General features: G+C 36.9%; 9 protein-coding genes and 2 pseudogenes across 11 annotated transcripts; 7 read left to right on the top strand and 4 right to left on the bottom strand.

Moving 5' to 3' along the window:
* The first annotated feature begins 467 nt into the window (after window positions 1-467).
* On the top strand, window positions 468-5,283 carry LOC137712758 (DEK domain-containing chromatin-associated protein 1). Of its 2 annotated transcripts, none has more exons than XM_068451911.1 (11): window positions 468-1,268; window positions 1,350-1,383; window positions 2,594-2,673; window positions 2,799-2,858; window positions 2,979-3,086; window positions 3,185-3,265; window positions 3,352-3,432; window positions 3,847-4,345; window positions 4,475-4,572; window positions 4,662-4,692; window positions 4,790-5,283. In XM_068451911.1, the coding sequence occupies exons 1-11, from the start codon at window positions 780-782 to the stop codon at window positions 4,978-4,980; spliced, it is 1,752 nt and encodes a 583-aa protein (XP_068308012.1). In that variant the 5' UTR covers window positions 468-779; the 3' UTR covers window positions 4,981-5,283. The 2 variants fall into 2 exon arrangements, with proteins under 2 accessions (XP_068308012.1, XP_068308011.1); XM_068451910.1 differs by having other exon boundaries at window positions 2,976-3,086.
* Window positions 5,284-8,768: 3,485 nt separating this feature from the next.
* Window positions 8,769-10,446, top strand: LOC137712017 (omega-hydroxypalmitate O-feruloyl transferase-like; annotated as a pseudogene).
* A 5,101-nt stretch (window positions 10,447-15,547) lies between these two features.
* Window positions 15,548-17,214, top strand: LOC137713911 (protein WHAT'S THIS FACTOR 1 homolog, chloroplastic-like). Its single transcript, XM_068453266.1, has one exon. The coding sequence runs from the start codon at window positions 15,765-15,767 to the stop codon at window positions 17,058-17,060; it is 1,296 nt and encodes a 431-aa protein (XP_068309367.1). The 5' UTR covers window positions 15,548-15,764; the 3' UTR covers window positions 17,061-17,214.
* A 27,562-nt stretch (window positions 17,215-44,776) lies between these two features.
* Window positions 44,777-45,250, bottom strand: LOC137712316 (auxin-responsive protein SAUR71-like). The gene has a single exon (XM_068451416.1). It carries the CDS (start codon window positions 45,248-45,250, stop codon window positions 44,777-44,779), a length of 474 nt encoding a protein of 157 aa, XP_068307517.1.
* A 21,982-nt stretch (window positions 45,251-67,232) lies between these two features.
* On the top strand, window positions 67,233-73,531 carry LOC137712858 (protein MICRORCHIDIA 7-like). Its single transcript, XM_068452032.1, has 20 exons — window positions 67,233-67,685; window positions 67,967-68,041; window positions 68,126-68,160; window positions 68,250-68,328; window positions 68,466-68,558; window positions 68,639-68,723; window positions 69,267-69,342; window positions 70,081-70,209; window positions 70,300-70,398; window positions 70,520-70,621; window positions 70,981-71,142; window positions 71,226-71,321; window positions 71,469-71,520; window positions 71,604-71,715; window positions 71,833-71,894; window positions 72,049-72,437; window positions 72,522-72,592; window positions 72,710-72,800; window positions 72,922-73,044; window positions 73,128-73,531. The coding sequence occupies exons 1-20, from the start codon at window positions 67,280-67,282 to the stop codon at window positions 73,212-73,214; spliced, it is 2,424 nt and encodes an 807-aa protein (XP_068308133.1). The 5' UTR covers window positions 67,233-67,279; the 3' UTR covers window positions 73,215-73,531.
* Window positions 73,532-80,760: 7,229 nt separating this feature from the next.
* LOC137712094 (TPD1 protein homolog 1-like) lies at window positions 80,761-83,718 on the top strand. Its single transcript, XM_068451237.1, has 3 exons — window positions 80,761-80,857; window positions 81,227-81,304; window positions 83,307-83,718. The coding sequence occupies exons 1-3, from the start codon at window positions 80,761-80,763 to the stop codon at window positions 83,648-83,650; spliced, it is 519 nt and encodes a 172-aa protein (XP_068307338.1). The 3' UTR covers window positions 83,651-83,718.
* Window positions 83,719-87,390: 3,672 nt separating this feature from the next.
* LOC137712899 (glutamate-1-semialdehyde 2,1-aminomutase, chloroplastic-like) lies at window positions 87,391-89,627 on the top strand. Its single transcript, XM_068452088.1, has 3 exons — window positions 87,391-87,618; window positions 88,109-88,282; window positions 88,480-89,627. The coding sequence occupies exons 1-3, from the start codon at window positions 87,430-87,432 to the stop codon at window positions 89,545-89,547; spliced, it is 1,431 nt and encodes a 476-aa protein (XP_068308189.1). The 5' UTR covers window positions 87,391-87,429; the 3' UTR covers window positions 89,548-89,627.
* Window positions 89,628-90,292: 665 nt separating this feature from the next.
* LOC137712900 (membrane-anchored ubiquitin-fold protein 3-like) lies at window positions 90,293-92,281 on the bottom strand. Of its 2 annotated transcripts, XM_068452091.1 has the most exons (4): window positions 91,983-92,281; window positions 91,423-91,593; window positions 90,584-90,655; window positions 90,293-90,483 (listed from the first exon to the last, which is right to left on the bottom strand). In XM_068452091.1, exons 1-3 carry the CDS (start codon window positions 92,110-92,112, stop codon window positions 90,600-90,602), a joined length of 357 nt encoding a protein of 118 aa, XP_068308192.1. In that variant the 5' UTR covers window positions 92,113-92,281; the 3' UTR covers window positions 90,293-90,483; window positions 90,584-90,599. The 2 variants fall into 2 exon arrangements, with proteins under 2 accessions (XP_068308192.1, XP_068308191.1); XM_068452090.1 differs by having other exon boundaries at window positions 90,293-90,655; window positions 91,983-92,280.
* An 8,530-nt stretch (window positions 92,282-100,811) lies between these two features.
* On the top strand, window positions 100,812-104,166 carry LOC137712967 (RNA pseudouridine synthase 7-like). Its single transcript, XM_068452183.1, has 12 exons — window positions 100,812-100,963; window positions 101,062-101,105; window positions 101,199-101,276; window positions 101,386-101,486; window positions 101,611-101,698; window positions 101,808-101,886; window positions 102,005-102,087; window positions 102,661-102,726; window positions 102,808-102,864; window positions 103,085-103,210; window positions 103,559-103,794; window positions 103,914-104,166. Exons 1-12 carry the CDS (start codon window positions 100,873-100,875, stop codon window positions 104,014-104,016), a joined length of 1,152 nt encoding a protein of 383 aa, XP_068308284.1. The 5' UTR covers window positions 100,812-100,872; the 3' UTR covers window positions 104,017-104,166.
* A 3,634-nt stretch (window positions 104,167-107,800) lies between these two features.
* Window positions 107,801-109,840, bottom strand: LOC137712750 (bidirectional sugar transporter NEC1-like). The gene is made up of 6 exons (XM_068451901.1): window positions 109,690-109,840; window positions 109,432-109,468; window positions 109,113-109,335; window positions 108,857-109,018; window positions 108,576-108,695; window positions 107,801-108,408 (listed from the first exon to the last, which is right to left on the bottom strand). Exons 1-6 carry the CDS (start codon window positions 109,730-109,732, stop codon window positions 108,106-108,108), a joined length of 888 nt encoding a protein of 295 aa, XP_068308002.1. The 5' UTR covers window positions 109,733-109,840; the 3' UTR covers window positions 107,801-108,105.
* Window positions 109,841-123,029: 13,189 nt separating this feature from the next.
* On the bottom strand, window positions 123,030-125,484 carry LOC137713854 (bidirectional sugar transporter N3-like; annotated as a pseudogene).
* Window positions 125,485-144,179: the final 18,695 nt, after the last annotated feature.

The following is a 144,179-nucleotide window of genomic DNA, read 5'->3' as shown; positions in this document are numbered from 1 at the left end:
TATCTTATGACCACGTGAACTTTTTATCCGATTATGCTTTACTTAAATGATGATTATGGTATATGAGAAGTTTTTCTTCTTCATTTCCTTGGGTTTTGCAAATTTTTTAAATAATGTGGCTGTCCACATCAGATGCCACCTAAGGTGGTATAGAAATGTGGTATAAAAACATAGTATAAATAATATTACTCTTCCTGGAATCCTCTAATCACATCCGTTCATCATACATTGTACAACTAGTTTTCATCAAGTATTGTTTATATTCAATTTTAAATGAAATAATTTAAAATAATTTATAATCACATAATGTACAATGAACGAATATGATTTGAGGATTTCCGGGACTCTCGCAAAGAGGGTCCTCGTTCGGAATTCCCAACCCACAATTACCAAAACGACAACATCACAATGGACCCTCTGAAATTCTTTGGTGGGTAGTGAGGAGCTCACTAGTAGTAGTAAAAAGACAGAAGCCCGCTCTCTCAAAATTATGGCATGAAATTTTGAAACCCTCCCTCCCTTTACAATTCCACAGCCCGCCCAATCTCCCCAAAAATTCCGAAATTAAAACCCCAGAGATTTCAATTCCCCCCAAATTCCGAAATCCCCAATTTGCTAAATTCCACCTCCCGTCCCTCTCAGATTCAGATTCACGTACCCCTCGTAGCTCCCCCGCCAGCTCTGTGATTCCTAGGGTTTCCATTTCCCAAACCCACAAATCTAGGGTTTTAACAACTCTCCGTTGAATCCTCGATCCCCTGCTTTGCTACTCGGTTCCCATGGCGTCCGAAGCCCTAGAGGAGAAGAAACCGGAGGACGAAGCTCCGGTGGAGGAGAAACCGGAGGCTGAGGCCAAGGAGGAGCCGAAAGAGAAGGCCAAGGAAGAAGAGCAAGAGAAAGAAGAAGAGAAGGAGAAGGAGAATGAGAAAGTTCCGGAGGCTTCCGAGAAGATGACTGAGAACGAGGAGGAGAAGGTTGTAGAAGAAGGCAAAGAGGAGAAGGAGAAAGATAGTGAGGAAACTATGAAGAAGGCTAAGAGAGGTCGGAGGTCTAGCTTGAAGAAGGAGGAGAACGACCAGACCGAGTCGAAAAAGAGGGGGCGAGACTCGGCTGCGAAGAAGAGTAAAGAACTTGAGGCGGAGAAGAAAGAGAAGGAGCCGGTGACGCCGGTGATTGAGAGGCCCACAAGGGAGAGGAAGCTAGTTGAGCGCTACTCAGCTCCGGATAGCGGCAGGTCTTCCGGGACTAAAGCCTTGAGCATTGAGAAGGTATGGTGATGGGAAAGGGTGCCTTATTTGTTGGCCTTTTGATGGTCTAATTTGAATTATGCTTGTTTTCTGTGATTTCAGGGCCGCGGTACAGAGCTTAAGAATATCCCAAATGGTATGTTTTCTTAATTTTTTGAAAGCTTTGATCTTGTTAAGTTGTTTGTTGGTATGGTATAATTGCTGAAATGCTCTGATAACCTTACATACCATGTTGATCTGCTGTTGCATTCAGTGATAGTGATACTGACTGTTGACCTGCTACTATTGGCTTAGATTTAGATTTTTGGCAGAAAATTTACATGCACATGTTATGTGGTGGCTGCTTTAAGTTCACTAGTTCAAGTTAGATCCTTCTCTCATTAACTAGCAAATCTAAAAAAGAGGTTATAATTCCCTGTAGGCTAGTAGTTCATGTGTTATTTCACTTGGATTCATGTGTACATATGACAGTGGCTCTGTTTTAGCTTCAGTTTCACATTTGAATGAACTACCCTGTTCATTTAATACATGGGAAACGTAGAATTGACGTATATTACTCTTGATAGTCACTGGTATATACATTTTATCTTCCAGTTGTAAACCACATATAAGCTTTTCTTTTTGATGGTCAGTCCTTCACCGTTGTCCGTGTATTTTTCTATTCCACTGCATCATTATTGACAAGCTAAGCAGTGGTACGAAAATTTGTTTTGATGATTTTAACTGATTTGGATCTATAAGGTGTAGTGGCTTTCTTTGAGTTGAACTTGTGTCGGATGTAACAATAAACATAAATAAGTGGAAACTAGAAACAAAATTGTTGTGATATGAATTTCATTGTGCTGTTCCTCTGGTTAGAGTTGTCATAAGCAATGCCTAATATCCTTGTTAAAACAAAGGACCTGGGCATATATTCAGAAATTAGATTACTAAATGATTCTAGTTCTAATTAGAGGTTGTGTACGATGGAGGATTACATGCGAATTTGCCCAAATAATAGAGCACCCCTGGTGCATTTGATCTTATTTACATTGTCCTTTGAGTCAATAAAAGAAGAGCAATGTGAAGTTGGATTGATTTAATGGCAGTTATTGTGTCAATTAGTTGATTTTGACATAGTTCATCAGTAATTTTCTTTTATTTGATTTCTTATAAACTTTCGCATGTCCAAGGGTACCTGCATGTACTCTTAAATGAAAAGGATACCTGCATGTTGTGAGGTGGAATTTTCTCATGTTGTATGTGGGAAAATAATATAGTTTGCATTTAAATTGTTATTCACTTATCTTAAAATTTCTTGTTACCGCAGCCTGGCCTACTTTTGTCTGATATTTGAACTATTTCAGTGGCTTTCAAGATGTCAAAGAGAAAAGCAGATGACAACCTGCAATTACTTCACACAATTCTTTTTGGAAAAAAAGCGAAGGTGAACTTTTGTGTCTTTTTTTTTTTTTTTTTTTTTTGGGCTTAGTGATTTTAGGTGCTTTGTCTTCATACTATATGTGGCTTATTATCTTTTGATGTGTTTTATTTGTTGATGTTCTTGTACAGGCTCATAGTTTAAAGAAAAATATAAGTCAGTTTTCAGGTTATGTGTGGGTTGAGAATGAGGTATTTTTATGCTCACATTGATCAATTTTGCACAGTCTGCAAGGTCTTCTTGGATATTCATGCAGTGCAGCATTATTCTTAATGCTCACTCTGTCATTCTTATTTTTCTGTTTGCAGCAGGAAAAACAGAGGGCAAGGGTAAAGGAAAAGATCGATAAGTGTGTTAAAGAAAAGCTGATGGATTTTTGTGACTTGCTTAATATTCCGGTTAAGGGCACTACAAAGAAGGTAAATATCGGAAGAAATGTATTTATATTGCTTGAAAAGCTTTTTATACTGCTTGAAAGTTGATGGGTGATCCCTAATCTGACACGCTGTGCTTACAGGAAGATCTTTCTGTCAAGTTATTGGAGTTCTTGGAATCACCACATGCTACAACTGATGTTTTGCTTGCTGAAAAGGAACAGGTTCTGTTTTTTTCCCACTATTTTTTACTTGTTTTATGTGCAATTTCACATTGGTTGTTAAACCATGGTTCATCTCTGAGTTTCAGAAAGGGCAAAAGCGGAGAAGGAAGGCTACACTGAGTAAGGGTGCAGGTTCTGGAGAAGCATCACCAGAACCATCAGCCAAGGTGTGCATTCATTACTCAATATTAAATTATGAATTTCTCACCAACGCCATGGATGTAGAAGGAATTTTGTTTCCTGATGCATGAGTTACTTGATCCATTTTTCTCTTATTTTCATTGATCCCTGTGTTATGTGCATAGTTGTCATCCGTGTTGTTATATGGGTTTACACCTAAGTATTCTCCCCAGAAGTCAAATTGTTCACTTCTGGTTTGACTTTAGTGTGCTGATTAGATTGATTTACTTCTTGAACCTTGTATTCTCATTGATAATTTTTTTAACTCTGATTATGATACTTTGGCAATGCACTTTGCGTTTGATGATATTTTGCAATGCGCATGTCTTTGCCACTTGGTCATGCATTTTCTTCTCGTGTCAGTACTTTGTAGTCTAACTTTGTGCCGTCTTTCTTGATAGAAACGAAAAGAAACACCCAATTCTGACAAAAAGCAGGAGTCATCCAAAGCTGATGAAGAGGAGGATGATGACAAAGTTGAAACTTCAGATGTGAAGGATGATTCTGGTGAAGATGATGATCACAATATGGTTAATGAAGAAAGTGACCATGAAGAAAAATCCGATGAAGAGCAAAAAGAACCAAAGGACCAGGTTTCGAGTCCAAAAAGTTCATCCAAAAAGACTGTAAAAGAGGGCTCAAAGGCTAAAGCTGGTAGCAAAACAACACCTTCTAAGAAGAAAACCCCAGCAAAATCTGCCAAAAGTCCTACAGAATCTGCAAAGAAATCTAGTTCTACTTCGAAAAGAGGTGCAACTGATGCTGAAGGAACTTCTGGCTCAACAACTAAAGCAAAGAGATCAGCAAAAAAACAGAAGACTGAGAAGGAAAACCCAAAGGATACCAAGGAAAAAGCCACTGGCAAGAAACAGTCGAGCAAGTCCCCAGCCAAGGATCAAGGTGATTTTCTTGGTGTTTATTTTCTGTGGGTACTTCAATATTAGCTAGGGTATCGTTCCATGAAGTGCTTATGTCTTCAGAATTTTTGGAGTTTCTCTTTTGATTGTATCAAATTCGTGCATGAACTAGGAAAAGGAAAAGCTAGCAAGAAACCGAAGCCAGAGCCCACTAGAGATGATATGCATGCCGTAATTGTTGATATTCTGAAGGAAGTGGACTTCAATACTGTAAGTTTCATCATTGCAACTTGACATCGAGTGGATGGTTGAAGTTGTGTTAGTTCTATTATTAAACCTTCTGCATTTACGTTGTGCAGGCAACTTTATCCGACATTCTCAGGCAACTTGGTAGGGTTCCTTTCTGTGTGCTTCAGTTTTTTTTTTTCTTTTTCCTTAACCTACTCTTTTATTTTAGCTAACTGTAAAACTGCGATTTACTCCTCAGGTATCCACTTCAGTGTTGATTTGATGCATAGAAAAGCAGAGGTGAAGGCAATAATTACAGATGTAATTAACAACATGACTGACGAGGAAGATGAAGGGGATGAAGAAGCAGAGGAGAATGCCGAAGCTGGTGATGCCTCAGACAAGGATGAAGAAAAGGATGGTGATGACAAGGACGACGATGATGCTTAAATCATAGTTGGCCAGAGCTTATGCATGACCGTTGCAGGTTGTGCATTAACCAAGTAATTCATACTTTCTTCGGAGGTGTGTGCCATCAGCAGTTTTTAAGAATCGATACCTTTGGATGTCCGGGGTCCTGTACCATATTATTTAACTTCTTTGTAGTGTTGAGCTGACCTCAGATTCATATGTTAGGTTGGTTTGTTTTCTTTTCTAAATTAAAACCCCTTCCTATAAGAGTTGTTTAGCTGTAGCCGTGACTTAATTTTCATTATAATAGGGTAGTGAGTGGGTTTTTTTTTTTTTTTTAAATCTTAAATCTCTTTTTTTCCTCTTTTTGTCTCTTAACTTCAATATTTGAGATGATATCGGCGTTTCGAGTCTTCAGTGATTTCGTATTGGATCCAGAATTCGTCATCACACCGTATATCGTAAACTCTGCTCTACGAAGAACTGCTATACGACTCCTTACATTTTGACCCCGAGAAGCTTGAAAATCTCAACAACAAAAAAATGGCCATGAAAGATGGGGTTCTTGAGAACTGCATTACATTTAAAGCACTCTCCATTGTGTGGAGAGCCTGAACTGAGGCCTTGAGAATGAAACCAGTTCAGAAAACGAAGCTTCTTTTAGCTGTCGACGGGCGCTCAGAACTTAAGCCGCCGATACCAGAAGGGTTACTCTTTTGACTACAACTTGGTCTGTGCTAAGTTTCCACACAACTGACTTCGGCTGGGGAGAGCCTGTGTTTTCAGGGCCAGTGGATTTGCCTGAGAAAGAAGTATGTTTGTACCTTTCTCATGGGGAAGACAGGAGAGTCATGTGTGTGCTCTTGAGTTTGCCAGCTTCTGCTATGAAGAAGATTTGTGGAGGCACATCTAAAGGGGAAGAACTTACATACGCCTGGACCAATAATACAGTGTCATCTGTTTCAACTATCTGTTATGTTATATTATTTGCCCGGCACACCATAGCGGCATTCCGGGGTGCATATGTAAGAGTCTCTTTAAATATTAGGAGGTGGAGAACCAATAGTATTCAAGACCCTAATTTAATTTAATATGTGACGAAAGAAATCTTGGGAATAAAAAGGTTGTAGGCCACTCGGTACTACGGTCCCGTGGTATTTCTTTTTATTTGAAAGTGAGAGATCTTAGGTTCGAATCTCGTGGATGGCGAATTCGATACCAAATTAGGTTGCCTATTGTGTGATTTCGCCAAACTCCCCCTCCCCATAGTGTAAAATATCGATGTACTAAAAAAAATAAATTGTAGTAGAAATAAAAAAACAACAACAAAGCCTTATTCTAATAAGTGGGGTCGGCTGTATGAATCCTAAACGTTGCTTTTGCATCAAACCTTTCATTAGCTCCAACTTCCAAGTGCTTCATGTCTTTTCTTAAATCTCTTTCAAAGTTTTCCTAGCTCTTTCTCTACCTTTTTTGCTCTAAGCCTTTGTCTCATAATTGTATTCTAACTGGAGCATCTATAAGTCTTCGGTTCACATGTCAAAACTATATTAACTAATTTTCTGTCATCTTATCTTCAATTGCGGCTACTCCTACTTTACCTCTGATATTCTAGTTCTTAATCTTATCATTTCTTATGTGCCCACACATCTAATGAAGCATTCTCATCTCCGCTACACTCATTTTTTCATATGTTAGTGCTTGACCATCCAACAATATGTGTCATAAAGCATTGATGACATTATCGCCGTTATTATTATGCATTTATAACGATCATATCTTTTGTTTTATATTTCATTTTATTGTTTACGGTTTTTGTATGGGGAGGGTTACATAATGTTCAACAATGTCGGAGCATAGGTCTACAAATTTTTTGTTCAATATTAAGGCTCTACAATTTCTTTGAGTAATGTGTTTTAGACACACAAAATTGACTATATGGTGTATCGTTACTCCCTAACCAAAACCTAATTCCATCGACCATTTGCATTATTTCCAGCTTGAAACATAATTAGATTGATTGTTTTTTCTAAGAATTGGCTTTATTTTCAACTAAGGTTTGATTGTAACTATCTTTGTTTTGTGATTAACAAGAAGAGAATTCAAACCGGGGACCTCTTCAAATATGGTTAAAATGAGAAACCATTACACTAAGAACTAGTTGGTCTTAATGTTTTTTTGGTTATCAGTTTTTTTTTATTTTTTTATTTTTTTTATTTTTTTTAAATTAAAATAAAAATTGTGACAGGCTTGAGTTAGAATCATTATTTTTGAAGAGATAAATGAAGAATATATGAATTGGTTTTTTTTTTTTTCCTTTTCCCCAATGATTTAATTTTGTCAAATATATTTTTCTTTTGATCTCAGTAGTCGCGTGCGTCTCGTTTTCTCTTTCTTTGTCTCATTTTCTTTTCCACTTTTCTATTTTACCAAAAAAAAGAACAAAAATTCTGGTCAACATTATCCTTTTTTGAGCTAAAAAACATGACCTGTCTACTTTTATCTGATTGCTGGGACAAAGAAACTAAGCTCCTCTGAGCCTCTGATAAAGACATATCCCTTAAACTAAGGTCGAGTTTATAGCTGAGCCAAGGACTATTATCCACATTGTTAATTAACTTGGTGTGTTTTTGTATTTAATTTATTTCCTTTTTCCATACAATAATCCTAAACCTGGAAGGGTTAGAGGGTTTATCCTTTTCATAAGACTTAATAATCCAATGCAATTTTCTTGCTGAATAAACAATGAAGGCTTTCTTAAATTTGATGCAAAATTTAGAGGCGTATGAATACGATTCATAAGAATAAAAAGGACGACCCAAGCCAACAAAGCTTCATCATAAAATCAATTGACAGTAGCTCGACTCTTAATTATAAACACATGTAAAGTCCTGCAAGATTCCCACTCTCAACAGTAATTCTGTTATCAGAAGATCCCAACCCAAATCTAATTGAAACTTCAAGTTTCTAACTGAGTGATTGGTTGAAACTTGTAAGCAAGCCATTCTCTGTTCAAATTCCAATCAAGAAGGTTCATAATTATTCACAGATTACGGCAAATGAGTAATATAATTTGACTCTAATCATGCTCTAGGAGAGATCTTGGGTTTTACTGTTAAGAGCAAGTGTACCAAGCAACCTAATGCAACTTCTAGATGCCCACCACACCTTGAACTCCATTGCCGGTATGCTTTCCGGTCACCGTACATTTGCACTGCCTAACACCGCACAATCTGCAGAGAAAGATCACACCGCTGTCCAAAATACTTAGATAGACTTCAAACTTTATGAGTTAGCAATAAACAAAGAAAATGGTTTCTTGAATTCTTTCTTCTTCCCCAGAGAGGGGCTATTCCACTAAAAGTGTTTTGCGTATGAGCCCCCACCAATTCCTTTTCGTGCTGCAGAACTTTGGTCAACCAAAACAGTCAGTGGCGTGGTAGCAAGCAGCCAACTCATAAACTAGTGAATTGAAAATACAGAAGATATATGACCACAGAGCTGCAGCCTGCAGGAGCATTTAGTATGTATCCCAATTTGCTCCCTATATAACTAAACTACAACTCCATCTGAGAAGGGACTGCAAAATCTCAGTTTTCATCATAACCATTCATCTCCCCTTGATATCTTACATCCAAGCATTGCAGGTACATTTCAATTTGTAGTTCTTATTTTCCTTTTGAGTTTTTTTTTTTTTTTCCTTTTAAAGCTAAGTTCTTGGTTACATATACATATTTACAGTTATTCTCCGGACAGGACGTCTGTTTTTCTTAACGAGTGAACACATTTTACTTACTTTTCTAGATTGTACAAGGGTTTTATGAGTGATGGGGGATATCAGTGACAAAGCCTTTGAGCTTATTGTAAAGAAAGAAGAACCAACTTTGGTGCCTCCTGAATCCGAAACGGAGAAGAGTCTGTACAACCTCTCGAACCTGGACCAGAACATTGCGGTCATAGTCCGAACCATGTACTGCTTCAAATCGGATTCAAAAGGGAACGAAGAAGCCGCTAAAGTCATAAAGAGTGCATTGTCAAAAATTCTTGTTCACTACTACCCTTTTGCAGGAAAGTTAACCATCAGCACAGAAGGGAAGCTGATTGTGGATTGCACAGGAGATGGTGCTGTGTTTGTGGAAGCTGAAGCCAACTGTGAAATGGAAAAGATAGGTGACACAACAAAGCCTGATCCTAAAACTCTTGGAAATCTGGTTCATGATTTCCTGGCGCCAAGAACATACTTGAGATTCCTCTCTTGACGGTACAGGTTTGAGTTTCCGAACTATTTTTTCCCTTTGAGAGAGCAATTTTGCTCACCCCCCATTGATGTAACATCAGCGTCTCGCTCAACATAGTCACACTTTACCTAGGATGAGTATTAAGTAGGGCTAATGCTACGTCACGGTCATACTCTCTTTAATTTTCTAGAAATATATCCGCTCCTAAAAGGATGTCCAGTGCTTCAAAATATATCACAGAGTTTAGACTCAAAGTTTATGCATAATACTATTAAGCCTTTTCGGATTGAATGTTTCGTAATTTTTGTTCAGATTGAATGTTTTGTGTTTTTCAATTGTTAAAATCTAGCATAAATAATTTTACTAGTAGGTAGAGTACTTATTTCAACTGTTAAGGTGATTGTTTAATTAATTTCAGGTGACTAAGTTCACATGCGGAGGGTTTTCTCTGGGGCTATGCATCAACCATTTTACGTCGGATGGGATTGCTGTAATGGAATTTATCAACTCGTGGAGTGATACGGCAAGAGGCTTGCCGCTCAAGGTTCTGCCATTTCTCGACAGAAACATACTCAAACCCAGTAACCCAACGAAGATAGAGTTTCCTCACGACGAATTCATTCAGATCGAAGACATATCCGAAAACTCCAAGCTCTATGAAGAAGAAAAACTGCTATACAGCGCCTTCTGCTTCGACCCCGAGAAGCTCGAAAAGCTCAAGAAAATGGCCGTGGAAGATGGGGTTCTTGAGAAGTGCACAACATTTAAAGCACTCTCTGCCTTTGTGTGGAGAGCTAGAACTGAGGCCTTGAGAATGAGGCCGGATCAAAAAACGAAGCTCCTTTTCGCCGTTGATGGGCGCTCAAAACTTGAGCCGCCGGTACCAGAAGGGTTCTTCGGGAATGCAATTTTGTTGACACATGCACTGTGCAGTGCTGGGGAGCTACTGGAGAATCCGTTCTCGTTCGCGGTTGGATTAGTTGATAAGGCGGTTAAAATGGTGACGGACAGTTATATGAGGTTGGTGGTCGACTACTTTGAAGTGACAAGAGCTAGGCCTTCTTTGGCAGCAACCCTTTTGATAACAACTTGGTCCAAGCTAAGTTTCGGCTGGGGAGAGCCTGTGTTTTCAGGGCCAGTGGGTTTGCCTGGGAAGGAAGTTTGTTTGTTTCTATCTCATGGGGAAGATAGGAAAAGCATAAATGTGCTTTTGGGTTTGCCAGCTTCTGCTATGAAGATATTTGAAGATTTGATGAGGCAGATTTAAGGGGAAGAACTTTTATTAACTACGCACATCCTAGATGTGACATTCCAAACTAATAATACAATGTCATATATGTTTCAATTATATTCCACGTGAAATTGTATTGTTAGTCTAGAATGCCACATGGCACTCCCGAGTATAAGTCTATCTCAATTTCAGGAGAAGGAAGTGAAGAAAGAAATCTTGGGAATAAAAGGGTGGTAGTAGAAAGAAATTGCAGGTTTATTATGCATATTTGTAACTTCATCTGTATTTTCTGTATCTCATGTTATTGCGTATGGTTTTTAATGGGGAGTTTTATATTATGTTCAGCAACTCATGAACATGATCAAGTCAACATTTGAATTAATCAGGTTTTGTTGTGTTTTGTATGCTTATTACAACTTGTACACTTTCTTATCAATAATAACTACCAATTGCTTGCACTCATCACATCCCTACCACAAATAACTAAGAAAGCTTTCATTGTCAGCACCTTCATGTAAACAAGTGGGAGGTGTGTGTAGGGTATCATCATAATACCAAGAGAAAACAATCCCGAATTTTGCTACGATCACTCGACTACATGCATTCATATGATCAAGATTCTAAAAAATGCTAGGCGTTAGTCGGGCGGCTAGCTAGCGCCTAGCGCCTAGGCGGGGTCTAGGCGGGCGCCTAGGTAGCCTAGGCAGATTTAAGTAAATTTCTTGTATATTTTGTGAATAAGTGCATATTGACACTTACAAAAAATTATACTTGTACTAAATACATTGATAGGATAATAAAAAAATGATAAAATGCAAAAAGAATATCCAACAAGTCCAAAATTTAAAAACACATTAAACATATATATATCATATAACTTAACATTTTGAATGACTATATCTAACTTTTAAAAATTAAAAGTAAAAATCCCATAGGTTGGGTGGTTCATAATAAAGAGAATTCTGAAAAGGTGCACATGCATCCTTTCCCATTTCATAAAACACCACGTGAGTGGTGTGACCCCTTCCGTCCAACCCTAGTCCCCATGCCTCACATCAGCCAAGACATTCAGAGACTCCCAAACCAAGGAGTCCATATTGACACCTTGAAAACCGGAAACTTCTATTCTTTTTTATTCTTTCCTTTTCCTCATCCTCTTCGTTTTCTTTCCATTTCCTGTTCTTCTTCTTCTTCTTCCTTTTCTTTTTTTTTTTTTTTTTTTTTTTTTCTTTTTCTTTTTCCCTTTGTAAATCTGAATTCTCTCTTTAGTTTTTGTTTCCTCTTCTTCGGTGTAAGTTCCTCTTCTTCGATGGATTTCCAAATTCATAGAGAGGGATTCGCGATAGCTACGAAAGTCGTGGTGCACAGAGAGAGGGAGTCGAAGCGGCGAATTTCTTCCCAGCATACCATTTCACTCCGCTTAGATCGCCGCCTAGACAGTTGCCTGGACCGCCTAGGCCGCCTAAGAGCACCTAGGCGGGTGCCTAACAGCTCCCTAATTTTTCTGAACGATTCGGACCTAATTGCATCGGCACAACCCCGTCCAGCGCCTAGGCCGATTTTTAGAACACTGCATACGATTTATGACAATTGATCGCATGTAATTTATCGTTCACTTTACCATGACAATGACTTGACTTGAGTAACATCACAATTCGTGTAAAAGCAAAATAGACTCACAAAAATCGTGGACATAATGTTGAAACCCCAAAGACGGGTCCTACTCATACCATATATATCTATATGACCTAACCAAATAAAGGGTGGTAGAGAGACTGGAGACCCTTTTCCAGGTCATCTGCAACTTGTAGATGGTCACCACCCATCGCCAATAAGTTATGTATACCTTTCTTTCTATATTTGTATAATTATAAATATGAAGGGAGAGGTAGTTGTGATAGAACTCAGAAGCCCTCTAGCAAACATGTTCATTTTGTTATTTTTGGTGTGAGATTAGACGATCAAAACACATTAGACATTTTGAATTTAGAATGTGCAATAGAGGTGTAAACGCGAAACTCCGAAATCTATGTGTCTACAAGAGGGTTAGCTAGGTTTCATGGCTAGTCCTTTACTGCAACTGGTTGCCCCAGGACCTATTTTTTGCAGCTACTATAACATCATTCTTTCAGAATCCAGCATAGCCAAAAAAATTCTAGAGTACACTAATGTACGACTTACTTTGTTGAATTTAACGGGTAAATGTGATCCACTGCGAAGACAATGTATTGCATAGACTGAGGAGAAAACAACCATGGCAGCTTGATCACGAAATTTATCTGCTCACTTTGTGTCGTTAAAGATTGGACATGAGTATTTTATGAAATACACTCTACCTAAACAAAAACAATCACATTTATTGTACCACACAGGAAATGAATATTAGATGTTACTTGAACTTGTTTTTTTTCTCTCTCGTAAAATGTTTATAAAGGGTGATGGAAAATTGCAGCTTGACTAGTTGTATATTCATCAAATTATTGAAAGGCTTTAAACAATAGATAATTAGATTTTTGATTTGGATGATGTAATGTTTTTTCGTCCTACTTGCTATTTATTCATTAGTAAATTAAGTTATTGGAGGAAACTAACAAACTTGAAACCACAAACCATTTCAGGTAACCATAAAAAAAAAAAAAAAAAAAAAAACCTTCTTGGAATCTCTGAAAGTGTTATGCTTGTAAATTTGCTATTATATATAATAATAATTCTCTTTGTTTACACCTTTATTTTACTCTTCTATATAGGTTTTACATTATATTTTTGTTTTGTAGGTTGTAACAAGCAAAGAGTGCAAAAGGAGCTAAAAAAGGCTCTTACAATCCTATGTCATCAGCACAGCCTCTGCAAATCAGTCGAGTTCGTGGATTAAACTGTATTGACTCGTGAAGAACCAGGAGATGTGCCATATATGCTTGGAAAGCTACGGATGTCTATTTTCTGTAGAATTTTACTATTCTTGAATATCTTTTTTCTTGAGAGAGTTATGGAGGTTTTAGTACATGAATGTCAGGCTACGCGCGAATACAAAATTTTCTACAATTGTTATCAACCTGGCAGGATAAGGGAGGGTTAAAATTCCTATTTATTAGGAGTTATAACCAGTTGGAAGAAGCCAAAAAGTCTGGAAGCAAATGAATAAAAAGAGTAATATGATGGGACTTTAAAACCCATTGAATTAGAATGAAAAAAAAGGAGGTTAATTGCCTTGTTGGTTACGGGGAATGAAGGAGGATCCCTAATCAGACCAGCAGGGGGGCGTGAGATATAAAAAATAGAGAAAGAACAACCCACGGGAGAAGGGAGAAAAAGGAAGGACCAAAAGCACTGTTCTGCAATTCGTCATCGAAGAGTTTCTTCTTCTGCTTTTACTTTCTGTTTTGTTTGTCTTTACTGCCCATTTACATTATGAGTAACTAAATTTCATAGTTGAGACTTGGTTGAAGTCCTAATAATGTTTCCTTGAGTATTTTCGATACACTTTTGTTACAAGACAATTTGTTGATGCTTTAGTGATTAATTCCAGTTTTAATTCCAATCTTATTAAGTTATTTTATGATTGATCACCATCAAGTCTTGTACCTATGCCGATTAACAAGAGAACTAGTTACGGTTCTTGGAATTAATTATCACGAATAACCGGAATAGATGCCATGTTCTAGGACTTGTGTGTTTGTCCATTTCCATTGTATTATGCTTTATCAGAGTGCAACTTAGTAGATACCATGCTAAATACTTCGAGAATGAAAAGAGTTAGTATAGACACTCATGCCTAATTCGTTGTTTAGGGAAATCAATAACTTAAAGAGAAGATACCATGCCTTTAGGTTGACAAACGTAAAGCATAAAAAAATTTGTTTTGTATCATAGTGTGTATCGGTTGCTTAGGCGAAAAAGGTTAGAGATGGAAGTCAAAGTCCCAACCGTTCAAACATCATTTTCAAAACCCTTATTGCCAATTACTTTTATTTGCCTACATTATTTATATTGTGCTTTTATACTAAGACATCTCAAACTATTTTGTGAAACCTTTACTTGCATAGTTGCTAGTTTTGAGAATTAATTAATTTAAATTGTTAAGAATCATACTCTAGATACATATTTGTGCAATCCTAGTGGGAATGATCTTATACTTGCTTTCTATACTATGTGTTTGATCTTGTGCACTTACGAGTTTAAAACGTGCAATTAGTAGCTTAATAATTAGATTGCTAAATGCATAACATAAAGCTATTGAAAATCAAGTGAAAAGACTAAAATCATGTTAGATTGTAGATCGTATTCATCATATTATACGATATGCGAGAATTTGTATTCATGGTTGAGCATTAAATAAGTTGCATGTTAGTCCATCCAAATCTATGCATATGTTTTTTTTATGTTTATAACAAATCGTTTTTTAAATTTAAATTTAAATTTTTTTTAAATGATAACTTGAGCATTATTGTTATTTCCAATAAGAGTGAGGGACTTCAAGATTTAGAGTTTAAAATTAATCGTGAACGAAAACGAATGGCAGATAGATGTTGGCTTTTGAATCACCTAAAGTTTAATCTCAACTTTTCATTACAATTAAGAGTATTGTTGTCCTTTGAATCCAAGATTCTTATTTTGTTTTGGGCCTCCATAATCAAATACGAAATCTAATAAACTCTACACCGAAATGCCGAATTAAGTTAAGTATTAGTTATCGGTAGATAAGTAATTTATTTTATTTAATAAATAAATTCCAAAATTTAAACTGATTTAACAATAATGATTAATGGGTGCTGATACTCATTGTCAATTTGTAGTGATGATTCTACAGTTTGGTTTGAAAAACTCTTGATGGTATAAGGAATGCGATTTACTAAAATCTGTGTTATGGTTAAATTTTTTTTTATAAATAAAGCTATCGTTTTTCTCTAAAGAAAAATTAGGATTTAATTGATCTAGTAATTGAGATTTCAACAAGTCGAAGAAACAAGTTGTAACTAATGACATATGATGTACGATAAAAAAATAAACTAAAGGCAAGATTGAATATAAACCGTTTGAGCGATCGAAAGGCTAATAGAGAGCCCCGCAACTGACTCCCGCCTTATAAACCCCGTCATTATATTAGCCGCGGCGTCGACAAAGGTTGATGGGGGTGAAGAGGAGCTCCACAGTTCTTCTTTCTGGGTCGAGATTCATGGCTCCAAGTGCAAATTTTCACCTCAAAGTCCGACCCATGGTCTAATATCCGATAAATTTCGTACCCACAAACTCCACCTGTGTTTCCAACCAAATGATTTATCAAATCGCTTCACTGTGGCATTTCAACAAACAACATATGTGCGTGTAGCTACATTGCTTCCCTTTGTTAAAACAATATGTTTGTGAGACGATACTGGTCCGGTGAGTGGTGGCCAATGAACCAGAAGCGGTTCATGACCACCAGCAAGAGGGTGCAAGACAGAAGCAAATTGAAGAGGATTCATGATCTCGAGATTGTGACTGAGAAATGGAAGATAGCATCCAAAGTGTTGTTCTTGATGGAAATTCTGAAAAAAGAGCCCGAAATGATCATTCCCGTCAGGCAATTGGATCAGTACCGCAGCCAGATTAGTCTCCCAAAGCCCCACAGGGTGTCTGATTTTATTCGAAAATCGCCGAAACTGTTTGAATTGTACAAGGATCACAGAGGGATCTTATGGTGTGGGATGACCAAGCAAGGTGAGGAATTGGTACAAGAGGAGGACAGAATACTTGAGGAGCATCAAGATACGGCGGCCGAATTCGTGACACGCTTTCTTATGATGTCTGTAGATAAAAGGCTGGCATTGGACAAGATTGTCCATTTCAGGAGGGATTTTGCTCTGCCAGTTGATTTCAGGACTAATTGGGTGCACAAATATCCCCAACATTTCAAGGTGGTTAAAGATAATGAGGAAGTTGAGCATTTGGAACTTGTTAATTGGAATCCTGCATGGGCTATAACCGAGTTGGAGAAGAAGACAATGGGGATCACTGAGGCCAGTGATGATCATGTCCCGGGCTTGCTTTTGCTCTCTTTTCCGTTGAAGTTCCCCCCGAATTACAAAAAGGCGTACAAGTACAAAGGAGCCATTGATCATTTTCAGAAAAGGTCTTATTTATCTCCATATGCAGATGCCATGGGACTCAAAGCCGGCTCGAAAGAATTTGACAAGAGGGCAGTTGCTATTATGCATGAGTTGCTTAGCTTTACTGTGGAGAAGAGATTGGTTACTGATCACCTCACTCATTTTCGACGCGAACTTGTGATGCCCCAGAAGCTTATGAGGCTTCTACTGAAGCATTTTGGCATCTTCTATGTTTCAGAGAGGGGTAAGAGGTTTAGCGTGTTCTTGAAAGAAGCTTACAAGGGTTTGGACCTGATTGAGAAATGCCCTTTGGTGGTTTGGAAGGAAAAAGTCCAGAGCCTTATTGGTTATAGGGGAAAGAAGAAGATTGAAGCTTTTAGTGACATGGAAGACATGGAAGAGAATGGTTTCCATGAGAGCAATTCAGAAAGTGAGGACACCATTGACTTGCAGCTTGAGCAAGAGGAGAAAGTAGGTGACTTGGAGGATGATTCACTTGCAGGTTATTCTGAAATGGAGATTAAAGAGATTTGCAGTGCATATGAGGATGCTAAAAGATGTTAATGCCTACAGGGGGCATATGTCTCGACTCATATTTGTGAGACGGTATTTATTATTGCATAGAGGAGGCCTTTGAGAAGGGATTTCTTTTTATTTTTTTATATAAAATTGGGAATTAATTGTGGAACCCACACCACATCGAACTTTAACGATCCAAACCGTTTATTTTTCAAGTTGTATCTCATAGACCATCTTTGCAAAATATGAGCCAAATTAGAAATATCTGAGGCGTCTAATTGAGTTGAAAGAAATTGATGAATATTTTGTTTTAAGAAAACATTAAAATTTCATCGTGATAATTAAATAGGCAAATGATTTCAGATAGCATTGAATTTTTGCAAAGATGATCTATAAATTGAGATTGACAAAATAGACGGTTCGGATCGTTGAAATTCGATGTAAAATGGATCCCACAACTAATCTCCATTAAACAAAAAAAAAAAAAAATTTGGGATCACTCTCCTTAAAAAGACTGATTGCATATAGATACAGTCATATAACATCCAACATTTCTTTCACTTTGAACCCTTCTTTGGCTGTTCTATACCGATTTAATTTGCTATACAACAGTAAATAGTTAACCTGTAAATGATGTGACAATTTCACATTTTTGGTTAGAACTTAAAACATTTTTTTATTTATTACTCTCTTATAAATTAATTAATGTTATAGACATAATTTATTCAACAATTATGAAGACCAAATAGAGAATGTGCAGCATAGAGAGAGAAGAGAGATGTGTAATTGTGAGGTGTGTTCTATTCCACCCCATTGTGCCTTTATTTATACTAGTAGAGAATGTTAATTCCTTACCCTTTTAGGATTACAACTCTTAATAGTCAATCAACTCCTAATAGGAATATAAGAGATATTCCTAGATACACTAGGATTTACACAATCACATTCCTAATCTAATAGGACTGCAATACTCCCCGTTGAGTGTGTAAATACTTAATGGCGCATCAGGTTTTCAGCAATGAAGTAATTATAGTTGATGAAGTCGTCGGCACAATGAGCGAATGCGAGTCTCAGATTAACGGAATAATGCATAAAAAGGTAAAACTCACAAAACTTCGCTATGGTAAAACCTAAAGTCGGAGAAAAACCTATAGACTAAGGAGAAAAGTGAGAAGTTGCATTAAGTCAAAACTATACGTCTTCTGGACGCAAGTAGAAGAGTTCACAAATGTATGATTAGCCCAGGATAGGTGCCTTGTTAAAACCTAGTTAGGTAGCAAAAACCCAGTGGGAAAAATGCTCCTAATTGTAGGGAAAAGAAATACATTAAGATCAAGTGAGTATATTTCTGGATATTCCCCCTGAGTTTGACATAACTTCCAAATGAGAACTACAAGCATTGCATATATGATAGTTAGACATACCAATTCCTCGAACAAGCTTTTGGAAGGTTGACTTCAGTAGTGACGTCGTGTAGAGGTCGACAAGGTTGTTTGGGATCGGCTTGCATGACTTCAATCTCCTGATGCTTTGCTAATGTAGATGTAGATGCAATATGTCTTGACGTTGACTTCGTTCATGTCTTGGTCGGGTGGATACATGTGGCATAGTCTTCATGGATTGTTGTTGGGACTCAACGATGGATGAAAACAGTAAGTACTTTGAATATACTCAATAAGAACTCCTAACCATGTCTCATATCGTAGACCTCCAAGATATTGCAGTATCCCTAACTGTAAAGACATAACCATTTGGGGATTTTGCCTTGTGCGGGTTTGATAAGTAACTTGTGTCAGCATAAGAAATAAGGCAAGCATCATTCCGAGGATCAGGGGGGTTGGATCCACTCTAGATGAGTTGGGATTTGCCCTCGTAGTACCTTTAGGGTACATCTTTAATACCAATTCAGTGGTTACGTGTAGGCGCGGTGCTGTATCTTTACCAAGATCAACAGCGAATAAGATGTCCTGTCTAATACAATGAGCTAAGTACAACAAAGCGCAAAGTTGAACTTATATATGGAATTTTGGATTCCATAACCTATACAAGGGTCTCATTTGCATATAACGTATGGACAATCAAAGGTATACTCAAAGGTGACACCTTCAGGGTGTAGTTCGACTGGTAGACCATAATACCGTCAGAACAATGCTTCAATTTCAGGTTAAGGCATAAACGAGTTTTACCAAGATCATTTATTTCAAATTCCATCTTTAGGTGCAAGGTAGTTTTTTCTAGCTCTTCCGGAGTCTTAGTGAGATTCGTGTCAACGACATAAATTGTAACTCTAGCAATTCAGAATAAGACTTAATAGTTTAACACTCAAGGGCATAATTCATCCCTGATTGATCAAATAATCACTTAGATAGGTATATCACATTCGTCGGATTGTAAGTGAACGCCTCAAACAAGTTAAGAGGGTGTTCTGTGGTTTTAGAACTATTTGAACCAGTCCATGTAATTCTTCAAGAACTTACATGTAACTCTCTGTATCTATATCTCTATGGAGAAACACTAACCATATTTCATAATGCTGCTATCAATCACATGACATTTAAGAGAAACCTTGCGCCGTAAGGCATGCATCATATCACACTATTTCATTCATCTCATAACGCTTCATTTCCCACTTGTAACACAACATGGTTACCTTGGGCAGTGTAGAAATGACAGGTCCAAAACACACTTTGGTAAGGAATTTGACCTGGATTGTAATTTCGGTTGTCTAATCAGTTCTACATTGTCACTTAATCAATGGAACACGGTTCAATATTGTCACTTTTCATTTATGTCGGTAGTTACCATATAAGTGAAAACATCATTGATGGTAATCTCATTTCAATTCCATTTAGCTTATCCAAACTAGTATATTGGACCAAGAACTTCAAGTCTCGAGAGTAATTCAGATTAATCTCATGAGATGGAAATGATTTGAGACAACGATCAAGTATAGATTCATTGTTGTGCCATGTCTTCCTCTTCTAGGAAAGTGAATCCTATAAATCGAGTGATCTGTTGTGTTCCAGGCCAAGACAGATTGATTGGCTATCAGCCAGTGTACTGGACCGTCCAACAAGGGCGACACACCCTCCAGGGATGTTGACTCGACATCCGTTAAGTATGTTTATCCTTGCAGGCATGTTTGCAGCTGGTATATGATCTCATTACTTTAGCTAGATAAAAGAAATACGTCTGGAGCAACATTATGAAAGCTATAATTTATCGCACTTACTAATCACACTTGTGCAGTATGGGAGTCGAGATGAGCATAGTGGGCAACGTCCATGCAAATTCGCGTCGTTCTCCAAAAACGTTGATGTTCTTATCTCCCCTAACAGCAGGAAGACTGTTTCATTAAAGTGACAACCTGCAAATAAGCAGGAAAGAGATCACGTGCAAGAGCTCTAAGAAAGCTAGTGTGAAGGAAAATCATAATTGACAAAGATTCACATCCTTCTTTGAGGACCCCTATTGGTACGTTGCGACGGCGCAATTTGGCACATGAAATGCACGCCCAAATGTGTAAATACGAAAATCGTCAAGTTCGTACCCACTAACCAATTGTAACGTCAAATAAATTGGGTGGCAATGGGCCTTAAAATGGACCAACATAACTGCGTACAAAATTGCATAGCCCTAAGCAGAAGCCGAAAACTTGATACGTTCACCAAAATCCGGGCAACCATTTAAATTGCGCTTTATGATCACTAGACGAGGCTATTTGGGGTGAACATAGGAATTCAATGTTCAATTATAAACCCAAAAGACATGCAATACTTTATAGAAAATCGTCGATATAAACTCTCCGGCATTATCCAGTCTCCCGGACCTTAAGGGATAAGTAGGGTGGTGAATCCTTAATCGACCAGGAGGTTTAGCAGCAATGTGTGTGGACAAACATGTGACCAGTTTGTCAATTCATCAACCAAAATCATAAGTATTTATATGGTTCGCATTTTGGTTGGATTAGTCCACATATATTTCCTTGAATCCACTGTGAAAAGAGAGTTGTTTCGTATCTTTACTAGGATGATTTAGAAATCAAATTTCCCAAAATGAGCAGGTTTTGGCAAAGTGTGCTTGTAGGCACAAGATCCTTACTTCGGGTACACAGATGCGTCGTAGCATCATTGTTCGACCTAAGTGTCCCAAAAGGTCGTGCCAAAACAAGTAAACTGCTCAAATCACCCGGCTCCAGGCTGGCCACATGTGGCATGTTTCCAGTTCGGAGACAACTTATTGGCCCCAAATCAAAGCTTTAAGCTCATTTTTGGAGGTGGTGTACAGATATTTCACTCTATTTTCTTCAGTGGTTTCATTGATGATCGTTGTTCTCTCGGATATCCTTAAAAACTCAATGACATGGAGAATTTAAGGTCCCCTTAAATTGTAATTCAGTACCATTCATACAACGAAGAGCATGCCAATGCTCTTAACTAGGTTGGATAGACCTGAAGTCGTTGTTAGAGATGTGATTTAGGTGTAAAGTTAGTGAGCATAGTATCGTATTCATCCATACAATTAACTTTCCCACATTCCTACATAATCACGTGTTTAATTGAATTCGGTCACATGTATACAAGAAACATGAATCAATTAACTCATATTCAAGGACAATATCAATAAGATTATCCATAAGTAAAACAAACACCAAATGTGAATCTACGAACATGAAAATAATGTTCACAAAGTAAATGGTTTACTAAGGGGATTGGGCCAACAAGGCCATCCATGTCAAAATTCTGCTCTTTCAACGGTGTTCGGTGGAGCAAAAATTAGTCTCACATATTGACTACTAGAATGGTACTCCTCAACAACATTAGTAAGGGCACAAATAGGTGCATAACAAATGATATATTCCATCGAGACAGAAGTAGATTCTGCAGGGTTAAGGTTTGGGAATACTATCCCTTATTCTTGAAGTTTTAGGTCTTAAGTGCCAAAGATCATGCTTCAGGCATGATGCCACATCTTGGCAGGCCTTGATTCTACCATATGTTGTAAAAACAAACTTGAAATTGGATTGTGAGAGAGACATACTCGAACTTGGGTTTGGTAGGCTCCAGCTGAAGTAGAGTAGTACCGTTCAATACATCTTTACCGAAGCAAAGCATGCCCTTCGGTGCAACCCTGCCGAAGTAGGGAATCACCATTCAGTAGGCTCTGACCGAATTAGGTTTATACTGTTCGGTTAAACCTGGTATTTTCCGTGTTCGTGTCATACCCGATATCTTAATGGGTCGTGTTGTGTAACACCCGTTAAAATAAACGGGTAAAATGACCCGACCCGATAATATTAACAGGTAATACGATCCGACCCATTGCCTGTTAAGGAAAATATATTTTAAACCAATAAATAATTAAATGAAAAAAATAATACTAAATAAGTATATACATACCATATTGTCACATCCAAAACATAAAAACGCATCCCCATCCTAGTCTTCCCAATTCGACAGGATAAAAAAATTACGCATCCCCATCCTAGGCGTCCCAAAATCCATATCCTCATCCTTTTTTAACCTCTAAATTCACTCCCACTCCCCACAATGAATCTAAATCAACATCATCAGGCAATTCTAAGTACAGTAAAACTTTGTTCTTGCGAAGATCGATTAAAGCAGTAACGGAACTTAAAATGAAAAAGCAGTAACTGAACTTATTCAGAAAATAGCCAAAGTCTTACATATTTTTCATCCAAGTAAATAGCCAAATTAAGAGGCAAAGTAAATTTTCATCCAAGTACATAAACGGGTATCTAAATACACATACATGAAACAACAGCAAAAACCACCATAAATACAAAAAAACAAAATTGACAGGAATGGCAGAGTCCCGAAACTCTTTCGCTGTGAACTCAACATTCGGGCTTACAGTTCCCAGCAAATGATGAGCCACTCCTACATTTTATATGCACCAACCCATTTCCACAATCAAAATTCCCAATTCAAATTTAGTTTCTTTTTCAAAAACAAAATAAAAAAGCGAGTCGGTGGAAGAAGGTGAAGACCTTTTTGTTCGTGTAGATGGACCTTGTTGGTGAGAACAACATCCAAGCCACTGTAGACCTACATGGAATCAGCGTTGATGACCTCCATGGTGAAGTGGGATGCCAAGTAAATTGCGGAGATGTAGAGACGACCAGAGATGACAATGATGATTCCGTCCACTGCACGAGGAAGGAGAAAAGAGAGACCGAGAGAGGCTATTGGAAGAACTATAAATACGGCGGGAGAGAATGGCTAGGAAAAACAGACGGCGGGATTGGGAGAGAGGATTACGGGAGTGGGGAGAGAGAAAGGGATTAGGGCTTTTGTTTTGATCAAATGGTAAAATTGAAAAATATTGGAATAGAGAAGGGGTTTTTTCGTCCAAAAAAATTCTAATAATATAAGTGAAATGGAATCCAACGGTATAGATTTACTCTTATTTATCTTACGGTTGTTATTTAAGTAAAGTCTTTAATATTTTTTTAATTAATGTAGAAGTGTAAAAAATATAGAAAAAATATATAAATGCTCGTAATGACAATCTTTACAACTTTTATAAAGAGCTTAACTTCGAAATTCGCCACTATAATCATATAAATCATAGATCAAAATTTAACCATTGATTGCTGTTTACATTTACGCTTCATTGTTCTCATCAAAGTTTGTTTTTTTTTGTTCTTTCAGATTTTCTTTTTTGAAAACATGATCTATTAGAGGATGCAGGAAGATGAATAGTTTGGATAGTTGATATTATATTCAGAGTTTTACGGTTAGTGAAAATATTACTTGACGTTTATAAAGTTTCTACAAACTATATGACATAAACTCATATTTCAATTAACCGTAAATATTGAAACGTGATATCAAAGATCTGAACTGCTCATTTTCTTATATCCGCCAGATGATTATGTTTTCAAAAAAGAAAATTAAAAAAATGAAATTCAGTAAGAAGAAGAAGCGTAAATGACAATCGACGGTTAAATATAAATTTAAGGTTTATGGATTATAGTGTTGGATTTCGAAGCTGACCCCTTCATGAGAGTTATAAAACTTGTCACTATGAGTGATTGTATAATTTTTTTTTTTTAACATTTTTACACTTCTACAATAATTATTATTAATTTTATTAATTTTGCCATCAAATAAAAAACATTATTCATGAGGGTTTGGATGATTTTAAAAATCTAAACGATAATGTAAGTGTAACCATTATCTATTTGTGGAGGAATAATGATGAATCACGAGTGTTTATATATTCTTTCATATTTTGCGTACTTGTATGTATGTCTTCTTAGTTCTTACCTGTACAAATACTATACTAGTTTATTTTAATTTTGGACAACAACATGTTAAATAAAATTTATCCTAGTAATGATATTAAGGACCTCTCATAATAAAAATAAATAACAACTAAAACTTTTTTTTTTTTAAACTTATATAAAATAATAATACAAAACTATATATTTAATATAGAATATATTGTATATATTAATATGGCTATTGTATTTTATAATAAATCTTTTTGTAATTAAACTTATTATCAAAATAATTTTTTTTCTTAATGGGTCGAAATGGGTTACCCGCGTGTATACCCGTTAAGAACCCGTTATTAATGGGTCACCCAATAATGACCTGATTAGTTATCGTGTTGACCCGAAACCTGTTATTTTCGTGTCGTTTTCGAGTCGTGTAAAAAACTGCCTGGTCTACATTTGGTAGACTCCAACCGAAGCTGGCTCTATACCATTCTCTCACATTTTTGGTAGTAATCAGATCCGAGAACTTGGTAAACTTTTGCTTTCTACACAGTTGCTTCAAGAGTGAGTTAAAAACAAGGAAGGACGAGAAAAATATTCTCCAGTCAAAACTCGATCGGATTTATAAACTTCAGAATTGTACTCATTCATGGACGTAATCATGGTGTGCTTCAGGCAATGTCTTCCATGATTAGACGGTCCATAGGAGCGAGCCAAAGAGCCATGAAATCCTCGTTTGGGAGGTACTTCCGTGGGTAATGCTTCGGGAATAAGTCTTCGAATGAAGATCATGGCATAAGCTTATTTAGCTCTTCCATGCCATTGTTGGCTACAATGGTTTCTTAGCTTCTTGATAGTCAAGTAGAGATTCACGTCTTATATCCCACATAAAGTGATTTCTGGTAGAAATGTCCAAATCAGGAAAATCAAACTTGTGACGGTTCGACAATCCTCTGAATTGGAGGGAACAAGATTATGATTGGTGCTATGAGAAGGAATCATCCATAAGCATCAAAGTTAGAACATTCGAGTTCTAAGACATGGTTTTTATGAAAAAAAAACGCTGGGTTTTCATGGGTGTATTATTTTATGAAAACTTCGGGTTTCAAAGGCACTAAATTTGAAACTACATGTTCAATTTAGTTCATAAAAGAAAGGTTCCTGCAAGAACACAAAATTCAATATGCTTATTTAAGTGTAGTGGATTTGAGTTGCTTCAGGAACTCAAGTGTGATTACTTCGGGACTACGAAGTGATGTTAATGGTTCAAATAAGAGAAATAAATTATTGAATCGTTAATGTCCAAAAGTGAACTTTAGGCCAATAATTTTGGATTAATTGTCAGATTAATGGACTGTTGGTCACTTTTAATTAATTTAATAGATTGGGACCATTCGTGGTCGATCGTAGAAGCAAAATACTGACTTTAGGCCATATTTACTTTAAATGTCTTTGGGCCAAATAATTAAGAAAATTAAGCCTAAATAAGGCTTAGCAGTGGGCACCTAACCTAGTTGGGTGCGAGCAAAAAGCAGAATGGGCAAAAAAAAATGATTTTGTTCGTGAGATTCATGGTAGCCCAACAAAGATCTGATGGCTGCTGTCTAAAAAGAAGGGCCTAGGTTTGGGCTTGGGTCATGGTTGCAAGGAGTAACCCAATTTGCATGTAAGCTGCATACCTGCAACAAAGATGGGATGAGAAAAGAAAAAAAATATTACAAGCAGCAAATGTGATGCTGCAACGTGAGCCAAGTTAGGTTTTTGGGCCAAGGAGCAGAAGCCCAGAAAGGCTGGCTTCCAATAAGGTGTCGTTGATTAGGGATGCAGGCCCAACCGTGAGGAACCCAGGCATGCAAACCTGGTGATACGTACCCAGCATGCCCATATATATATATATATATTTTTTTTTTTTTTCGAAATCTAGGGTTTGGAAAAACTCTAAATTGCTTATATTTTATTTCGATTCTTTGACTCACAAATTCCACATAGCAAAAATTGCGTAATGTATGAAACGTGTGTGTGTATATATATTGACAAATATATGAAATATATACAATATATATATATATATATATATATATATCTCGGAAGGTAAATATAAATGTAAGGGGTTCATGCATCATGAGGAATGTTTTCATGCTTCATGGTCGTTTCAAATATCTTCCTTTATTTTAAGCGTGCCTGATTGGCAGAAAACAACAAAAGCCTTTGAATTTGTAGATGCTTCTCGAAAAGCCGGAATTGCATCTCCAATGCATTGTATCACGTTCAACACAGAAAAATTAAATTGAATCAATAGCATGTAGATAAATTCAATAAAATAATAAATTAATCATAAAAAGAATGATTAAAACGTAATACTCCCCTGATTGAAGAATAAACTCTCTTTAGCGTAGTGTCAAGAGTATGCTGATAATGTGTTGTAGGAATAATTTACTAAACAATTATGGTGGTCAGAGAAAGGGAAGGTGCGGCATAGAGAGCGAAGAGAGAGATGTGTAATTGTGAGGTGTGTTATATTCTACCCCATTGTGCCTTTATTTATAGTAGTAGGGAATGTTAATTCCTTACCCTTTTAGGATTACAACTCTTAATAGGAATATAAGAGATATTCCTAGATGCACTAGGATTTACGCAATCACATTCCTAATCTAATAGGATTGCAACACTCCCCATTGAGTGTGTAACTCAAGTAAATGGCGCATCAAGTCTAAGCATGTCAAAACTCAAATAATGCAAGAAGAAGGGGGTTGTGTAAGCATGTCAAAACTCCTTTTAAGAATTGAAATGAAAGTGTTTGAAATAATGGAAAGGTATAGTATGAAGGAAAGTTTTGTAAAAGACAAAAGTTAATAGTGTCAAATTTATAATTACTTTGATTTTCTATTATAGGTGGTTATAGGACAATTAGATTTGTTATGGTGAGCTGTCAAATGCACAACTAGTGTATAAATACCAATTGATGTAATCTTATCAATCATTCAATGGAATACATTTCCTAATATGGTATTTTTCGTCTGTCTTACGACCGACTTTGATCCTTTTCTTCTTTGTGACTTATCTCTCACGCTTCCCTTTTTCTCCTATCTAAAACCCTAACTTGCAGCAATGGCTACTGCTGTTTCTCCTTCCTCTGAGTTTTCTTCACCAGTTCATCCTACTCTGGTGGTCAATTCGTGCCCTAATTCCTCTAGCACCGCCTCACTACCATTAACTAGCTCACATGGAGTGCACTGTTTGCTCCAATTTTTCGAAGATACAATCTCACTGGAATTGTTGACGGTTCGATCGAAGGTTCACCTAAAGTCTTCGATAATCATCTGGTAACCTAATATTGAATCCTGAGTACATCGTTTGGTTTGAGAATGATCAGAATATTCTTATTTGGATCAATTCAACTTTCTCTAATCTATGTTTCCATATACTGTTGGTGTAAATACATTTCGAGAGCTATGGTCCAGGCTTGAATCACGCCTTGTAGTGGCCTCACAATCTCACATTCATGAACTCATATTTCGACTTCGTAACATTTCCAAAGGTGAATATACTGCTGCTACCTATCTTCAACAAATTTAGGAGATCACTAATGCTCTTGCTAGCGCCGGAGTTCCCGTTGAGGACTCTGAACTTATCTCTGTCACATTTCATGGCTTGCCATTTAAGTATGATTCCTTTGTTGATGCGATTTAATTCCATCTAGGATCTACAACCATTGACGAACTTCATAGCTTGCTTCTTAGCAAAGAGATTCAACTTGCAAATCGCAAGAAAGCTAGGCTTTCAATTCAAATCTTGGATCATCAACTAGAATTCTACTTACACCGACCTCAAATTCTAGTTCCCAAGCTTTATTGCTCAGCATTCATCCAATTTCAATAAGTATCAAGGTCGTAATAAAGATTGAAATCAGACAAACCCTAGGTCTTTTCAGAATAAGGGAAATGTCTCTGGTTATCGTGGCAATAATCAATGTTAGAATTACAATAGCTATAATCAATGGAATAATTGTGGAGGTCGCTCAGGCTACAATTTTTTTGGAAAAAGAACTACTTGTCAAATCTGTCACCAATATGATCATGAAGCTTTTGAATGTCCTCATTGTATGAATCCTCAATTTGGCAACTGGAACTCTCAGACAACTATGTGTGCCAACACTTCTCAGAATGCTTATCCTTTGCGGCTCATTGATTTTGGAGCTAGCTCTCATATAACAAGCTTTTTCGCAAATATGCAGAATCCAAAAACTTACACAGACCCTGAGCAAGTCTATATTAGTGATGACAAAGGTTTGTCTATCTCTAATTCTGGTTCTTCACACATAAATACTCCTCATCATAGTTTTGCTTTAAATAATGTGTTACATGTTCCTGATTTAAAGCAAGACTTACTCTTTACAAATCAATTTACACTTGACAATTGGTGTTCAATTCACCTCAATCATTTTTACTTTACTGTGAAAGACCTTTATTTGGAGATGATGCTTTTTAAAGGCCCTATGAAGAATGGTTTTTATCCTTTCTCTACCCCTGTCAATGCTTTGCATCTACTGTCAATGCCTCTACAGAGATTTGGCATTAAAGATTGGGCTATCCTTCTTTCAAAGTTTTACATAAACTTGTCTCACAGTCTAGTATTCCTATTTCTACTAGTATGAATACAACTTTATGTTCCAATTGTGCTTTGGGTAAAAGTTCAAAACTGCCATTTGTATCAGTATCTAGTGTTATAACTAGACCATTGGAACTTTTACACACAGATGTTTGGGGTCTAGCTCCAATTCTCTCTGTATTTGGTTATAGATATTACCTTCTTATAGTGGATGATTTCACTCGATATTCCTGGTTTTTTCCAATCAAATGTAAATATGAGGTGTTCAAAACCTTTGTTAAATTCAAAGTTCTTGCTGAAACTATGTTAAATACCAAAGTTGTTACTTTGAGGTCTGATTCTGGAGGTGAATTTCTTAGCCTTGTGTTCACTCAATATCTCAAAGATAATGGCATACATCATCAATTATCTTGTCCTCACACCAAAACAAAATGGTTGTGTAGAGCGCAAACATAGGCATTTAGTGGAAATTGCTCGAACACTTCTAGCTGCCTCTAATGTTCCTCATATTTACTAGGTTGAGGCATTTTCCACATCTATTTATCTCATTAACAGATTGCCTACTATGGCTAGATCTTATCATTAGGAAAATCTTTTCAGTAAGTCTCTAGATTATACAACACTGAAAGTGTTCGGGTATGCAGGTGTTTTCCTTGGTTAAAACCATATACAGATTCCAAATTAAAGCCTAAAAGTAAACCTTGTGTCTCCCTAGGCTATAGTCTAAATCACAAGGGTTATAGGTGCCTTGACATTCAATAAAAAAGGGTTTACATTTCTGGACATGTCATATTTAATGAACTGACATTCCCATTTCATCAAGTTTCTCAAGTTCAACCTTCTATCTCTTCAGCTTCTAACCATTCTCCTCAAATACCTTCGACCATAACCTTTACTAAGATCACTGATACACCAACCTACCTTTCAATACTTATCAATCAAGTTGCACCCTTACTTAACCCTATCCCTTCATCACCTCAAAACACCACCTCTATCCCTAACCATTCATCACCTGCACTAACACCACCACCTCAAAACACTCACCCTATGCAAACAAGTTCCAAATCTGAGATTTTTAAACTGAAGACATACTCTACCACTAAACACCCTCTTCCTTCTCACATCTCTCAAGATTATGTACCTACCACTTATCTTCAAGCCTCAAAACACCCTCATTGGAGACAAGCAATGCATGAAGAGTTTAATGTATTGCTAAACATAGGCACTTGGTTTCTTGTTCCTTCTCACATCTCTCAAGATTATCTACCTACCACTTATCTTCAAGCCTTAAAACACCCTCATTGGAGACAAGCAATGCAGGAAGAGTTTAATGCATTGGTAAACATAGGCACTTGGTCTCTTGTTCTTTCTCACCCATCTTAGAATCTTGTTGGGTGTAAATAGGTGTTCAGAATTAAAAGGAAGGCAGATGGTACTATTGACATATATAAGCTCGTTTAGTAGCTAAAGGTTGTCATCAACAGGAAGGCTTAGACTACACAAAAACTTTCAGTCTTGTGGCAAAGCCAGTGACCAATAGGCTCATTCTTACACTTGCATCTCAGTATGATTGATTTCTCAACCAATTGGATGTCAGCAATGCATTTTTGCATGGAATTCTATCTGAAAATGTGTTTATGTAGCAACCATCTGGTTTTCAAGATCCTACAAAGCCTAATCATGTCAGTAAATTACACAAGAATCTTTATGGGCTCAAGTAAGCTCCTCGAACCTGGTATGATAAGCTTCATGGTGCACTTAAGTCTATGGGATTCAGTGGATTACATAATGATCACTCACTATTTGCCAAGAAAGATCATTCCCTGGTGTTTATTCTTGTATATGTTGATGACATCTTAGTCACAGGTCATTCTTCATAGGCTTGCAAAGACACAATAACTCAACTTAGTGCTCTTTTTCCTAATCAAGGATTTGGGTTCCCTTCATTTTTATCTTAGAATTGATGTTAAAAGGTTCTTCTAGTATCTTTATATCTCAGACCAAATATATTTTTGATCTGCTTAAAATGACAAACATGGCAGGTGCAAAACCATGTGCTACACCTCTCAGTATATCTAAATTGGATCATTCCTCCATTTTGCTTTTTAATCTAGAAAAGTACAGATCAAATGTAAGGGGCTTGCAATATCTTACTTTGTCTAGGCCAGATCTTTCCTTTGTAGTTAATGTATCAACCAAGACAGTCTTATTTTCAGGCAGTCAAAAGAATATTGTGGTATTTGAAAGGCTCACTTGACTTTGGTTTCCTAAGACTTCAAACCCTCTCATTATTAATGCTTTCTCAAATGCAAATTAGGCAGGGTGTGCTTTGGACAAAAGATCTACATGAGGTTTTTGCATTTTTTCTGGGAAAGTCACTCATTAGTTGGAGTGCTAAAAAGCAACCAACAGTTGCACATTCCCCCACTGAAGTAAAGTATCGATCTTTGGCTAACACTGTTGCTGAGATTACTTGGCTTTGCAAATTACTGGTTGATGTTGGTGTGAGTCCATCATATCCTCCTAAGTTGTGGTGTGACTATCTTTGCTATTTCTTTAGCCAGGAATTTATTGTTTCCTGCATGGACCATATATGTGGAGATAGACTACCACTATATCAGGGAAACAGTACTTTCACAAGCTGTCACTGTTCATTTTGTGTGCTTATAGGATCAAATTGTAAATATCTGCACCAAATCACTATCCAAGCCAAGATTTTTGTTGCTCCGAGACAAACTTTCACTTCGGTTGCCCAAGCTCAGTTTGAGGGGGCATATTAAGGATAGTTTTGTAAAAGACAAAACTGAACCGTGTCAATTTTGTAATTATCTTGATTTTTTGATATAGGTGGTTATAGGGTGGTTATATTTGTTATGGTGAGCTATCAAGTGAACCGCTATTGTATAAATACCAACCGAGGTAATCTTATCAATCATTCAATGGAATACATTTCCTAATACATAGCACTACAAAGGCAACGACATTAATAATTGTAGGTGTTGGAAAAATAGGGTCTAATTGCTATATTGAATCACATAGAAAATTAATAAATAATTCATGCATTATATATCAAAGTTAACGCATGCACATGAGTAATTAACCAATGTTAAATGAACATGACATAATGAATTAGAAAAAACCTAGAAATATGGTCGAGGTAAGTATTGGACACTCAGTCCTTAATATAAGTTTACGTCCCATTCCCATTACGGTACTCATGGTTGATCGGTGCTTGTTTCCCAAGATACAATGACCACGTCCTTGGAATACTAGCACTCCAAATCACAAGGCTCCATGAACCACGATTGTGTTGAAAACCCTCTCATATGGACTCAATGAGACTCTTTAATATTTTGTGCACTTTATGTATGATTATGTAAAACAATGAAAAGTGATTAAGTGATTATAAGGGGCTTTCCTATTTATAGAATGTGAGATACCTGTTTGGAAGCATGAGATTATTCATGAAGAGTCAAAAGTTGAAACTCTTCATTTGAACAAACAGATCTTTCTACCAAAAACCTCCATTTCTAATTTCCATTCAATTAATAATAATAATAATAATAATAATAAATTTTACAACAGTAGGTTCATTGGAGCTATCACAACGGTATGCAGTTGGCTTCTGGATGGCTACAAGAAATAGAGTTTAGAGATGCATATCAGGCATTCATGCAATGGGATGCTGGATTCATGAGGAAAGTTTGTGGATGTAGTAAATCACTTTGAGGAAGAGACTTTTCTCGGGACTTCATATTGAATGTTGTAATTTTAATGCCACAGAGTAAAAATTAGTGTTAACTACGCGATTAAGAAGAAACATATTGTAACACATTGGATGAGGATTGCCTTAGATTCATCATCATAAATGAGATCATGATAAGATTAGCATGAAAATCAAGAAAATTCAACCCAGAGAACAACCCAGCTGGTTCCAACAATGCACTTATCGAGTGCTAGCTCATTAGAGTTTTTCACCTTTGATACCATGTAATTAATATAAAAGTTGTGTTTTGATTGATCAGTTTAAGTCCTTAGATATGAACCATTATATGTCTGAAGGCATCATCGCCAGTAAAGTTTTTTTGAGCTTAGTTCCCGGACCGCATACAACGGACTTTCACAGTTGTGTTTATTGTCTAAAATTCCTTGGCCGCAATTTTCACATACCAATCACCATGTACGTTGTAGAAAGAAAGAAAGAGAGAGAGAGGGAGAGAGAGAGAGCAGCTCTCGAACGAGATATTTGTTTTAAGAAAAACTAATGAAAATGGTTTACAAACTTTGAGTTTTAATAATAAGGACAAAATAAACGGCAAAGTGAATAGTACCAGGATTGACTTTTTAGTGTAAAAACGTAGTTTTTTGTTAAAGTAAACAGTACTGAAAGCTTTTTGTTAAAATTCTCTTTTTTTTTAGTGTGTTTTAAAATTCATTCTTGTTATGACTTAACAAAAATAAATAATATTATGCAACAAAGTCATACGCATTGAAAGAAAGAAAGAGAAAAACGAGCAGCTCTAGAATGAGACATTTTTTTAGTGTGTTTTAAAATTCATTCATGTATGACATGACAAAAGCAAATAACATTATGCATCAAAGTCATACGTGTTGATTATATAATGTATTCATATTATAACACATTAACAAAATTAAATAAATACCATCGGCCAAGTATAATTCATTCTTGTCAAAGGGCAAGTTTGAATAATAATTGTGAAAGAAGTCACAACCCACATGGTGTGTTCGTTATAAGTGAGGAAAATTAGAAGCAAAAATACTAAGAAGACTATATGAACACACGTTAAAATACAAAAAAGTAGATTAGCACCAAAATAAAATATACATTAATAAGAGAAGACAAGTGAAGGAAACATATAGACTAGTAGTGGTAGGTAGCAGCTTTCTGAGAGAAAAAAAGGAGCAGCAATGTTATGACATGACAAAAACAAATAATATTATGCATCAAAGTCATAGGTGTTGATTATATGGTCTATTATAACACATTAACAAAGTTAAATAAATGCCATCCGACAAAGTCAGAGTCATACCAGTATAATTCCTTCTTGTCAACGGGCAAGTTTGAATAATAATTCTGAAAGAAGTCACAACCCATATGAGCAAGGGAGGGCCACTTGGTGCGTTCGTTATAAGTGAGCAAAATTAGAAGGGACGTCACCAAATACCTATCTTTAACATACCTCACCCCACTTTAAGGATATGGGTAAAGCACAACTCGAGATCCAATTACGTAATAATTTTTCGTATACTTTATTGCTATATCTAACATCCTCGTTAGACTGGTTACGTACCCTAAACAGGAATCAAGCAATTTGTAGTTTGTCATACACTACACTCAAACAATCATCACATAATTCACTATATCTCCACACAATACCACAATTCATGGCATGCAGCATCTCACGGAACAGTTGACGAAGCGCAACATTAATCTCTAGCCATATTGGTCATCAAGTCTAATCATAATGACAACAATCACAACCAACATCATTCCATAATCACATCAATCAATAACACATACCATACACCGAAATGCAGGGCTAAAGCGACAAAGTTTGGTCGAAGCCTACATCTCTGAAGCTGAAATCAAATCCAATGAACCAACAAGTCAAATGATGTGATTTCAGACCACTCAACGAAATCCATCGACATCGGGTTTCAGACCACTCAACGAAACCAAGACACCAAAGGCTATTCCGGACCACTCAACGGAATTACGGAGTACAATGCATATCGAACCACTAAATGATATCCAAGCTGGATATGATTCCGGACCACTCAACGGAATTGCGGAGCACAAGGCATTTTGGACCTCTCAACGGAATCTAGATGGAGCAGGGAACTAGACCACTCAACGGAACCCCAGCGGAACCCAGTTCCGGATCACTCAATGGAACCAAGTGGAAGTCCAAGAAATATAACAACGCTCGAAGAAACAATACATGAACCAAGTATTCAATTTAGAAGGGTTGAATGAATCAAGAAATGAACTAAGGAAGCAAGATATGAAACAAGTGTCGAAGCAACAAACCCCATGACAATGGGTTAACGATCCACTACTAGCCCTCACATTTCATCACATCATACCAAACATAAAAATCAACCACACTCCACAACAAGTTCAATACATAAGTCAAATCACATAAAATAAACAAGCATAACACGATGTGATGCCATCGATACGTAAATTGAGGTGCACGTCAATCGAGGAAGACACGTCATCATGATGAGCCTAATAAGCTCTATGGAATCTCAACAACACTTTAAGCTTAGCGACACGCTAGAAGAACTTGGGCTAGTTGACGAAAAAGTCAACCATCGATCAAGGTCGTGAGTGGGGTCCACAACCCTAGAAATCTAAACTGGAAGATCCGCCTATCAGATTTTTGATCCGTAACTTTCCAAAGTCAACATTATACTTCGAAAACAACATACTAAAATTTCATTACGATCCAACGGTTGGATCTCTGCCAATCACAAATTCAAGTGGCAGTCAACTTTTGATTATACAAACTTAGAAATCCAATTTGGGAAGATCCATATATCGGATTCCTGATCCATAAGTTTCTAATGTCCTCGTATCAAGGTTTAGTGATGATCCAATGGTCAGATCATCGATTGCTATAATCAAATGATAGCCAACTAGGCAGTCAATTACGAAACTATGTTAAAACATCATAATTTCACTAAACGGATGTCAAATATAGAATCGGGGCATCAAAATTAGCCTAGGATGGTCTGGTGGGTTCTCGACCTACGCGTCACCGCATGCGGCGATGGATCACCCTAATTTGCTAGAAAATTCAACTTTTTTTCCAAAAATTACCAAATTTTACAGAAATGTAGAACAAGTCAAGGGAAGCAATTTTCATATCCGGGTCGAAGTCCAATTCGGCCGGGATACACCTGAAATTGCCCACGAACCGCCGAAACCCTAGAATTGGGTGTGCTTCAATTCAACCTCCATACGTGCTTTGACGCCTCCACCACTGCTTGGGCTTTGTTTCTGAGCTTGTGGGGAGTAGATTGGTGGTGGTGGTGGTGGACAAAGTTAGCTTCAGGTTTGGTGAATTGAAGTTGAGCACTTGACGCATCCACGGTGCTATTTTTTCCAAATCAAGGGGTCGAGGATAAATTTTTAGGTAGTGGATCAACGCAATTCACCAGAAATTGGCTGGAGAAAGGATTGAATTTGGCCTTGATACTCTGTTGGGTCACGCGGGTCAAGGGGACCCGGTTTTCCCCCTCTCCTTCCCTCCTTTCCCTCCTTTTGATTGGTTCCCTTACTTCCCTCTCTCCTCCTCATTCCCCGCCATTTCCCCTCCTTTATCTCATTTCCCTTCTTCTGATTGGGCAGCTTTTTTCCCCCTTTCCTAGTCACTGCCATCCACCTAGCTACAAAAATAACGGGAAGGCACCCAAATTTTCTAGAGCCTTCCAGCAAAACGAGACAATTTTACCATTTTGCCCCTAGCCTTTGCTCGTTTATATTTCATTCGTTATAGCTCCAAATCACATTCCATTTGCGCTCACGTGTTCATATCGACGAGTATTATCCAAATACACGAAGAAAAATGGGAAAAAAATATATATACACACCAAATATGTTCTCGAAAATTTCCGTTTAGTTCATTAAGGATGTTTTTGTCCTTTTACTAAAAATTATGCACCGCAAATATAAACGCGTCGAAATTAATAATATGAAAATATGTAAATTTAAATAGTGAAATTCGGAGGCGGGATTACACAGATCATGTAGTATCGGTAGAGCATCTTGATTTGCCTAGCGCTAAGCCTAGTACTGCCGTGGTAGTCTCGATAAAGAAGTGATCTAGGTACAGCATCATCGTCTACATGGCACTGCAAAGAAGTGGTCCATCATGTGCCAAAAAGGATCTCTTCCATCCAACAATGATCTAAGCCACGGTGGTCTACTTAAAGCACCATGATCATCTTGTGGTCACCGTAGAGAAGTGATCTCGGTAGAGCATCCTAGTTGGCCTAACACTGCATGCCTAGCGCTAAGCCTAGTAATGCCCTGGTAGTCTCCGTAAAGAAGTGGTTTCGGTACAGCATCATGGTCTACCTAGCACTGCAAAGAAGTGGCCCATCATGTGCCAAAGAGTCTCTTCCATCCAATAGTAATCTAGTCTCCCGTCAAAGAGTCTTCTCTCATGATGATGACATGGCCAAAGTGGGACTGGATCATTCCGCAAAATCCGCGTTAACAAAACTTTTCTTATGATTTATGGAATAAAATACAGTCTGCCTAATAATCACATGTGCTGTACAATTTCAATAACGAATATTCTATACATGCCATTTCAAAATTGTTTTCATAAAATGCATATAAACATTAGCCGTGAGCATATGTTTAGTTTTGAACTAATTGTTTTTCGTCAAACAATGGACTATTAGCTTTGTCGGTGTATAGTCCGATCCATGAGTGTGTAAGATGTAAGTTAGGGGAAACTAATTATTTTTTCATGTTTAGTATCAAGCTTTACTTGGTATATGCAATATTGGAGGGAACTAAAAAAAAATTGTATTTATCACAAATGCTGCGATAATTGGAGGTTGTCAAAGTTCGATTGCTTGAACGTGTTTGCTCTTCGTAGTTTGAGTGGCTCGCAAGACGCTTCGCTTTGCTTCGGCGGAGTTTTCAGCGCCATAGGTCAAGCGGATTTACCGAATAATGGCGAGGTAAACCGGTTTTATATGTTGTTTTGGTTGATGGCTTTTTCAGTAGAAGATTATTGTAATCTATGAAACCAATTAGCTATCCCAGCATCTTTGAGGGGTTAACGCGAGACAAACCATATGACTTGGGCACGTTCTGATTTACCATTTGGTGTTAATCAAGCGTGCCTGTTTATGCACTTCTAAAGTCCTTTTTTGTGTGTCAATTTACGCGAGGTCAACTAGTAGTTATTGTGTCTTTTTTGGTGATAATCTTATTAGTTTGAGTGCTAAAAAGCAATCCACTATTATCAGATCATACACAGATGCTGAATATTGATTACTTACACAATTGATGAGATGGATTTGCAAAAATTTTAGGGACATTGGCTTTTCTTTAAATAAAGTCCCTTCTTTGTGGTGCAGTAATATTTATGCAATCTTTTTTACTTCTAATCCTGTGTTTTATGCTCGAACAAAACATCTTGAGATTGATTATCATTACATTAGAAAATTGGTGTTGCCTTCTTCAAGTTAAATATATGTGCAGTCAAGATCAAGTCGCAGATTTCACACTAAATCTTTGTCCTAGTCCAGATTTCGATTTTTGCAATCCAAGCTTTCACTTGGTTGTCATACTTCACCTGCGTTTAGCTTAAGGGGGTGTAAGACGAGAATATTACAAGTCCAGTCAGCAATGTAACAACCTTAGTCAATAGAGTTAATGTTGATAAGATTTAGTTTAGTAGTTATCCCAAATTGTAATTAGTCTTTCTTAATTGTCATTTGTGAAATGTATGTATGCAGACAGTCGTAATTATTTAATCATTGAGAAATAGAAAGTTCATTTCCTTTCAAAAACTGTTTTATTTTCGGGCAAAAGAAAGAAAGTGTTTTTTATATTGACCAGTTTGTTACAAAATTAATTTCTTTATACACCTGGAGTGAATTGGATAATTAATCCAAACAAAACCAAATTTACATGTTAATTACAAAGAACTAGCATCCAAACTAAAATATTTCCTGTAAGTTAACCACCACTAAATATAAATCATATATTTCTTGCAAAATCGATGTGTTTAATTGTGACCGCAGCACACTTAGCGGTCGTTCTTTGAATTTTTTTTTTTTGATCTACTTGTATTGCATTTCTTTGAAGCACTTGAATTACATATGTTTGCGTAAAATTAACCACCACTAATTGTTAAGCTAGAGAGAGAAACGGGTTTCGTATATGAATAGAGAGAGAAAGAGGAAATTCACAGAGAAGAGAAAGAGAGGCTGAATATTTCTTCGGTATATTATTTCATAGTCAGTAAGACATCTTAATACAAGTAATTATAGACAACACAAGATTGCAACTAATCTAACTACCTAGCTAATCATCTGCCAAGTGTCATAATCTCAGACACAAACATAATATCTCTATCATCCCTAGGGCTGGGTTCGGTTTTTTTCGGTTCGGTTTTTTCTCAAAACCGAAACCGAACCGAAATTTCGGTTCGGTTCGGTTCGGTTCAAATTTTTTTCGGTTTTTTTCGGTTCGGTTTTTTTTTCGGTTCGGTTTTTTTCGGTTCGGTTTCGGTTTTTTTCGGTTTTTTTTTTTTTTTTTTTTTTTTTTTTTTTCTCCCTCCAAAATTATTAAAAAAAAAAAAGGAAATATAAAAGTTCACATTCATATTAATAGGCTAGGCGAAATGAAAAATAAGGAGGTGGAGGGTTAGGGTTGTTTTGTTAAAAGGATTAAAAAATTAAAAAAAATCTCACAAATCCTGGAGGCATGAGGGTTCGAACCCATGCCTCCATGCTTGTAAAGTTTCACTGAAACCAACTTGGCAACAGGTTCTGTTTTGTTATGATTGTATGACTAAACTATTTATAAATATTCAAAAAAATTATATATATATATATATCGGTTCGGTTCGGTTCGGTTCGGTTTCCGAGCCTCAAAAACCGAAACCGAACCGGTCAGATTCGGTTCGGTTCGGTTTGACAATTTCGGTTCGGTTTTTTTTTCGGTTCGGTTTTTTTCGGTCTCGGTCCGGTTCGGTTTTCGGTTTTTTTCGGTTTTCGGTTTTTTGAACCCACCCCTAATCATCCCCCTCAAACTCATGCTTGGATGATCCTAGCATGAGATTGCTACAATGTGTATGAAACAAAGGGGCACTCAATCCCGTAGTTAGAATATCTGCAAATTGTTCCTTGGAAGAGACAAATTGAACATGGAGTTGATTCTTGGCACCCCTTCTCGAACGAAGTGAACATCAACTGCGATATGTTTTGTTCTTTGGTGTTGAACGGGATTGAAAGATAAGGCGATGGCCGACATGTTATCACAAAACAGAACTGGAACAGAGGGGACTTTAATCTGCAGAAAGCTGAGAATTTGCTTAATCCAATCAAGTTTTGCAACTGTAGAAGATAAGGCCCTATACTCGGCCTCTATGGAAGATTTAGAGACAGTTTGTTGCTTCTTTAAGGACTAAGATATAGGATTACCAACCAAGTAAACAACCAACCCAGTGGTGGATCTTCGAGCATTAGGATCGCCTGCCTAATCAGCATCACTGAATGCTTTAATGTCCAAATATGAACTGGAATAAGTCAAGCCATATGCCATAGTACCCTTAAGATACCTAAGAATCCTCTTGACTGCAATGTAATGTGAGACCATAGGACACTGCGTAAACTGACAGACTTGGTGAATTGAGAAAGCAATATCAGGCCGGGTAAAAGTTAAATATTGTAGAGCGCCGGCAACACTCCTATAAAAGGTAGGATTGTTGTATGGTTCACCATCATCCTTAAGGAACATATTATAAGGTAAGCAAGGTGCATCACAAGGTTTAGAGTCAACCATTTATGTTTTAACCAACAGATTAAGAACATACTTTTGCTGTGAAAGAAACAAACCAGTTGCAGTTTGAGAGATTTGAATACCCAAAAAATAATGCAGAGAACCTAGGTCTTTGATATCAAATTCAGAGGTCAATGACTGAATAACCTGTTGAATAGCCATAGAATCATTGCCAGTGATAATGACATCATCCATGTCGAGTAACAAAATAACCAACGTGGAACCAACAGTCTGCACAAACAGTGATGAATCGGAATAAGTATTATGGAACCCCAACTTAGGAAGAAAAGCAGTAAATCTCTCATTCTAGGCTTTGGGAGCCTGTTTCAAACCATAAAGATATTTATGAAGTTTGTAGACCAAATTAGGATACATAGAATCCTCAAAACCTGGAGGTTGCACCATATATACTTCATCTTGTAAAATGCCATGTAAAAAAGCATTCTTTACATCCAATTGCCTAATAGACCAACTGAAATGAGCAGCTAAACCCAACACTATCCTCACTGTTGTAGGTTTAACAACAGGACTGAAAGTTTTAGTATAATCAATCCCAGGTTCTTGACTAAACCTTTTTGCTACCAACCAAGCCTTATGTCTAGCTATAGTACCATCAACATGTTTCTTAAGCTTGAATACCCATTTACAACCTACCAAATTCTTGTTCTGAGGTAAAGGTACCAAACTCTAAGTTTTCTGAGTATGAAGTGCACCAATTTCTTCCTTCATAACATCTAACCAAACTGGACACTTGAGAGTTGACTTATAAGAACTAGGTTAAACCAGAGAAAGATCACTTGCATTGGCTGACTGTAAAGCGGATATAAGTGCTTTCTTTTTTATTATCCCACTTTTGCTTCTTGTTTGGATAAGATGTAGATTCATAGGTGGAATTGATAATACCACTTGAAGAGTGCAGGACAATGGACAAGTGCCGTAGGGATCTCAAAGTGTTCAGTTTCTGCAGTAGTAATGGACTGAGATACAGGAAATGGAGGTAGACTGGTACTAGGTGAGAGTGATGGTGAAGATAGGATTGAAGATGACGCATGAGAGTTGGAAGGCATGGAAAAGGAAGTGAACTCTGTAAATGGTGCAGATATAAGTGAAACTACTAAGTTGTTTGATGTCACAACTGGTATTGGTAAAGACACAAATGAAGTGGGCAAACACACATATGGTGTGGTATTAGTATTGATAGTGGATGCTGTCAATAAGTCTTTAAAAGGAAACTCTTGTTCACAGATAAATACATGTCTTGATACATAAATTTTCTGTCTAGCAACCTCATAACCCAAAAACCCTTTGTATTTGGAAGCATACCTTGAAAAGACACACTTAGTTGTTTTGGGTTGTAACTTGGTGCTATTGTAAGGTTTAAGAAGTGGATAACAAGCACATCCAAAAAATTTCAAGTGAGAGAGAACTGGAACATTCCCATCTAGTAACTCAAACGGAGATTTGTGAGATAATAATGGAGTAGGCATTCTATTGATTAGGTAAGTGGTTGTTTGACAAGCAAAACTTCAAAAATGAGAAGGAATCTGAGCATTTTGAAGCAAAGTAATGGTGGTTTCAATAATATGTCTATGTTTTCTCTCAGACAACCCATTTTGTTCCGGGGTGTATGGACATGATTTTTGATGGGAAATGCCTTTCTCAACTAGAAAAGACTAAAACTTAGTACTACAATACTCCCATCCCCCATCACTTTGTAAATCTTCACAATAGCAGAAGATTGAGTCAACACATAGGCATAAAAAGCAATAAAGGTAGCACAAAGACTAGATTTATTGATAAGTGGGAATATCCACGTGTATCTAGTACATTCATCAATAAAGGTAATGTAGTACCTATATCCATGGACTGATGTACAAGGTGCAGGACCCCAAAGGTCACTATACATTACATCAAAGGGAATGATAGACTTATTGACAGCGGATTGAAATGGCAGCTTACAAAATTTTCCTTCTAAGCAACTTTGACACACAACAGGTACAAAATCTTTGGCACACGGAATTTTGGACTTATGCAACATCAAAGAAACAATGGAATTAGAAGGATGGCCTAACCTACTATGCCATATATTAGAATTGACAAGTTGTCCAAGAAAAGCTTAGCTTGTAGCTTTGACTGAGGTACACCAAGAGTAGAAGTAGCTAAGGAATGAATGGGGTAAAGTCCATTACTGCATAACCCTCGGAATAAGATCCTCCCTATGGCTTTGTCCTATATCCAGAAGCAAAAAACATCGAAAATAAGGTAGTAGTTATTGTCCAGACACAGCTTGTGAATTGAAAGCAGATTGTGTGACAATTTAGGAACATATAACACAAAATTTAACTTTATAGGTTGCATAGAAGTATTAAGCATAATACTACCAATATGGGACACTTTCAAACCTTCACCATTAGATGTTTGAATGGTTTCATTGAATGGATAGGGGGAAACCAATGACAAGTTGCTCAAATCTGTTGTCATATGATTAGTCGCACCGGAATCAGTAAGCCAAGCCTGAGAGGTAGTATGTGATGTAGAGGGTTGTGATGGTTGAGCAACCAAAGTGTGCATAGCTTGCATTGATGGTTGTGAGTGATATTGCTGCCCATTATAAACAGGAACTGAACTTTGAGGAAAATTGCCATATTGCGGTCCAGCATAAAAGCCATATTATTGTCCAGACATGGGAGAATAGTGAGAACTAGAGCCAATATCGTTCGGTCCTTTCTTGTTGTAAAAATAAAACCATGTGGCATGATTGGTTTTTCCATAGATGTGACATTGAGGTCTGGTATGAGGCGTTGAACCACAAAATGGTGTTATGTGACCCTCACTGTTACACAATTGTCATGTAACAAATGATGGAGCAGAAGGTTCATAAGTGGAATGTGGCGCTTGTCCAAGTACTCCTGGAGTGGGAGTAGGAAACACATGAGTCTGAGGTTGATAAAATGGTTTGGGATGAAAGTTTCTGGACCCTTGAGTAAACTTTCCCTTGCCCTTGTTTTGATACTGATTGAATTGCTTGAAACCCCTTTGAACAAAATTAGACTGTCCAGAACCAGCAAAAAAAGACTAAGATTGACCTTTAGGTGCCTGTGATGAATTGTTAGCAACCATTGCAGCTAAAAATGGTGCATTTATGCTAGAATCAACGATGTTCTCTTCTGCAAGTAACTGAGATCTGAATTCTTTGAGAGAAATGACTTGTTCTCTTCGTCGAATAACAGTTTGAAAAGTATTATACTCAGTAGGCAACCCATTTAAAGCCAAAATCACTATATCTTCATCAGGAAAGGAAACATCCGCAGCAGTGAGATAATCCCTAGCAACTTTTATCCTTTGCAAATACCAAGCCACAGTATCAGTATCCTTCTTAATGTTCTGTAAATTCGACTTCATTTGAAAAATACTAGTTCGAGAAACCGTAGAAAATTGCTCCCTTAACTGAGTCCAAAGATCTCGAGAACTAGTACTCCCTATAGCACAAGACATGGCTACCGGAGATAAAATTGTAGTAATTAACTGTATAATCACCATAAGTAGATGAATTTGACACATCCACACCAGAATTAGCAGATTAAGATGCACAACGAGCAGGACAAGGGACAGAGCCATCAACAAATCCCATGATATCATTACTCTCAAGTAATAATTGCATTTGAAAATGCCAATTAAGATAATTGGAGTCATCAAGCTTAACATTCACCGAAGTAGGAAGCGATGAAATAAGGGTAGTAATTGGAGATTGGAGCAATTGCAATTAACTAGCAGTAACCATGATTCAAGAAATCAAGTCACAAAATCTTGGATGCAGAAAGATACCTCTCAACAGTGAATTCACAAACACTTGGAGTGCAAGAACACAGAAGAGAACAGAAGGAGGATTCCGATCAGAAATTGCAGAACGTCAAAACCCTAGAAACTTGTTGAAGAAGAAATCGAAGAGACAAAGCACAATTCAGCAATTGCACTTAAAGCTTTGCAGTAATTTGAGAGAAGAGCGGAAGCTTGTGAAGGATCAAATAAGCAATTGCTATGGCGGCGATTGATACCATGTTAAGCTAGGGGGAGAAACAGGTTTCGTATATGAATAGAGAGAGAAAGAGGAGATTCATAGAGAAGAGAAAGAGAGGCTGAATAATTATTTGGTATATTATTTCTTAGTCAATAAGACATCTCAATACAAGTATTTATAGAGAGCACAAGATTGCAACTAATCTAACTACCTAGCTAATCTTCTGTCAAGTGTCATAATCTCAGACACAAACATACTATCTCTATCACTAATGATGATATATACATGACTAAAATTGGTTTATCTTAAGCATTCTCGACGGACTAAGCAGCCTATAGGCACCGCCAAGCGTCATGGATGCACGAATTTAGACGACGTGCCGGGCTGCAAAGCATCAACGAACCATAACCCTTAACAAACCCACAATTAGGAGTACTAACTTCCTCACTGCTCTCTATCTCAGCCAACACTTTATAAAACAAATCCACATCACAAGGAAGCAAAATCGGACCTTCGCATTTGTAACCGTATTCCATTTCGGCATCATCCAGCAGCATCTTAAACAAGGAATGATTCGCAAACTCCGTCTTCACTGCAAATCGTTGTCTTTGCGGTCCAACGTAGACCGAAAAACACCCGTCCGGAGCTACCAGGCCTTTGATCTTCCTAGTACTGGAACTGCAGTGCCATGACTTGCTCTTTGTCAACGAGTTGTGTACTTTGCTGCTGCTCTTTCTTTGTAAACTCCATCGCTTCCATGTGTTGGCGATCAGATTCTTCTTCCACTTTCCCTTTATGATATCCATCTATATGAAGTTTTACAAGAAAATATAAATATGTGGATTTAGAATCTGAGGACCTCTGAGGACCAAACACAAGAGATTTATATATGAATGTGTGTGTATATATATGTATGTGTGTATCTATATATTTGTGTGTATATATGCTTGAGAAGTTGAGAAATCAGATGAGGGAGGTGTTTATAAAGCACAAAGCCCCATCCCCAGGTAAATACTCCTAATAATATGGGAGATCGTCAACTAGGCTCATAGATTTTGAAAAATATATGAATTGTTTAAGGAAATAATGTGGAGAAAATAGAAAGGGCCACTTCCTTTTGTCTTTCAACAGCAACGTATGCTAGCTAGGGTTAATGGAGAACAAGATAATGAAAGGAAAATAAATATAAAATATAAAAATAAATAACAATATTAACACTTTTTTTTTTGGGGGGAAATCTCGATGGTGTTAGGAAAATTTTATTGATAACGAAAAAAGAAATTACTCCTAATTAATGAGACATAAATCTTATCCTTCATAAAACAGAGACACAAAAAAAAGATTACACAAAAAAAAAAAAAAAAAAAAAAAAGTCATAAAGCTTACCTTCCTAGAAACATAACAATATCAACATATGTTTGATTGCAAAATAAGTAAATAAGACAACTACATATATATTTGGATTTAGTTTAAGGTAAGAGACCTAGAAGAATATTAACATGAGATAATCAAAGCTTTTGTCAACTTTTAGTAATATTTGGAGGCCAAAAATGCCACGTAGTGAGTGGTGGTAGGTTAAGTGAGCTTCTTGGAAGTCTTGGTGTTCAATTCTACTCCAACACCTAGCTAGGTGGAATCCCCAGAAATGATTTTAAAGAGTTTTAACGAAAAATTTACGATACTGTTCACTTTAATGAAAAATTGTATTTTTATACTAAAAAATCAATTCTGGTACTATTCACTTTGCCCTTTATTTTGTCCTTATCATTAAAACTCAAGGTTTTTAAACCATTTTCATTAGTTTTCCTATAAGTTTATTCAGAACACATTGTTTTTGTGTGCACCGAAATATATTTTTAGTCTTTGCTTAAAGTACTAGGGCTGTATTATTTTTAACTAAGAGCATCCGACACGTATTATCTAGAATCGATGAAAGATCACCTTATGGGTAGCTGCCATCATGACATTGAATGGGTCATCATACCCTCGTTGGAGAGTAGATAAGTTCATGTTTCATTTGGTTTCCCCATTTATAAATCAATAAAAAAAAAATTGTTATTGGTACTTCAAATTTTTTATTTTATATTTCAAATTTTCTATATTTAGAAAGAAAAATACACTTATGAGGAGTGTAGAATGAGATTTTTAAAATGCCAATAATAGTTCCCTAAAAAAATTTCATCTATTTTAGAAATGTGCGGAATATTGAAATGAATAAGTTTCTGTATGAGTAATCCACTTTATATCTCTAATTGGACAAAAAGAAATTTCATTTCTACAACTAACGTACCTTGAAAGTAGTGATTATCCATCTTAATTCAATCATCTATAAAGAGTCTCCATTAAATTGTTTTTAGGTTGGACCAGTTCTAATGACGTGTTGAATTATTTTAGAGGGAGACCAAATCATCATGAATTGATAACATCTACTCAATTCTAATTTGTGATTTCACATGTACTAAATTTTGTATTATTTGGAATTTGAGATTCATGTATTTTGATTTCTCATGTGATATCAAACATAAGGAAGTTAAAAATTGAAATAATCACACATTTTAATATTTATGTTCCTTTGACTAAATATAACTTCTCTTTTTTTATATTAATAAAATTATCTCGTATCGCAAAAGTAATCCAAAAATAAAAAATAAATGTATCATAACATGATATTATAGTATTTATTTGACATGGTAATAGAATGTACCATCAGGTGTCATGACTCTCATGTGCTTCATTTGATCTAATAAAAGTTGTCCAAATATATATTTTTTCAAATGAATCACATGCGAAGTGTTACAAATCATGATCATGATGTGGATTAGTGACGATTAGCAATTTAGAATTGTGTGATCATTGTAAACGTATATACATCCCCCCTTTATGCCAATTTGAAAGACTTTGGAAAAAATGATGACCGGGTGAAAGTAACCCAATCAAATTATCACCAATAACTTAAATTAGCCGTCACCACTCACCAATGCTTGGATGAAACATTCTTCAAATCATATGCGATTGTCTCTCACTCCAGCAGCAACTTGTCTGTATTATAAAGATTTACCTCCTTCATACGAAGCTCCTTTTGTCTTTTGGTCTACCTTCCATTCTTTTATTAATTTTACTACTCCTTCATGCATGCAATCATTGATTTATTGGGGCTAATCTGAATTTGTTAATTTATATACCTTCTTGAAAGTGACTTTATCTGATTACTATCAATGTATACATGTGGTTAATTGTACGAAATAGCTCGGCCTAGATGCGTATATGCCCCTGAATAGTAAGCAAAACAAAAAATTATAAGTTTTTACATGTAGCTCAAGTAGTGAAGGAGTATGAATCAATAAATTGGAACCATTCGAACATCATAGGGAAGGAGTATCAGTCAATAAATTATGGATAATGCTTGGGTGCTTCATTGGGAGACTTACTTGTCCTCTCACTTAGATTAACGAATCTTTACTGTCCGAACAATATAATCGATATCGTTCATTCTTATTATCATCATCTTAAAATCATATTTGCAAAAAATTATTCAATTTGGAGGATGCTACTTGTTATAAAAAAACGTTGATTGATTTAATACGTATGAATGACAAAACAATTTCTGAATTGAATGATCATTTGTAAATATGACCTTTAGATGATAGTAAAAGAGAATGAATAGTTTCAATTATAATATAAGGACGGTAAAGATTCGTTAATCATAAGTAAAGGGACACAATCATAAATTATTACTATTTTAATTTCCAATAAAGAGATTGGAGAAATGTTTGAACCTAAAACACAGTAGGTTGACGCCATTTACTTTACTTCTGTTAAATATTATCGTTTGTGTGCATACTATTATATGTTTTTATATACATGTGTATAAGTATTTAGGGTTTTTTTCATCACAATTGGTTTCTAAAATTGGATCTTCCAATAAAAAAAGTTCTTAAAATAATCAATCAATTTGGTCCCTGAAATAGGTACTACAAATCAATTTGATCATTCCATTAGTTTTTCGTTAATCTTGACGAAAGATAACGAAATGGCCAAATTGATTCGCAGAACCCTATTTTTAGACGCCAAATTGAATAATTTTCTTTTTGAAGGACCAATCGTGATAAAAATCTTAATATTAGTATACTGTATACACCTTATCAAGATTATGATTTCTTAAAACTATATGTTTGCACGTAATCCTCTAAAGAAAAATAACTATTCACGAGACGAGAATGATTGGAGGGGACCTAGCTCCGATTGATTTAAGCTTTCAATTGCGCACGTACTAATCAGTCAAGAGGGCATGATGCAACGCCGGTTTTTATCTTCCAACCACTTAATTAAATATTAAGCTCATCTTAATCAATAGCCCACGCTTGCTTGGGCAAACAAAGACTTTTTTTCTGGGATTTCAGTTAATTTAATACTAATTTTACCCTTAAGGCACATGGTGTATTCTGAATACAATTAAAATCTCCAAGCATGCACGCACGCACTCGTTGACATTTGGTAAATTGGTTCTGCAAATTCGAATTCTTCATTCGTTCATCGATATTTTTTCACCACTTGCTCAAGATACATACATCGGTCCCATGTATTTTCAAGACGAACCACAAACAAACAAGCAGTGCAATTTGGTTCTCTGAAATGGAATTCATATTCATATCTTACACTGATATTGTGTTAAAATATGAACATTAAACGCTTAAAACCGGGGGCGGAGGGAAGAAGCACATTGTTTTGCAAGCTTTCCCCTATAAACATCTTTCATTATTCTTCTTTACTGCCCTTCTGCTATTAGTCAATAATACAAAACACATTATAAACTATCTCCCATTTAAAACTCCAACTCCCATATTTGATTCCGTCCCAACGCTAATTTAATATTTATTTATTGGATATAAAATCAATAACATTTAAACATTTTGATATAAAAAAAAAAAAAATTCTCTTAACATTAAACCTCTTCACTTTTAATTAAAACAAAAAACTTCTCTAGTCTTTCTTTCACAGTGCAAACCAGAGCAAGAGTCCAAGACTAAAAAGCTATTATATTTCATATCTATTTTCATATAAAATTCAAATTAATTCAACAAAAACAATACTATTTGTAAAATCTATCTTACTTTCTATAAAAAAAATTTTTTTTATTGTTTTTTGTCTATCTTACATCTTACTTAAGTGTTAGAGTTTGGACCTTTTGATTAATTATTCTTATTAAATTTAATAGTATAGATAAGAGGTTATTATGCAACGGTTTCAAAATATGAAAATTCGTGAGAGACAATTATGATTATTGAAAATATATAAAATATTATAGATGCATGTGCCTATCTTAATCCTATCTTTAATACATACTTTATCAAGTAAGGAATCTCTATCACAATCAATTAGGGATATTCTCACCATTATTCTAAGATATCATCTTCTAATTAATATCTTGGAAATATATTTTCCTTGCGCATCCTACGGATGACATAACTTGGCCAATATGAAGCCGACATGTGTAGGGCAAAACCCTACACCATGACCAACCATTACCTCCTATAGATACCCTGATCACTTCCAAGTTTTGGTAAGCTTTTGCTACACATACAAGCCTAAAACACTCACTCTTTTCAAAGAAACTAACTTAAGTATCGGGGATCCATTAGCCAAACACCCGCACCTCGTGGCGAGATTTTGGTCTATGATCAAAGGTGTTTATTGTTTATATGTACACATTTGTCTAGACTGAAGATGACATATTTTTGCTACAATAATTACCGAGTAATGTAATCGTAAACTGTAACCCTAGAAACTTTTTAAACTCATTTTGATTCAATGTTTTTACAGATTTTTTAGGATTTTCAATTCAATCACTTATGATTGGCTTGTGATAGCAAGAGTTCCTATTAATCCAATACATTCGGCAAGGTATGTCTTAAACATGGGTGCCTGCTGTGGATTTACAACATAAAGTTTTGTTTTTATTGTTTATTACCAACGATATTGCCATTATGGTTAAACTAAAGAAAAGAGGTTTAATTTTGAGATGCAATAACTTGAAAAGAAAAGTTATGCGTCTGAGCAATCCACTACTTACACAACACAAATAATCTAAAAAAATAAGCGGAAAAGTTACGTCAACATAGATTCTCTGAGATGAGATAGTTGGTCTTTGACCCTTAGTAGATGAAACCATCTAGACAAAATAAAAATGTAGAAAAATGGTTGAAAGTACAAATAACTACCCAGCCTTTTAGGGTATTTTCAAATTTGTCTCAATTTTTTGAAATATTTCAAATAATTACCTAACATTTTGAAAATTAGACATCCATTAAGTCACTAGAGTTAAGTGAGCCATTATCAACGTTAAGCGATGCATTTACCAACATTAAGTGATGATGTTACCGACAAATTCTAAAGCTGATTCTCCTAAACTGGTGTTTATTATATGTAAAGTTAGCTATAAAATTATTATTAATAGACTAAAACCTATACTAGAAGACTGTATCTCAAAAAATCAGGGTGCTTTTGCACCTGGAAGATTCATCCACAATAATATTCTCTTTGCTTATGAGTTATTTACAAGTTTTAGAAATAAAAAAGGTAAAGCTGGAGCAATGACTGTTGAATTAGATCTTGTGAAAGCCTATAATTTATTGAATTGGGATTATATCAAAGCAGTATTAACTACATTTGGTTTTTATGATCATTAGTTAAAACTCATAATGGATTGTATTACTTCAACTTCTTCCTCGGTGCTCATTAATGGCAAAGCTCATGGATATTTCTACCCAATAAGAGGCATTAGACAGGAGGATCCTCTTTCCCCGAATATTTTCATTTTGTGCATGGAACTTCTAATTAGACAACTTAATAATGTTGTTGTGACCCTAAAAACTCATGTGGGTTTACTTACTTCTCCTCGTGGTTTTAAAATTTCGAATTTGGTGTTTGCAGATGATTGTCCTATCTTTGCAAAAGCTACAAGTACCGCAGCTAGAAACGTTCTTAAATTTTTAAATGGCTTTGCTGCAGCGTCAAGGCTGAAGGTAACTTTTTTATAAATCCTCCTATATCTTTTAAATAATACAAAATCAATTGAGAAATGATGCAGTTAATATTTTGCAAACTCAACATAAGACTACTATTGAAAAAATACCTAGGGATTCATGCTCAGAATTAAAATTTAGCTTGCTGGCTGGAAAGCATATACTTTGTTCAGAGCAAGAAGATTAACTCTAATGCCTGGAGGTCTTAATAGAATCCTTAACAAAGAGTGCATGATGTTTCTTTGGGGTAAGAACAGTAAGTTGAGTCCAATTGTTTGGGACAAGGTTTGTCATACAAAAAGTATGGGAGCGTTTGGCATTAGGAAAAGTGAACACATCGATAATACTTGTCTAACTAATTAAACTTGGTTGGAAAGTTTTACCAGTTGACTCTAGTTGGTGGGTGCAGATATTTGAGTAAAAGTATTTAAAGGCATGATAGTTTCATGGATGTAAAAGTTAAACATAATCATTCCATTGCCTGGAAGGGAGTCCTAAACGTTAGGGAAGGAATTTTTTTTTTTTTTTTTTTTTTTTTTTTTTTTTTTTTTTTGTGATAGGAACACGAGTGGTATACCATGTGTTTTTATATAAATGGTGAGAAAATTTATTTTTTAAGTTATTAATTTTTTAATACACACATCTAACCATTTATATAATGACACGTGATGTACCACCGTATTCCAATCACATTGAAAAATCTCTCAAAGAAAAGTTATTGAAAAGCGTATGTGACATGAACGGTGAGAAATGGTAGAAATATCTCGTTCTAGACTCATAATTTGGTTTTTCCTTTCATGTTATTCCATCTTGTATCTGAAACTCACTTGGCTAATTTAAACTGGAATTTGAAAGTTAGTCACTTTATTTCCAACAATAGCTTAGTCACTTTATTTCCAACAATAGCTGGAATAAACAACTCCAATTCATTAGGTGGAAGATCATGAGGCTGTTAATAAAATTTGTAGTATTCCTTAAATATTAAATGAAATAGATGACTCCTTTTGTTGCGGCTTTAATGCCAATGGTAGTTTTTCAGTCAAATAGCACAAGAAGAGAAATGTTAAGGAGACTCTCTCAAAAGTAAGACTTTTCATGAACTCTCTGTCATCTCATGTTTGTAGCACAATATTTTTTAAAGTTGGTACGGGAATTATGTTAAACTGTGAGATAGCAGAACTGAAAATTCCCTATAAAGTTAAGTTGTTTACTTAGCTTTTGATTCGTAATAGATTACAAACTCGAGAGATACACATAAACACATTAGTGAAATTTCCTCTTTATAATCTGAACAATAAGAGTCAGGACCATTTACTTACGAACTGCAATTTTGCGAGGCACGTTTGGAAAACCCTCCTGATTTAACCCCAGTTAATGATAATGCCGTATTAGTCTAATAGATTGGTTAAGAATGCTTGATAGAAACATTATCACAACCATATAGCGAATTTGCTTGCAAATTTGGAAGAATAGAAACCATATGTTAGCTTCAATTGTGGGTAAAGAGTATTTTAAAGCCAATAATGCGAATAAGTCAAACACTAAAATAAAATGGAGAATTAAATGGGGATCTCAACAAATAGGGCTCCTGAAAATTAATTTTGATGGTTCAGTCATCAACTCCAAAGCAGCATGGCTTTATAATCAGAAATGAAGATGGAACGCCGATTGTTGCTAGTGCTGGCAGCTTGGGAGAAAACACAATTTTTTTGTAGCAGAAGGACTTTAGCTTTAAGGGATGCACTTTGGATGGCAAGGGAAGAGGTTTTAAGAATGCTTGTGTGGAGAGCTATTCGAAACTCATGATTGATGCAATCAAAGGATCATGCGCTATACTTTGGCGATTGAGGAATATCATTGAAGATATCAAGTGGTTGGCTTTCTCTTTCGCTTTGATTTTTTGGATTCATATTTGCAGAGAAGCAAATTTCTTGATGAATGCTATTACTAGCACAAGGTTTTATTTTAATAGTTTTCATGTTTGGGATAGGTCACAACCTCAAAAATACCTTCTTTTTTTATTGTATCATAATTGGTTGTGATCGGGGTCACTTTCTTTGATGTCTTCTTTTTTTTTTTTTTATTTATTTTTTTTTATATATATATATAAAATTAAAAAGCATTCCATTTTACACTTTTCAAATTTTTTTATTAACCAAAGTTTTTTTTTTAATTTCACATTAATTAAGATTAATTTTTAAAATACGTTGGTTTTCCAAGATAAAATTTTCAAAGTGTTTAAAAAAGTTATCTTAATTTCTTCGAAAACGTGAAATTCTTGAAAATGGTGCTTTTAAAAAAAAAATTAGACTTTTTATGATGTGAAACGAAATACCATTGTATTATTAAAAAAAAAAACAAATTCATGATTTGATGCAATAATTATGTCATTATAGTTAACTAAATCACCTTGAGAAAGTTATATTGAACAATTTGAAATTCGAAAAATGAGGATTTGCAAAAGTTATATTGGATAATGTGAACTTCAACAAAAAATGCCTTGTAAAGATTTATTGAATAGTGCGAAATAAATTTGGTTCAATTATTACTAACATGAAAGTCCTAAGTGAGTTTGTACTTCGCAGTAACATTTCACGATAAAAAAAGATTTGTTTAGGAGCGGTTACTTCTACCAATAAACATCTTCTCTATGTTTTTCTACAGAAAAACACCTAATTGTTACCGATGTTAAACCTACCAATGGTAAAAGTCAAGGTCTTTCGTAAGCATTGCTTTAATAATTCAATTCACGTGTACAATATTATTTATTATCCTGGAAAAAAAAAAAAAAAAAAAAAGCAATCAAACTTCATTTTATACTAGCATTGATTTGAAATGCTCCCAAGTCCCAATTTTTCTTTTAATGTATTTTTCTCAAGTGTTTTTGGTTTACAAATTATTTCTTTCAACAACTTCACATTGATGAGAAGATATATTGTATAACTCATGCAAGATCCACTCTTTTGACAAAAAGTGAACTAAATAGTTAAGTACAAAGCAGATATACGCTTTAGTATGTGGTTTTACAACAACTTACAAAACATATTTTATTTAGCGGGATGAGGGAGTAAACTAAATTAAGAAATCATATTATTAAGTCTTTTACTATAATTTATCGGATATTAGATGAAGCCCACGCATTGTGTGAGTAAATATAAAAGAATTAATATATATATATATAAGAGAAAGAAGTTTTAGAGAAATGTGAAGGAAAGAGGGAGAGAAAGAGAACGTGGAAGATGTTTAAATTTTAAATTTTAAAATTTAAAATCAAAGATATTTTATGATGATATGTGGGTGATAGAAGAAAAGAAAAGCAAAATTTAATTTGTGCAAAATTATATTATTACCCATGATTTTATTTTGTGATGATGATGCTTTGAAAAAATTAGTCTCTTATGATGTGAAATGAAATACCACCATAAAAATAAAAAAAAAAGTCATGACTTGATGCGATAATTATGTCATTATGATCAGCTAAGTCACCTTGAGAAAGTTATATTAAACAATGTGAAGTTCGAAAAATGTTGCTTTGCAAAAGTCATTGGTTAACGTAAATTTCAATAAATAATGCCTTGAAAAAGATTTATTGAATAGTGCGAAATGAAATTAGTTCAATTATTACTAACATGAAAGTCTTTACTGAGTTTGTACTACGTGATAACGTTTTTACGATAAAAAGGACATGTTTAGGAGCAATGACTTCTAACAAGAAACATCTTTCATACGTTTTTCCATAGAAAATACCTAATTATTATCATAGTTGTCATGTTAGACTTACCAATAGTAAAAGTCAAAAACTTTTGTAAGCATCACTTCAATAATTCAATTCATGTGTCATATTATTTCTTATTATGCAAAAAAGTGTTAAGGTAAAAGAAAAGAAAAATGAATCAAACTTCATTTTATATGAAGTAGCATTGGATTTGGAAATGCCCCCAATTCTTCTTTTAATGTATTTTTCTTTAGTGTTTTTGGTTTACAAATTATTTCTTTCAACAACTTCACATGATAAGATATCCATTTGCAGAACTGATGTCATATAGGATCCCACACATTTGAGAAAAAGGATGAAACAAATAGTGAAGTACAAAGCAAATCTACACTTTAGTGTGTGGCTTAGAAAACATTTTTTGTTGTAATATAATATGTAGATGGCCCACATAATTAGTTTTTTTTACTATTCATCTGAAGAAGAATTAGATGGATGACTATTCATGCACAATAATTTCACTATTTATTTGAAAAATTTTTGTAAAGTGAATAATGTTGCTATAGTAATCTTTTGCCTATAAAATATGGAGGAAGGAAGAAGAGAGAAATAAGAAGAAAAACATAGAGAGGAAAGAAAGAAGAGTTATGGAGGAAAGGAAGAAGAGGAAAGAAGAGAGATGCAGAAAAAATTACTAGTGAGCTAGGCTAGAGAGAGAAGAGAAAATAATGAGAGTTATCTATGTACTCCTATTATTTCAGATAATGAAACAAACTACTAATGTTGCCCCGATGACATAGACACACTTGCCGAACCTCGTAAATATTGTGTCTTATTTATTTTATATTCGACTGCACACACACCGTCGATTTTACAACATTTTCTATTTTATTTCATGATGATTAGTGAGTAAACTAAATTAAGAAATCATATTATTAAGTCTTTCACCATAATTTATTAGATACAAGATGAAGTTCACACATCGTGTGTGTAAATATAAAAAAAAATAAAATATATACTAGTGGAAGATAAAGAAATTTGAGAGAAATGTGAAAGAGAGAGAGAACATGGAAGAAGTTTAACTTTTTATTTTTAATATTTCAAAGATATGCTATGTTAACATATGGGTGAACGAAGAGAAAAACAACAAAATTTGGTTTGTGCAAAATTACATTACTGCTCATGATTTTATTTTATGATAAAAGATTAAATGTCTTTTACAATCTCTTTTAGTTGACAAAAATATTTTGTTAATAGGTAGTTTAGATATTTATTGGCTTTTTATATTAACACCCCACAAAATGTTGAATGCATCTCACATTAAAATTTAATATTAAATAACTTATTTACCCCACTATGCAATGACAATTTTGACCTTATTAGGTTTAAAAAAAAAATATTCTAAATACACCCAAAATCACTTTTAGCGTATTATTTATCTTTTCAACTATCAAAACCCTCACACCCTCCATTGTTGAAAAAAATCCTAACCAATGAAACTACAAACATGTTGATTGAGAAAAGTTGTTTTTGACGAATGGAACACAAAATCGATGTTTCAGAAGCTTCACATGAGGTAAGACTTCATATTTTTCATTGGTTTGTTTGTTTTGTGGTCAGTATGATAACTAGGCAATCTGCTGTAAGGGTCGCCACCCTCGTGGACTTTGCCCATACAGGAGGTTTGTCCTAAGAAACGTAACTAGTGTTGGTGAGGGTTTTCGATTGGTTTGTTCGTTTTGTGGTCAGTATGATAACTCTTGCCGGCATGATAGGTTGCATGCTTTTAACGTGTCATGTAGATATTGTGGAGTGGAAGGTCAACACATGTACTTTGAGTGCCCAGTGTGGATACAAAATGAAACCTCTCCCACGAGACAATATCATCATCCTGAATTGCTGAGGAATAGCTGAGGTATTGGGAAGATTGCATTGCGTGCGGCTGTTGCATGATTATTAATCTCCTTCATATGTCATGTCTAGTCCTTATTTCCTTGAGTTTCGGCATTGTGTTCGTATGTCATGTATGTCTTGGAATAAGCTTCGCCGTCGTCATTCATGGATGTCGGATGGATGGATATACTTTGTTCAATTGTTATTTCTCGTGTTTAATAGGGGTTTGGTTTGCTTGTATTGCTTGTCTGGGAATAGTTATTCCTATAAGCTAGCAGTAGCGCCTGTTGTTGTTGGGATTTCATAAATGTATATGATCTTGTTCATTGTTTTCAGTATTGTCTTGATTTCAGGCTTTGTCTTGGGTTGAATTTGTATTGACAACTTGCTCCAGTCAAGAACATCACCAAATGGTGATGCTGTAATTAGTCAAAATTTAGTACAGGGACGCCCTGCATACGTTGCCCCACAACTCTAGGCCTTGCCACTTTCAAATGATTTGAAATCTTTCGGCAAATTAAAAGTTCAAATGGTTAGATTCAGTCCCTAAAAGTTAAAAATGAGTGTTATAAGATTTGATAAATGTGGTGTGTATAAAAAATGTAGGGTATATGTACAAAATGTAAGGTGTATATTAAGAATGTGGAGTGTGAGGGTATTATGGAAAAGTATGTAGGGGTGTATTAAGACAATAGCAAATGTGGGGTGTATTAAGTATGTGGGGTTTATTCAACAATTTGTGGGGTGTTAATATAATAAGCCTATTTATTAACCCTGGTTTATGTAAATCAATTTATTTTAGGAAACTTTAACGAAAAGCTTCTAGTATTGTTTACTTTAATGAAAAACCATAGTTTTATACTAAAAAATCAATACTAGTACTATTCACTTTACCCTTTTTTTTGTCATTTTCATGAAAACTCAAAAATTTCAAATCATTTGCATTAGTTTTCTTTTATTTTAATCAAATTTGCATATTTGAATTGTTGCAAAACAACATATGTTACAATTTATAAGTCATTGACACGAAGAATAAGATCAAGTTTGATCTAACTATCATTTAAACATTAAACACTAATAACTTCATTCTTAATTTCTTTATATACAAGATGCTTGTAATTTCAATTTCTTTTTAACAACGATGTTGGTAAAGCAAAGATTCTTACTAAACTACGCTACGTGATGTACTAGTCATAATTATGTATCGTACTTGTTATTATATGAGTTGAACTTGGGACTTAGAGAAGAAAACTACAACACATTATGCTAATAACGAATATGAGTGCTATTAGGCTCTTCAACCACCACATATGATTTAGGGTTAACTACATTTTACACTCATTAGGTTTGGGGTGATTTTGAAATTGGGTTAACTTCATGTTTCATTAAATTGATGACATGATGAGTGTGAAACCCGTAATTAAGTTGACATGTAAACAACATTTGTATGAATTGTTTAAAAACTCATAAATTTAATGGAGAATCAGAAATTCAAATAGATAAAACGTGTTGTCGATGGAAATTTTCGCCATCTATAGCTTTGACGAAAATTCACCTGTAAAACAATCAACACCTTTGATCAAGGACCTAAGCCTCATGCGCCCACAAGGTTGGGGGAGGGGGGGTAGGCCAATAGATCTTCGATGGCTAAGTTAGTTTCTTTGAAAAGAATAAAATGTTTAGGGCTTTTTTTAGGGTACCAAAAGCTTCTAAAATTTGGTAGAATATAATGTATATATAGAAGGAGAGGGCCGGCCATAGTGTTAGAGTTTTACCCTACACATGGCGGCATCCTATTGGCCAAGGTTTACGGAGAAATATTCTCAAGATATTAAATAGGAAAAAATATCTTGAGATAATAGAGTAATTATCCCTAATTGATTTAAGTTGGGATTACTTACTTGAATGAAGTCAATCTTCAATTAGGAATGTATTAAAGATAGGATTTGGGTAATTAATCCTTATCTTTAGTGTTTTGACTTTTCCTTGCTAAAGGCAAATGAGCGGGTAGGCAATCATATTCAGCTACTAGTGACCTTCAGGGGTGCGAGTTGTGTGTGGGAATATCTGAGGAGCCTACCCATTTAATGAGGGCAATCTTGTCTTTCTTGTGCTATTACTAACATAAGGTTTCATTTTAATAGTTTTCATGTTTGGGATAGGTCACAGCCTTTCTGGCCAAAAATACCTTGTTTTTTTTTTCATTTTATCAGAATTGGTTGTGATCGCGGTCACTTTCTTTGATGTCTTCTATTTTTTTATATATAAAAAAAAATTAAAAATGTGACATCCCACATCGCCTAGGGGAGTGATCCTTATATGTATATTCTCATCCTTACCTAGCACGAGGCCTTTTGGGAGCTCACTGACTTCAGGTTCCGTAGGAACTCTGAAGTTAAGCGAGAAGGGGGCTAGAGCAATCCCATGATGGGTGACCCACAGGGAAGTTGCTCGTGAGTTCCCAAAAAACAAAACCGTGAGGGTGTGGTCGGGGCCCAAAGCGGACAATATCGTGCTACGGTGGTGGAGCGGGCCCGGGAAGTGGTCCGCCCCGGGCTGGGATGTGACAATTTGGTATCAGAGCCTAACCTTGGTCGTGGTGTGCCGACGAGGACGTCGGGCCCCTAAGGGGGGTGGATTGTGACATCCCACATCGCCTCGGGGAGTGATCCTTAAATGTATATTCTCATCCTTACCTAGCACGAGGCCTTTTGGGAGCTCACTGGCTTCGGGTTCCGTAGGAACTCCGAAGTTAAGCGAGAAGGGGGCTAGAGCAATCCCATGATGGGTGACCCACTGGGAAGTTGCTCGTGAGTTCCCAAAAACAAAACCGTGAGGGAATGGTAAGCCCAAAGCGGACAATATCGTGCTACGGTGGTGGAGCGGGCCTGGGAAGTGATCCGTCCCGGGCCGGGATGTGACAATTTGGTATTAGAGCCTAACCCTGGTCGTGGTGTGCCGACGAGGACGTCGGGCCCCTAAAGGGGGTGGATTGTGACATCCCACATCGCCCAGGGGAGTGATTCTTAAATGTATATTCCCATCCTTACCTAGCACGAGGCCTTTTGGGAGCTCATTGGCTTCGGGTTCCGTAGGAACTCTGAAGTTAAGCGAGAAGGGGGCTAGAGCAATCCCATGATGGGTGATCCACTGGGAAGTTGCTCGTGAGTTCCCAAAAACAAAACCGTGAGGGAATGGTAAGCCCAAAGCGGACAATATCGTGCTACGGTGGTGGAGCGGGCCCGGGAAGTGATCCGTCCCGGGCCGGGATGTGACAAAAAAGCATTCCATTTTACACTTTTCAATTTTTTTTATTAACCAAAGTTTTTTTTTTATTTTTTTAATTTCACATTAATTAAGATTAATTTTTCAAATACGTTGGTTTTCCAAGATAAATTTTTCAAAGTGTATTGAAAAAGTTATCTTAATTTCTTCGAAAACGTGAAATTCTTGAAAATGGTGCTTTGAAAAAAAAAATAGTCATTTCTTGATGTGAAACAAAATACCATTACATCATTAAAAAAACAAATTTATGATTTGATGCGATAATTATGTCATTATAGTAAACTAAATCACCTTGAGAAAGTTATATTGAACAATGTGAAATTCGAAAAATGAGGATTTACAAAAGCTATATTGGATAATCTGAACTTCAACAAATAATGCCTTGAAAAGATTTATTGAATAGTGCAAAATGGAGTTGGTTCGATTATTACTAACATAAAAGTCCTAAGTGAGTTTGTACTCCACGGTAACATTTCACGATAAAAAAGGATTTGTTTAGGAGCGATTACTTCTAACAATGAACATCTTTGTAAGTTTATCTACGGAAAAAACACCTAATTGTTACCGATGTTAAACCTACCAATGGTAAAGTCAAGGTCTTTTGTAAGCATTACTTCAATAATACAATTCAAGTGTATAATATTATTTCTTATCCTGGAAAAAAAAAAGTGTTAAGAGAAAAAAAAAATAAAAAAGGAAAAAGGAATCAAACTTCATTTTATACTAGCATTGATTTGAAATGCTCCCAAGTCCCAAATTTTCTTTTAATGTATTTTTCTCAAGTGTTTTTGGTTTACAAATTATTTTTTTCAACAAATTCACATTGATGAGAAGATATATTGTATAACTCATGTAGGACCCACTCTTTTGACAAAAAGCGAACTAAATAGTTAATTACAGAGCAGATATACGCTTTACTATGTGGTTTTACAACAACTTACAAAACATTTTCTATTTTATTTAGCGGGATGAGGGAGTAAACTAAATTAAGAAATCATATTATTAAGTCTTTCACTATAATTTATCGGATATTAGATGAAGCCCACACATTGTGTGAGTAAATATAAAAGAATTAATATATATATATATATATATATATATATATATATATATAGGGAAGTGTGGCACTCCAAAAATCTTATTCTACACTCCTCACAAGTGTATTTTTCTTTCCTAATATAGAAAGTTTGGATTATAGAATGAGATTTTTGGAGTGCTAATAACAATTCCTTATATATATAAGAGATAGAAGTTTGAGAGAAATGTGAATGAGAGAGGGAGAGAGAGAGAGAGAATGTGCAAAAGGTTTAAATTTAAAATTTTAAAATTTTAAATCAAAGATATTTTATGATGATATGTGGGTGACAAAAGAAAAGAAAAGCAAAATTACATTATTACCCATGATTTAGCCAGTGATTCTCTAAGCCGGATGGGATTTCCAATGCCTCAGGAAATTGGTCGAGATAGATGACAAAACCCTTTTACTCTCTTCCTTACTCTTTAAAGTAAGCAAGTAAACTACCTTACCGCGGGGGGCGGGGGCAATCTTCTCTTATGGCCTTCACCTCCTGCCCGGTGACTAAGAAAGAAATTGGTTTGCACTTGAATTGAAGTGATGAGGTTGCAAAGCAAAGAGGGAAGTTGGCCTCCTATTGAAACGCTTTCCATCCCTCAAAAGGCAACCTGCTTTCAATATTATTTGTTATGTTACGCTGCCATTGATGATGATGCTTTGAAAAAATTAGTATTTTATGATGTGAAATGAAATACCACTAAATCATTAAAAAAAACAAATTCATGACTTGATGCGATAATTATGTCATTATGATCAGCTAAGTCACCTTGAGAAAGTTATATTAAACAATGTGAAGTTCCAAAAACGATGCTTTGCAAAAGTCATATTGGATAACGTATATTTCAATAAATAATGCCTTGAAAAAGATTTATTGAATAGTGTGAAATGGAATTGGTTCAATTATTACTAACATGAAAATCTTTATTGATTTTGTACTACGTGATAATGATTTTACGATAAACATGATATGTTTAGGAGCGGTGACTTCTAATAAGAAATATCTTTCATACGTTTTTCCATAAAAAATACCTAATTATTATCATAGTTGTCATGTTAGACTTACCAATAGAAAAAGTCAAAAACTTTTGTGAGCATCACTTCAATAATTCAATTCATGTGTCTCATATTATTTCTTATTATGGAAAAAAGTGTTAAGGTAAAAAAAAAGAAAAAGGAATCAAACTTCATTTTATATGAAGCAACATTGGATTTGGAAATGCTCCCAATTCTTCTTTTAATGTATTTTTCTTTTGTGTTTTTGGTTTACAAATGATTTCTTTCAACAACTTCACATGAGAAGATATCCATGTTGCATAACTGATGTCATGTAGGACCCACACATTTGAGAAAAAAAATGAAACAAACAGTGAAGTACAAAGCAAATCTACACTTTAGTGTGTGGCTTTTCACAGCTTACAAAACATTTTTTGTTGTAATATAATATGTGGATGACCCACATAAATAGTTTTTTTTACTATTTATCTGAAGAATCAGATGGATCACTATTTATACACAATAATTTCACTATTTATTTGAAGAAAGTTTGTAAAGTGAATAATGTTGCTACAGTAATCTTTTGCCTATAAAATGAGAGCATATGGAGGAAGGAATAAGAGAGAAATAAGAAGAAAGAGATGAGAGAAAAACATATAGAGGAAAGAAAGAAAAGTTATGGAGGAAAGGAAGAAGAGGAAAGAAGAGGGATGCAGAAAAAATTACTAGTAAGCTGGGCTAGAGAGAGAAGAGAAAATAGTGAGAGTTATCTTTGTACTCCTATTATTTCAGATAATGAGAGAAACTATTAATGTTGCCCCGAGGACATAGGCACACTTGCCGAACCTCATAAATATTGTGTCTTATTTATTTTATATTCCACTGCACACATACCGTCGATTTTACAACATTTTCTATTTTATTTCATCATGATGAGTGAGTAAACTAAATTAAGAAATCATATTATTAAGTATTTCACCATAATTTATTAGATACAAGATGAAGTTCACACATTTTGTGTGTAAATATAAAAAAAATTAAAATATATACTAGTGGAAGATAAAGAAAGTGAATTATTATTGGCACTCCAAAATTTTCATTCTACACTCCAAACTTTATATATTTAGAAAGAAAAATACACTTGTGAGGAATGTAGAATGAGATTTTTGGAGTGCCAATAACACTTCCCTAAAGAAATTTGAGAGAAAGAACGTGGAAGAAGTTTAAATTTTTATTTTTAGGGGTGTGATATCCACACACCCTATTTTACTTCTCACACACTTTTTTAATTTTCAGCTGTCGGATCAGATGAATTGAAGAAGATCAACAGACATAAATTATCAAGGAGTGTATGAGAAGTAAAATGAGATGTGTGGATAGCACACCCCTATTTTTAATATTTCAAAGATATGCTATGATGACATGTGGGTGAAAGAAGAGAAAAACAACAAAACTTGATTTGTGCGAAATTACATTACAACCCATGATTTTATTTTAAGGAAAACTAATGAAAATGGCTTAAAAACTTTGAGTTTTAACAATAAGGATAAAATAAAGGGTAAAATGAATAGTAGCAGGATTGACTTTTTAGTCTAAAAATGTGGTTTTTTGTTAAAGTGAACTGTACCGCGGGCTTTTCGTTAAAACCTCCATTATTTTATGATAAAAGACTAAATTGTCTTTTACAATCTCTTTTAGTTGACAAAATTTTTTCGTTAATAGGTAGTTTAGATATTTATTAACCCTGGTCTATGTAAATCAATTTATTTTAGGGAACTTTAATGAAAAACTCTCAATATTGTTCATTTTAACGAAAAACCACATTTTTACACTAAAAAGTCAATCATGATACTATTCACTTTACCTTTTATTTTGTCATTTTCGTTAAAACTCAAAGTTTTCAAACCCTTTTCATTAGTTTTCCTTTATTTTAATCACAGTTTGCATATTTGAATTGTTGCAAAACAACATATGTTACAATTTGTAAGTCGTTGACATGAAGAATAAGATCAAGTTTGATCTAACTATCATGTAAACATTAAACACTAATAACTTCATTCTTAATTTCTTTATATACAAGATGCTTGTAATTTCAGTCTCAATTTCTTTTTAACAACGATGTTGATAAAGCAAAGATTCTTACTAAACTACGTTGCGTGATGTACTAGTCATAATTATGTATCGTACTTGTTATTATATGAGTTGAACTTAGGACTTAGAAGAAAACTACAAGACATTATGCTAATAATAAACATGAGTGCTATTAGGCTCTTCAACCACCTCATATGATTTAGGGTTAACTACATTTTACTCTCATTATGTTTGGGGTGATTTTGAAATTGGGCTACGAGGTTTTCGCTTTTTCACATAACAAGTTGAGGTTTTAAAATTGCATCAATTTATCCTTTTGGGTAATTAATTATTTCATGTTTCATTAAATTGATGACATGATTTGCGTGAAACTCGTAACTAAGTTGACATGTAAGCAACATTTGTACCAAATTGTTTAAAAACTCATAAATTTAATGGAGAATTAGAAATTCAAATAGATAAAACGTGATGTTGATGCAAATTTCCGCCGTCTTTAGTTTTGACGAAAATGCACCTGCAAAACAATCAACACATTTGATCAAAGACTTAAGCCTCATGTGCCCACGAGGTGGGGGAGGGGGGGGTAGGCCAATAGATCTCCAATACCTAAATTAGTTTATATGAAAAGAGTAAAGTGTTTAGGGTTTTTTTTAGGGTACCAAAAGCTTCTGAAATTTGGTAGAATATGAGGTATATATAGGAGGAGAGGGCCGGCTATAGTGTTAGAGTTTTACCCTACACATGGTGGCATCCTATTGGCCAAGGTTTATGGAGAAATATTCTCAAGATATTAAATAGGAAATAATATCTTGAGATAATGGATTAATTATCCCTAATTGATTTAAATTGGGATTACTTACTTGAATGGAGTCAATCTTCAATTGAGAATGTATTAAAGATAGGATTTGGGTAATTAATCCTTATCTTTAATGCTTTGACTTTTCCTTGCCAAGGACAGGTGAGTTGTAGGTAGTCGTATTCAGCTGTTGATGACCTTCAGGGGTGTGAGCTGCGCATGGGAATATCTGAGGAGCTTGCCCATTTAATGAGGGCAATCTTGTCTTTCTTGGGCAAAAGTTCACGGACCGCCTCTAGAATTTTTAGGATTATTTTAAGCTTCACACATGCAAACTGATACAATTACAAAACCTTAGAGTGCAACGTTGAAAAACTGAAACATAAAGACCAATTTGAAAAATTAATTTAAACCTTAGGATTCATCATGAACATTTTACACTAATAAAAAGAGTGACAAAATAAGACGGGCATATGTAAACCCAACACTTATGCAAGTTTATGTCTTAGGAGCGACTTAGGATTGATATGCTTTATAAAAAAAAAAAAAAAAAAAAAAAAGCTTTTATTGTGCTTTAAGAATAATCAGTTGTAAAATAAATTAATTGAGCATTTGATAAACTGTATTTACAAAAGTGTTGTAAGTATGAAAATCAGTGTAGTGTAGTAAATTAGTGCAAAAATGATATAATTGTATGTAATTACAAAAAAATGGTCATAGTAGTGGGGGTGTTGGCAATGACAATGGTGAGTAGTGGCAGTGATGGTAGTGGCGGTGATGGCAATGACAATGGTAAAGGTATGGTAGTTGTGGTGTAGAGGTAGAAGTGGTGGCATTGGGAGTGGTGACGATTGCAATGTTGCTGGCTGTGACAGAAGCAATGATGGTGGTAGTGTTGGCGACAATGGTGTAAGACTGATGGTTGTAATTGTAGGTGATGCCGACACTAGTAGTAGTGAAGATGATGGAATTAGCAATTTTTTTTTTGGGGGGGGGGGGGGGGGGAGGAGACACTGGTGATGGTGATGGTGATGACATCAACAATACCAAAGGTATGGTGGTGGTGCCAATAGTGGAGAATGGTGGTTAGGGTACAAAAGTTACAACGATGGTAGAAGTAGTACTGCTCTAAAGGAGGTCAAATCACCGCAAAACAGAAAGAAAAAAGCCCAACAACTTAACAAATGTTTTTTTTTTTTTTTCCCTCTTTTTAAACCCCTTCTTACATGGTCAAAAAGTTTTGTCAACTCGAGTTTTCAATAGTCAAGAGATGGTGACAATAATTTTTTCAAAATACTTGATCTTTGAGATAGGCAGCGGTGCGGTTGTGGTTGTAGTAACCTATATGTTGTTTTTAAAGGGAAGAGATCCCTTCCAGATCTCTCCTACCAAAGTTCATCATCAATTAATTTAGATCTTTGAAATTTGATCCAACAGTTAAAATTATTATAACTTTTAAAGAGGCATCTTGTTTGTAACCGTTAGATCAAATTTTAAAAGTCCGAATTAATTGATTGGTAAGTTTTGGTAAGAGAGATCCGAAGGGGATCTCTTCCTGTTTTTAAAAGGCCATTACTTTAAAATATTTTTATTTTTTATTTTTAACTAAATATTTTTTTATTACTTAACTTTAGAGTGAAACCCTTTAAAAAAAAATCTAAAGTAAAATACCAACGGGCCCTTAATTAAGTTAAAAAAACTAAAATTTATTCACACATTTATTTTTATCTTTTACGTATCATTCAGTTTCGACTGTGACCGTCGGATAAAATAAATTGTAAAAAACTAAAGGAAGAAAGTAGCGTGTAACACCGCCTATCATTATTGAAATTTGCAGTTGGATTTGCGTGGAGTGGGCCCCCGGCGGTTTGATCGTCTTCATCTTTGTCACGGTTTAAACCAGAAAAAGAAAGCGGAACTTAATAAAATAAGTAGTCTCGGCCTTTTGAATCTCTCGTTTTCAAAGCTATGGACGCGAGGGTGAAGCAAGAGCTTCTCGAAGCTTCGTTTATTCCAACGCCGAAGCGAACCGGCGTCGGTTGTAAGTTGCCCCCAGATTCGGTAATTTGCCTGAGCACGAGTAGCGACAGCAGCAGCAGCAGCGACTCCGACTCCGACGATTCGGCGGATGGAGGCGGCGGCGCTTCGGGTGGTTTGGCGAAGAAGAGGAAGTTGGACGGGATGGGAGTTGGATTTCCGGTTGGGTTTTTGAGCCCTCTGCCGCCGGAGGAAGTGGAGCGGCTGCCTCCCGGGCCGGAGGCGGCGGTTGCGCGGAGGGAAGAGGGCAGGGTTGTCAGTCGGTCGAACTGTAAGCAGTTTTGGAAGGCTGGGGATTATGAAGGAGCACCTTGTGCCAATTGGGATTCTTCTGCCGGTAATCTTAAACTCTCTCGTTGCTCTTCAAAATCTGCTACATTGTATTCTTTGCGTTTGTTTTTACTAAGATCTGTTTGGTTTCCGAGAAAGTTTTTGATCTTTTCAAGTTATGGAGGCACTATGGTAGAAGTGTACTGCTTCACTTATTGGAAAGTTTCACTCTTTACATGCAAGAGTGGATTCTGTTCAGAAATGGGGTCTGTTGCCTAATTTCGAGGGTCTAACATGATCAGACAGGACTGCCAATGATGTTTAACAAATTTACTTTTGAATATGCAGGTGGGATAGACCATGTCCGGGTTCACCCTAAGTTTCTGCATTCGAATGCTACGAGCCATAAGTGGGCTCTTGGAGGTATATTTGATTGATGTTCTGTGTAGTGCTTGATTTTGTGTTTCTGTGCTTAATGCTTGACCAGGACCTTGTGATGTTTTGCAGCTTTCGCGGAGCTCTTGGACAATGCATTGGACGAGGTAGTTTTTCATTCTTCATTTTCATTATGATTCTACATTTGTTTTCTGTTTACTCTCTGATTGGAGTTCTTTCTTCACTTTAATGGCAGGTGTGCAGTGGTGCTACATATGTTAATGTAGATATGCTAGAAAATAAGAAAGACAGAAGCAGAATGTTGCTAATTGAAGGTATTTTTAACTTTCTTAGTTCTCCAGTAACTTTACCTCATTGTAGGATGTCGTTTGAAGAACGCTTAGAGCTTTACTTTTGTTCTCAAATTGTCATATTTTTTATTGTTTGGCACTTCATTTGACGTACATTGCAGATAATGGTGGTGGGATGGATCCAGATAAGATGCGACATTGCATGTCATTGGGGTATTCTGCGAAAAGCAAACTTGCAAACACTATTGGACAATGTATGACACCAGTATTTAGCTATAGTGTTTTTGGTCTTCTATAATCTCCAAAGAATCATTTTAGTTGCTTTTTTACACAGATGGAAATGGCTTTAAGACAAGTACCATGAGGCTTGGAGCAGATGTAATTGTGTTCTCTCGTTCTAGTGGAAAAGATGGAAAAAGGTGTCTTTCTGATCATAATTGTTTATTGTTGTTTCTTTTACAGTGCATTTCATGTTATGTTGGTAATGGTTATTTTCTTCGGCTCATGGAAACAACGCTAGAGTTTAGAGTTGTGTGTTACTTCTGAGGTTCAGAAACCATCATTGCGTGCAGGAATTTCTATTTTCATATCTCGTATCCACTTTGGCATGGAGAATTCATACAAACTTACATGCACTTTTTTTCATAAAGAGTGACTTTATAAATGAGAGCAACTAATTATCTAGAACTATTAAGCAATTGTATATCACTTGTTGCTCGAATTTGGATAGTTGAATTATATTCCATGCTTTTGTTCATGATTTAAGTAGTATCAGTTAAATGAGTACTCTCACCAATATGTGTGTGTGTGTGTGTGTGTTTGGTCATATTTCACCACTTCTATTGGTGTACCCCATTGCCTTTTCTCATTATCTATTATGAAACGAAAAAAATATTTTTTTTTCTTCTGAGATTTATTTTTTCTGTTCTTTAAACTAATTGAGACATTCACATTTCTTTTAGTGCTACACAGAGCATTGGATTGCTGTCTTACACATTTTTGACAAGCACGGGAAAGGAAGATATTGTAGTTCCCATGGTATGGCATTTAAATTGTCTCTCTACCTAATGGACCTTATACGTATTCACTTGAAGTCTTATTGTTTATTCAATGTGACTATAGATAGTTGTCACATCGGTGAGGTAGGTTGGCCCTTAATGTGTATTGGAACTAAAAAAATTATGCTAGAATAAAAGAGGGTAAGCATTCGGTGTCGGCCTAGATGGTTTACATCACTTTCGTGAAATCAGTTTTAACTGTCTTAGGAAGAGAAATTTGCAATAAAAGGTGTTGTGTTGAGTACCTTAGCTGAGATTTTTGTTTGTTTGTATTCTTATTTGATTCACTATGTTTTTATTTGGCGTGTTTGGAGAGAAGAGAGGAGTGGGATATTGACAGGGTGGATTATTTGGATTTAGGGGTGGAGGTTCGAGGACACCCTTTTTTTTTATGAATAACTTCTTTTTCTAGTTAATGTTGGATTTTACTATGCCATTGTTTTTTCTATTACATGTATGCTTTTCCGAAAAGAAGCACCACTTGTATACTTGTATTCTTTTTCAGTATACTTATCCAAATCCCTCAAAAAAGAATTAAAACCCAAGTCACAAGTTGGTCCTTTAGCTGTGGAGCAACCACAGTTTATTGTACATTTGGTTGCATTTAGTTCATTATTTCTGTATTGTGCTATATAGCTAATGAGTTTCTTGTTGTTACTGAGTTAGCTTAGGACCTGTGACTAAAAGGATTTGTTTTGTTGTGTGCATGAATGAAAAGCTTGATTATGAGAGAGGACAAGGGACTTGGAACAAGATGTTAAGATCCTCTTCAAGTGATTGGGATAAGAATTTGGAAACAATAGTTCAATGGGCACCATTTTTTGACGAAGAAGACCTGCATCATCAGGTAATTCATTACTGTTTTAGGGCTTTTACCAAATTGGTAAATTTAATACATGTTTTGTTATTAATTTTGTTATTTTTATTTATTGTTTAGTTCTATATGATGAAAAACCATGGAACCCGAATAATCATCTACAACCTTTGGGAGGATGATGAAGGACAGCTGGAGCTTGATTTTGAAGCTGATCCACATGTATGTTGATTGCCGAGATATTAATTTTGTTTTTGTTTTGTTTTTTTTTTTTTTTTTTTTTGGATGTTGTTCAGTGGCTTTGTGATTCTAGCAGAATTAGATATGGTGCCTGATTTTTCAGGATATTCAAATTAGAGGTGTTAATCGAGACGAGAAGAGTATACGAATGGCAAAGGACTACCCCAATTCTCGTTTTTTCTTGACCTACCAGCACTCATTGAGGGTAAAACTAAATTTCATTTTATTTGCTCTTTTATCAGTTTTCCAGTAGTCTTGCTTGGGATGTGTCTGAGAGGAATTCATGTATTTGATCTCCTTCTAGTCACTATCTTTCTGTGCATTGCTTAATTTGGATATTTCCACTAGTTGGCAGTAGTCGGAGTAAAATACATTGGTTTTAATGCATGTGGTAAAATGATAAAGAACTAGGAGAGATTAGTATATGAAATGAATTGAAGTGATAGATGAAGATGATATTGTATCATAGTTCCTGGTTCAACTTGAAGACAGAATAAGTCTTTCTGTTCATCTTTTTTTTTTAATTATTATTATTATTAATACGTTTCTTCATTTTGACTCCAGAGCTATGTATCAATTCTCTATTTGCGGCTTCCTCATAACTTCCGAATTATTCTTCGTGGGAAGGATGTTGAGCACCACAACATAGTCAATGATATGATGTTGTCTCAGCAAGTCACATATCGGCCACAGCCTGGTCTTGATGGGGTTCCAAAGGAATTAAATGTAACACCTCATGATGAACTTTTACTTTAATAATTTTGCGTAATTTTGTTGTCTTTCTAATGACTTGCAACTCTTGTCATCAGATGGTTGCTGTTGTCACCATTGGTTTTGTGAAGGATGCAAAACATCATATTGATGTTCAAGGGTTTAATGTATATCACAAGAATCGACTGATTAAGGTATTTAAGTTTTAACCTATGCATTTCTTGAGTTTGTTTCCTTTTTTATAAGATGTTCTCTCTTGAATATGTTGTTTGAGCAATGAATTTTCATTGGTCATTAAGCACAAGTTGATAAATCTTAAAGAAATTCTTATTTATCTCCAGCCATTTTGGAGGCTTTGGAATGCTGCGGGAAGTGACGGCCGTGGTGTTATAGGTTTTGTTTCTGCATTCAACTTTCCTTGACTTTAACAAATTAGCTGAAAGTGAGTTTGTTTCTGAGGCATTTTGTTCTTGTAGGTCTTTTAGAAGCTAATTTTGTTGAACCAGCTCATGATAAGCAGGGGTTTGAGCGTACAACAGTTCTTCAAAGACTCGAGGGAAAATTAATAGCTATGCAAAAGACTTACTGGTTCGTGGTTTGTGTTCTTTGGGCTAATTGCTTACAATGCGTTCAGACTTTTGTGAGTTGCTTTGTTTTTTTTAATCTTTGATACTCACAAATGGGCATTCGCCACTGCATATGCAGGAGAAACAATTGTCATAGAATCGGCTATGCTCCACGTAATAAGAATGCATCAGCAGATAAAGGTATGTTGTGTACCGTACATTCTTTTGGGTTACCAGGAACAAGAATTTATGCTTCTTTTGCTGTGGGCGGTACAGTTATTTACATGACTTATGTAGTGATTGAAAACCCTTGTCAACCTTATAAACTCATAAATATTCATCTTTTGATTTGTAGAGGGTTCTCCCTATGAAACAAATGGTAAAACATCAGGCAGCAAGAAACCAGTTAAAGGTTCCAGCAAGCTCCATTCCAGAACTTCAAAAGATATTCCTACTTATCATGGGCATGTGAATGTACATATGTCTGATAAAGCCACAAATAGAGTGCATTCCCCCTCAAAATCAGGGGAAGGATCGTCAAGTTCTTCTGAACCATCATCACCTTCGGCAGTCAATGTTACTGATAAACAAGTGAATGGCAGTAGTAGTAAGGCATTTTCTGCTAAGAAAGACTCTGGAAAAGGTGGCCCAGTGACTCGGTTATCTTCACGTATGGACGGTACTCAGCAAGATTATTCACCGCATGCAGGAACCAGTTTACCCACCCGAAGTTCCAAGTCAAGGGTTACTTCTAACTTTGCTTCTAGTCACTTTTTTGCATTAGAGAGTAATTATATTTCTAAAGTTAGGGTTTTGTTCAATTACCAGGGGAATGATGTCAATGGTGATTTAGGCGTTTTGGAGCAATTGAGAAAAGAAAATCGTGAATTGAAAGGAAGGTACGTATTCTGTCCTTTTCACCACTATAGAAATATTTGTATGCGACTTAATGTTTGCTTCAGTACTTTATCACCATGCTGCATGCCAGTCATCCTCAACTCTTTTGTTCTATACAGGTTGGAGGCGGAAAAGGACAGAGGAGCTTCTGCTGATTTGGAGCAGGAATTGCAGCGTGAAAAGGATAGGTCCAAATCACTTGAAACCCAGGTATATGCCTAATATCTAATTCTCGCCGAGCTGGTTGGAAAAGTGGGAAGTAGATCTGAGTAAGTGATTGTACTCTTGGAATATTTAATAAGATTTTACTGCCTGGTCTTGTGATCACCAGCTCCAAACGGCACAAGAAAAAATTGAGGAAATGAACAAAGAACAAGACACTCTAATTGGCATATTCTCCGAGGAAAGGGAGCGACGAGACAATGAAGAGGCCACTTTGAGAAAGAAGCTGGAGGTCAGCGCAATTTCGAATTATATTTCGTTCCTACCTTTTCCCTTTTAAGATCCACTTCCCCCTTATTTTGCTTGTTTTTGCAGGATGCATCCAGTACCATTCAGTTATTGCTTGACAAGGTAAGGAAACTGGAAGCAACGAAGTCCGGGAACCTCAAATCCAATAGATAGCGCACTCTTGCCATTGTATTCAGTAGTGATCTTTAGGAGTTGGCGGAATGTAGCTGACCTGAATTTCAGAAGTAGTCTAACGTAGATCAGGAGTCATTCATCGGATGGTTGGGGGACTCGCCCGCCGCCTTTCTCGCTAGTTATGCGATGTAAATTGATGTAATGTGAAAAGGAGAGAAAACAGAGTGATGATATGAAGTATGAGCTTCAGTGTGTGCTGGGTTTCAAAGTTGTTCTAGCTATTCCACTGTTACATGGGTCTTTGCATCCTCTGATTAGGTCAAGTTCCTTGAATAACGAAGTATTTTACTCTCTCTCTCTCTCTCCCTCTCCAAACCAAACAAAAGCGATCGGACTGAACCAAATTTGAACTGAATCGGTTATATTATTCAGTTAGTTTTGGTTTTGAAATAAGCGAAGCGAACCGAACCATGCCTACTCTTCACCGTAAGTTATGTTAGTCTTTTCGTGATGTAGGATTTCAACTGAGTTCACCCGTCGCTTCAATCCCATTGTTAATTGCTGTGTGTAAAGTTTGGTAGACTGAACAATTTTTTATTAGGTCCTAACGATTATTAGGAATCCGGATTTTCTTTGTGAGGATCTCTGGGATTTGTGAATCATCTCTTTATGTGGTCAGAAATTATTTTAAATATTTTTATTTAAAATTAAATACAAACAGTACGTAACAAAAACTGATCGTATAATGTACGATGAATAGATACGATGTCACATCTCAGTCCTAACTCTATCGTAGCACAATATTGTCCTCTTTGGACCCTAGCCATGTCCTCACGGTTTTGTTTCTAGAAACTCACACGAGAACTTCCCAGTGGGTCACCCATTCTGGGAATGCTCTCGGCCGAACTCACTTAACTTCAGAGTTCCAATGGAACCCAAAACCAGTGAACTCCCAAAAAGCCTCGTGCTATATGGAGGTGGGCATATACATATAAGGCACATCACCCCCTCTCCGTTGGTCGATGTGGGATGTTATAATCCACCCCCCTTAGGGATCCGACGTCCTCCTCGGCACACTCGCACCACACAGTAGAGTGGCTTTGATATCATTATGTCACATCCCAGTCTCAGCTCTGACGAAGCACGATATTGTCCGTTTTGGGCCCTGGCCACACCCTCACGGTTTTGTTTCTGGGAACTTACACTAGAACTTCCCAATGGGTCACTCATCCTGGGAATGCTCCCGCCTAAACTTGCTTAACTTCAGAGTTCCGATGGAACCCGAAGTCAGTGAGCTCCCAAAAGGCCTTGTGCTATATGGAGGTGGGCATGTATATATAAGGCACATCAACCCCTCTCCATTGGTCAATGTGGGATGTTATACACGATTTACAGATCCCTAGGATCCTCAAGGTTTAGTAGGTCCCGAAATTATTTTTTATTGATTTTTGAAGTTGAGAAATAGAAAAAATAATATAAACTAGCAGTGAGGCCCTCCAAATAGATTTGCAGATGTCAAAAATCTTGGGAATGTCATTAGTTAATTTTATTAAACGTGTGGTGCAACTAGAATGACTCAAGATTTGGGTTATATTGAATCTTGTAAAAATCCTCAAAATTCATTGCAAAACGTGGGTAACTCACAGTTGTTGTGAAAAAAAAAATTGAAACTTTTAGTTTAAGGAAACATATTGTGTATGAGTCAACAAATATGGTGCAAGACCTTAGGATGTGATCATACTGTTTATTAGGTCTCATAACTATTTTTTTTATTAATTTTTAAAGTTGAAAAAAATAGAAAAATGATATAAACTAATAGCGAGGCCCCTAAAGAGATTTGTAGGGGTCGAAAATTTTGGAATGTCCTGAATTATTTTAGTAAATATGTGATGCGATTAGAATGACTCAAATTTTTTGCTTATAATGAAAACTTTTAAAAGTTTTCAAAATCGATTGAAAACGTGGGTTATAACTCAGTTTTTGTAAAAAAAATTGAAATTCTTAATTTTAGGAAATATTTTGTGTGGGAATTAATAAAACTAGTGCAACACCTTTGGATGTGATTTTATCCTTTATTAGGTCATGAAACTATTTTTCATTGATTTTTAAAGTTGAAAAATAGAAAAAAATAATGAAAACTAATAGTGCCCCACCCCCCCCCCCCCCCCCCGCCCACCCCCCAAAAAGGAGATTTGAATGCGTCCGAAATCTTGAGATGTCCTAAATTAGTTTTTGAAAACATGTGCTGCAATTAGAATGACTCTAACCTTGATTTATAACGAATGTTGTAAAAGGACTCAAAATCGATTGAAATTTTGTGGGTTATATAACTCACAATTTTTGTAAAAAAATTGAAATTTTTAGCTTTAGGAAATATTTTATGTCGGAGTTAAGGAAAATATTGCAAAATCTTTAGATGCGATCCTACCATTTATAAGGTCACGAAGCTATTTTTTCTATTGATTTTTAAAGTTGAAAAATAGAAAAATATATTTAAATTTAGGTTTTAAATCGCTGATTTCAAGTGTTTAAATATGAATTATAATGGATTTTGCATGGAAATATATATTTTGAAGAACATGAATATGATAGATTGTTGTTATGGTTAGAGAAATAAAAGAAAATTTAACCCCAAAAAAAAATGAAAAGGGGGATCGGTATGAAGCTAGCAACTTTTCTTGAGTGCAGTAGCTAGTTTTCAAGCAACGTCCTTCAAGGAGGATTGGTGAAAATTTTTGTATTGAATTTTTTTCTTCCTACGTTACTCTATATAGATTTAAATACCTTTAGATTTAGATTTATATCCTTATTTTTTATTTTATTTTTACATGGATTATAAGAAAATTTTCACTAAAAATACATTTTGTAGAACATGAAAATGATAGTTTGGTGTTAGATATGGGAAAAACGAAAATTTAAGAATAATAAAACTTAAAATAAATAAAATTAAGGGTTTAGATGCAAGGAGCTGCAACCCAAACTCATGGCTTCAGGTAGGCCCAAGGCGCAGCAGAAGCAGTGGAGGCATATGAGGTTTAGGGATTTTGGACTTCGCCACAACAGTCCAGCCTTCCATGGGCCGAGATGACCCACAAAGGCATTTCAACGTCTTTCTGGCCACCATCGTGTGGAGGCTTATGTGGTTTAGAGTTTGGGGGCTTCGCCATGACAGTCCAGCCTTATAGGGGCCGAGAAGACTCACAAAGGCATTTCAGCATCTCTTTACCCACCATCGTGCAATTCACCAGCGCCAGGAATCGAACCCAAGACGTGCCGTGTGGAATACGGGCCTGAAATTCATCCCCAACCACCGGGCCACCCCGTGGTGGTTACGTGCTTATTTTCAGTTAAATGTTGATTAACATACTTATTTTCTATTGACAACACATCATTTGATTTGCAAATATAGTTTAAAAGTTTGGTTTATCTAGCATTACTCTTTTCATAATTGTATTCATTAGAAGAAAGGTTTTAACTACTCCACCGACTCATCGACGATAATTAACTCAGACTAATTTGGTTTTGTGATGATGCCCTAATTTCTAAGCTAACAGAATTATAGGTACTAAATACTCAGATTTAGTAAAACAATCTTTGATTATGTGACAACGTAATCACATTGATCACGAAATCCATTTTTAAAGAAAACATTTATTACATTAAGGAGAAGAAGAAAGTTTGAAGACGCGGAGACTAAATAGAAAAGCCTATTGATCAAGCAATCCACCATTTTCGACTAGTAAATATAGTGTGTAGGGAAAATATAAAATAAAGCTCGTTTATTCATCCATCACCACTCACCCTCGCTCACACCATCTGGGCCACTCTCTAACCCCAATGAAAAAGAGAATAATTTATTGGAACGAGTTTACCAATACATGACATCTTGATTCAATAAAACATTGTCATATGGAGAAAAATTTGCACATATCAATGTGTTATTAGACAAGGTATGACACACCTCGACCAAAATCAAGGCGTGCTGGCCGTCACGTGAGGGTGACGTAGTCATGTGTGCAGTGCGGAAATGATAATGATATAAAGAAATGTGAATAACTAAGAACCAAGCTAACTAATTTACACTAAGCAATTAAAAGTACAATCCCGATATTTAAGTGTGGTTACACAATAATCAGAGCATAAGCAGTTAAAGTGCAGTCTAGCAGGACAAGTACTAATTATACAATATCATAGGTGATCCTACGTTAGTGATAATCTGTCAGAACCGCCGTCAATTCCTCGTAAGTCACCAACAAGCACTCCTACCTAAAACCCAGAGGGGCGCAAAACAGAAAGTGTGAGTGGGCAAAAACAGAGCTTTTCAAAACCATTTCACTTATCAAAGGTAATAACCCCTCGCTGTAAAACATGTATAATTTCCCAGAAAATATAATACATACATATATCAAAACCATGCTCGGAATAGCAAAATCCACATATATGCCATGCCAAATGTTTTATATTTAGAATATGCATTTAGTAGTTGCAGATATTTATGTTTAATGCTGCGGACGCTCAGGTAAGTTCCAGGTGAGTTTATAGATTGTGGTTGTGAGTTGCATGATTATGCCGAGATGTATCTATAGCTCATAACCTGCACCCCGGTGTTAGTGCTCCCGCTCATGGTCAGGGCACAGTTCTTCACATGATGTTCACCTCCCGCATCATACGCTCACCTTGGATCCAAGTTAGGTGCTCAGTCCTATCGTATAGACCACTATAGGTGGTTCCAACTCGTAGGTGACCCGCGATCATTCACACAGTCTTCACGTGATCGTAGCACTTGAGCGTATTTATTTACACCCATTCCTATCGTACAGACCACTTTAGGTGGTTCCGACTCGTGTGCAGGCATACTTGTTGAGCTATTGGTTGAGCCGTACAGGTCATATTAGGTGACTCCGGCTAGATGGATGAGCTATAGATTCAGCCGTACAAGTCATATTAAGTGACTATGGCGACATATCATTTGCATTAATTGTAACATCACACATCGCCTAGAGGTGAGGATCATGTAAGCCTTATATGTATATTCTCATCTCTACCTAGCACAAGGGCCTTTTAGGAGCTCACTGGCTTCGGGTTCCATTGGAAGTCCGAAGTTAAGTGAGTTCGCACGAGAGCAATCCTAGGATGTGTGACTCACTGGGAAGTTCTCTTGTGAATTCCCAGAAACAAAACCGTGAGGGCGTGGTCATGGTCCAAAGCGGACAATATCGTGCTACGGTGGAGTTAAGCCCGGTATGTGGTGGGGGCCCGGGCTGAGATGTGACAAGGTACACCACATATGGAGATAACTCTATTGTATGTAAGTAATTCCCCTAATTGGGGTGAAGTGCTTGCTTTAGTTTGACCCATGTTTATTTGAGCGTTGCTCTTAAAATAAACTCGTGAAACAACATTAAACAAATACTCTATAAAATATAGGAGTAATGTTATTTAGACATATAAAATTGACTATACTATTGATTTATTGGCGAGTATCACATATAATATAAATTTTTTTCCATTAGAGTGTCAACAATGTGATCTATTTTGTGTGTTTAAATAATATTAGTAGCTGGCTCAACTGGAGCACCAATTGAATGAGTCCAGCTATCATCCTTCTTGTTTCAAGGAGGTGTTCCATAAAAAACAGTTTCTCAAAGAAAAGTAAATAAATTCTATTCACCAAAAATAATAAGGAGCCGTTAACTAATTATTTTGTTTTTGTTTTTATTTTTTCAAAAAAAAATTGAAAACCCAAATTTTGGCAACTGCTTTTATTTTTCACAACACTGAAATTGAAAACTAATTTCTTTAGTTTCAAAATCTGGCGTTAAGTTATTACTGAGTACTATGGTCTAGTGGTACTTCTCTTCACTAGTAAGTGAGAATGCTTAAGTTCGATTCTCATCAAATGAGAATTTGAACCACATTATTACTAATCCATTATGAGGCTTGGTCTACTCCCTCACCCTTTTGATGTAGATAATATTGTTTGGAAGAACCTTGTTGTGGGGTGCTTTAGGCCCTAATTTCTTAGGAGGCAGATTGTATGCCCTCCTGTTTGGGTGCCCTTCCCATCATCTCTTATTTGTGCGGTCATAGTTAAACCACGTCAACATTTTATATTCCTATTGTTTTTTATCTTATTATCTTTATAAGAAAATCAATATAAAATATTAACGTTGTTTAATTGTGACCGCATAAAATAGGAGGGGATGGAAAAGGCACACAAACAAACAATTTGCCTCCAATTTCTTATTCAATGTAATGGCGACCAATATTTCCATTTCAATTTAATCAATCAAATCCACTCCAAAGGAAATGACCATATCATCCTTGTCCATGTTAAGCAATACTTCTAGGAAAATATGCTTGCCCATGTCCAAAAACAGCAAAAACCAAATAAATGGATAATCATTAAAAAAAATCTTAACAGGCAGCACGCACGTGCAATCGCAGAATTCCCAAACGTCCTCCGTGCGGTCCCCGGTCCCCGGTCCCCACCACCCCATTCTCAACATTCCCCCTCCCGTTCCTCCTCTAAACCGGATAAATTACCTAATCATTCATTTTTCCCATCAGTTACAGTTAACTCCCCCACGTGCGCCTTAATCCCTCATTAATTAATTAAACACTCAATTAATTAATCTCGATTAACACTCACTATATAACCACTCACCTCCGAAACCAAACACCCAGAGGATCACACGCACGACCTCCCACATTCCCCTCCTCTTCGTCTTCTTCCTCTTGCCCCCTCCTCGAAACCCTAATCCAGGTACGACGTCGCCTAGTTCCAGTAATCTCTACATACAGTCTCTGTATTTTTATATATGTAAAGGTGTCGAGACCAGAAGAAAAAACAAATAAATGCGATCGGATTTATGTGCGATTTCGCTCTGCCATTTCTGTCGCTTTTGGAGCTTTTCTCTCCGCAGACCCAACAATGTCTGCCATTTTTGTGCGCTGTGTGTCCTTGTACCTCTCTGTACCACTGTTTACAGCCTGTTTGTTCTCTCTCTAACTCCCACTCTCTCTCTCTCTCTCTCTCTTTCTCTTTCTTGCTCCAGTAATTTCGCTGCACAAAACTTTCCCGGAAAAACCACATTTTCCCACACACGCAATTGTATCTCGCTCACCGCAGCGATTCGGCACCGAAACGCGGCGTTTTCCTCGACAGTTCGGAGAGGAAAAGTCTCGGTTTCCTCTTTTGTGAAAACACCTAGCTCTCTGGCCGCTCTGGCTCTCCAAACATCAAATCGCCGTCGTTTTGCCTGTTTTGAGCCTACACGAAAAGCCTACCGTGTAGCCTCTCTAGCTCTGTCGTCCTCCCCGTGAGTCCTTCCCACTTTGTGCAAGTCAAATCTCAGCCCTCACAATCTCTCTCTCTGTCTCTCTCTCTAAATCGACGGCTATTGTTATTTTTGACTGATTTCTCTGATTGATTTTTGATGTGATATAATTTCATCGACTCCTTCAACCTCTCACTTGTATTTTCTTCACTGCAGAGCTTCTAAGCTTGCTCGGTAACTCGTTCGTCGACTCAGAACTCTCGCTTTTGCAACCGAGTTCGTTTTCAACTCGACTCACTCACATGATGACGAAACGGCCAGTCGTTGCGGTCGTGGCGTCGCTGCTTCTCTTCGGAGTCGTGGCTGCAGTGGTGCTGCTGTTCGCGCCTGGATTTGACGGAGGTACGTGTACGGACGACGACTTGTCGTTTGGATCCTACCGCCGAAGATTCACGCAACGCACGCCGTGATTTGTTTTTATGCTTAGATTCTATATTCCCATAGAATTCCCTATCTAATTATTGCTTTTGATTTTTATATTTTGATCTGCTTTTTTCCGTTTTTGCTTTTTGTTTGTTCTTGGCATCTCTTTTGCAAACACAAGGGGTCCATGTGGTTGTCATCTCTCGAATTTTAATTTTAATTAATTAATTACTTAATTTCTTGTCCAATTCGTTATTTTCACACTTTCCGCCTTATATATATATACATATATATACATATATATATATATATATTTGATAATTTTTTGTTTTTGAATTTTGTTTGCAGCTGGAAATTTGATGTCTGAATTGTCTGAAGCTGTGAACTCCACACTCACTGCAGTCCACCGTAAGCTGCTTGTTCGTGGTAAGCGATCAATTTTTAATTATTTCAAATTATTAGTGATTTAATTTAATTTCTTCAATTAGTTAATCGAAACGCATGGAGGTCCCTGGATAAATAGTTTATTTAATCATTGAATTTTCCATGAAATTGTTTATTTATCGGGGAATTTAAATGCATGGAGGTCTGTGGATAAATGTTTATGATTTATTTCAATTTGAATTTTTCGTAATTTTGTTTTTTCTAAAATGGTGATGCTGAGACAAACCAGAATTCGTTACCCATTTGTTCGCAAGTGAATATTTGGGCACTGTTTGTTCAGATGGAGTGGGAAATAGGTGTCAGAAGAGGACGCCCTTAAGGGGTATATGCTAACGTGCACCGTTAGTCTTTGACCCCTCTTTGGCAATACTTGCTGCTTTCCCATGTGGGGTATCTTTTAAATGGGATCTCAAATCTTCCAATATTTTTCATTCCCTCTTTTGTTGTCACCCATTTGAATCAAAAGTCTTTGCATAAAAATACACACGGTTGAAGAACATTATATGTGCATTCGTTGTTTTGATTACCTGGTCATCAGTGATACATGGTCATTTATCGTTGAATTTGATAATGAGCGGTCATATATTAAGTGGTCGCTACTCACTGGAGATCATTTCTATGCAAATCATAGTTTACAAGTCTCTTTTTTACTTTGCAAATTGGAATTGATTTTCACAATCTGTTCTTGTTTCTCGCATTTTCTTGGTTACTTTTGTTTCTTAAATTATTTATGTTAAATTTTGAGATGACAGAGAGTTTATGAAGTTGATTATAAAGACTCTTTCAAAAGTAAAACTCTCCAGGAACTCTATGCTACTTTATAATTTAAGGTTAATTCTTGTGCTAATATTGTAACAAAAATATAAAATTTTAAAAAGTTCATAAAGAGTTACTTTTAAAAAATTCACTTTAGCATTCTCAATTATTTATTCAATTATGTTACTAGAAACGAGAGGAAGGAATAGAAATTTGGAAATCATTTCCCGTACAAATAAGCCCTACTTCACTTTCATAGCTGTCTGCCAATTGCTGCATATAATGAATGCCAATTGCGTTTTGTCTTTTTCTATTTTCCTGCAAAGTAAATGTTGACACATGCAAAATGCCCTACCGTGAAGTGAAAGAGTGTCTTGACAATTAGTCTTTTAAGTTTGTTTTTATGAAAGAGTAATGCTAGAAAAACAAAATACATAAACTAAATTTTAAAAGCTAAAAAACAAGATAGTTGATGGTTGAAAAACTGCTTAAATTTTGATTAACGTATATTATTTTGATTGATGATATATTATTTTATTTAAAAATTTAATTTAAAAATTATATTTTTTGGAATGCTAAATTGCCAGACACAAAAAGGCTAAGGCATCGCTGAAAAGCAAAACATGAATAGGTGATACATTGAAAGCAGAAGCTTTGATAGGTCCCATCTCCATTAGCCATTTTGGGTTTGATTTGTCTGTGTTTTAACTTTTCGTGTATAATCCCTGTGACTCATCTAGAAAAAAGTGTGTTTTGTCTACAAATGCTTTCCCCAACCCTTTTTGTCAAGTGACTCGTCACTTCTTCACTCAGAATACATATTAAACAAAACCTCCTGTATTCGCGTTCACCAAAATGACTGTGTAAGACTCGAATACAGAGATCATTTTGGGTGGACAAGTTATGTGACGAAGTTGCAGTACTCAAGAATTTCTCCTATTGAAGAGCTTGCTAACATGTACATTGTAATGTTTAGCAATGCGAACTTCGTTACATTAAGGTCACCAAGGTAACTACGTTTAGAAATCGAATACAAAATTGTAGTTGTACTCAAGAATTTCTCTAAATAGACGGTTGGTTGGTTGGTTGGTGTGACCATTTTAGTGTTTTAACCCTTCACTATCTGAGCCTTATTATGATTAAAGACCCTAATCATATATTTTTGTTTTATTTTCCTTTTCTATATTAAAGTCTCTATATTTATATCATCTGCTTTCCTGTTTTACAGCGACACCAATGGAGGAACCAAACAGGATTCGGGGAGACAAGTGCAGCAAGGCAGACATAGTGATAAACCAGGGCCCCACACCCCCGCTGCCAAGTGGCATCCCCACATACACCGTCGAGATCATGAACACGTGCGCCACCGGCTGCGACATCTCCCACATCCACGTCGCCTGTGGCTGGTTCAGCTCCGCCCGCCTCGTCAACCCCAAGATCTTCAAGCGCCTCCGCTACAACGACTGCCTGGTCAACGACGGCAAGCCCCTTGTCAGCGGCGGTACGGTGTCGTTTCAGTACGCCAACACTTTCAGCTACAAGCTCTCGGTCTCCTCGGTCACGTGCCGTTAAATATGGTACTAATAAAACAATCAATCGCCTAATTACAATAGTTAACACAAGAAAAAGACAAAAATATATAAAAGCACCCAAAGCAGGATCATCTGGTATCTAAATACCCAATTTGCCCTTTCTCTGCTTTCGCTTTATATCGTGGATTAGAGTGGCAAAAGCTGAGATTTCTGAAGATGGATATGGGTAAAAATGTCACGGCGGTGTCACCGACGGAAGGAGAATATTTGGGGTTTATTTTGTATATAGTAAGAATAGTAGTATAGTGGCAGAAATATGTGATGGAAAAATTGAATGTTGTGTGTGTTAATAATTTTGATGATCACAGTCAGCGTAGCAACATGTAAAATAGAATTTGAACTAACCTTCAGCCATGATCGTCCAACAACAGGTTTCCAGTGACATTGCAAAATAGTTTAAGTGATCTTCTAGCCTATTGCCACTCGAGTGCCTTTCTCAAATGGAATGCAAAGCTTTATAAAGGCTAGGCTAGGGACCCCTTAATCTCACGTGAAAACAAACTGACTCCACTAATCCCTACCATCAAGGGATTCGCTAAGTCAAAATCTCTCCCCTTATCTGTCAACTAGAGTCATGCTCTTAGTGGAATGTAATCAACTAGAGTCATGCTTGGAGTGGGTTGTTTGACTAATTCATATCTTAACTAATTACCAATATTAGCAACTAAATATTAATGACTAATATGTGGGCCACCTTAAGTGAAAATATTTGAACGTTGCTAACAGGGTGTTGATATTGGAGGAGGAATGTTTTTGAAGAATATATTGTTTGGCAAACGAGATTTTATTGCTGATGCTTTTGAATCTTTGCTTTCTGATTCGTTTGTCTCTGGTTTTTTACTTGATAAATGCTAGGGAGACTCTCTCAAGATGCGGCTCTCTATGTACTCTCTGTTACCTCACATTTTAACGTAAAATCCCGTGCCAACATAATAAAATATTGTGCCAACCATTTATGGGCTTTGCTTTAAAATCAACTTCAATGCAACAAGACTTGTACAATCCAAATTTTGGCGAAACTTACTATACGAGATGCTTTTATTCAAAGACCGAGGGTTAGTTTGGTATTTAATGTGTTTTTAGAAATAACTGTTTTTGTTAGGCTCTGACATTAATCAACTGTGAAATAAAGTAATTAAATATTTGATACACTGTAATTTTTAAGGCGTTGTGAGTGAAAATCATAAGTTAGGCCCTGTTTGGTATCCTATTTGAAATTTTTTATCATTTTTCAAAATATTTCTTAAGAACATTTCTTTAAAACAATTTTCTTTAAAATTCAAAAACTTGATTGGTTTGCAATTTAAAATTTTTAAATTTTACGACTTAAACTAGACAAAGAAATCTAAAAAGAGGGGTCGCATGAGAGAGAGAGAAAGAGGAGAAAGGAGGAAAGAAAGTAAGAGATGATTGAAGGAAAGAGAAAGAAGAGAGAGGATCGGACGAGATAGAGAGGAAGAGAAGTGAGAGAAATAACTGAGAGAATGAAGAGAGCAAATTGGAGGAGAGACAAAAAAGGTAAAAAAAAAGAGTAGAGAAAGAAGAAAAGAGAGATAGATTTGGAGTGGGAGGAGGAGGGAGAGAAAAAAAAAAGAAGTGAGTTTAAATTTAAAAACTTTAAAAACTCACTTTTTATATTTTTAGATAATAAACTATATTTTTGAGTTAGTCTTGAGTTCAATTTTTTAAAATAGTCATACCAAACAAATTTTTAAGGCCTAAAACTTGAAAAAGAGTTTAAAAAGTTAGATTTAAGTAGAATACCAAACATGCCCTTAATATCTATATCTATTTGTACTATTATTTAAGAAAGGACATTGCATAACTCCCTTATAACCTGGATTTTCTCTAAACTGCTCAATATATGTGTAGCTTATGGGCAATGATATTTTACACTAAGACCTACTCCAATGCTTAAAGTAAAACTCAAATTTTAGGTTCTAAACTGACCCCAATTTGCTCCAACCCTTGGGGCAAATATGAGCTAAAACTCAGAACTCATTTCTAGGCCAAATTTAGCCCAAGATTTTCCCCTGGATTAGTGGAGCTGGGTCATCGTATATGTATAGTTTTTTTAGTTTTATATTTATAAATTCATTGAATCAAACGGTTAAAATTTAATTTGATGAAATCCAATGGTAAAAAAAAAAAAAAAAAGGTCCAAATTTAAATCTAACGGCTGAAGTTATTAAAAAAAATTCTTTTATGTGTTTCATATTCTTTCATAATGTTTCACGAGTTTCATAGTGTTGGTTAGTGATTTTTTAATATTTGTCGGAATCTAAATATTTTTAGGTTAAAATGTTCATAAAATTAAATTAGGATAGCATACATAACTCTTTTCTTTTAAAAAAGTTACTTTAAGAAAAAAAATTAGCCTAAATTCAGTCTTTAATAATTTGTGGCTAAAATTTTAACTCAGAAGGGTTGAATAAAAAAAACTGTTTTTGAATTAAAACCTAAATTTTCTAAGCTAAAAATTTTAGGTTTTAACCTAAGGATTGAAGATGGTCCAAGAAAGTTGGGGTATGTCATTCAATGGGCTAGCAGCTAGCCATAAAAGCACTTCCACCGGAAGCAAAAGAGGCCGGCACCCAGTGGAAAAAACAAGTTGAGACTCAGCCAATCCACTCTAACCCGTGGAATAGACTGGCACCCAGCCCAAGCCAGTCCACAGGTCGGCCTAAAATCGACAGAGGAAGGAGACGACTCATCTGACGCCTTGCTAACGTCATGGCTACAGTCTCTCTCGTCTGGAACCCCATTCGACTCCTGGAACCCCATCTCAATCCCTGGAACCCATCCCAATCCCTAGAACCCCATCAACCCCTTTCCCTTGATAAATCCATATATTCAACACCATGTCCCCCTTCCAAATCATGATCTTCCTGCAACTGGAATTTTTTTTCCGTTTTGTATATTTTCGATGAATTTTTGAATATGTAGGTGTTGATTTTTGGGGGTTTTACGGTGTGCGCAGGTCCAGGATGGTGGGTGTCCATGTTCAGAATAGGGTAGATTCGACGACGTGGTGTACAGAGAGGAGAAAAAAAGGAAGAAGAAGAAGAAGAAGAAGATGGTGTACAGAGAGAAGAAAAGACTGGGAAAAGTGGGAAGAATAAGAAGAAGAAGAAGAAGAAGACGGGAGGGGTGTCAGAGAAAAAAAGTCAAAAAAAATTAAAAAACCAAAATTTTATTTTATAAAAATAATTAATAATATTTTAATAAAATTGACTAGGCTATTTTTTGTTAGGGGTAGAGATGCTTTGGCCTATTACTGTTTACTAAGATCTATTACTGTTTACTTGAGTGGATAAATGAGCTGGATGCTGGTGCAAAGTTTTTAGGAATGAAATTGCTCTAATAACGTAATATTGAACTCTCCATCCCACAAAATTTAAATCTAAAATTTCTAACTTATAAGTGGAACAGAATACCGCTATACCGTACTGGCTGTTTTAATTTTAATTTTGAAGCAACTCATTTTATTTCTTATTTACTTTTTGGACTTAAGACTTTCCATTTCACCGACCTCCAATTCTCACCAAACCCAATAAAAAAGTAGTAGTTGGGTTACGGGCCACGTCAGCCGGCTCGCAATGAGCCCAAGTAAAGTTGACCTTGAACAACCCGAAAAACCAACCCGACCCGCATGGCTTTCATCTCCTATGTAATCCGCAGTCTAAGGTCCTGGTCTTACTTTTTTCTTACGCTTTATCTTCTTCATCGAAACAGCTCCACGGGAGCTTCCGAGCAATCATGGCGAACACAATCCCCGGGGCATCCGTCGGGCTTTACTGCTCCACTCCAAAGCTTTCTCAGAGACCCACCTCGCGGTTTTCGCAATCGTCCCGGCGGTTCTGCACCGTCAAGATGGCCGTCTCCCTCGACGAGAAGAAGAAGAGTTTCACTCTCGAAAAATCCGAGCAGGCTTTCAATGCCGCCAAGGTACAATTACCATTTTACCCAATCTGCGCGTACTTTTTGTAATAGTTGTTGTGGGTTTTGAGTGAGTGGGTTGTGGAGTTTGTAGTGAACCGTTGGGCGTGAGAAAGTTTGGTAAAGAATCTGGGAACTTTGAAATGGTGGGTTTTAGATGATTTGGAGATGTGGGATTTTGTTAGAAATATGGGAATATATAGGATTTGAGATTACACAGGAATGTACTGAAAGCTTTAATCTTGATCACGTTTTAAAATGGATGATTATATTTGTTTTTGGCACCCTTGATCTGGGATGTAACTGTTTTTCCAGTTTCATATTGCTTTGTTGTTCATATTTCTGCTTGGAAATGTACTTGGAGTCGCGATTTCAATCTCCGCTTATTGTTGTTTGTATGTGTTGTTTGAACTTTTTCTTCTGCATCTGAAGTCGAACAGTGAATGTTGTTTCAGTATCTGCTATTGCTTGCTGATGCAAATTTTGTTTCGTTTTGTAGGAGTTAATGCCTGGAGGTGTGAATTCCCCTGTTCGGGCTTTTAAATCTGTTGGTGGACAGCCTATTGTGATTGATTCTGTTAAGGGCTCTCACATGTGGGACATAGATGGAAATGAGTACATTGACTATGTGGGTTCGTGGGGACCTGCGATAATCGGGCACGCAGATGATGAGGTTTTTTTCTTTTTTCTTGCAGTTTTATTTGCTTCTGTTGATGTTCTTAGTTCTGTGGTCAGTTCACGTTGTTCTTGTTCCGGAGTATAGTTTAGTTGAACCTTCATCGTTTTCTGTTTTACTATGATTCCTCTCTGGTAGCTGCACAGACGGTTATAATATATGCTCAGCCATCTTGGATTGACACTTACCTTCAGGTACTTGCAGCTCTCGCTGAAACGATGAAGAAAGGAACGAGCTTTGGTGCACCTTGTCTTCTAGAGAATGTTCTCGCGGAAACTGTGATCGCTGCAGTTCCAAGCATAGAAATGGTTCGATTTGTGAACTCAGGTACAGAAGCATGCATGGGTGTGCTCCGCTTGGCCCGTGCATACACTGGCCGACAGAAGATCATTAAGTTTGAGGGCTGTTACCATGGCCATGCCGATCCATTCCTTGTCAAGGCTGGCAGTGGAGTGGCCACGTTAGGACTTCCAGACTCACCTGGTGTTCCGAAGGCAGCCACTTTTGACACTCTAATAGCCCCGTACAATGACTTGCCGGCTGTGGAAGCGCTCTTTGAGAGTCACAAAGGAGAAATTGCTGGAGTCATCCTTGAACCGGTTGTTGGCAACTCTGGCTTCATTACTCCCAAATCTGATTTCCTTAATGGTATACGTAAGCTCACCAAAGAACATGACGCTCTCCTCATATTTGATGAAGTGATGACTGGATTCCGTTTATCTTACGGTGGAGCACAGGAGCATTTTGGCATTACTCCCGATTTAACAACGCTCGGGAAAATCATTGGTGGCGGACTGCCGGTTGGTGCATACGGTGGAAGGAGGGAGATTATGGAAATGGTGGCACCAGCAGGACCGATGTACCAAGCCGGGACCCTGAGTGGAAATCCATTAGCAATGACTGCTGGGATTCATACCCTTAAGAGGTTGAGGGAGCCAGGAAGTTATGAATACCTGGATAAGATCACAGGAGACCTCGTTCAAGGTATCATAGATGCCGCAAAGAAAGCCGGGCATGCAATGTGTGGTGGATATATAAGCGGTATGTTCGGGTTTTTCTTCACTGAAGGGCCGGTCTACAACTTTGAGGACGCGAAAAAGAGTGACACCGCAAAGTTTGCAAAGTTTCATAGGGGGTTGCTGGAGGAAGGTGTGTACCTTGCTCCGTCCCAGTTCGAGGCTGGGTTTACAAGCTTGGCACATACGCCGGAAGACATCCAGAACACGATAGCTGCTGCAGATAGAGTTTTTAGGCAGATTTAGAAACCAAGTCGTTTCTCTGTACTATTATTTCTCTGTTCACGTTTTGTTTTGGTTATTTTTCTGCTGTTTCGTTTTGTTTTCGTTTCTCTGTACCCTTTCTTCTTGTACTTGATCCCCGCCTTGTATGGATTGTAGCTCGGGCAAACGAAGAAGTTGATCACCTTTCCTTTCCAGGGCTCTTCACTCAGTTCAGACACTAGGAGTCCCAAAGCAGTCGACACCTCGACGGAGGCCTTGTCCATGAATTTGGAGTTGACATCACATACCGCCAAGCAGTTTCTGAACTTGCCTTGCTTTGACAGGACATCCTCCACCATTGTCTTCCACTGAAGCCCAGCCGCTTTGCCAAAATTCCAGTGCTGCGCATAGTCTGTCATCTCATTGGGAAGCAAATTAGCATCCGCGCCAGTCTTGAACTTATTCCCACTGGATTTCAGTTTCAGTTCTTCCAAAATATGTCTCAACCGTATTCGCCTCACTGTTCTGAGAAAGGTAGGCCGTCCTCAAGGGCGCCAACACTTCATCCGTGAGGCGGTCGATGAGTGATCTGTCCTCCCGCTCCTTAACACAACCTTGGTGCTCTTCCTGTGAGAAAAACTTTTTCGCAATGCAAGCACACCAAAGTGCGGAGATAACGAGCTCAGGGAGGTGGAAAGTCTAGTAACTCTTCTGTTTTTCTCTATGTCATTGTCTAATAAGTAACCGAATAAAAGAACATTCAAAATAAGCAAAGCATTTCTACATGTAGTTTAAATGTTGTCTTTTGTATTAACAAGGTATATACAGATTTTCATTACTGCTACAATCATTCAGGCAACTTACGTACAGACAGGCAGAGGAACAAGGCAAGAACCAAAGTGGAAACAAGAAAAGCGAGCAACCCGTGTGGTAGAACACGAACCTTGAAACTACTGAAATCAACAACAACATGGTTTTCTGTACACACATCACAACATGGACACGTCAATGAACAAATGTATGACCTGAGATGGTTTCTGTAGCCAAAGGATTGATACCCAGGTCAAGAGATCCCAACCTCTAAACAGTTTTTTTCACAATATGGAACATGAACAGACAACTTTCCGGGGCCGATCATCAATCTTCTTTTCTGTTCAGAAAATAACGACGATATTTTTATTAGAAACCTCATGCTTAGAAAATCATTATACGAATGCAACAGAACTTAATTAATCACAACATGATGTTCCTGATTAGTTATTCTTTATACTCAGGATTAGTAAAAATGAAGAAGAATGAACACGGTGATAGCAGTAACCAGTATGGATGCTATACTATATGCATCTCTTTATTCTTGGGACATTAATTGTTCTTCCAGAAGAAATAAGGCCATAATCGAAATGGCTATCTTCCATCGACTGTTGTCTACATTAATTTGCTTTAAACTCGAATCTGCTGTAATACCATAGCAGTAATCAGTAAGGATGCTAACTATCCTCACATCACTAACAACTCCGAAGATATATCTTCTTATGGAGTAGAAGAAAGAAAGCAAAGCCTTCGCATAGGTTCACATCAAATGCTAATGACCAAATCCGCGTTAACTTTTTGTCCCAATTTTAACTTAAATATTTTCCTAGTTGATTGTTCAACAATGGTTGAAAAGTTGCAAGAGGAAATTACGATTAACTTCTCTAGGTATAAAGGCTGCATTTATCAATCCAGTACCCAATCTACCCAAACTAGAATTCACTTTTCGTCTATAAACGGAACTTCCACCTAAAAAGAAGTTATCAAAATGACCAGAAGCATATAATTTTCCAACATAGAGTTCTTTATTGAAATCAAATTGATGGAGTTTTCACTAGCCACAAGTAATGTAATTTTCCGAGATTAAGTTCATAACGGAAACATTACCTGTTTTAGCTTTTTCGATAGCTTGCTGTACAACAACAAGCATTATGATAATTCCTCCACCAATATCAGCCAACGGTAATTTACACTGACCCACTGTCTTGTTGTTCTCCAAAATCTTGCCAAAACTCATCAGTTTCACTTCATTCGCCGTCTTCGGCGTCATAGTCTTGCCTACCAAACAATCAAAAGGGCAAACCCAGAAAATCAAAACAAAGCTGGAAAACAGTGAATACCATATGAAAAAGGAGCCAATTACAAATTTGTGACTGAATCCCCAACTTCTACCAAAACTCTGATTTCTCAAGTTAAAATTGTTGAGATTTCATCTAATTATTAAGAAATCTAGCTCAAGATTCAATTGGACAGATTCTATCAAAATCTGCTAAAATTCAGATTGCCAAGAACTGAAATTTCAAACCCAGATTGACATAAACGGAATTCCAAACCCAAATCCACACAGAAATTCCAAATTTTATGAACCCATTTAAATCGAAGAAACTTCATAGCGAACAAAATAACATGGAAATTAAGTTGTAAGAAACAAGTGGCAAAGAGAAAACCTCTGGGCCAATCGGAGACGACCCTCTGCTTGAGCATATCGACGGTGGAGGCTGATGAGTAGCTGAACGGCCCGATATCGGTGCCGTCGTACAGCCGGAACTTTATGTCCACCAAATCCTCCTCCGGCATCTCTCTCAGTCAAGCCTTTGACTTTTGACTTCTCACACCTATGCACCGACCGATTTCTTCCACGTGTCCCCTTGCGCAGCACCCGATCGGGCCGAACAATTCAAACGTACTTTCTCTTCTCACTTTCTCTATGGAGGTTGGAGGTTGGAGGTTGGTACTGGTTGGCGAGCTCAATGAGAAGAAGAAGTGTAGCCAAAGGTACATTGGCCCGATTACGACGTCGTTTCAGTCAGCAGATTGAGACAACGTGAGATTTTAATTTTTTTAATTTTTTAATTTTTAAATTTTATAGAAAAAGGATTGTATTAAAGATAAGAACCCTTTACACAACTAGTGCCATTACAATCGAAAAGAAAAGCCATATTAGCTTCCATTGGGAGACAAGCATCCCAAATACAAAGCTCATTTCTTTTCAGCCTGATAGACGATATGGCATCCGCAACAAAATTTGCTTTCCTAAAAATATGCCTCCACTTGATATCATGGAAATTTGTATCGTACCACCTGATGTCTTCAATGATGAATCTTAAGTTCTAAGGCACATCACAAGCACCACGGACCACATCAATGACAAGCTTTGAGTCACCCTCCACAACCACATAATTCAAGTTCCTCATCCTAGCCCAGACCAACGCTTCCCGTAAAGCTAAAGCCTCAACAACATTGATGGTCACAGAACCCAAGTTCATTGCCCCTGCGAGGATAAGTTTGCTCTCCCAGTTTCTAACAACGAATCCTCATGCTGCCACAGAGTTTGAAACCAAGCCATCAAAGTTAACTTTAATGTAAGGGGACACTAGGCATTGCCATATTCATGGCGCGAGTAAAAGATCTGTAATGAAATGGCTTGTCATTCTTGAAAATGCTAGCATTTTTGTGATTCCAAATTTGCTAGCAAATTACTAAAGCTTTACTTAAACTACTCATTATATTCTTATCGTTATGTGGTAAGTCACCCAACCATTCACTCACCTTGAGGTTACTGTCAATAGTTGATAATAAAGCATCATTTGAGCAGTTCCATACTTGTTTCACATAAGAGCAATAGAGAAATAGGTGATCCTGATCCTCCTCATGGCTATTACACAACAGACATTGGCTATCTAAGTTTGTTATAAGCTTGCTAAGTCTATTTCTAGTTTGTAATTTATCCTTAACGAGACTCCAGGCAAATAGCTTAATCTTTGGAGGTACTACCTTCTTCCAAATCTTATTCAGAAGCTTCTGCACTGAAGAGGAACCCAAGTCCTCCATTTGGAGCCAAGTTGCATATTTAATCGAGAACTTGCCATTGTTACTTGGGCCCCAAACAACAGTGTCCATTGGGCCAGCGAGAGAGATAAGGATGTCACAGATTCTACTAATAATGTCACTATCCATTATCTGACTTAAGTTTGTTCCTATTTCACTGTCCTTCAACGATGAACTCAGTCACCTTTGTATCCCATTGAATATGTTGAGATTAGTTTGCTGGTATGAGGTGAAATAGGGGGTAAGGAAAAACCCAATTATGGGTCCAGGACAAGATGTCCTTGCCATCATCAATTACCCACCTCATACCTTTGGAGATTATATCCCTGGAACCTAGAATGTATTTCCAAGTAGTTGAATGGTTTTGCTTAGCTTTAGTTTCCATAAAGGAATCAATTCTAAGACATTTCCTTCTAACTATATTTGCACACCAGTTATCCTTATCAAACAAAACTTTCCATCCCAGCTTAACAAGACAAGCCTTGTTGAAATGTTCAATGTTCCTAATGCCTAAACCTCCAGCCTGTTTAGGTCTACAAACATTCTTCCAACTCACTGGATTACATTTATTGGCATTACCTTAGAAAAACTGTCTACAATCTTTATTCAATTGACTAGTTAATTTATAGGGACACTTAAAGTAAGACATAATGTGATTTGACATACCTATAAGGTTTGCTTGAATAAGAGTGAGTCTTATCGGAAATTTTGAGTAGAAATTTCATTGTCCCACATTGGCCATTCCCAAAAAGTTTCCTCACTTTATAAGGCTTCGTCCCTTATAGAAAGTGATTGGAATGATAGGCATTGGAGAATAAAATTGGGCTCACCTTTGGTGTTGGACTTTGGGGTGTACTATCAATTAATTAATAATTAATATATATATATATATATATATATATATATATATAATTATCAAAAGATGGCCCTTGGCCCTTGGGGCTTTGAAAATTAAATTCTTTAATTAATTATTATTTTTAATTAATTTCAAATTTAATTAAATTATTTTTTATTTGAAAATACTCATCTTTTCAGATGAAATCTAAAATCAAAAAACCCTGAGAGCACAACACGCCTCTGAACAGATGTCTCCCAACAGTCACATCTCATTCTCATACCTGTTGGGAACAGGCATAATCTCACTATATATACATCCATCTGCATGACATTTAGAACACAAAAAATACAATTCTTCTTCTATAATCCAAATCATCCTTACTGAGAGAAACACATAGAAATTCACTAGAAGTCAAGTTTTCCGGTGCTGGAATTCTAACTTGATCATTGAATCCTGGTGAAGTAGACGTCTGTAGAACTACAAGCACTGAGTAGGGACGAAATTTCTGTTTCAAGGATATTGCGGTACGCAAGCCTCGATCTTCAATATTATTTCATTGTTCATATTTTGTTAATTTCCTATTCGCATTTATTATTTATTAGCATATATAATTATATCACATATTGTTGACATATACACCAATAAGTCTCCCAGCTTTGGACAAAGTATTTGTTTTCCAACCTGCCAGTTTTTGCTTAACCCTCTTGATCAGCTCATTACCATTCATAATGTCCTTCCATAGCACAATATTATGAACGACGAGGTATTTTCCAATAGTAGTTTTTATGATGGATTTGGAGAATAATGACTATATCATTTTTAGTCTGGTTACTTGTATTTGAAGAGAAATAAAGGGAAGATTTATTAAAATTTATTTGTTGCCTTGAAGCATTTGCAAACATATTTAACACCCTCCAAAATTTTCCTAGCACCCTTAGTAGTTGCTTTTGCAAAAATAAGATAGTCATCTGCAAAGATTAAATTTGAGACTCTATAGCCAAATGAGGAAGTGAGCAAACCAATATGGGACTTTGGGGTAATTGCTAACTCATTTCAGCTTCTAATTAAAGGTTCCATGCAAAGAATGAAAATATAGGGAGATAGAGGGTCACCTTGTCTAATACCCCTACTTGCATCGAAATATCCATGGGATTCACCATTAATATTAACTGAGAACAATGTAGAAGTAATACATTCCATAACTAATCCACTTTTGACATAAACCAAACCTTTCCAAAACACTCTTGATATACTCCCAATTAAGCATATCATAAGCCTTTTCCAAATCAAGTTTAATAGCTAGATCTCTCGTCTTGCCATTCTTCCTGTTAAAACTTGTAAACAATTCATAAGTAATGAGAATATTATCCTGTATAGATCTCCCAGGCGCAAAAGCCCCCTGGTTTTGTGAGATACATAAACGAAGAAGGGACTTCAACCTGGAAATCATAACTTTTGTGATAATTTTGTAACTAACATTATAAAGACTTATTGGGCGATAATTATTGACCATCTCTAGGTTCTAGGTTCTCCACTTTTGGGATTAAAGCAATGTTCGTATGGTTGATAAGCTTAAGACTAGTATTATTTATAAAGAAATCTTTTACCATGTTGCAAACTGAGGGTGCTACCAGCTCCCAACACTCCTAATAAAAACTAGCATGAATACCATCCGACCCCGAGGCTTTGAGAGCACCAATGTTTTTGACAACATTTAAGATCTCATTATTTGAAGGAACATCAGTTAGCATGGTATTTTGTTCATTTGATATACACGTATCAATAACTTGAGAAACCAAGCTAAGCTGGTTAATGGTAGGATTGTGACCTTGAGTGAACTGCATCTTAAATTCATGCACAAAGATTTGTTTCATGCCATCTCCTCTAGTCCACCAAAGGCCATTAGCATCCCTAATCCTGTTGATTTCATTACGCTTCTTCCTTATTGTGGTACTCATTTAAAAGAATCTTGTATTTTTATCTCCATACTTAAGCCAGTTGGCTTTAGCTTTTTGAGCCCACATTACCTTTTCCTCCTGGACTTGAGTGAATTGCTCATTTATATGAGCCTCTAAATTGGTTTTATCAATGAGAGTATTTGTAACATTTGCAGTGCCATTCAAGGACTTCCAATTTTTAGTAAGGAAAGAGAACTTACCTAAACAGCCCCTGAAGTGATCAATAGGAGGCATCCTCTCACTGTAACTCCATGCACCCTTAACAAAACCTTTGAATTCCGGAAGTAAGTTCCACATGGCCTCAAATTTGAAAGTCCTCCGTTGTCTACACTTAGAACCAACATTGTCCAATAAAAAAGGACTATGATCTGAACCTAGGATATGATGATTATGGAGGGAGTAGTTAGGGTGTATTTCAAGCCAGTAGGAATTAGCAACCACTCTATCAGTCTCTAAAAAGTAAGAGTATTATCCTTGTGTTTATTTGTCCAAATGAAAGGAACACTGGAAGCTTGTAAAGAGATAAGGCCAACATCGTTTAATAAATTGACAAAATTTGTCATATTGATATTTCCACTCTGATTTCCTCCCCATTTTTCCTGAGTACTGGTAATACAATTAAAATCACCAAGCACCATCCAGGGTTTATTAACGGGGTTAAGTCCTAATAACTCATCCCACATATTCTCTTGTAGATATTTATGGGGATAGACATAAACAAAGGTAACAAAGAATTCAATATTCAAACACACATCTTTAACTAAAGCATGAATAAATCTAGAAGAAACAGAAAGCACAGTAACATTCATCGTGCTAAAGTTCCAACAAAGATAGACTCCCCCGGATCTCCCTTTGGGGTTGCAACAAAAAAAACTTATCAAAACACCTCCTAAAGCAACTAACATGGTCCTTTTCCACATCAGATTTAGTTTCAACAAAACAAAAGAAGTCTAATTTAGCCAAACTACAAAGATAATCAAAATTACTCTTAAACTTTGGTCTTCCCATTCCCTTGCAGTTCCACACAATCCTCTTCATCAGTCTATCTCGTCAAGGTATGCAGATGGTCAAACCTCATCAACCTTCTCGTCTCGGACTCGTTTCCTCAGACTCAGCATTCCCACAGTTGGCCTAGCACTTGTAGATGTTGCTTCCGCTACCAGAATCGCAGCAACAAAGCTCTCAGAGTTCTCCCTAATCTCAATATCACCACTTCCCACATTTGACATCACGACATCCTGATTTTGTTTAAAAAAACACATGGCATCAAAGAAATTTACTATACGTAACCTAAGATCACTAGCATAGTAAGACTCAAACCAAGGACTTAAATCAGACAGATCATCAAACACAGCATAATCAGGCAATACCCAATTATTAATAAATTTAACTACTAGACGAGACTTGAAACTATCAATGCCCAGATAGTCTAAAATCCCCGTACTTACCTGCTGAACACTCTCCTTAGTTTTCCCAAGTCTCCTCCAGTCCTGCACCAAGTCCGCCCTTGCCACCCATTTTGGCTTCGGGCTGACCACCACTTCCTTATACGATCTATCTTCCTTAGAACTTTCACCCAACTTTTTCTTATACCCCTTTCACCTCCACCTTGGAATCACTGTAGTCCATCCCTCCTTCTCCGAGCCCCCATCCTCCACTCGCTTTCCCAATTCCTCATTTTCAATAAACTTCTCCTCCACAGTTGTAGCATTTCGAAAACAAAGCATCACATCTTTTTGTAAATAGGCTTTGACATCTTAATCCATAATCACATCCTTCGGGTAGACATATGGCTTATCCTCAAAAACTTTATCAATCATAAAACATGCATCGTCGGCTTCCATTTTCGGACACATATATCCTTCAACTTTTCTTTGTTCGCAATAGAAACAAACCTCAAAGATTTTTTTCATAGCTAATCAGGATTGGATAATCCTTTTCATGGTTGTCAATGAGCATTCGTTTGAGGGGAAAACGCAAATCCACCTCTAACAAAACCTTTACAAACAGGCCATCCAACCTCAGCGTCACTTCGTCCACTCTAATCACTCTCCCGATGGGTTGAGTAATATCTTTGATAATCTTTTCCTCCTTATATTGCATCGGGACTCGAGGTAAACGCGCCCAGACAATTAACTTGGTAATGACATCAATATCCTTAAAGCTTGTTGTCCACTTTTCAAGATGGAAGATTTGGCCATGCACGTACCACATCCTATCCTTGATGATAAATTTTAGATCATCTTCGTCAGTAAACTTGAGAACAAACCATTTTATGCCGAAGTGATCAAGGTAAAAGGTACTTTTCAACTCATTATTCCATAAGAGTCCCAGCTTCCACTTGATCAAGTAAGCATCAAGTGGTTGACCAACATCTTCCCTATAAGTAACCCTAGAAAACATGTGCTCAACATTGATGGATAAGCAAAGTTGGGCATTAATCCTAGTCACACCACGTTCTATAATGAAAGTGTTCATAGCCTTTTCGACAACCACTGGGTTCTACCCAGGCTGAGAAACAGGAAAAAGGTTCTCCCAACTCGGGATATAACCCTCCGAGCAAATTCTAGGCCTATGGGCGTTGTTGGAAGAGGAAGCAGCACGCTAAGGGTTTGTCATTGTAAGAGCACTAGGAAACGAGAGGACCAGAACCAGAGTTTTGCGGGGACAACAAGCGCCCTAAGGGTTGATATAAATAGCACCACTTAGGGGAAAACCAACCTTTAAACCTTACTAACACAATGAAACTACGCAAGCAAACTAAAACTAAAAGACCTATAGCATAGGCCATAATTATAAAAACCACCAAAACCTAGGAAAACGTCCGCGTGCATGACGCTAGGGCCTAGAAACTCCAAACTAAACAGTCTAGCTCCAATCAAAATAAAAGAATCAAAGCTTGAAAAGATCAACCGTCTCTAGGGAAAGTAGACCCCAAGGGAAGTTAAACCATCCTAGCACCCCAAGCAAAGCCAGTAATGATTTTGACTACAGACATAAACTTTCAACATGAGGAAATAAGTTCTCCAGAGCACAGAATACAGAGAGTCGCCAAAAAGCTTAAGCCGAAAAAGCAAATGCCACACAAACAGCCAATCACACAGACTAATTGAGAAATAGAAAACACAGCAAGCAAAACTTAACCAAGTCGAGAAGCTAAAAACCCTAACAAATCATACCACTTCGCCAGACACCACTTAACCCATCTAACACTTGGGAAAAGAGGATAAATCAGTTCAAAGGTCTCATCGGGATTCCTTCCCCACTCCACTAGCAGCCAATTACCAATCCATCTTACCCTATTCAAGCTCATGATTACCTTTTCCCCATTTATCAAGTATCCAATTAGGTTTTCTAGGAACTTACCCAACACATAATCATCAAAAACCATCTTACCCCACAACCACTCAACTTCCTTCCACTTGATCTCGACCGACAAAGTGTCTTGGAGATTAGTGCGATAAAGCTCGCGGCGCCTCGTACCGAGAAACCCTAGAGCCCTAGATGTTATTTATAGTAAGCGATAAATTTCATAATAGGCTAATTATAATAATTTAATTTGAATTTATTGTTGTAAAAAATCGAATTTAAAACTTTTCATTTGAGAAGAGAATATCAATAAATCGTAATACAATTTGGCACATATAACAAGCATGACTCATTTGTAAATTGCGTAGAAACCACACTTAATTATTAAAACCAAGTTGTGTAGTAGTCACACTTAATTACTGAGGTTTTATATTTTACACTCAAAATATATTGACACTGAAATGGTTAAGTACCAAATTGAAACCAAATTTTATGGTAGGATTCGGTTCTATAACTGAAAAAGCCTACTATCAAACTGTATCAAAATTATTGTAAATTTTCAATTTCAGCACTAGTCTTATTTTTATTTATTTTTTACTAACAATAAAGTTAGTGGATTAAATAATAAATTATTACAAAAAAAAAAATCGATGGAGATTAAACATATATTAAATGTATAAACATGATTACTTTTTACCATTGTGATAAAACGCCATCTGCAACACCATTATATGACCTTGAAACTGAGCCATCCTGAAGTAGGCCCACTCAAAATAGGCAATATTCTAAGGAGAAAATTGTACAATGATCCCTCAATTTTAATCTAATTAGAGTAATAGTCTCTTAACTAAAAATCCATGACTATTAGTCCCTTAACTTTTTAAAACATGCAGCTATGATCATTTTCTTCAATTCCGTTATAACTTCTGTTAAAATGAGTTACATACCAAGCATATGAGGTTGAATCGAGGGGTAAATATGAAAACCAAATGAGAAAAATTGTAGCAATAGTCTTTCAACTATAACCCAACTGAAGAAATGATCCCTCAACTTAACCCTATTGTAGCACTAGTCTCTCAACTTTAATCTAATTGTAGCAATGGTCATTCCAACATAACTCATTTTGACGAAATTGTGTTGGAGTTAACGAAAATGACCATAGCTGCATATTTTGATCAATTAAGGAACCAATAATCATGAATTTTTAGTTGATACTCCAATTTGGACCTTCTAAAAAGGGGCATTTATCAAAATTTCTCAAATCTAAACTGGCTTGTATACGCCGTCGTTTCTGTCAGCGATTAAATCACCGGACGACGTCGTCCCAAGAAGTTTGGTCTAGGGCTGTGATTTCGCTTCCAAATGCCGAAAATTTGATCCGAAAATCCGAAAAAAACCCGATAAATGAAGAGGACGAGGGAAGACAAGGCCATGGAGATCGTGTGGCAGAGTCCGGCGATTCGGCCGCAACCGCAAGATTACATCTTTCGCGACGGTAAGTTCTCCGCCGTTGAAAATTGTCATTTTCTTCGAAAAGTAATAACAAATTAAATGAATAAATAAATAAAAATGTCTTTGGCGGGAATGTTGCAGGGAGGCGCCATGTCAGACCCTACTACTTCGAGTTCATCTGTCATGTAAGCTTACTTGATTAATTTGGTAATATGATTAGTTTAATGTAATTAGTTTACTTGTGATTAAACCCTAATTCTGTGGTTCCGGGTTTTTAGGTGAAGAATCGGTGGGCGGGGAAGACCATTGTTGATTTGTTCACTCATGAGTTCAAAGGCCGGCCTTATGATTACTATGTAAGAGTTTTTGTTTTTTGTGTTCTTGTTTTAGTTGCTTTGCATTTTAATTGAACGATTTCGTGTTGATGAGTTGAGGTTTTGGATGTGATTTGTTGTGCATTTGTAGGTTAGTGCAGTGAAATCTGGAAGGATACAGGTTGATGGAGAGATGGTGCCGGTTTCCCACATTGTTAAAACGTCGCAAAAGATAAGCCACTTCGTCCACAGGTTTGTGTTGTAGTCGATAGCTCTCGCTCTTCTTGTTTCCTTATGCGCTTTTGTTAATTGTGTGATTGGTTCAAATTCGTATTTCAAAGTATCGAGTTACCAATTGATGTAAAAATGGTTGTAGGCATGAACCCCCAGTCATGACTTGGGATATATCGATTCTTCAAGAAAAACCGGATGTGGTTGTTGTTTGTAAGCCTGCATCTGTTCCGGTGAGTAGAATTTATGACCTAGTGTGCTGAGCAGGGGATGAAACATCTTCCTCATCTCTTATAACCCTACTACTGAGTCTTATTGCTGTTAGTATCTGCTGTTTTTTAGGTGCATCCGTGTGGTCAATATCGTAAGAACACGGTTGTTGGCATCCTTGAGGCTGAGCATGGCTTGGCACCTCTATTTCGTATCCTAAGTTTCAAGCATAATACTTCTGACAGCTCGTATTTTGAAGTTACATAATGATATTTTGCAATGGAGTCTTTATCTTCTTTATTATACTTTCCTTGACACAATGATACCAGCAATTCATCGACTAGATCGCCTTGTCTCAGGACTCCTTATCTTGGCCAGAAGTGCTTCAAAAGCCGACTATTTTAGGCAGCAGGTAAGCTTTATCTTTGAAAGTGACTGTATGATACTTAGCCACCACGTTATTAGTTAAATATTCGTGAAACTTTAAGTCATAATCATGGCCATAGGACATTATAATCAATGCCTGTATTATGGTAGCAGAAATTTATAGTGAGTTGGTTTCTGTCACAATACAATTCGATATAGTCCTGGAGCTACATGCATTACGGTCTTATCCTACATGTAATCAGGGGTACACCCATCTAATTGAGTATGTGCTACATGTCAGATATAAAGTATACTGTCTCTCTAGGTGTATCTTCTATATTCACATAGAGTGAATTGTGTACCTTTTATAACAGCACTTATGCCTACTTTTATAGAAGAGAGACAAGCTTGGGGTTTTCCCAATTATTTGGCTGGTAATGTTCTAAGGGGTGTTATTGGTTGCATGCACATGTCACTACCGTTGATAAATCATTTTATTTTGTTACACTGTGTTTTGAGAGCTTCTGTTTTGATGGCTAGATGGTGTGCTTTTCATTATTTTGTGGATAAGAAATTTTTTAACTCTAGATTTTCTGAACGTCAAATGCAATTGTTGCAGATTGAAGGAGGGATGGTCCAGAAACAGTACATTGCAAGAGTTGCTGGGGAATTTCCTGAGCAAGAGGTTTGCTTTTGTTAAGGCTGGATGTTAAAATTACTGGTCTTAATGTTAGGATTGACAGATTGTTTTTGTCTCTTACTCCAGCAAGTTGTAGATGCTAATGTTAATCATGATGCTCGAGAATGTAGGAGCACAACTGAGGTGGGTTATAATGTGCATGATGCTAGTAGCTTCTGTTTAAACCATATGATTTTTTAGTAGTTTCGATAAACTTCTGTTATGTTGTTAAAGTTGATTGTCTGAAACTTCCTGCCATGGGTAAACCCATTGTTAACTGGTCTTCTCCAATTGATATTTTGAATTATATACTGAAACGTATGAAGCGCCCATACTGGATGATAACCATCTCTTGTTTATGCAGATTAGTCACTCAGGTGATGATATTCCCATCAAGGGGAAGACTGCCTGTACAAAGTTTACCAGACTCAGTACCAATGGAATCCATAGTCTTGTCTTGTGCGAGCCAGTCACTGGCCGAACTCATCAAGTAAGTCAATACACTGATTATATGGGCAATGTAACAACAGATTTTGAACAGTTTGCTTTTGAAAAAGAAAATTATCTCCCTTTTCAAATCCGGACAGTAAGTTTGCAACATGCATCGTATGCTTTTATTTTTGGTTCCCTTTGGTAATTTTTCATTCGCAGTTCATTTCAGTGAACTTTTGCTATACTTCTGTTCTTACGACTCTGCCTTCCATTTTGTTTTTTGAATTTTGATATCTTTTAAACTCTAAGGACATAGCTCTACATTTTTATTCCTATTGGTCTGAATTCTGAAGCAATGATTTGAATTGACTAAAAGATCAATGATCTCCGCTTTTCTGTGATGTAGATACGTGTCCATTTGCAACATTTAGGCTATCCGATAGCCAATGACGCGCTTTACCTGTCCAAACATGTTAATGGTCGTTCAACTGAAGGAATGGGTGCTGATAGAGCTGCTGCAAATTCCAGCCCCTCTCCGCCATCTGGCTTTCGCGAAAATTTATCCACTGAACCTGTAGATTCCAATGAAGATTTCAGCATTGATCCCATGTGTACAAATTGTCCGAATTTGGTTCCAAAAGGGTACAACTTATCTTTTCGTCAAACGTAGTCTACATGAAAAAAATTCTTTGATGCATATTCTTTCTAACCGTATAAATTTTATTTTCGACTGTTTTCCACTAAAATTCTATTTGTTGCAGATACGATGTTTATGAAGAGGCTTTGTGGCTGCACTGTGTTCGGTATTCCGCACCGGGATGGACTTATGAATGCCCATATCCTGATTGGGCATCACTTAGCTAACCATTTGTGTAATCCATAACTCCTAAGCCTTTTGTTTTCTTCATCGTAATAGCTCCTTTTGACAAGAATTTAAGGCCCAGTACCACAAATTTTGTGAAGAAATGTATACAGATGCATTTTGTATCCTAATAAATTTATTTTCCGTTACAATTCCGATCTCTAGTTTGTTGGAAGAGGTCTCACGTTCAAATTTTACAAACGAAATGAATAAAAAAAAGTTAAAGTGATTGCCCTATGGGATTGTGGGATAATCATGACACCACCTGGTCTAAAAACCCTAGGTAATTTAAGCACCGTTATCAAGTTGACCAGAAAGAATAAGAATCTTCAACAAAATGGGGGAAAAGGACAAACAAAAGAAAAATCATGGACCTGACTTTTCTGCCCTCTCAGTTTCCATACACTTTCATCATCTCTTATTTGTGCGGTCACAGTTAAGCCACGTCAACATTGTATATCACTATTGCTTTTTGTCTAATTATCTCTATAAAAAAATTAATATAAAATGTTGACGTGGTTTAACCGTGGCCACACAAAATAAAAACGGATGAGAATGTATTGGAACTGGGAAGGCAGAAAAGCCAGGTCCAAAAATCATAACATGTTGACAGTAAACTTTTTATCATTGATACGAAGATTCAGGCTTTCGGATGATCAATCAAAGTATTAGTACAGTAGTAGTGGGTTACTTCACCCTCATGATCTCATGCATTGCAAGCAGTCACAAGGTAGGGTCAAGCATGGTTACCTACCTAAACTTAGGCATGCCTCTCCTGAAAATGACCTGTGGTCACCGCCGTTCATTTCACACACCTTTTGAGAAACAACGTCGACAAAGAGAGAAACCACGTAGTGCTAGCGTGATTATGTTTTCCAACCATTAGCTTATCATATTATGTGACAATTAATGTGTATTTATTAGGTCAGTTATTATGATCAGTAGATAATGTTTTATTTGTAGAGAAGCGAGTACTCGAACTGAGAGGAGAAGAGATTAAGCACTAGACGACAAATGGGGAGTTGAAATTGAAACCATTCTGGTCATACAATTGATTTGTACTTATTAGCTAGGTCAAGTATATATTGTAATCAATTGATACTGTTCTATTACTAGAGGAGCCGGATTCATACTTGAAACCTACTATGGATTAAGTAACTCTAGACTTAAGAGTTAGTTGGTACCGATACTTAACATATCAACTGTTACATGATCTAGCCAACTTGCGCGATAAAAATGAGTCATGTTAACTTGCGAGCTATTTCTCTTTAGTCTTATAGAGAGAGAGACCTAATTTTTTGGCATTCAGAAATAAAGATTTGCAACGAGAAAACGTGCAAATATAATCAAGAATACACATATTTCATTGGTGGGTTTTTAATTACTAAACACTGCTGGATATCTACGCACAAAGTTTTGCGCAACAGTGGTGTAATTTGAATCACAAGTTCTTCAAAACCCGAATCCCCCCACCTTGTTAAAAAGGAGAGTCATCTATCACATCAGGGAAAGGAACTACCAAATGTTGGGGAAGCAAGTACAGTGGAATCCACCAGATTATTTAACATGAAAAGTTGGTCACGGTGGTCATACTTGAAGCAATCCTTAAATTTGTGGTGGAATGTGGCCTAAAATTTTTGTTATATGGATGAAGAATCTGATCAATCAGTTTCACCGGCAGTGACTGGTGCCCCAGAATTATATTTCTTCGAATTCTTCCCCATCAAGAACCAGAAAAGTAGTTATGTATAAAATTGTGTGAATTTTGAATATGTTCCTACATCAGGAATCACTATAAACATTAGGCATCAATGTATAGTATCTTGGGCCCTTTAATTGGTTTCGGCTGGTTGAATACCTTATTTCTAAGATAGTATGAAACTATTAGTGGTTGATTGCCCTGGTTATGATATTTTTTTTAGTTCATTGCGTTATAGATTCAAGGTTCAAACTCTCCCTTCTTCGCTTATTAGTATAGTTTAGAGTAAGAATATCACTTGTATTAAAAAGAGAGTATCAATTCAAGCTAATTCACGTGTCAAGCTTAACATACACACATTGATCACAAATTTGGCTCAAAATACACTAGATGCGAGCGAAAATGTTGTTGGATTATTTTCCTACTTATGTTACGTTGCACTTGTTAGGAGAAATTTTATGGGGTTTAATGTGGTTCCCTAGTCACTTTATGTACTGCTCACAAGTCTTACTAGATTTGAAATATATTAATTTATTTCCCTTGAATATGAGTGATGTTATTACTTAAATTTAAATATGGGAGAGGGGCCACTTAGTACTACGGTCTAATGATATTACTCTTCACTTGTAAGTGAGAGGTCTTAGGTTTGATTTTCACCAATAGCGAATTTGAACCACATTATTGCTAGTCCATTGTGAGGCTAAGCCTACCCCCTCCCTCTTAGTGTAGATAATATCATTTGTTCTAAAAAATAAGTTTGGGGGAAGGGGAAGAATTTGAAAATTTGAACCCCGGACGTAAAAAGATCCTAATTAACTAAACATATCATGTTCCGACTAAGGTAAACTGAGTTTGAGTAATATTGGCAAACAGGATTTCAAATTCTGTTATGAACTCAAGGGAATTGTAAGCGTATCTCATTTGGGTTATGTAAATAAGGATTAATAATTCTTGTTTTTACGTTACACAAGCGTAACACTTCTTATTTAGTAGTGTAATTTAAATAAGAATAAAATATTCTCTGACTCTGTCAATTCATGCTAGTATCTTAGCTTATTTTAATTATATGAATACCTTTAAATCAACACGTGATGTATATCTCACGGGGAAAATGAAAAGCCTTTGCCCTATAATTAAGTACAGTGAGTTACCTTTCACTTGGGAAGAATATTCTGATCTTTGCAGATTCCAAACTCATGTATATGGGTGATTTTGTTCCACTAGCTAGATGTGTTTAGGCGGGCCCATTCAGATCGGCCCGGTGTGTAATCTTTCGAGTCATTCAACACTAGCTACATGCAATAGCATGGAGAGAGAGAGAGAGAGAGAGATTGTGTTGTTTCGTTCTGGCTGCTAGGGTTTGTCTGCGTCTCCCCCACTGAAATTTCCTAAAAAAGCTAGCTAACTTAATATCGGCAAAAATTTAACTTCAAGTGGATAGGCTTGAAAGAAAAAAAAATTCTTTGCCAACTTTTAGTTTATGTTACGGTGAGACATTTTCTGTGTTGGTGACTTTTTTTTTTTAAATTTTTTTAAATTTTTTTTAATTTTTTAAAATTTTTATCCATGATAGTAAATTAGTTTGACATAATTGGAATAATTATAAAAGTAAGTAAGAAAATTATAGTCTATGATGCATTATTTTTCGCCAAGTTTCTTAATCTAAGTGTCATTTTCGTTTGTGAAAAAAAAAAAAAATCAGATTAAGATATATTCCAGCAACAACCATTCTAAATTGAGTTATATCGTACTTGATAAGTTTTTTCTATTTGTTTTGGTTTTTCTGGAATTTGATCATACCATAGCTAGCTTTTTACCTTGAACATCCCAAAAGATGAGCATTTTAGAAAGTTCATTGGAAAATACTTTAGTTTGTGTAGTCTGTCTAAGAATGGTTAATGTTAGTGAATAACAGTTCAAGAATTAAACTATAGAAAAGATCTAACCTATCTACCAATTGTTAATGTTGACGAGTGCGATAATAATTGGGTTCGTCAGTTTTGCTTTTGCCTAGAAGTTGGAGTTTTAAGGAATTATCTGTGAAGAGCCCTCAAAAGAAAAGGAAAAAAAAAATCTAGAGCATGTAGTTAACTAGTAATAATATCTCCTTAATACATTAATTGAAATAAGCTTAATTAATTTAAAGCTAATACAAAGCTAGCTACATCAGATAGCTACAGAGCTTTAAGGGAACAGAGATACTGAAAGACTGGGAGATTAGAGGGGGATACATAACACAGATACGCCCATGGCACCTACGCCTTAGAGCACAGTTAATTAATGCAACACACAAATTAAACTTCAATTAGGGCAAACTTAAAACAGAAGGAACTATGCTTATCTTGAAGACTTAAGAACCTTATAACATATGCACGTCCCTTCAATTTTGGGTTCAAACTTTGGTGGAGAAATCATCATCAATGGCAGCTTCCTTGGTTTTTTCTGTCTTTTCAGCCATGACAATTATATTTTGAACCACTTCAATCATGTCATTTGTAATGTCCACAGTTGGATTCAAAATCACTGCAGGACTCAGTTCCGGACACACCGAAGTATTGATCTTCATCACATCAATAATGTGCTCAGATAATTCTTGAACTTTTGGCTGATCTTCCAGGAATTTCTTTGCATTCTTGTAGACTACGTAAACCACCATTTGAACAACCCCGAAGAGGAAGCCCAGCATGTTTGGAAACTGTTTGTCCGATAAACCAAGAGGAACACAAAAGATTAATATAATAATGTATAGAGAAAGTTTCAAATTAAAGGGATAAAATTAGTATAATTCTTCACGCCTGCATGTTACAAGCATGTAACTTGTACATGTAAGCTTATATATGTAAACTACCAAGGTTCACTTACAGCTATGTAGTAGTCCTTGATCAGAAAACCATAGAAGAACCATGCGACTGCACCTAATGTTAGGAAAAATGATAACGGAAATGGCATGAACTCAACACTCTTGGTCCGTATTACTTGTCTCTGCACAAATTTACCAATGTTATCTTAAGAAATTAATTTACCCCTGGAAGAAACAAAAACCTTCTTTGGAAGTACTACCTCTTCCAAAATGATATTACAGCACGGTTAGTTGAGATGTTACAAATAGGTAAGATTTGTTTTAGGTCGAAGTTGCTAATTACCAGGACACCAAGAGGTGCGACAAATACGCTTAGGCTGAACACAAGACAAATCCATCCCACAATCTTAAAACGTGTTTCACCTGTGGCTAGAAAGCGAGTCAAAACAACCATCATGCCGTAACTGAAAAGGTTCAGCAAGAACAGAAGCATCGCGGTTGAGATCTGCAAGTGCCAAATAAAACCCATATGTAAGCTTCAAACTAGAGTAATGAAAAACATTTGAAGACTGTTAGTGTTCTAGACAACCAATACATACCCTGGCCTTCTTAGGGGCATAGAAAAGGAAGAGGGAAATGTAAATAGTCTCTATGACGCAGCCAACCGAGTTGATTGTGATGACAAGAGTGGCATCCTCTTTCAGCTCTTCCTTAAGGAGGGCATAGTATATGTACATCATTGAACTCAAGAGCCCAATTACATATGGAAGTGCTTGAAACCCTTCAGTTGTTTTTTTCTTGTAAACTGTGTAAAAAGTTGGCCTGCAATTACAACCATCGTTGTTCTCATTAGCAAGGACGTACGCGTATAAAAATTTGAAAATTTTCCATGGAGTAGTTAATACATTGGCCACTTACACTGGAGCAAGAAAGACCAAAAGGGAGATGATATTGCCTACGACAAAAGAATTGAAAAAGGGACAAGGTAAAAAATATATTAGTCTTAGCAAATTATAATTTACCAAAAATTGGTTTGTAATTAAACTTGAAATCTTAAAGAGAACTTATTTAACACGTACTAAAAACAATATTATGTAGCGTGCATTAATTAGTTGTGACCATTGATCAGTTAGTGAAAAAGAAAAGGAGGCAGAAGGGACACATAAGCTACAATACCTAAGAGGCCAAAGGCCAAAATCAAAGTGTGGTGAAGTGCCATATCCTTGGATTACAACCAAAAGATTGGAAGGCTCTCTTTGTTTCACTCACTCTATGATCCCTTGCTCACGCAGTGACAACAAGAGAGTTTTACTGCACAACTGCTATCTTATACTTCTCAACACAAGACATGCTTAGAAGCAAAGGGTGTGATCTATTTATACAAAGAGGAGCTGGGAGATCGAAGGGTCACGAATTTGAGGGATATCAAGTTGCATGCAAAAAAAGTGCGAAGCAATATCATTGTAACACTCTAGGGTTAACTTTCCAGTTGTTCATTTGAGCTTTTTGACGTTTACATAATCCAAACAGCTTTTTTAGCTAGCCCCTATTACCCTATATTTTCCCTACTTAGTCTTTTCTCTCCTAAACGTGAACGGCCTCACACCAGTTAAACCCTAGTGCAACTACTCCTGGTACGTACAAAAAAATCCCTGGGGTCCCACTAAAGTTTCTTTCTGATGTGTCACCCACCAAGTGGTTTAATGGTTACAAATCATAGTTCATTTCTAGGGACTTCCTTGCTCTTTCTTAGGTGGCTCCTTGACTTCTTCAACACAAATTGTTTGTTCGAATTTCTTACTCAACAAATCAAAATTAATCGCATACATTAATTAGTCAATATATAGTTAAGTGATCTCTTAGTTGTTTATTTGAGTCTATTCTGAATATTATAAAATTCTTTTGCAAAATAATATACACTGTGCTGAGGGACCAAACTGGGCATAGCAAGTGGCATAGGAGCCGACTCGGCATCAGCAGCTTCATGCCGCATTGGAGTGATCCAACATGTGGCTCTGCACGTTCCATCGCTCCTCCGTTCATTTCCAATACTGATCGTGAAACACCAGATATTGAGTTCTAGAGTTCGAAGTGGAATATTTTATTTGCCCGTTCATGGGAAAGAAAGCAGAGATAAAAACTATTGTTGATTTAACCGATTAGACCCGGTAATAATGGCTGGTATAGATTTTCCCTGCCGTCTTTTTACTACAAAAATGAACTATAGATACTGTACTGCAACGCACTAGATTGAAGTTACATATCAAGACCACTTGCTCAGTCCTTTGTAGGAATCTAGAGGGTTTGAAATTATTTCATTCACCCAGAATCGCACTTCATTCACCCAGAATCGCACTAAGGAGCTTTTTGATGTGTAATCGCACTTGATATGTACGTAGGGCTATCCGGAGATATCATGGCTCATTTGGCATAAAGAAGCAATCCGACGGTAAAGAATAAAGCTCAGAATCAGGACGGATCCCATGCTTTCTTACCCATACAAGATACAACTTTTCCTGTTGACCCTGTATATCCGCCATACTCAATTCGTAAAACCCTAATTCTCTATAATATCCTGTGTACTCCATGTTTTAGCAATATTACCAGGTGACGTGCCAGTCATGTGCACCGATTTAATCTTGGTTAGCAAAGTTGAGTAGTTAAATAAGGAAAGTTCACATTGCCAAGAAACCCTATTGCTCATCCAAAATACTAATTTTGTTTATCTTGACAAAGTTTCCAAAAGAGTAATGTTAGGAAGTCTAAATTTGTAGACTAAATTAGCAAATTAAATGAGGTGTCACCAATAAAAAATGAGCACTTTTATCAACGATTAAGTAATAATTCAATCATCAACTTCCATATCATTTAGTTTACAAAATTTAGTCTACAAAGTTAGTCTCCCTAGCATTGTTCTTTTCAAAAAGAAGCAAAATGTTGGTGAGTTTATTCTTCAGGTGGGTTTGAGAATCCAAAAATGTCATACAATCACCAATTTCTATGTCATTTAGTTTACAAAATTTAGTCTACAAATTTAGTCTCCATAACATTACTCTTTTCAAAAAGAAGAAAAATGTTGGTGAGATTATTCTACAGGTGGGTTTGAAAATCCAAAAACGTCATTAGGATGAGATCGACTATCACGATCAAACCCAAATAATCTCCACGCCAGCCAAAATCATGAGCAAACCAGTCGAGTTTCAAATGACTTTTTGATAACCGTTCAGGTTCAGTATTGCCATCACCAATACCATCGATATTATTCTTAACTTAACCACCTATTGCTAGGTGTTAAGCTTTATCAGAAAAAGTCTTGGTAATATTAGGGCCAGAAACTCTCATTTATTAATTGTATGTTATTTTGTCATATGCACAATGTGCCATTCTATTCTTGAACACGCCCCTTCACGCATGACCTTAATTATATGAGGTTACAAGAGAAACCAATTCCTACGTTGGGAACATATCAAGTCATTATACCCGACTTAGCATAGCTTTTCAAAAGCCCAGTCAACATTCATTCATTAGAGCCAATGCAAATTTTCGAATGCCGAGTCATTTAATATCTTTAAGTTGGAGCTACCACAATTTTTCAAGATCCCAACTCATGACGTTTCGAAAGAATAGCCTGATTTGATACCATGATAAACTTTTAGGCCCAACATGATTCACCACCAATATCACCAATATTGTTCTAACTTAACCACTTATTTGCTAGGTGTTGTGTTTTATCACAAAAAATTTCGGTGATATTAGGAATGTAAATTCTCATATATTAATTGTATATTATTTTATCATACGCCCGATGTGAGATCCTATTCTCCAACGGTTTTTAAACAAAAATGCTACAAAACCGTCCATGGTCAAATCCTAAAACTCAAACCTGGGCGGTGTAAAACAAATCACATTTAAGTACAGTAGGTACATATGAAATTTTTGGATGGAGCAGTGAAATGCATAAAGATAAGAACGAACATTAACTACGAAAGCATTTTGTTAGGGCAACACTGGCAACAACAATAATTGGCGGAGACGGCCCATAGGTAAGGCGAACAACGTACTTAAGGCCTCACTTAAAATAGGCCTCTTATTATCTTTATACCCTTATCATATATTTTAAATTTTTTTATCATTCATCAGACAAAAATGCTACTTCAACCATATTTTTCATACCACATTTGCACCACATTTTTAACGGAAACGGACATACATTTATTGGTGGGTTATACCTTTATTAGAGAGATAGTATAAACGTGGTATAAAAAATGTAGTAAATGTTGCATTACTCTTTATCATATTGTTGATTAAAATGAAAAAAAAATCCCATATTCCCAAGAATTCTATCAAAGTCTTTTATGACAAGACTCTCACACTTGCCATGTTGTACATGTAAAACGCAAGTTGAAAGACAACATCGGTATGGTTACTAATGTGTCATTTTAGCTAACAAAAGAGTTTGTGATAGACTACCAGTAGGTAGGAGTAGCCAACTTCAAAATCCATGAAAAGTCATTTTTTTTTTCTTTTCATATTTGACGAATTTTTAACCCTAACATGTGGACAACACTAATCGAATGACGTGAAACACCTATGGTTGTTGGGTTTCACACATCCACCAACCCGACTCTAATACCATAAAAAGTTAAAGAGCTCGATTAGAAGTACTTTTAAAAGGGTTTAAAGCGTTTTTAGTGAAAATATTTTTGGAAGCAATCATCAGCAAAAATACAAGTGCTTCTTGAAAAACATTTGAAGTCCTTCCTATAAAAGCACTTCAAGTGCTTTTGGAGCCAAAAAAACATTTTTTTATAAGTGCCTTCAATTATTTTAAACACTTCCAAACAAACCCAAAATTCCATCATAACACCAGTTAACAACCTAACTCTCTCACCTTCACATCCTCGCAAAAAAAAGCCTCCGATTAAGTGAACACTTAGCGTTCCAATCTATTATATATAAAGAGAATGGAAAAGGTGAATAGTGATTTGGTGTAACCATGCTTCAACAAAAATATTTGGACAAAAATGCCCTCAAAACAAAAAGCTTCAAAGGCATTCCAAAATAAATACATCAAATAAGGTAGGGGCATTTTCATCATTTTAACAATATTTCTTTAATAATTTATTTTTTGGTGCTCTTTTTTAATTAGTACCTTACAATAAGCTAGCAATAATGTGATTCAATTTCTTTATTTTTAAACACATTCAAAACATATTAAGAGGCGTGTAATGCTGGTTATAACAAATGTTTTTCGCACACGGATAACAATGTGGTAAGTTATCAAATGATTTTTTTTTATTTTTTTATTTTTAACAAACGATATTATCTACACTAAGGGGGAGAGAAGTGGGCTTAGTCTCACAATGTGCTAGTAATAATGTGATTCAATCAATTATTTATTAAATATTATTTTCTCTATTTTTAAACACGTTTAAAGCATCTTAAGAGGTGTGTAATGCCAGTTATAAAAATGGTCTTTTACATACAGATAATAATGTGATTAAATTAATTGTCAAATGATTTATTTTTTTTAAATAAATGATATTATCTACACTAAGGGGGACGGGGTGGGCTTAGTCTCACAATAGGCTAGCAATAATATGATTCAATCAATTGTTTATTAAATATTATTTTCTCTATTCTTAATATAAATTCTATAGAGACCGATTTTATTATGTGAATTCAGCTGTTTTAATTTGTTTATAAGGGGTTTCTTCTAGGATGATCTAAGATTATTCATTTACTTCAAATATTTGACTTTCCTTTAGTCAATTTATGCATATAAATACATTTAAAACATATAAGTCGCGAGTAACACGCCATAATTCAAAAAATGTCTTCTACACGTGCATGAGCGCGTGCATGAAGGCTAGTATTACATAATATAGGTTCGTCGGCATAAAGAAAAGTTTATTGGTTATAGATTTTGAAAATTGTCCATTATGTTCGTCGGCACTCTCCTAACACTATTAAATTAAGAGGTGTGCTATCTACACACTCCATTTTACTTCTTACACACCTCTTGATAGTTTCTGTCTGTTGATCTTTTTCAATTCATCCGATCCGACGACCGAAAATTAAAAAAATATGTGAGAAGTAAAATGGGATGTGTGAATATCACACCCCTAAATTAAAAAGGGTCCATGAGATGATTGCTCCGATACTGTAAGCATTGATAAAACAAAACACAGAAAGATCCCACTACAAAAATATCCTACTCTTGATCCTATCCAAGTCGAAAATGGTCCCATTTTTATTTTTGTATTTTTATTGAGAATGATAGAAATTTCTATTTTTTTTAAATAGTTATTGCATGCTATCTATCTTATATAGTTTTCTTTCTTTTTTTTAATAGGCCATCTTATATAATTATAGAATGCATTTCTAATTTAAACTTTTGAATATTGTATAAAATTGTCTAAATGCATAAGAGTGCATATGTCGTTATGCACTGGATATTTTGGAAGAAGAGAACTATATAGATGTCAAATTAGGCGTAAGTTTAACAACTGAAATCACTAGAAGAGACTGCATCCACCTCAAATCACTACAAGAGTTCTGACCACTCGATGCAAGGGCATCCACTACAAAATTCACCTCTATAAAAAAATGAGAGAAGCAGATTGATTGAAACTTGCAGGCCAACCTCTGAATATTGAACAAGATCGAGCGTGTCCTCCAAGGAGCAAAAATTAATGTCTCCATTGATCGAATCAATAAGCGTCTTTGAATCTTCCTCCACTTTCAGGAAATTTAGACCTTTCTGAAAGGCTGCTCCAAGACCTTCTTTCCTTCAGCAACCAGAACATTCGCAACACCAATCTTCCTGGCGCTAGCCAGAATCGGAGATCCAGTCTGAAGCCAAAGTACGAACCCACAAGCAGCTTGCGATAGTTATTGCCAATCACCAGATTACAAACCCATCCAAGATTACAGACCCATCAGTATCAACTTGAAAGCAGGATAATCCGGAGGTTTCCAACCGATGGCAGGAGGAACAGATTTAACTCCTTTAGAAGAATTACAATCGCGATAGTTATTGACAATCACCAGAGCTTTGTTAGTGAAACTCGATTTGATGGATTTGATACGAAGAGGAAGAACTGAACAGAAAATGAAAACAGAGAGGGAAGAAGCTGAAACGAAAACTTTCTTTCTTGTTCTCTCTTGCAAAATGTTGCAGAGGAATAATTTCTGTACTACCCGAAAAGTGAGCACTAACACTCCTTTACATTAACTGATGGCCTTAGCTTTTAGGACCACACAAAACTCTACTTTTAATCTTGGTCACTCATCTACCTAATTACATGGATCACACACCACATGGCACTCATGGCCTTACATCTTGTAACATTACACTTGACAAATATGCTCAAGTGAATACACACATTAAACTCATCTTATTTCTAATACTCAATCAGCTAGAGACTTATAATTCAACACTCCCCTTTAAGTCTTGAGCTGATTTCACTCCAAGCATGCTCCTAAGATAATTAAACCGATCTTTAGCCAAAGGTTTTGTGAAAATGTCTGCCATCTGTTCTTCTGTGGGACAATAGATCAAATCAATGATTCCTTCTTGCAGTGCATCTTTAATGAAGTGATATCTTCTGTCTATATGTTTGGTCTTCTGATGAAAGACAGAATTCTTGGTGATTGCAATTGCTGAGGTGTTGTCACAGTGCAATGGAGTTGCTTCAGTTTGAAGTTCCCCAAAATCTTCTAGGACGAATCTAAGCCAGATTGCTTGTGCAGTGGCATTTGATGCACTTATGTACTCTGCTTCTGCAGTGGATAATGCCACGCAACTCTGCTTAACTGAAGCCCAAGAAAAAACTCCACTTCCAAATGAAAAAGCATATCCAGATGTACTTTTGCTATCATCTGGTGATCCACCCCAATCACTGTCGCAATAGCCAATCAACATTGCCTCCTTGCCTTTTGTATACTCCAAACCATAATCTAGAGTCCCTTTGATGTATCTGAGCACACGTTTGGCAGTTCCAAAATGCTTGCTGGTGGGACAGTGCATAAATCTGGCAAGCAAACTGGATGCATACATGATGTCAGGCCTAGTAGCTGTGAGATATAGAAGACTTCCCACAATGCTTCTGTACAGCTCTTCACTTACTGCACCACTTCCATCATCTTTAGTTAATTTCTCAGTTGCCACAAGTGGTGTGATCACAGATTTGCACTCATTCAGACCAAACTTGCTTAGTAAAGAACTTGCATATTTTTTCTGATGAATGAAAATGCTAGAATTGGTCTGAATTACCCCCATTCCAAGAAAATGATGGAGAAGACCCAAGTCTGTCATTTCATATTTTCTCTTCATGTCTTCTTTGAATTCATCAAGCATCAGTCTATCACTTCCAGTATAAACTATGTCATCCACGTAAATAGAGACAATCAGAATGTCTTGCCCCCTTGCTTTGATGTACAGTGTTGGTTCACTCAAACTTTTCTCAAAACCACACTGTGAGAAGTATGTATCGATTTCTCCATACCAAGCCCTTGGAGCCTGCTTTAATCCGTACAAGGCTTTATGCAATCGATAGACTTTATCTTCCTTTCCCTTGACTACATATCCTTCAGGCTGATCCACATAAACCTCTTCTTCCAATACACCATTCAGAAAAGCTGATTTTACATCAAGTTGATATAATTTCCAGTTCTTATGTGCTGCCAAGGCTACAAGGGTCCTGATAGTATCCAATCTTGCCACTGGAGCATACGTTTCATTGTAGTCTAGACCTGGCTTTTGAGCATAACCCTTTGCCACTAATCTAGCTTTGTTTTTTAAAACTGATCCATCAAGATTCAACTTGGTCTTATAGACCCATTTAACTCCAATAACAGGCTGTTCAGTTGGTCTATCCACAAGCTTCCAGGTACCATTCTTCTCAATCATAGCTAATTCATCTTCCATTGCTTTTAACCATGATTCATCCTGAGCTGCATCTGCATATCTTTCTGGTTCCAGAATGCATGAGTTGCATTGAGCAAGGACATCATTCAAATTTCTCCATTTTAGAGGTGAGTGATCATAAGTTTCTGGAATCTGTGCAGACTCAGGAGTGCAACTTTCTTGTTCTTGTGCATGAGAAGAAGAACTAGGACTGAGAGAACTTCCTTCAATCACACTCATCTCATATGGACTCCCACAAACTACATTCTCAGGTTGATCCTGAATGTAAGTTGCAGCAGCTGAACTTTGTGAACTTTCTTTCCAATTCCAGGTCATAGATTCATTAAAAACCACATCTCTTGACAAGATTAACTTGTTGGTACATGGATCAAATATTCTGTATCCCTTCTCACATGTAGCATAACCCACAAATACACCTTTAACACTCTTAGCATCTAGCTTCTGTCTTGTCTCAGTAGGTATATGAACATAGCACAGGGAACCAAAAATCTTGAGATGTGCAAGACCTGGTTTTCTGCCACTATAGGCTTCAAAGGGGGTTGTATTTCCTAGTGCCTTTGTAGGACACCTATTTAGAATATATACAGCTGTGTGTACAGCTTCAGCCCAAAGAACATATGGCATATCTCTATCATGAAGCATGGTCTTTGCCATTTCAACCACAGTTCGATTTTTTCTCTCCACTACTCCATTCTGTTGAGGAGTATAAGCCATGGTGAGTTGCCTTTGAATGCCTTCAGTTTCACAGAATTTAGTGAACTCAGAAGATAAGAACTCTCCACCTCTGTCACTCCTTAGACTTTTAACTTTGAAACCTCTCTGCAGCTCCACCATTGACTTAAATTTTTTGAAATAATTGAGTGCATCAGATTTGTATCTGAGAAAATACACCCAAATCATCCTTGTACAATCATCGATTAATAACATGAAGTATTTGTTTCCAGCCAAGGAGGCATTCTGCATAGGACCACAGAGATCAACATGTATAAGTTCCAGAGGACAGCTTGCTCTCCAGGCTTGATCTTTTGGAAACCATTCTCTGTGCTGTTTTCCAAATTGACATCCTTGACATACATCTTTGGTTGCTTCTAGATATGGAAGACCATGCACCATATTCTTTTCACTGAGTTGTAGAAGCCCTCTGAAATTCAAGTGGCCTAGTCTTCTGTGCCAAAACTGAGTAGAATGCTCCAAACTAGCCTTCAAAACCAACTGATTATTTTTCACCAGAGAAAGAGGATAGCATCGATTTTCCTTCTTCTTAACCTTGATGATAAGGTTTTCAAGTGAAGGTCCATCATATATGCTGCACAAACCTCCTCCAAACACTAGATAATATCCATGCTCATCCATTTGCCCAACACTCAATAAGTTCTCTTTTAAACCTGGCAGATGCATGACTTCCCTGATATACCTTTTACCTCTGTTAGTGTCAATCTGCAATGAACCCATTCCAGCCACATTCACTAACACACCAGTAGGCATTTGCACCTTTCCAGCAACATTTGTATTTATGTCAACAAGGAGATCAGCATTCCCTGTCATGTGGTTACTACAACCACTGTCAACATACCAATTTCCATTGATATTTGATTCTGAAATTGCACTATTAGCATAAAACAGGTTTCCTGACACTTCCACCTGATTTGCAGAGTTTGCCTTTTGCACAATCTTCCCTACAGTACATTCTCTAGCCCAATGACCAAACTTATCACAATTATAACACTTAGGCTTCCCCTTATATCGACATTCACCAAAATGATACTTAGAACACACTCTACACTGTGGTTTGACAGTCTCTTGACTCATTGACTGTGACTGATATGGATTTGGTGCAGGACTAGTGAAAGGTTTCTGTTGGAATCGAGGTTTCGAATCCCATTTCTTTCCCTTAGCATTCCAATTCTTCTGGAATTTTGATGAGCCAGATTGACTTCCACTTCTGTTTTGCCCCTTTGGACTTAATGAGAATGATGCAAAAGCTTTCTCAGTGGTATCAACATTATGCAAGTCAAATCGTTGTTCCTGACTCTTCAAAATCGCAACAACTTCTTGCAACTCAACAGACTCTAGACACTTTGTGTTTTCTATAACTAAACAGATGGAATCATAAGGCTTACTTAGACTAATCAGAACCTTCTGCACAAGTCTCTCATTAGAAAGGGATTCACCAAATGTTCTCATCTGATTAATTAACTCATTCAATCTTGTAAGATAACTAGACAGGGATTCATCATCTCGCATTCTAGCATACTCAAATTCTCTTCTAAGATTCTGAAGTTTTACGGATCTAACCTGATCACCACCATGATATTCTCCATACAGTAGATCCCATGCCACCTTAGCTGAGTCGGCGTTGGCGATCCTAGGAAAAATCTGATCAGAAACCGCATTTTGTATAATACCTAGAGCCTTTGCATCTTGCATATATGCTGCGACCATTTTCTCATCGTCTCCTTCTTCCTCTGAGCTTCCTTCAGCCTTCTTCTTCTTTGACTCTGAGATCGTAACCCCTTTTTCAACCAATCTCCATAACCCATGAGATTTGAAAATCGTCATCATCTTAATCCTCCAGAACTCGTAGTTTTCACCGGAGAAGATCGGAGTTCTCACCTCAGAACTTCCAGACCCAGCCATCTCTTAGCTTAGACAAGACGAACACAAATCGAAATCGGAATCTATGAAGTTTCGATAACTCCGCTTGAACCTGAACGAGCTCAAGTGTAGCTCAAAAATGCTTCACAGTTTACGCCCAGATCTCAAATGATCAAACTAGGCTCTGAGGCCATGTTAGTGAAACTCGATTTGATGGATTTGATACGAAGAGGAAGAACTGAACAGAAAATGAAAACAGAGAGGGAAGAAGCTGAAACGAAAACTTTCTTTCTTGTTCTCTCTTGCAAAATGTTGCAGAGGAATAATTTCTGTACTACCCGAAAAGTGAGCACTAACACTCCTTTACATTAACTGATGGCCTTAGCTTTTAGGACCACACAAAACTCTACTTTTAATCTTGGTCACTCATCTACCTAATTACATGGATCACACACCACATGGCACTCATGGCCTTACATCTTGTAACATTACACTTGACAAATATGCTCAAGTGAATACACACATTAAACTCATCTTATTTCTAATACTCAATCAGCTAGAGACTTATAATTCAACAAGCTTTATGAAAAACCCTAGAAACAATCGAAAGTTGTTTATTAAACGGCCAATCGTTCCGATCTTTCCACAACTACCAAAAAATCATAAGAGCAAGGGAAAGAGGAGACAAGCCAACATCCAAGTTAGAATTGGCATCAAGATTATCAAGCCAATGAATCAGATCACCCTGCCCAACAGGATTAACTGAAGAGGGGCAATGGTTCAAATCTGCATTGCAACAGGGTATCTTAAAAATAAGTGATTAACGCACTCATCTTCCAGGTTACATATATGGCAGCAAGAGCTCTCCCAAGGACGAACTTGTGAATCCTCTCTTTCGTATTGAGTCTCTTTCGAATAAGAAGCCAAGCAAATAACTTACTTTCAGAGGAATGCATGACGTCCACACTTTATTCATGTGAGTAGTGTTAAAAAACATAGTAGTAATCCGCACAATCGATATATCTGCTGATTTGATGGTGAATTTATCTTTAGTTTTAGGAACCCCAAACAAAGCTCCAGAGGAACGGATATGGCTTTAATAATATCAACAATATCATGAGGCACCAAGCCATTAATAAAGCTTATCATATTAACAAGTTAACACAATTGTAAAACTAAAGAAAAAAAGATTTAAGTAAAACTCGTTATGTGATCATTACACGTAAAGATTTTCCGCCCTGTATTATTGAATTTTTTTTATACATGATTGTAACTATTGTTTATAATTTTGCTCTTACGTAATGCAAGGAACAATGTCATATATATTGTCATACTTGTCGTCAACGGAAGAATATGGTTGAATTGAATACACCAAAAGCTTGTTACCGAAAAAAAAAAAAAAGAATACACCAAAAGCTGGGAAGGTAGCGTACACGCAAACGTGGCAACAAGCACTACCAGTTATGCTCCTAATGACAGCAATAGAACCAATATGTGCAAAACATACAAAAACATACCTAAAAACAAAGTCTAGTGCTACCTCTATTATACAACTTTAATTGGTTTCTATGTATTCTTTAGGTTAAACTCAATGTATTTTTCGAAAGAACGAGAAAGATTGCTAAGGAGATTCGATTTCTCCTGATCTTTAAATATACATGTTAAATTGTAACTTAGGTTAATCATACATGTTAAACTATTACGGGCGTATTTTTGGTGGAAAAAGAGCATTGGTCTCTGGACCCTTGCATTTCAGCGGATGTTGATACATCCATTATTGTATCATTTGTGTTGAGACCTAGAATTTGAAGAAATTTTTTATTGTGACCGGAATACGAGTGGTACACCATATGTTTTTATAGAAGTGGTGAGAAATTTTATTTTTTAAGTTATTAACTTTTTAATACACATATTCCACCATTTGTATATATAGTAACATGTGGTGTACCGTTTGGACTTACATGGCTTAGAGTGAGAGACTAGCGAATTTAGTCTATGGGGATTTACTTGGGTAAGCGATTAGCTTCATTTGTCCGATTAGGCTAACGTGGCATTGTTTTTGGCGATGTTATTCGTTGTTAACTTAGTGATTGTATTAAATGCATATCAGTATAGTTAGTTCATAAATTCATTATACAACACTATTTCACAAACACTAAACTTGTTTTTTGGAAAATATTTATTTGCGTCCTTAATTAAATAAATTTATTTCCATGAAAATTGAGTGTTAAATTGAATTTTTGTTCTAGTACTTTTTCTTATGTACGTGCATAATTTTGAATATATACATGGTTATATTATAGTCCTATGTACACTGGTATATTATCACTATACCTATGCATATAAATTAATCTACCTGTAAAATTGTGTACCTGTTCAAAATAATGTACCAGGACAAAAACCAAAATCCAATCCGAGGCTTGCTGGTTTCAACAATGGGTAATGCTATAGAGATTAAATTTGTAAATAAAATCTTGTAAACCACATGACATGAAAGTTGATTGGATTATTACTTCAGCGTTGATTAACGTGCTTATTTTTATTGGTGATACATCATTTAGTTTGCATATTTAATCTACAAATTTAGTCTATCTAGCATTACCCTTCAACAATTAATGAATAAAGCAATCTTGTCCGATGATGAAAATCTAGGATTTCAATTAATGCGCGCATAAACCAAAATCCCTTCTTTCTCTTCAGCTTAAATTAAGACCAAATTTTATTTCATAAACGGCCAAGAAACATACATAATTACTGTGAAGACCGTTATTCCCTAGAAAGAACAAGAGGAGGCTAGTCTATACATGAACCAGCCTCATATGCTTACACAAAGATAAAGGAAAATTAAACATCATGGAAAACTAAAGACGCACCAAAAGGACATATGTACACGATGATACATATGCATCATGACGTCCAAAACATTTATATAGAGCGATCGAGCTCGATTGATTCAGGTACAAGCAGGCAAACGGCAGATGATAAATATTCAAACTTCACATGTAACTAGTTGGCCTGGCATGGATGGTTCGATGATCTTCTCGTTACGGCATGTTTGTGGATGCACATGTTGGTCAGTGTTAAGCTCAGAGTTTTGATGAGCATCAGTACCATTGGCATCCGAGGTTACAGGTGCTTGGACTTGTACCTCCACCTCAGGAATAGTAGTTAAAATTGTGATTTGCTTTACAACATCGGCCTTGTGTTCTGGTAGCTTTTCCTCCACAATGGTTTTGGTGTTCCTGTACTTTGTATAGAGGGCCATCTGAACCACCCCAAAGGAGAAACCAATTATGTTTGGGGTCTGCAAATGAAAGGATCATGTGATTTATTAATTAAAGTCAACGGATATATTCTTATACAAACAATATTCTACGTTAAATTCATATGAGGAAAATTCAAAAACTTGAGTGCAGATGGGATGCGAATATATCAAAAAAAATTGCGATAAAGTAACCTTATTAAATTTTGTGAACAATATATTGTAGCTTCTTAAATAGTTCTTGTTGCTTTCATATATGTCACTAAATTAAACTTGGCGTAAGAGAGTGATCCATTAAGGGATAGTGTTTGCATAACAAATGACTGATTTTTTTCCATTTCCTTATAATCAGCATATGCTTTTTATTAATTAAATTATTCTATTATCTAATACACTTTTAACCTTTATAAGGTTATCACGGCCTTTTTTTCGTTTGCCACGATATAAACGAGTTAAAGCTTGATGTAATCAAGCTAGCATTATACATGCGTGGTGGCACACATTGACATATAATCACCAGATTTTTCTATTTTAAAAATAATCAAAAGAAAGTTATTCCACAATTAAGGACATGTTAACCGACACACCTAGCGTACTAATTAAACAGGACTAGCCGTAAAAATAATAAATATTAGTTTTATTATACACAAATAAAATGACTTACTGCAACATAGAGATCCTTGAGGAGTAAGCCATAACAGAGCCACTTAACGGCACTTAGGGTGAGGAAGAAGGATAAATTAAACGGCATGAACTCCACGCTCTTGGTGCGGATAACCATTCTCTGTAACACACAAATCAAATCATGCATATATTAATATCTTAATGCATATAGATTGAGATTATGTTAAACCTTTAAGGATTTGATTACGGTACTTGATTAATCAATTACCATGACGCTTAAAGGTGCTGCAAAGACACCGACAGAGAAAGTCACACAAACCCATCCGAGAACTTCGACGCGGGTCGGCCCTTGTGACAAGAAGCGAGACAGAAGAAGAATCAAGCAAAATCCCCCGAAGTTCACCAGTAAAAGCAGCCTGAGAGTAGACACCTGCACCCAAATTTAATTTATTAATTCTAATTAAGTCCTTTATATAAGTCATATTCTACATGGAATTCAGCTAAACTAATCGAACTGCGAAGGTGGCACTACTCACCCTCGCTTGCTTAGTTGCATATGTAAGGTAAATTGCAATATAAATGGTCTCTATGACACAACCGAATGAGTTGATGGTGATGAGAAGGATCTCATGAGACTTGAGCTACAATCATTTGGATCAACCCAAATGGCCGTTTGAAGGATCACATGATTGGGGGTTAACTCAGCAACCCACACCTTGAACTACAAAAATCGATCACGCTCACCCACAGCTGCAAGTCGCAGCAACCTCAGAGCTCAACAAAAAAAAAAAAAAAAAAAAAAGGAGTCATGTCCTATGCAACCATGGATTCAAAATCTTTGCCGTATGATCCCTCCTGCCACCAGAGCTTCAAATCAACGCTTGCCACAAGTCTCATGTGATCCTTCTCATCACCATTAACTCATTCGGTTGTGTCATAGAGACCATTTATATTGCAATTTACCTTACATATGCAACTAAGCAAGCAAGGGTGAGTAGTGCCACCTTCGCAGTTCGATTAGTTTAGCTGAATTCCATGTAGAATATGACTTATATAAAGGACTTAATTAGAATTAATATAGTATATCCATATCATTGCACTGAATAGTGCAAACACATATGGAACCGATTGAAATCCCTCCGTCGATTTCTTTTTATACACCCTCCAAAATGTCGGCCTGCATCACCCAAAACATTAGTCGAAGTTAAATAACCACTTAAATCTCGTTAATTGCCTCATTATCCCTGAAATAAATAACAAAGAAAAGAAACTTACAGCGGAGCTAGAAAAACGATGAATGAGACAATGTTGCCTGTTTAAATTGAACATCGTAAGAAGAAGAAAAGTTAATTTCTATTGAAGAAAAGTAGAATAAGGAAAACTAAAGAGAAACGATTTTGCACAATTCAGTTTATTTCCTCCCCTTATTCAATCCAAAGATCACAAATAAGTAGGGGTGTGCATGGGAAGAAAAGGGGTGAGCGGAATGCTAATATATTGTTATACCTAGAATGCCAAAGGCAAAGGCCAATGGATGGTGAGAAGTTGATGCAGTCATGGTAGCTAGAGTTCTCTCTTTGGAGATGTGTAGCAACTGAAACTGAAACTGAAGGAACAGGGTTTTGCTATGAAGCTATATAGCTTAGCCCTGTATCCTCTTATATCTTTCTGATATTCCGTCTTTGCCACGAGATCCTGAATACAAAGGGTCCTTGGTATTTATAGAGAGAAGTTGAGGCTATGTTGTTGCATGAAGGCTGAATTGTGATGATTACTTTATTAGCTTTTAGCAGTAGGTGTCTCTAGTACAGAAAAGCCAAGCACCCATGACATTAGTGTAAACACAAAAAGTTCCTGAAACAAGAAACAAAAATACGTGTACAAAATATATTTTTGTGTTAATGATTTTGGGGTTACAATCTCTTTGTAATTTGATCCTCTGATTCTATCTTCGTAGGGTGTAGGTTTGTGGATGAGCTGTTGATCCAAAGGGCCGTCGGGGCTTGGTCTAAGGATGAACAGTTGATGAACGGATCTTCAAGGGGCGTTGGGCTTGATCTTGAAGAATGGGTGTATGAGTTTGTTGAGGTTGTTGATCCAAAGGGCCGTTGGGGCTTGATCTTAGGATGAACGATGAACACTTTCTTCAAGGGCCGTCGGGGCTTGATCTTGAATAATGGTTGTGTGTATTTCTTCAAGGGCTTTTGGGCTTGATCTTGAATGAACGGATCATGAACGATGAACACTTTCTTCAAGGGCCGTCGGGGCTTGATCTTGAATAATGGTTGTGTGGATTTGTTCAAGGGCTTTTGGGCTTGATCTTGAATGAACGGATGATGAACGGATCTTCAAGGCTTTTGGGCTTAATCTTGAAGAACGATTGGATGTGTGAATTTGTTGAGGTTGTTGATCCAAAGGGCCGTTGGGGCTTGATCTTAGGATGAACGGATGATGAATGATGAACACTTTCTTCAAGAGGCCGTCGAGGCTTGATCTTGAGTCGGTGGAAGTTCTTCAAGGGCCGTTGGGGCTTGACCTTGAAGGAGGATTTGACGAAGAACGAAGAGTTTTTTATTATTTTAGTTTTTGCTTTCGGTGGCGCTGATCCACCAAAGATGTTTTTTTTTTTTTTTTTTTTTTTTTTTTTTTTTTTTTTTTAATATTTTTTTTTTCTTTACTTTCATCATTACTTCCCAACATCATCATTTCCTTTTACTTTATTTTATTATTTTTATTATTTTATTTTTTTGCTTTCGGTGGCACTGATCCACCAAAGATTTTTTTTTTATTTTTTTTATTTTTTTTTTATTCTTTACTTTCATCATTACTTCCCAACATCATCATTGCTTCCTCTTTTCCTTTTTCTTTTGACTTGCTAATAGTAGCATGCATCTTTTTTTTTTTTTTTTTTTTTTAATATTTTTTTATTACTTTCATCATTACTTCCCAACATCATCATTTCCTTTTACTTTATTTTATTATTTTATTTTTTTGCTTTCGGTGGCACTGATCGACCAAAGATGTTTTTTTTTTTTTTTTTTTTTTTTTTAATTTTTTTTTTTATTCTTTACTTTCATCATTACTTCCCAACATCATCATTGCTTCCTCTTTTCCTTTTTCTTTTGACTTGCTAATAGTAGCATGCATCATTTTTTTTTTTTATTTTTTTTTTTTTATATATATATATGGTGCTCTGCAAGGCTAGGTTTGTGGGTGAAAACCCAGGCCGAGTTCGAGAGAAGACGGAGGAGGAAGGGGTGTCCGTGCTGCTGAAGCTGATCGGTAGAAGGAGAGGGCTCGCAGAGGAGGACGAAGATGGACAGAAAGCTGGAGTCGAGCTTGGAGGTAGTGCAAAGCGTCGGGCTTCACGATCGGCTAGTCGTTTGACAGCGGTCGTTGAAGTTCTTCTCCAATTCAAATGCAGCAGTAGAGGCAAGAAGATGGATGAGGTCTTTGGGTGTGAGTTGACAAACTTTGGTTTTGTTGATCACATTCAAAGGCAGCAGCCATGGCGTACATACTCTGAAGCAAGTTGCTGTCTTGTTGGTCAGAGACCAAGATTTTGACAGAGAATTGAAGAGGCCGCCTGTGAAGTTGTTCGAAAACAGCATCGGCTTAAAGAGCCAGCCAAAACTCTCGAAGTCAACTTCAACTTGCATTTGATGATGATTGTGAACTTCCATGCAACTGTTGCCGCTGTGCTGGTGGGCAGAAGGGGATGAGCAGCTTGGAGTCGCAGGGAGACAGCTACAGTGCCGCCTCGTTGAAAGGAGTCCTTGGAGGCGAAAGCAACTCGAAGGTGAACCCGTCAGACTTCTTCACCGTCGTGTCCGTGCACGACAAGTAGACGTTGTTGTTGTTGCAACCGTTGATTAAACGCACCGCCGTCGTCACCGTCATGATTGTGATCATCAAGGTCGTCGTCCATGGGGAAACACCGCCATGTTTGATTCGGCGATTGAGAACCGACATGCTGGAGCCGGAGCTGCAGTGGTAATGGGCATGTGGGGACTGAAGATATTGAAGGTTTTGAGCTTCTTGATTTGCATGGGTTGCTGCAGGAATTCGGTCTCGATCTGCAGGTGGGGATCTGTAGCTATCGCTGCTGCGGAGAGGTGGGGTGTCGCAGGTCAGGACACGAGTTGCAAGCCGGTCGTGAAGAGGACCAACGTTCATCAAAATTCAGGCCTTGCTGAAGCCCAGGGCTTCGTGGTGGCTGCTGTTGCAGATCTGCAAATATCGAAGAAGACGACATTTTTGGAGGGGAAGAGCGAAGAGAGGGACATCGTGAGTGGCTAGTTTCGTGGCTGAGTGGCAAGCGTTGATTTGAAGCTCTGGTGGCAGGAGGGATCATACGGCAAAGATTTTGAATCCATGGTTGCATAGGACATGACTCTTTTTTTTTTTTTTTTTTTTTTTTGAGCTCTGAGGTTGCTGCGACTTGCAGCTGTGGGTGAGCGTGATCGATTTTTGTAGTTCAAGGTGTGGGTTGCTGAGTTAACCCCTAATCAGGTGGCCGGAGAAGAAGAGGACTTCGCCAGAGTTGTGAAGGTGAGGGTGGTGTCTTCAGAGAAGTGGTTGACGGCGGCGGTAAAGTCACCGGAGGAGAAAGCGGCGTTGCCTTTGGCTTTGGCTTCGTCGGCCATGGCTGTTTGGCGATTGAAGAAACCTATTCTACAGAAAGTAGAGGGATTGCGGGTTGAGGGCATGGCTTGGGCCTAGATTTGGGCTGCTCCTTTTTGTGGACTTCAACTTCTGTTTCTTTGAGTTGGCATGGGTCTTAAGTGTAGGCAAACCCACTTTAACATGTATAATTTTTTTTTTTTGGATAGAGAATATATATCTTTTTTTTCTAATACATAGTAACATATGTATTTTTTTTTTCTTTTCTTTTCTTTTGTAATAAAATTGACTTTCTTTAATGAAATATTTATTTATTTATTTTGATGTGACTGTACTTGAAGTTTTGAAGTTTCAAGTTGCCTACGTACTCTTCCAAAGAAGAGATCAAGTCATAACGTAGTTCGAATGAGTGATGGTTTTGATGATGATTTTGCCGTACACAGTTTATGCTCTTGCGGGCCAGGAGCGTTTGGTGCCGTTTGCAGTTTCAGCTCATGCAGACAAGGAGCTTTTGGTGTCGTTTGCAGTTTCAACTCGTGCAGACAAGGAGCTTTTTGAATTTTGTCAAACGATCTTAGAGAGGCATTCCTTGCAATCTTCATAGCAAGGAGTCTTGACTGAGTGATTGAAGAAGTCTTTGGGGAAGAAATCGCGCATCGTGATGGCAACGGACGATCTTTGTGTCATAACTTCATCATCCTCAACACTTTCATGTAGCTTTGAAGGTTTTGGTAGTTGCTTTGCCCCCTTTCCGATTGGTGAACTTGTGGAGGAGACCTATGTTTCTTGTGCATTTTCTTTGGAGTGACATAAGTCCATCCTTCAACTTCACTTGACTTGACTGACATGGTTTTGGAGCATGCCCCCAGCGGTTGAGGTGAAGATTTTGAGTTCAAAGAGCCAGAAGTGACGGTGGTATAGTTTGACTTCACCACATCATTAAGATCTAGCTCGATGATCCCTTTCTGAGCCAACTTCATGATGAGATCTTTTAGCACAAAGCACTTTTCCGTCGAATGACTAATGAAGCGGTGGAATTTACAGTACCTTGGACTGTCAGTACGGTTCATATCTTCTGGCCGTTTGCACTCAGGTAGGTCGATCACCTTTTTGTCAAGCAAGTCTTTCAACATGGCAACCACGTCAGAGTCGGGGAATGGATAAGTCTTCTCCTCAAGCTCCTTCAAAGTGCGTCTACGTATCTCTTGATCACGAAAAGCTTCGGTTTGAATCGCCTTGCTTCATGTATGGATTTTGACTGGAGTTGTGTTGACCGTCATTGCTTTCTTGGTGGGTTTCCACGTAGCCTTATCCACCTTTGGCCCCAAAACTTTGTCATTCTTGTAGTCGGCGATCTGTTCTTTCTTCCCATGATGGGTGATGCTTAACTCCATATCATGGGCGCGGGTGGCTAACTCCTCAAATGTTCGTGGTTTGATGCCTTGAAGGATGTAGTGTAGTCCCCACTGCATGCCTTGAACGCACATCTCAATGGCAGAGGTTTCAGAAAGCCGATCTTTGCAATCCAAACTTAATGAACGCCATTTATTTATGTAGTCGATGACAAGTTCATCTCTCCATTGTTTCGTACTGGTCAGCTCTAGCATGCTTACAGTACGACGAGTGCTGTAGAAACGGTTAAGGAATTCCCTTTCTAGCTGGTCCCAACTGTTGATAGACTCAGGTTCGAGGTCAGTGTACCAGTCAAAAGCGTTACTTTTCAGCGAACGCACGAACTGTTTGACGAGGTAGTCTCCCTCTGTCCCAGCATTGTTGCAAGTTTCAACGAAATGGGCGACATGTTGCTTCGGGTTGCCTTTTCCATCGAACTGCATGAATTTTGGGGGCTGATAACCCCTTGGCATCTTCAAAGCATCAATCTTCTTGGAGTAAAGCTTTGAGTACAGTACGGAGTCATGCGAGCTTCCTTCGTACTGTGTCTTGATAGTGTTTGCGATCATCTCCTGTAGCTGCTGGATAGAGAGAGATCCCATGAATGCCGTTGCTTGGTCTAGCTTCGGCTTCTCTTCAACTTTCTCCGCTGGTGGCTCCTCTTCTTCGTTGACTTCTTTCTTTAAAAGGCCAACATTTGGGTCGATTTTCACGTCGGGCAGCGCATCTAGTTGGTTGACAAGTGCGGCAATCTGCAAGTCCTTCTCTTCCACAGTCCATGTGAGCTTTGCGATTGCTTCATTCATCTGAGCTAGCTGCTCCTCGATTGAAGTTGCTCCAGTGGTCATGACTTGCATGGTTGTACTGCCGCTCGGATCAGCGTCGGAGAGTAGGGACTCTGAGTATTTCCTCGGGCTTTCGTCTTCTTTACCTTCTTGAACCGTGATGTAGAAAACATCTTGGATCTCCTCTTCAGTGCCGTTCTCTTGGGTTTGTTGGCATGAAGATTTGCCAGTGTGGAGGATGATGCGCCTCCTTACCTTCAGTGGTCCTTTTGTGTCGACCTCTAAGATTGCTTGGCGCTTCATCCTTGAAGGAATCAAGCTTCGAGCGTCGTCTTTTTCTCCTAACCCATCGAGCTTTTCTTCCTTTGGTGTTGTCTTCCTCTTTCCAAAAGGCTTCTCATTATCTTCAAATTTTTCTGAAGCTGATTGTCGCAGAGGAAAGATAACTGTGTTGCTTTGTTTCTTAAGCTTTAATAACCTTTCAAAAACAGAGCTTTGGGATGTTGGTGCGTTAAGCCTCTTGAAGACAGAGGTTCGGTCTTGACCACCAATGCGATTAAGCACTGAAGTTCTGGAGCTTGAATGGCTCATCCTATCGAAGACCGACGTCCGAGGGGAGGGTTTAGGCTCTTCTTGGTCTTGTTCAATGCTCACGCTGATGTGTTGAGCGCTAGCTTTCTTCACTTTGCTTGAAATCTTCACGGGTGCATTTGGTGTGAAGCCAAGTCCAGCTTTGTTGTTGTCAACTCCATAATCATGCTCCTTCAACTTCTTTTGAGTCTCGGTGAGGTCGCGATCTTTGTCGTTGACGGTGTTTGAAACCTTCTTTCCAAGATTTGAAGAGGAAGCAAAGTCATGCCTAGCCTTTGACATGAGTTCGTAGGCATTTGGGTTGAAGCCTTCTTCGGTCCTCTTAGTTGGAAGAGAGCTTGATTTCACTATGACACCATGTTGCGCCTCCAGACGGTTGATGAGTTTGGCGGTTTGCAAGTTTTTCTCCTCTGCAGTCTTTATCAGCCTTGCAATTGTTTCCTTCATCTGAACCAGCTGTTTTTCAATGGAGGTAGTGCCGATAGTCATGACTTGTTCTTTGTTTGAAGCCATGGACTGTGCTTGAATATCTTGAACGGAGACAGAGATGAGAGGTAGAGATTGTCCCACTGGGCGTGCCAAATTTGTAAACACGAAAAGTTCCTGAAACAAGAAACAAGAATACGTGTACAAAATATATTTTTGTGTTAATGATTTTGGGGTTACAATCTCTTTGTAATTTGATCCTCTGATTCTATCTTCGTAGGGTGTAGGTTTGTGGATGAGCTGTTGATCCAAAGGGTCGTCGGGGCTTGGTCTAAGGATGAACAGTTGATGAACGGATCTTCAAGGGGCGTTGGGCTTGATCTTGAAGAATGGGTGTATGAGTTTGTTGAGGTTGTTGATCCAAAGGGACGTTGGGGCTTGATCTTAGGATGAACGATGAACACTTTCTTCAAGGGCCGTCGGGGCTTGATCTTGAATAATGGTTGTGTGGATTTCTTCAAGGGCTTTTGGGCTTGATCTTGAATGAACGGATCATGAACGATGAACACTTTCTTCAAGGGCCGTCGGGGCTTGATCTTGAATAATGGTTGTGTGGATTTGTTCAAGGGCTTTTGGGCTTGATCTTGAATGAACGGATGATGAACGGATCTTCAAGGCTTTTGGGCTTAATCTTGAAGAACGATTGGATGTGTGAATTTGTTGAGGTTGTTGATCCAAATGGCCGTTGGGGCTTGATCTTAGGATGAACGGATGATGAATGATGAACACTTTCTTCAAGGGGCCGTCGAGGCTTGATCTTGAGTCGGTGGAAGTTCTTCAAGGGCCGTTGGGGCTTGACCTTGAAGGAGGATTTGACGAAGAAAGAAGAGTGTTTTCTTGGTCCTTCGAGATTTGCTTGAGAGCTTTAGAGTTTCAAAGCTTCAAAGTTTTGGTGTGATGTAAATTCCCTTCTTTCTTTCTCTTTTTCAAAATGAATGCCTTGGTTTCCTATTTATAGAATTCCAAAACTTGATTTTTGGATTTAAATAATCAGATGAAATAAATCATTTCTGCCAGGTATTGACACGTGTCATATTTGATGACTTTTCCAATTTATTTCGATTTTTCGTTGAGTCACAAGCTACATGTAAAATTTATGTGACACGTGAGCGTTGAAATTTTAATTATTGGTCAACATTCATTTCACCGAAATTTTGATGTCTACAATTAGAACAAACATATTTGTGAATGCCAACTCAACAAATGTGAGTCGATATTTTTAACTATTATGCAACACACTTACGTTACATATTTGGAAAGGTTAACTTCCTTAGCTCCTCTTTCACGTGACACCTCCTAAGCCACTTCCTTTTTCGGTTTATCACTTTCTATTGCTTTTAGCTGTTTCTCTAGGAGTACTCCGGCTCTTTGGCTAGCTTTGGCAGTACTTTCAAGCTCATTCAACCGCCAAAACCTCTCAATATTCCCAGAAACTTCTCAATAAATTTTCTTCTATCACGCTTGTTGATTACTTTATTGATCGCATCTCTCATAGTAGTAATATAATAGCCTCAATAGGATTCTCAAGTTTTAGTCATTAACTAATTATATATGACATACGACATTAAAAATTTCTACCTGGTTAAATAGTAACGAAGGTTGAAATTATGTCCAAATATGAATGGATGTAGTTTTCGTTGAAAATTGTTCATTTAGAAATTTTTGAAAAATCTAACCATAAGTTCTCTCAATAGGAGCAATAGGGCTGTTATGATCATTATTGAACTTATTCAAGAGGTGAAATATAACCATATCAAAGGTTGAATCGATCATTAGAAGAATTATGACAAAAAATAGGATATGCATTGAAGAGAAGCAAATGAAAGACTTTTATGAAAACTATCTTAGAGTTGAGAGTGAAATTTTATTATGTACATGTCATATCATGAATTAGTACTGCATACAATCTCCAAAAACAATCAATTATTTCCATATAACAGTTGGAATATTGTTTTCGATATAAGCACCGACTATTGCTCTTGAAAAAAAAAAGTGAGAAAGGCTTTGAACTTGTTTTTCTCAAGCAATATTCATTTTACAGAGCTTTTTTTTTTTTTTTTTTTTTTTTTTGAGTCAAGTGATAGCGTCAGTAAGTTAAATGTTAGATTAGTCACTGACGGTGTTCGAACCCACGCCGTCATGCAAGGGCACAACACATTTTCACCATGTGGTAAAGCGCCGATTGCTTTACAGTCAGATGAGAGGTCGATGTAATCAGTAATTAAATATGATACTTGTAACATTACTCATAATAATTTTGCATGTTTTGATATTAGCCTCATAATGGGTTAGCAATAATGTTTTTCAAATTCGCCTTTGGCGAAAATCGAATCTAAAACCTCTCACTTACAAGTAAAAAAAAAAAAAAAAAAAAAAAAAAAAATCAAAATCAAAATCAAAATTAAAAAAAAAAAAAAAAAAACCCCACTAGACTATAGTAATAAGTAGCTACTCACTTACTCATATGGATCATTTGGAAGTGCTTTTAAAATGACTGAAAATGCTTTTAGAGAAAATGTTTTGGGTTTCAAAAACACTTAAAGTGCTTTCTGTAAGAAACACTAGTTATGTGCTTCTTCCAGAAAACACTTTAAGTGTTTTTTTTTCTTCAGAATTTACTTACATCTTTAATAAAGATTGGTTCTAAAAATATTTTCACTAAAAACACTTTCGACCATTTTAAAAGTACATTCAAACGAGAAATTCACCACTGTAGAAATATGTCAAGCCCAAGGAGTAGTTCAAGTCATGACATCTGTGAAGCAAACCTTCTTTTTATCTTTTGGTGGGCGATTATAGCATATTAAAAAGAAATGGTATTGCGCTCCATCTCATATAGCTTTTGACCATCACGCCTGAACAGGGGATTCAAAGTGGCCATGTTTGGATTGCTACAGATGGCAGCATTTGATCTCATGACAAGTATATATATCTACCTGTTTACGTAAGTATATGAGTGCATTTTTACTCATTACTATCAAGTGATGGTAATACTTATCATCCTATTATCATTGGATGAGTAAATTTTGAGATTTATGTCTGCCTACTACATATATTTCGAAATTTAAATTTATTTAACGGTTATAAATAGAGTGGTGAGCGTCGTCGTCGTCATCATCATGATCATCATCATTTGAGAGAGATGAACAAAAATATTTCCTAATTATATTGCTAAAACACCACAATCGCCCTTTGAGTTCCTCCATGAGGTTAAATGTTGTTGTATAAATATGGGTTTGTGAATGGTTGAATACAGAAAAACCTAAAAATTGGAAATTTAGATTTAATAAGAAGTTTGTGTGATTGCATTTTTTTGTGGTTTTGAAATGTAAAGATGGATTGGGAAGTGGTAAGTGTGGGGTTTAGAATATGGTCCACCTGAAAAAGGATAAGATTTGTGAAGTATATCGGTGATCATGGTATGATTAATTAAGATTAGCAAGCTTAGTGTACCTCCTATATCTGTGATTAGTAAAATAATTATTGCCCCATTGTATGTTAGCGTGAGTCAATATTAGGAAAAATAGGGAATGTAAATAATAGGAGTCCTTTATTAAGTAGGTTTGTGTATATGTTTTTTGTTTCCTTGTAAAACTATGATAGCACATGTATATATTTCTAAACAAGTAATAGAAGAAATATTCCCGTAAAAGTTCTATTTGGTATCAGAGCCAAAACCCTAGTTTTTTCTTTTCCGCTGTGCTTGGTTGACCTTATTTCTGCAAATCTTCTGCAGAAAACAGGTTGTCGTGTGGGTGTGTGCTGCTGCTGTGTGTGCAGTTTGCTGCTGTATACTGCTGTGCAGCACAATACCTTGCTGCTGCCGTGTGGGTTGTGTACAGATTGCTGGGGTTTCTGCAAATTGCTGGTTTTTCTGCAACTTGGGGCTGCTGCCGTGCGGGTTGTGTACGAATCAGAATTGGTTATCCGTTTGTACTGCTTCAGTTTTTTGCCTGTGTGGTGTGGCTGCGTGTCCGTAGTATCGTGTTGGACTTCTCTGCACAGTTTTTTGTCTGTGTGGTGTGGTTGCGTGTACGTAGTATCGTGTTGTTTTTTGGGTTGATTTGGTGATTTGGTGAGCAACACCGAATGAACTCAGGAGGCAGTGGCGTGATGCGGTTAGAGGGCAGTAACTCAACCAATAATCAAGTCGTGAATCCTATCGTTATTCAGAGTGATGCGTCTGCTGTACCCAATACCGTGAAGTTAAATGGATCAAACTATCCTCTTTGGTCCAAGGTTTTGGAGATGCACATCGCTGGACGCGGTAGGAAGGGCTTTGTGACTGGGAGTACCAAGGAGCCGGCTGAGGCTAGTGCTGAGTATGAGACGTGGGAGACAGGGAATGCAATAGTAAAAGGGTGGTTGATCAACTCCATGGAACCTACTATTATGGGTTTTTTCATTCACCTACGTACTGCTAAAGAAGTGTGGGAAGAGGTAGCTCGGACCTACTATGATGGGTCAGATATTTCTCAGATTTATGAATTAAAGGTGAAATCATTCAGACTCCGTCAAGAGGGTCGGCCAGTTGGTGTGTATTATGCTGATCTCAAGTCCGTTTGGCAGGAGTTAGATCAGCGGAGACCAATCCAGATGGTATGTGCTGTGGATCTCAAGACACTTCGAGAAGAAATTCAGATTGATCGTGTATACGCTTTTTTGGCGGGATTGGATGATGTGTTTGATAAAGTGCGTAGTGATATTTTACGTACTCAACCTTTACCTTCTGTTGAGGAGGTGTTTTCTGTTGTTCGACGTGAAGCTCAACGACATGCTACCATGATGGGTGGAAGTAACAATCAAGGAGGGTTGCCGTCCATGGCAATGATATCTCGGCCGGCTGGTACAAATCGTTCTAGTAATTATTCTAATCAATCTTTAAATTCTCGTCCCTTCAACCGAGAAAATAAAGATGATTTGAAGTGTAATTTTTGTGGACAAACCCGTCATACTGAGGATACATGCTTTACTAAGCATGGAGTGCCTGATTGGTTCCCAGAGTTAAAGAAAAAATTGCGTGCCAAGGAGCGTGGAGTAGCCGGGTCCAGTGGAGGCCGTGCCTCCCTTGCTACGGCTACACCCACTGTTCAAGAAGCCGTGCCTAGCCCCAGTGCCTCTGGTCAAAATTTGTTGACTCGTACTCAGGGTGCCTCGTCGTCCGACACAGGTACCATGGGACATGTTCTCTTAGCCTCCGAGAAACAGCACCATACAGGTTGGATTCTGGACTCTGGGGCAACGGATCATATGACATATGATAAAAATATGTTTCAATACATGACTACATCTCACAGGAAAAATATATTTACTGCCAATGGTACTTTGGCACCCGTGTGTGGTGCCGGCACTGTGCATCTCACCCCATCACTTCCCTTACATCATTGCTTGCTTGTTCCGTCTTTATCCCATCACCTATTATCCATACCACAGGTTACTGAACAATTGGATTGTGTTGTTCTAATGTATCCATCTTTTTGTCTACTCCAGGATATTCAGACCAAGGAGATAATTGGGCGTGGCACTAAGAGAGAGGGGTTGTACTACGTGGACGACGTCGTTTCTGGAAGAGCAAATGCAGTTCGCTCGTCCCGGTCTAGTAATTTACAAGCAGTGTGGTTGTTGCATCGTCGGTTAGGCCATGCATCTTTTGGGTATTTAAGGCATATGTTACCTAGTTTATTTAGTGGAATAAATGAATCAGACTTACATTGTGAAGTATGTATTCTTGCTAAAAGCCATCGTGCTTCTTTTCCGCCTAGTATGAATAAAAGAGCTTTACCGTTTGAACTTGTGCACTCTGATGTTTGGGGGCCATCTCCGGTTGTTACTTCTTCTGGGATTAAGTGGTTTGTTACGTTTGTTGATGATTGCATTCGTATGATGTGGCTATATGTGTTACAAAATAAGAGTGATGTTGGTATGGTATTTCGGAATTTTTCTCAAATGCTTCGGACCCAATACTTCTCTGTGATTAAAGTTCTTCGTTCTGATAATGGTGGTGAATATATTAATCGTGAGTTGTTAGAGTTTCTTGGTGATCAAGGCATTCTCCATGAAACAACTTGCCCCTATACTCCACAGCAAAATGGGGTGGCTGAAAGGAAAAATCGCCATATCTTAGAAACGACACGTGCACTACTTCTGGGTGCTTCTGTTCCTAAGGTTTTTTGGCCTGAAGCTGTTACTTATGCCGTCTACGTGATTAATCGTATGCCCTATCGGGTGGTTCAGTTTCAAACTCCGTTTCAAGTCCTCACTCAACATGTTCCTATGGTGTCTTCTCATACTCTCCAGCCCCGGGTCTTTGGGTGTGTGGCGTACGTGCATATTCAGAAAATTCATCGCACTAAGGTGGATCCGTGTGCACTTCGCTGTGTGTTTGTTGGTTTCTCCTCTCACCAAAAAGGATATAAATGTTATCACCCTGCGACTCGTCATATGTATGTTACCATGGATGTGACCTTCTCTGAATCCGAGTATTTTTATGCGCCCGTATCTTCATCTTCAGATCCCCAGGGGGAGAGCTCTAGTGATGATCTGAAATGGTTGGACTTGGAAGGAATCCCTGTGGTTGATGCCGTGCATAATGGGGCAGTGATTATACATGCCGAGAATGATAAATCTGCAATTGTTGCCGATAGCAGCATGCAGTCAGGACCGGTTCCAAATGAGAGTGATAAATCTCCAACAGTCACCGAGAGCAGCATGCAGTCAGGACAAGTTGTTGACGAGCCTACTAATGTACCCCCTTCTCTCTCTAGCTCCACAGTGCTGCCCAATGAATCTTCTCTGGATATACCTGAGGTAAGTATTGTGGATGATTATGTAACTAATACAAGTAATGATGTAAATACATATAAGCTGCCACCGAGACAAAATCGGGGTGTGCCTCCTAACAGGTTTTCTCCGGAAGGCAAAGTGAAGTATCCAATAGCCAACTATGTCTCATGCAATGGTCTTGCACCAGAGCGCAAGACTTTGGTGGACAATATGGAGGCTACTCGAGTACCAACCCGTGTGGAGGAGGCTCTAAAGGATCAAAAAATGGCAAACGCAATGGATGAAGAAATGTTGGCGCTACAGAAGAATAATACCTAGGAGGTGACGTCTTTACCAGAGGGAAAAAAAACAGTTGGCTGTCGTTGGGTGTTCACTGTCAAATACAAAGCCAGTGGATCAATCGACAGGTACAAAGCAAGGTTGGTAGCTAAAGGATACACCCAAACATATGGTGTAGATTATCAAGAAACGTTCTCTCCGGTTGCCAAGATGAATACGGTACGAGTTCTGATATCTTTAGCTGCTAATATGAACTGGCCATTAAAACAGTTTGATGTGAAAAATGTCTTTCTTCATGGGAACTTGGAGGAAGAAGTATATATGGATTTTCCTCCTGGGTACAGTGCTGGTAGAAGTAACAGAGTATGTCGGTTGCGTAAGTCTCTTTATGGGCTTAAGCAATCGCCTCGTGCGTGGTTTGATAGGTTTACTCAAGTCATGAAAAAGATTGGGTCTTACCAAAGTCATTCTGATCATACATTGTTTGTCAAACGGAGACAGGAAAAAGTGACGGCCCTAATCATCTATGTAGATGACATGATTATTACTGGGGATGATTGTGATGAGATTTCAAGGCTGCAGAGTGATGCGATATTTATACGCACACAAACTAAACCCTATTTGTGACAATTGTAGTAATGATGTAAGTAGGGATCGTTCTAACGGGGGATTAACTAGGGGTGCTAATCTATTTTGAAATGACTTGAAAACACAAAAACTAAATGTAAATACTCTTAACAAGACTACTATGACTCAGAATGGCTTTAAAAAAAACTCAAACTGCCTAAAACAATCAAACTGACTCAAATAGAAACTAGAACTTGATTTAGACGAATTTGCAAGTGTTTATGACTCCAAAAGCTTAAAGATACAAAAATAAAACAAATACGAATGATTAAGACTCAACTAAATATGGGGGAAATGTGTTTGGACGATATTAAATTAAAAAGACAGAATATAATTAAAGGCAAAATGTAAATATGAATGTGATGAAAATATGGATGATGGAATAGCCAAGGGGTTCTTCTCCACACATGTTACACTTGCATACAATATTGATTCTCAGTTGGTCTTTCGATAAGTTGTGAAACTCAATGCTCCAAGTTAATTAGGTCCGCTTAGATTAACTTTCAGATTTCCCTAAATTCGTTGGATTGAATGGAATACGCATTACAACCAAATTATTCTTAATCAAAGTCCCTAACTATGGAATACGCATGATAGAGACATTCAACAAAGATCATTAAGTTCAATGAAAATTATAAGTGTTGACGAGGCATTCGTTACTATGGAATACGCATGAAACTTATGCCAAGAATTCGTTTAACGCGATTGTTTATAAGCAACCTCCACTACTTGTGAATATAAGTTCATAACGATTAGGTGAAACTCACTTATATTCTAGCGTCATATTCATGCATGAAAATTAAGCTTGCAATCTCAATGAACATACATAAATAAGTTATCAATCAAACAGTTAAACGAATTGAATCCACAACTTATGAAATTCCAACCAAAAGTAATCAATTCATATTGCAAATATAAACATAGTTTCGAATCACCCCCTAGCTAAAGGGGGTTTAGTTCCTCATAACCTTGAAATCAAAGAAACAACTAAACATTCCAACAACTCAAACTTGAATTGTATGAACGTTTAGGCACTCTTCTCTTCCATTACAAAACAAAGAAAATTGAATTCAAACATTGAAATCAAAGAAACACCTAAACATTCCAACAACTCAAACTTGAATTGTATGAACGTTTAGGCACTCTTCTCTTCCTCGTTGTTGTGGCACAAGGTCTAAGGTGAGCTTTGGGGATTATGTGAAGTGTTTTGGAGGGATGGGAAGTGGTTGGATAGTGGCTGAAATGGAGGATAAAAACTGCACAGATTGGAAGGATATGCACGGCAATGGATGTGTATTTGTGTTGTGTGTTGTGTTGTGAATTGAATGAGATGATGAATGAATGAATGAATGCTAGGGTATTTATAGGAGTAGTGGAGGGAACATAGGGCTGTTTGTTTAAGCATGCATGTGCAGGAATGTGGTGGAAAACAGCTAGGAAAGCTGGAAAGGAGAATGAAGGCCACGGCAAAGACAGTTTTGTGAATGATGGCAGGTTGTGTGATGGTTTTGTTGTTGGTTAAAGCTTGTGAAAGCATGTGCAATGTGTGGTGGATGAATGAGATTGCATGTGGCTTTATGGTTGAATGATTAAAGGGTGCATGTGGGTGGATATGTGGCTGAAAATGATGAATTAGACAACCTGGAAATGGCAAGGGAAATGCACGGATTAGACTTGTTGTTTGTGTGAAGTGTGTGTGAATGCATGTGAGTGGCTGATTTGTGTGTTGGGAAATCATGTGAATTAAAGGGATGAAGGTGGGTTATGCATGGCATGGGTAGGAGTGGAATGATAGCTAGGTTATGATGATGAATGCATATGGAATTGCAAGGAGGAAAGGTGCAGAAAATGGAAGGGGATGCACGGCTAGGAAGAAGAATGAATAATGTGCATGTGTGTGAATGCATGTGGATTAGGTGGAAAGAGGTGGGTGTGCATGTGAGTTGAAATGCATATGTTTAAATGGTTGAAATGTGTAGATGATTATGAGTATGATAAGTGATAAGTGAATGATATGTTAAGTGATAAATGAATGATATGTGGTGAGTGATAAGTGAATGGAAGTGATAAGTGATAAGTGAATGGAAGTGATAAGTGAATGGTTTGATAAGTGATAAGTGAGTGGAAGTGATAAGTGATAAATGAATGATATGTTAAGTGATAAATGAATGATATGTGGTGAGTGATAAGTGAATGATATGATAAGTGAATGCTTTAAGTGTTTAAAATAGGGAACAAAGCCCTTCCTTGCATGGCAAGGAAGGGGGACACAAGGAAACACACGACAATGTCCTAAGGTTGCAAGGAATGTTGTTTTTGTGTTCTAAAATGCGTAGGAGTCTTCAATGATGCTTAAACATGAGGTCTTTTAGGATTTAACTTTCCTACTTCAAGTCTTTAATTTCGTCCATCCTCTTGGCTCCAAGCATATGATATCCATTCCAATCTCTAATTTGCTCCAAAAGGCTCCAAAAGGCATCCTTTTGCATACCTTGCCCTTAGAACTTGAAAACACACAAAAGAAGCATAAAGGACTAAAATAACTAAAGAAACATAACGTAAATGCACGAGAACAAGCCATTTAAGTCGCATGAATATGCTCCTATCACAGAGAAATCTTGCGGCTGAGTTTGAAATAAAGAACCTAGGGGATTTGAAGTATTTTCTTGGAGTCGAAGTTGCTCGATCGTCGAAAGGTATTTTCTTGTCACAACGTAAGTATGTTTTGGATTTGTTAAAAGAAACTGGTATGCTGGGATGTAAGCCAGTTGATACTCCTATTGTTGAAAAACATCATCTATGTTTGGATCCGAATCAGAAATCAGTTGATAAGGGGAGATATCAGAGACTTGTAGGGAGACTAATTTATTTGGCTCATACACGTCCAGATATTGCCTATGCAGTAAGTGTAGTAAGTCAATTTATGCATTCACCGAGTGAAGATCATATGGCTGCTGTTATGTGTATCTTAGCTTATTTAAAGTCTGCACCTGGAAAAGGAGTTCTCTATCGGAAGCATGGACATTTAAGGATTGAGGGGTTCACGGATGCTGATTGGGCAGGAAGTGTAGGTGACAGACGGTCTACTTCGGGATACTTTACTTTTGTAGGAGGAAATTTGGTTACATGGAGAAGTAAAAAACAGAAGGTAGTATCAAGATCCTCGGCTGAGGCCGAGTATCGAGGAATGGCTCACGGCATTTGTGAGATTCTTTGGCTTCGAAAGCTTCTTGAGGGGCTTGGGTTCAAGCCAAAGGAAACCATGAGACTATACTGTGATAATAAGTCAGCAAGAGATATAGCTGATAATCCAGTACAGCATGATAGGACAAAACATGTGGAAGTTGATCGACATTTTATTAAAGAGAAGCTTGAAAGGAAGATTGTGTCAATACCTTTTGTGAAGTCAGAGGAGCAACTTGCAGACGTTCTAACTCATGCAGTATGTAGTCGAAGGTTTGATGACTCACTTGTCAAGTTGGGCATGTGTGATATCTATGCACCAACTTGAGGGGGAGTGTTAGCGTGAGTCAATATTAGGAAAAATAGGGAATGTAAATAATAAGAGTCCTTTATTAAGTAGGTTTGTGTATATGTTTTTTGTTTCCTTGTAAAACTATGATAGCACATGTATATATTTCTAAACAAGTAATAGAAGAAATATTCCCGTAAAAGTTCTATTGTTATTAGTTTGAGGAAAGTATTGGTGAAGATATATTTCTTATGACAAGCTCATCAGGTGATTAACGTTGGTGTGCTAGGATGTGATGTGATCGTCATTTTATTTTGTTTTATAACTATAGCAATCCTTTGATTAATTCCAATGTAGTAGTACTGCTCTAATTGACCTGCACTTTTCCAATCAAATTTTAGTCCTTAAGAGATCCTAACGTTATACAGACACGAGGACGTACGAACAGGAGAGAGACATGGAAAGATTCCAAGAACAACAGATTGTTTACCTTAACTGTTTGCACTTGACAGCTTAGGCCATCTCCAACCGAAAGGTCCAGATGATAAAAAATTGTCTGAAAACTGTCTCCAACCAAGGGTTAGGCCAAAGGGTTCGTGGGTTCCACATGAAAAAAAAGGGTCAAAGGGCCAACTATCTGGCCCAACCCAGCCAGCTAGCTAGCCCCAGGCCAGGCCACAGATTTGAATGCAACGGTTAGCTAGCTATCATGACATCCATATTATATAAAATGCCAACTATCAACCATGACGACCTCTTATCCTCTCAACTCTCTCTCTACCTTAGCTAGCTAGCTAGCTATGAACTTGATGATATTATCATGACGTGATCAATTTAATCATTGAATTAGTGCTTTTATAGATTATGTAGCTAGAAGCCAACCTTATCTTCCAAGCACTACAAAAGGAAAACAAGATATCTACCATGGACCAATACGTTTAATCTTAAGAGACCAAGATATGTTTATTGTATAGATTGTGATGCGTTAATTAAGCATGCAATTATAAGATTTTACTTAAGTTTGCACTTTTTTTCTTTTGGAAGGATGATTTAATTAATCTAAGCTATTGATCTAAATTAGATAACGGGCTGGATTGTAGAATCAAATTGAAAAGTGTAAATTTGGTAGCAACGTCAAACATTGTAGATTTTAGCCCATTACGTGTCGTTTCGAAGAAAATGACATCACGAGCAAAATAACATTCTCCTTCATGA

Source organism: Pyrus communis, chromosome 13 (assembly GCF_963583255.1).
Source record: "Pyrus communis chromosome 13, drPyrComm1.1, whole genome shotgun sequence".
NCBI classification, from domain to species: Eukaryota; Viridiplantae; Streptophyta; class Magnoliopsida; order Rosales; family Rosaceae; genus Pyrus; species Pyrus communis.
This window is presented reverse-complemented; position numbering and strand designations above follow the sequence as displayed.

Bases quoted from the DNA above. Each gene is read 5' to 3' on its own strand.
- LOC137713911 (XM_068453266.1), top strand. From the start codon at position 15,765: ATGTTTGTGAGACGATACTGGTCCGGTGAGTGGTGGCCAATGAACCAG.
- LOC137712900 (XM_068452091.1), bottom strand. From the start codon at position 92,112: ATGCCGGAGGAGGATTTGGTGGACATAAAGTTCCGGCTGTACGACGGC. The intron at 91,594-91,982 runs GTTTTCTCTTTG...ATTGTTTGGTAG, and splicing joins CGTCTCCGATTGGCCCAGAG to GCAAGACTATGACGCCGAAG. The intron at 90,656-91,422 runs GTAATGTTTCCG...TTTTCTGAACAG, and splicing joins TATCGAAAAAGCTAAAACAG to AAAAGAAGATTGATGATCGG.
- LOC137712899 (XM_068452088.1), top strand. From the start codon at position 87,430: ATGGCGAACACAATCCCCGGGGCATCCGTCGGGCTTTACTGCTCCACT. The intron at 87,619-88,108 runs GTACAATTACCA...TTCGTTTTGTAG, and splicing joins AGGCTTTCAATGCCGCCAAG to GAGTTAATGCCTGGAGGTGT. The intron at 88,283-88,479 runs GTTTTTTTCTTT...ACTTACCTTCAG, and splicing joins TCGGGCACGCAGATGATGAG to GTACTTGCAGCTCTCGCTGA.
- LOC137712750 (XM_068451901.1), bottom strand. From the start codon at position 109,732: ATGGCACTTCACCACACTTTGATTTTGGCCTTTGGCCTCTTAG. The intron at 109,336-109,431 runs GTAAGTGGCCAA...TTGTAATTGCAG, and splicing joins TTGGTCTTTCTTGCTCCAGT to GCCAACTTTTTACACAGTTT. The intron at 108,409-108,575 runs GTAAGTGAACCT...TCGGACAAACAG, and splicing joins TCAAGGACTACTACATAGCT to TTTCCAAACATGCTGGGCTT.
- LOC137712094 (XM_068451237.1), top strand. From the start codon at position 80,761: ATGACGAAACGGCCAGTCGTTGCGGTCGTGGCGTCGCTGCTTCTCTTC. The intron at 80,858-81,226 runs GTACGTGTACGG...TTTTGTTTGCAG, and splicing joins CGCGCCTGGATTTGACGGAG to CTGGAAATTTGATGTCTGAA. The intron at 81,305-83,306 runs GTAAGCGATCAA...CCTGTTTTACAG, and splicing joins CCGTAAGCTGCTTGTTCGTG to CGACACCAATGGAGGAACCA.
- LOC137712858 (XM_068452032.1), top strand. From the start codon at position 67,280: ATGGACGCGAGGGTGAAGCAAGAGCTTCTCGAAGCTTCGTTTATTCCA. The intron at 67,686-67,966 runs GTAATCTTAAAC...TTGAATATGCAG, and splicing joins CAATTGGGATTCTTCTGCCG to GTGGGATAGACCATGTCCGG. The intron at 68,559-68,638 runs GTATGACACCAG...TTTTTTACACAG, and splicing joins TGCAAACACTATTGGACAAT to ATGGAAATGGCTTTAAGACA.
- LOC137712316 (XM_068451416.1), bottom strand. From the start codon at position 45,250: ATGGATATCATAAAGGGAAAGTGGAAGAAGAATCTGATCGCCAACACA.
- LOC137712967 (XM_068452183.1), top strand. From the start codon at position 100,873: ATGAAGAGGACGAGGGAAGACAAGGCCATGGAGATCGTGTGGCAGAGT. The intron at 100,964-101,061 runs GTAAGTTCTCCG...GGAATGTTGCAG, and splicing joins AGATTACATCTTTCGCGACG to GGAGGCGCCATGTCAGACCC. The intron at 101,699-101,807 runs GTGAGTAGAATT...GCTGTTTTTTAG, and splicing joins GTAAGCCTGCATCTGTTCCG to GTGCATCCGTGTGGTCAATA.
- LOC137712758 (XM_068451910.1), top strand. From the start codon at position 780: ATGGCGTCCGAAGCCCTAGAGGAGAAGAAACCGGAGGACGAAGCTCCG. The intron at 1,384-2,593 runs GTATGTTTTCTT...GAACTATTTCAG, and splicing joins GCTTAAGAATATCCCAAATG to TGGCTTTCAAGATGTCAAAG. The intron at 3,433-3,846 runs GTGTGCATTCAT...CTTTCTTGATAG, and splicing joins CACCAGAACCATCAGCCAAG to AAACGAAAAGAAACACCCAA.